This window comes from Thamnophis elegans, unplaced genomic scaffold, assembly GCF_009769535.1.
Source record: "Thamnophis elegans isolate rThaEle1 unplaced genomic scaffold, rThaEle1.pri scaffold_76_arrow_ctg1, whole genome shotgun sequence".
NCBI lineage: Eukaryota > Metazoa > Chordata > Lepidosauria > Squamata > Colubridae > Thamnophis > Thamnophis elegans.
The window spans coordinates 106,781-250,959 of record NW_022473906.1 but is presented as its reverse complement, the minus strand read 5'-3'; the positions used below and the strand labels follow the sequence as shown (position 1 = coordinate 250,959).

The window sequence follows — 144,179 nt, the reverse complement described above, 5'->3', positions numbered from 1 at the left end:
ACATACTGCATATGCTCCAGGGGTGGGTTTCTTGCCCCGTTCCAACCGGTTCGGTTGGAACGGGACCGGCAGCATCTTCATGCACGCGCGCGGCGCACGCATGCGTACTAGCATCTGTGCGATGCTCCAGCTGCTCCTGGAGGATCGCGCAGGCGCTGTATGTGTCCTGCACATGCGTGGAAGCGCAGAACTCGTCAAAACCGGGTAAGGAGCGCGGGCGGGCGGGTGAGCCCTTCGCCGTTCCCGGAAGTTACTTACTTCCGGGTTCGCCGACCAACCGGTTCGCAGGGACCGCCGTGAACTGGTTGAAACCCACTCCTGATATGCTCACTTCTGAATGAGTCTATAGAAAAAAAACTTAGGTAAACTTTCTCATATAAAAAGAATGTATATATACATAGCCTATATTGACTAAAGCAAAAATGTGTTGCCAAATAAAATTCCATCTTCTGGTATAACACTTTGAATGGTCTCCTTTTTCGACTTTAAGAAATCGTCTATCGTAATTCGATGTCCAGCCCAGAATATTCTATTGCTTTTTAAAGTTATATTTTTATAAATGTTAGATTAACATTCAGCAAGAATATTGCTGAATGTCTGAATTCGTGCTGATCAGTGTTGGTATTTCTCTTGTTTGTATACTGTAATCGATCAGCACAACTATTAGGGTGTGGTTAAATTGTCTGATGACTTCGTTTTCTCATTCTCATATCTGCAAGAGGCAATAGGTTAAAAAAAATGTTTGTTTTTGCTAAACATGGAAGTTAAAAGGGGAACAGCAGTCAAAACTGGTAAGGTGATAAGTGCAACTTCATTGCAATAGCACAGATATGTTCCTCAAAGACTCTTTGAGGAGTATCCTTTTAGTAGAATTCAACCTTTGGTGATTTCACTCCAGCTGTTGGCAATTCCTTCTTGAGAGATGTATTTTTATTTCCCAATCTAATCTACAGGAATCTAATTTCTCATGGTCTCCCATCTAGGTGTTAACCAGTCCCAGTTAGTTTCTGAAATCAGTTAGATAGAATACTAACACCTCATGGTAGCTGAGAATTAATTCAATCTTGGGGAAACATTAATTAAAAAGAGTTATATCCTGCTAAAAAAAAATGGATTTTGCGTCACATTGAAGTGGTTTTACAGATATTAAAAATGCATCTCAGGGGTCTTAAATTATTACAAGTCTCTTCCACGTACACAGGCTGTTTGACATCATTTATCTATTATGGATTTTAGACATTTATAAGCTGCCCGGTCCTATAACAACTCTGAGAAGTTTTATTTATCCTAATTTTGCCTTGCTCTAATCGATGCATCTAAGTTATAACGAGGGGCTATACCATAGCAACTGCTTGAAGGACACAAGATTATTACATAATTTGGAAGCTGACGGAAAAAAATATTGAGGAAAAGAGTTCTGTAAGCTAATTTAAACATTACATTTTTACCAGAGGTGGGTTCCTGCCAGTTCGCACCAGTTCGGTAGAACCGGTTCGTCAAATCTACCGAACCGGTTAGAAGAGGTTCCGCCAATGGACCCAAAAAGCAGGCCACACCTACAGAAGAGGTTCCAAAAAATTTTGAAACCCACCACTGACACAAACACACACACACACACACACAGATAGACAGACAGACTCACACAGAGAGAGAAAGAGAAAGAGAAAGAAAGGAAGAAAGAAAGAAAGAAAGAAAAAAGAAAAAAGAAAGAAAAAGTGAGAGAGAGATGAAAAAAAAAGGGAAAAGGGACAGAGAGACAAAAGGAAGGAAAGAGAGAGAGAGAGAGAGAGAGAAAGAGAGAGAGAGAGAGAGAACACATGGCCGGCGAGCCACTGCCACCAGGTCACATGGCCGGCAAGCCACTCCCACAAAGGAGGCCACACCCACAGAGTAAGTTCGAAAAAATTTTGAAACCCACCACAGATTTTTACTCCAGGAAGTATATCCTAAAAATAATAAAATATTACTGATTCTTTTTTGCTTGCCTCTGGCACAATAAAAATAATGCTAAATAAGTTCAAATAGTAAACAAGGGAGACTTCATATTACTTTTTAATTAATCATAAAGCAAGAGATGCAAACACGTTGGGGACTCTTACAAAACAACTGTTGGAAGAAATCTGTCAGATCATAAAATAACTGCCACAGACAATATAACCAAATTATAGAAGAATTTACTCCAACTTCCTCAATCATTACCTTCTACAGGATGATCCCTATTACCTCTATTTATCTGTGTCTTTAATCAAATCATTCTTTCAAAGCAAACACTGGAGAAGTTCCTTATGGTTTGTGTTTTCTAATAATGAACACATGCATCCTCAGGCATTCTCAGAAATTAAAATGATGCTGGAACTTGGCAAGTGCCAAAGAAAATAGCCACCGGCACACTATATTGGAGTTGCCAGATACAGATAATAAGGAAAGGGAACAATGCAGGGGTGAAATTCAGCAGGTTCTGACAGGTTCTGGACAACCAGAAGCGGAAATTTTGAGTAGTTTAGAGAACCGGCAAATACCACCTCTGGCTGGCCCCAGAGTAGGATGGGAATGGAGATTTTACAATATCCTTCCCCTGGAGTAGGGTGGGAATGGGGATTTTGCAGTATCCTTCCCCTACCGAATTCCATCTTCCAGCCAGTGCAGACTGGCAACTACCCGGAGGAGAGCCTTCTCAGTGGCTGCTCCGACCCTCTGGAACGAACTCCCCGTGGAGATTCGGACCCTCACCACCCTCCAGTCCTTCCGCGCCGCTTTAAAGATCTGGCTGTCCCGGCTGGCCTGGGGTTAAGATTCTAACCCCACCCGAATTGTGTGACTGTTGTGCTCTCTTTTTAATATGTTGTATTGTCTCCATGTTGGAGTATTGTTTGTCTCCCCCCCCCTTTTTGAACTGTGAGCCGCCCTGAGTCCCCCCAGGGAAAAGGGCGGCATACAAATAAAGGGAAAACGAAAACGAAACGAAACCATGCTCACCAAGCCACGCCCACAGAACCGGTAGTAAACAAAATTGAATTTCACCATTGGAACAATGGCAGTAGTATCAAGAGCAGACATGTCCAACCCGTGGGCCGCATACACCTCTGGACAGCTAGTAATGCGGCCCCACAAGATTCTAAACTTTTAACATTATCAAGTGATTGATATTAACTATATTATATATTTTATATGTGGCCCAAGACAACTCCTCTTTACTCAACTCTTCCCAGGCAAACCAAAAAGTTGGGCAGATGATCTAGACCAGTGGTAGTCAACCTGGTCCCTACTGCCCACTTGTGGGTGTTCCAGCTTTCATGGTGGGCGGTAGGGGTTTTGTCCAATACTGAAGCACTTTACTTTTTTAAATTTAATTGACTTCCCTACTTTATAAATCACCATTACTGTGGAACCGGTGGGCGGTTAGAAAATTTTACTACTAACAGAGATACAAAAGTGGGCAGTAGGTATAAAAAGGTTGACTACCCCTGATCTAGACACATCAGCACAAAACCCTTAAAATTCTTCCTTTTAAGGTATACAGCCTTTGAAAATAATTTGAAGGAAGTACTCCAGAATTTACTCATGCATAGCATCTATCTGAGTGATACTGACTGTGTGCCATTATGTCAGTTTTGACTCCTAGCAAGCAGATAGATGGATTTTCTCCAATGTAGTCTGTCCCCAGTATAATCCTACAGGGCTTCCAATAGTACAGTACTTGAGTCCACTCATCTTAGTTATCCTTGCCTTCTCTTTCCTTCTACCTTTCCCAAACATTACATGTTTTTCTAGAGAGCTAGATCTTCATATAATGTGTCCAAAGTATGATAATTTGAGTCTGGTCACTTATGCTGTGGGTGAGAATATGGAGTTGTTCAATGACTTGTTTTCTTGCCAAACCATGATATATTCAGGAGTTTTCTCCAATACCAAAGCTCAATAGCATCAGTACTATTTTCAACCTGCTTTTTTCAAATTCCAACTTTTACTTCCATAGAGTATCACAAGAAAAACAATTGTCTCCACAATTCTGATATAGGAATTGACATGTCACGGAATCTGAATTATCTTTCCCAAGTCCTTCAATGCTGCTGTACCACTGCTAGTATGTGATGTGCTTGATTACTGGTTCTTTTACTGTTGATAAAATCAATCCTAAAAAGCAGAAGCTATATATAGCTTTACTATCTTCACTGTCATCTTAACTCTGGATGCTAGATCTGTGGCCATTAGCTTTTGTCCTTCATCATAGTCCCATTTTAGATTTGCTCCTTTCATTATTAAAGCTTGCAGATCATTTGTAGCTATTAGAACAATGTCATCAACATAACATGGTTGACACAATTGAAGGTCTTTCTATAATCAATGAAGCAAATACTGGTTTCTTTGGGTATCCTTTGCCTTTCTTAATTGTCCAGCAAGGTTTTCCCTGTCCATTCATGTCTGACTTTAGGATTTGGTGCTCATTTCTATTTCTTAGCTGAGGGAGTTGATGTTGTCCAAAGACATTTTCCATGGTCAAGAGGCCAGCGTGGCTCTATGTCAAAGGCACACAGAACGCTGTTACTTTCCCACCGAAGTGATACCTATTAATCTACTCACATTTGCTTGTTTCAAACGAATAGGTGGGCAGGAGCTGAGGCAAGGAACAGGAGTTCACCCCGTTGTATGGCACTCATGTCTCAAACTTTCCAGCTGACAAGCTTAGAGTCTTTAACCGCTGAGCCATCGGACATATTATCCAGCATAAATCAGCAATTATGTCTCTCATTCCTCAGTCTTTTCCAAAACCAACTTGAACATCTGTTATCTCTTTTTTCATGTAGCCTTCTAATCTGCATTTGATGATTCTAAGGATACTACTGCTTTCATGTAAAACTAAAAATATTGTGCAATAGTATACACCAGTGGTGGGATTCAAAAATTTTTATTACCGGTTCTGTGGGTGTGATTTGGTGGGTGTGGCTTGGTGGCATGTCAGGGGAAGGATACTGTATAATCTCCATTCCCACCCCAGTCCAGGGGAAGGTCATTGCAAAATCCCCATTTCCTCCCAATTAGCTGGGTCTCGGGAGGCAGAGAATAGATAAGAGTGGGGCCAGTCAGAGGTGGTATTTACCGGTTCTCCTAACTACTCAAAATTTCCACTACCAGTTCTCCAGAATTGGTCAGAACCTGCTGAATACCACCTCTGGTACACAAACTCGATTAAGCCTCCTTTCTTAAGCCTTATTCATTTTATATTAGCTATTAAGATATGATTGTACCAAAACTATGGCATAGATAGATAGATAGATAGATAGATAGATAGATGGATGGATGGATGGATGGATGGATGGATGGATGGATGGATGGATGGATGGATGGATGGATAGATAGATGGATAGATGGATAGATGGATAGATGGATAGATGGATAGATGGATAGATGGGTGGGTGGGTGGGTGGGTGGGTGGGTGGGTGGATGGATGGATGGACGGACGGACAGACAGACAGAGAGACAGAGAGACAGAGAGACAGACAGACAGACAGACAGACAAATGGAATAATGGATGGATGGATGGATGGATGGATGGATGGATGGATAGACAGGGTTAGGGTTAGGGTTAGGGTTAGGGTTAGGGTTAGGGTTAGGGTTAGGGTTAGGGTTAGGGTTAGGGTTAGGGTAGATAGATAGATAGATAGATAGATAGATAGATAGATAGATAGATGATAGATAGATAGATAGATAGATAGATAGATAGATAGATAGATAGATAGATAGATAGATGATAGGTAGGTAGGTAGGTAGGTAGGTAGGTAGGTAGGTAGGTAGGTAGATAGATAGATAGATACATACATACATACATACATACATACATGACAATCTTTAAAGGACTCAATATTTTATCCATCCTTTTTCCTCACCATTAACAGTGCCAGAAGATATGGCAACAGCTTTGTATTGAGGCCCATGCTTTAGATACATCCATAATGTATAATTTTCCTCCTGATAGTCATACGAATTGACAAAGATTTCTGTATAGTCCATCTTATACCTTTAGATTATCTATGGAGCACCTTTTTCAAATCTCTCGACTGGTACATTTGAAATGAATAATTCTTCTTTTATTGTGGCAGAACCCCAGATATAGAATAATTTCCCTGTGAAGCCGAAACAAGCACTCTCAATATCATTTGGGAGACAAGTCAAAGTATATTTGTTTTTCCAAATCTTTTACTGCCGCTCTTTTAATTTATGTGTTTGATGTCCATTACATTTTTAATGGATTTTTGTCTATCTTTATTTATTTTCTAAATAAATAATAAATGGGTTAAAGTGCTGCAAGTTTAAGCCTTGCTGAGATGCTGTGGGGCACTAGAGGCCCTGTCCAATAGATATTGCCAAACTATCTGAGACAATAAAATCTTTGTGTTTAAATTCCTACATACAAACATAGACTCAGAATTCAGAATTCTGCACACTCAATATTCTAGAATCCATGAAGACTTTTACCCCAGTAGATCTATTCCTGTAGTGGGATTCAAATAATTTAACAACCGGTTCTCTGTCCTAATGACCAGCTAGGTAAGTGTGGCTCAGTGGTCATATGACTGGGTGGGCATGGCCAACTCAACATCACTCACTTCGATGGGCGCTTCGCCTTAGCTGTTACAATGTAATAAAGGTTAACCAGAGAGGCAGTGTCTGTAAGTGGGGCAATAAATATTAGTCTAGAAACTACACTGGAATGTTTCCTTCCTTCCTTCCTTCCTTCCTTCCTTCCTTCCTTCCTTCCTTCCTTCCTTCCTTCCTTCCTTCCTTCCCTCCTTCCAGGATTAGCCCTGTAAAATGGGGGTAAAAACGAAAGGAGATTTCTTCCAACAACTGTTCTCTGAAGTGCTTGGAAAGTTAACAACCGGGGGGGGGAGGGAGGGAGGGTGTTGGGGGGGATATATACTATGTGTTAGATTTCAATGTAATGCGACTTCACATGTATACTGTTTCTCTTTAATTTCTCTGTAAAAATAGGACAAGTTGAGTACATTGACATATAGTGGAAATACACCAAGGGGAGGAGGAGTGGGATAGAAGAAAGATGGGTAGAGAGGGCGGGAGAGAGGATGGGGGGGAGGGTGAGAAGGAAGGGAGGGAGTGAATCGGGAGAGAGGAGTGGTAGAGGGGGAGGGGAAGTAGGGTAGAGGGGAATGATGGAGGGAAGATAGAAAGTTGGAGGGGGGTGGAAGAAAGAGGTGTATGGAGAGTGGAAGAGGTATATTGGGTTTCTATTTTGGGGGGTATTGTTGACAAGAGGAATTGCTGTAATTATTGTTTAATGTTGTATGGCCCCGGCTATGCACAGTATATATGTGAGTGTTGAAAATGAAAAAATGGAAAATAAAAACCTTTTCGATAGAAAGTTAACAACTGGTTCTCCCGGACAGGTGCGAACCGGCTGAATCCTACCACTGATCTATTCTAAATGTTCTTTTCTTGCACATGAGGCATAAGAATGGGGCTAGTGTAAAAGAAGCAGTCCCACAAAGCTCTTCAATATAATCTCATGTAAACAAAATATGAAGGAAATTATTTTCTCCATGGCCTAATACAGAGATTCTGTTTGATCCAGCCCCTTAAAAAAAACAATAATGTATATTGTATGATTTGCAAAATAAAGGTTGAGGAAGGAAACATGGACTTCCTGTTAAGTGAATGGCTGTGTACACATACCCTGATCCAGCCAGTCTACCAGGAAAGGTAAGAGTCATAAGAACATCAGATGTCCAATATAAATCACCTTTAAAGCCCTACATGGCCTAGGACCCGGATATCTACAAGACCGTCTTCTGCCGCACATCTCCCTAAGATCGATAAGATCGCACAGGATGGGCCTTCTCCAGGTGCCATAAGCTGGACAATGCCGGCTGGCGAGGCCTCGGAGTAGGGCCTTCTCTGTTGCTGCTCCGGCCCTATGGAATGAGCTACCCCCAGAGATCCGGACCCTACCTACTCTCATGGCCTTCCGAAAAGCTATTAAAACCTGGCTATTCCGGCAGGCCTGGGGCTGTTGACCTCCGATTGAGGTCCAGCCCCGCTTAGATTGGGTGCATGTTGTGTCTTTTTAAATTTGTTGTGTTTTATCTGTTTTTATCTCTTTTAATTTTGTTTCTGTAAGCCGCCCAGAGTCCTTCGGGATTGGGCGGCCTATAAATTTAATAAACAGTAAACAGTAAACAGTAAATCAAACCATTACTATACTTAGTAGATCACTGTTTGAATCGTAATGCCTTTCTGCTGAGATGGCCAAATTAACTTCTTTGATTACAGTAGAGAAAGGACAAAAAAGACATTTATTGCTGACTGGAAACTTCTTATGGACTTTTTGAGCAAAACAGAAGAAATAAATTCATGATTTATGGTTTAGATAAATAGGCTAGATGGAGAGTCATCTATCCTATTTATCTTTTAGAGAAAGAGGTAAATTTATAATTGCACATCTTGTGGTGCCGAAGATCAGAACTCACTTTCTATTTTTTTTTCCTTTTTTCCCCATTTTTCTTTTCTTTTTTCTTTCCTTAAATCTTAGCTTTCTTTTTTCATTTCTTTTTCTTTTATGCTGGTTTTTGCATTCCTTTTTTTAAAATTTTGAATAACGTAAGAATAATTATTTCAGAGGTTTTGCCCAGAATTTTTCTATAAATGGCAGGGATTCAGTCTGAAATATTCAACATGCAGGGCATAAATTTTACCCGCATGTTCTGTTGAGAATAATGGACGGTTCACTATCTCTGGATGTTTTGTTCATTGTCTATTCTTTATGGTAATATTCAAAATGGTTTGTTTAAAATGGAGAAAAACCCTAGAACCGGTATTTTCTTTTTACTTAAAAATGGGGGGGGGACCCTCCTCTTTGCAGCAAATAGGCAATTTGGAAATATACAAAATAAAATAAAATTTAACATTTACTCAGGAGCCAAATACACAAGGGCTGAAGCTCCGAGAACCAAAGAAACAAAACATAAGAAAGATGAATAAAATTTTCTCTGGGATACATGATATTCAGGCTGCAAACATTTCATTCAAGTATGCTCCTGAACTCTATTTTAGACATAAAATGGCAGACTTCTGAATGCTAAATGAAACTAATTAATAGTTAATATTAAAAAGTACTTATGAGGAGATTTTGAAGGGAAGGAAGGCATGTCTACTGATATCTCTTTTTTAAAAAAGAATGAAGTATAATGTTTAGGCATGAATTTACTTTAAAAGCAATTATGAGAAATAAATCATCCACATAATTTTTCAGAAATCTATGAAATCCCAAATTTGTTTATCATTTACTAGAAAAGTCAAGAATAACATTAATCAACATCCACCACAAAACATGAAAATTTTTATATATTTCTTATAGTATATCTATATCTATATCTATATCTATATCTATATCTATATCTATATCTATATCTATATCTATATCTATATCTATATCTATATCTATATCTATATCTATATCTATATCTATATCTATATCTATATCTATATCTATATCTATACCTCTAACTCTACCTCTACCTCTACCTCTACCTCTACCTACCTACCTACCTACCTACCTACCTACCTATCTATATCTCTACCTCTACCTCTACCTCTACCTCTATCTATCTATCTATCTATCTATCTATCTATCTATCTATCTATCTATCTATCTATCTATCTATCTATCTATCTATCTATCTACCTACCTACCTACCTACCTACCTACCTACCTACCTACCTACCTACATACATATATATATATATATATATATATATATATAAGATAGATGATAGATAGATAGATAGATAGATAGATAGATAGATAGATAGATAGATAGATAGGTATAGGTATAGGTATAGGTATAGGTATAGGTATAGGTATAGATATAGATATAGATATAGATATAGATATAGATATAGATATAGATATAGATATAGATATAGATATAGATATAGATATAGATATAGATATAGATAGATATAGATATAAAACATTTATTATATTTTAAGTTATATTGATCATATTACCAGGGGGTAAAAACCTACACTGATATTTAGTAGAGGTTCTGGATATAAAGGTATTCAGCACAGTATATTATGTGTCTTAATTGCGCACACATGCACACACACACACACACACACACACACACACACACACATAAACACACACAGTGGTGGGTTTCAAATTTTTTTAGAACCTACTCTGTGGGTGTGGCCTCCTTTGTGGGAGTGGCTTGCTGGCCATGTGACCTGGCCATGTGTTTTCTCTCTCTCTGTCTCTCTCTCTCTGTCTCTCTCTGTCTCTCTCTCTGCTTCCTTTTGTCTCTCTGTCCCTTTTTCCTTTTTTCTTTCATCTCTCCCACTTTTTCTTTCTTTTTTTCTTTATTTCTTTATTTCTTTCTTCCTTTCTTTCTCTTTCTCACTCTGTGTGAGTCTGTCTCTGTGTGTGTGTGTGTGTGTGTGTGTGTGTGTCAGTGGTGGGTTTCAAAAATTTTTGGAACCTCCTCTGTAGGTGTGGCCTGCTTTCCGGGTCCACTGGTGGAACCTCTTCTAACCGGTTCGGTAGATTTGACGAACCGGTTCTACCGAATAGGTGCGAACTGGTAGGAACCCACCTCTGCACACACACCAATTTTCAAATGTGTCAAATGAAATATCTTGTATAAAATATGCATGCCTTTCAGTATCACCACAGAGTGGACTCCATGGCAGTTTCACCTAATTTTAGAGAATCCCTGATTGAATTAGTCACTAATAACAATGGAAGCCATCAGTTGTTTCTTTAAAAAGAAACACATATTTATCACTGGCAATCTTCAACACCTAACGGTATCTTTTGGACACACTAGACTACAATTCCTATCCTCCCCAATATGCTACTCACTCTGTTTCTTCTTAACACACCTAAATAGTATCGGTTATCGGCTTGGGGAAAATCTATGATTTTATAAAAAGAGGCAGGAGAAATAATAACCCAACAAATGTGGCTTCCACTTCAGTTCTTTCTCTCTAGCAGCAATATAACAAAAGAAATGAAACTCTAGAAACTTTTATAAAGAGGGATTTGGAAAGGTAGTAAAATATATTTTGCTGTTTTTCCCTTTTGTGTCAGGGTACCTGCCTTGAGGACCACTTTGGTTCCTGTCTTATCTTCCTTTCCCTGAACGTGAAACAGTGAAAACAGTTGTTGCGTTGAACTGATTGGTCTGCAAAACAGAAGTGAAGACACTTCTTTTTTTATGCACCTGCAGCAGGTGTGCAATTCAGGAAAACAAAAAAGAAATCTTCTTTGACATTTTTTTAAAAAAATGCAACATTGCTGAAAAATATCTAAATATTTCTTTTTTTATAAAAATAAAAAACTCTATTTTGTCACATCTGCATATACTGCCATCCTATTTAACAACACAATACAACAAAAGTTCAATTTAAAGGACCCCTTTTTATGCAAGAGAACAAAGTTTTTTTTTTCCGGATAGCCCCCGAAGTAACAAGCAAGTCCATTGCAACTGAATATTTTATGATAATTTTACATCATTCATAATTTATATCATTTGCCTGATGAGAGGCTTACCAAAACAAGGCAAATTGACTGAAATCACAATCTGCTTCATTTGTATTATGGAAATGATCTACATTATAATAAATGACATGATTAGTGATGTCACAGATATTTGGGGATAACGCACCCACTAACCCTCTCTCCCTTGATCTGTTAAATTAAGATTTTATTGTATATAAATTGATACAGTCTAAGAAGGAATACAATTATTCCTTATTAGGGGTCAGCATCATTATGGGTCAATTTCTTCATGATTATTCTTGTATAATATTTACATGCTATTTTATTTTTGTGAATCATTAAGAACAGTTTTTACCTTTGAAAAATTATAACACTCTAAAAATTTGCGTGGCACGACAAAACCGCGTTCCACTAAAGCGCGCCCGATTAAAGCGCGTCGCTGACGTCATCAGCAGCGCGACAACAGCCGATTCAAGTTAAGGTAAGGGTTAGGTTTAGGGTTAGAGTTAGGGTTAGGTTTAGGGTTAGGTTAAGGGTTAGGTTTAGGGTTAGGTTTAGGGTTAGGTTTCGGAGGATTAGGTTTAGGTTTAGGGGTTAATTTTAACTTTAGCGCTCACAGCGTGCTTTTTTCGTCGTGCTGTGATGACGTCAGGTACGCAGTTTCGTCGAGCGCGCTTTAGTCGAACACGGTTTTGTGGTGGAACCAAAATTTGAAGGTTAAATCATGATTCTTAACTCTCGGCTAAAAGAACTTTCTCCAGTCTGGCTGCTCTCCAGGTAGGTAAAACTGCAACCTCAATGTCCCCAGACAATATGAAAATGCTGCTGTGTTTCTTACTGAGATTTTTTTTTAAAAAAAGAACAATACCACTGGGTATGAAGAGGAGCCAACTGATAAAAGAGTTGCAATCTAATAATTCTGGAATGCACTTTACTTGGGAAATGTTGATCAACCCTGATTTCAGATCTCCAAGCTTTTACAAAGTATTTCTCTATCCTTACCTGGAAATGCTAGATACTGAAAGTAGGATCTACTGAAAGTCGAAGTATGGCTTTAACACAAAGCTACATCACTCTCCCATAGAAAAATACCTTTCATAAATTCAAACAGAAATTTAACACTGGCTCTTTTTATGCAACACGATGTCCTTTCCACAGAGAGCGGTTTACACTGGAAATAACAATGCTTTATTTATAATAAATATTAGCAATAGAGGGAAGCAGACAATGACTATGCTGCCCATCAATTTTTTTAAAGACTATTGTCTCTTATATTGGGCAAAAATAAAAGTGTAGCAATGGAACTGTCTACGCCATTGCATGGTTTTCCAATCATAAGACTTCCTTGGGACACATTGAGGAGTTGTCTTCGGCCACATATAAATATATAATAGAGTGTACATAAGTAACAAACTCCCCTTTTTAATATATTTTTAATCTTTTGGGCTGCATTACTAGCTTTCCAGGGCCATATGCAGCTAATGAACTGTAGGTCAGGCGTGCCTGGTGTGTGGAGTGTTTGAAAAACACTGACTTATTTAGTGAATCGGTAAGTTTTTTTGAAAATCACACTTTTCAAAAAAAAAGCAGGGGTTGAGTTGCCTGAAAAGCTAATTATATTCCATTCAAAATGAACACGCAAATCCATTCCAAAGAGGGAACATATCAAATTAATTTAGAATGAGATAGGCTTTGGATATTTTAACCCACTTTCCATCCGTGGCACGACAAAACCGCGCTCGACGAAAGCGCGCCCGATTAAATCGCGTCGCTGACGTCATCAACAGGGCGACAACAGCCAGTGTGGAGAAAGAAGGGCGCTTTAAATAGCGCTTTAAAAGCAAGCCGATTCAAGTTAAGGTAAGGGTTAGGTTTAGGGTTAGGTTTAGGGTTAGGTTAAGGGTTAGGGTTAGGGTTAGGTTAAGGGTTAGGGTTAGGTTAAGGGTTAGGATTAGGTTTAGGGTTAGGTTAAGGGTTAGGTTTAGGGTTAGGGTTAGGTTTAGGGTTAGGTTTAGGGTTAGGTTTAGGGTTAGGTTTAGGGTTAGGTTTAGGGGGGTTAGGTTTAGGTTTAGGGGTAAATTTTAGGTTTAGCGTTTACAGTGTGCTTCTGTCTCCGCGCTGTTGTCGCCCTGTGATGACGTCAGCTACGCGGTTTCGTCGAGCGCGCTTTAGTCGAACGCGGTTTTGTGGTGGAACCCTTTCCATCTGCCTTTGTAGCTTGACCATGTCAAACTCAATACTAGGCATATCAAAGCCTAGTCCCGTTATTCTCTGATCATACACCATGGAGCACCAGGTAGATATAAGAATTTCATAAGGAATATAGCTGGAACCTCAATTTTGTATTGCTTGAGTAAAATGGGCTGACCAAATCCGGAGAAATAAAGCTCGCAAAGAATGATTTCGATAGAAAAATAATAATTCAGTCACCGAAGATGAGAAATCAATGAGGAAACCAAAGGGCCTCCCTGGCCAGGAGAAAAACCACCAAGGATATAAAAACAAAAATGTGGGCAGACTGTCAGTTTCCTTGAAGAATAATTGTGTGCAGGTTTGTTTTTTTTATACAATTCCTTATTTCATCACTCTGACAGTTTCTAATGCAACCTGTTTTCAGGGTGATAAGGACATCTCTGCGATATAGGAAGAGGGCCTTCGCTTGGCACTTTAACCCTTTCAAGAGTTACATCCCTTGTGAGCAAGGAAGGACTTTGGTTAAGCAACCTGGATTTTGATAGGGAGCAAGATTCAGATTTAGAGCTTGTTATTGGGGGGGGGGGGAGAGAGAAAGGCCCTGTCGCTTAAGCAATAATACAATCTGTGTCCCAAAGATGTGCAGAGCCCCCCCCCCAATAAGTATCCAGGGAGACTATACACCCTAATAAGAGGACACTCTAGAGGGCATCTAGGGCAGCCACGGATTTGGCTTCCAAGCAGGCCTTTTTTTTCCATTTCAAGGCGCTGCCGCTTCTTCCACGGCCCTCCTTCTCCCCCCCACCAGCCAGCTTGCCCACCAAGCTCTCCGCGGAGACTCACCCAGAGTTTTCACCGCGATCTGCCTGGTGAGGGGAGGCGGCAGGTTGATGCAGACCAAATCCACATCCTGGTGCAGCAGGACCTCGTCTATCCGGCTGGTGTAGAAGGGGACGCTCATCTCCTTGGCCAGTTCTTCCGCCTCTTCCTGAGTGCGGCCCCAGAGCGCCTTGACCGCGAAGCCTTCGTCCTTTAGAAGCGGGATGATGACCCGGGCGGTCAGGCTGGTGCCGAACACGCCCACCCCGGGCAGCATGGTTGCTGCTGCGGCGGCTGCGGCTGCTGCTTCTGCCTGCTTCCCTCCACCCTCACCTTTTTCCTCCCCTTCCTCCTCCTCCTCCTCCTCCTCGCTGCGATCTGCCTTCCTTTCCTCCGCGTGCGGCCCTTTCGCGCGGAGCCGCAAGATTACCAGCAATGCGGGCTTGCTACGCTAAGGGCGCCCGGTCCCAACTGGGAACCGCTGCTGTTGCTGCTGCTGCTGCCGCCGCCGCAGGGACCCAGCGGCACCCGATCCCTGCAGCAGTGGCTGGCTCTGCTCCCGGCCGCGGGCCCCTGCCGCCTCCAGCGCCTCTTCATTTGCAAGCGGGTTGCCCGCCCGGCTCGCTGCCGCTGTCCTTCCATAGCCGGGTCATCCCCAAGCGCGCACGATCCGGAGCTCCCCGCGCTTAGCTGGGTTGCGCACAGGCGCGGGCATTCAAGGGATCCAACGATCGCTCGTTTTGGTTTTCGTTGAAAGGTTCCCGATCCTCTGCAAACGCCCTACTGCATCCCGGCTGTCTCCAATGCAAGGGCGGCGAAGGACAGCCAACAAGTGTCGCGGGAGGTAGGAGCAGCCGAAGCCCCGCTTCTAATCTCCATCTGCCATGTTCCCCGCAATACACGCCAAAGCGTTGTGAGGATAGGAGGAGTTTTGGCTGTCACCTCGAGTGGGGTTTTTTTCCTGCAACGCCCTCTGGAGCTCTCAACCTGTCATTGGCCCCCAGGGCGGCTGGAGGGTGGCTCCGGCTTGCAAGGGAGGCTTCCCCCGCCTGGCTTTTCTCTGCCTGGAGCTGAGCTGGCTCTTGGCGAAAGGAGATCGATCGCTAAGGAGTAAACAAGCAGCGCGAAGCCGGCATGGCTGCCTTCCGCCGCAGCGTCTGACACCCGAAGCCTGACCGGTCAAAGGACGGGAGAAGGGCAGGGGGCTCCCGCTGGAGAGCACAGACCAGGAGCCTTGCCTCGCTCCAGGCAGCTTCCTGATCTTGTCCCTTTCGGGAATCGGAGCGGTTACAGCACATGGTTAACCCTCCCCATTCCCTCTACTACTCCCAGGGTCTCCAGACAACTTTAAGACTTGTGGAGAAAGAGAAAGAGAAGGAGAGGAGGGTGGAAGGGAGAGAAAAAGAAAGAGAGAGTAGGGCAGGGAGGGGAAGAGAGAGGGGAGGAGTAGGGGAGAGGTAAGGGAAGAAGGAAGGGGAAGGAGAGGAGGAAGGAAATAGAGAAGGGAGGGAAGAAGGAAGGGAAAGGAGAGGAGGGTGGAAGGGAGAGAAAGAGAAGGTGAGAGAGTAGGAAGGGAAGAGGAAGAGTGGAGGAGAGGCAAGGGAAGAAGAAAGAGGTAAGAGAGGTGGGTGGAAGGGAGAGAAAGAGAAGGAAAGAGGGCAGGAAGGGGAAGAGAGGGTAGGAGTAGGGGAGAGGTAAGGGAAGAAGGAAGGGGAAGGAGAGGAGGAAGGAAGGAAATAGAGAAGGAGGGGAGGGAGAAAAGAAAGGGAAAATAAGGTGGTGTTATAACAGGGGCTAGGGATGGTAAACAAAGCAACTCAAACTGTATATTATAACCTTTTAAATGGAATAACAAAAGTATAAGAATGGCAAAGAAAAAGAATAACTATGTGAATGTATACCTATAATTGTATGTAAGAGAATAAATGACAGTAAGAATATAAAGCACAATATAGGTAAACAATGTTTTGTTATAAATAGGTAAGTATAAATAAATATAGAATTGTACATAAAAATGGATAACGAAAAAAAAATGAATGCAAGATAGAAATGTATAGAAGGGAAAACACTAACTGCAAAGAAACTGATACGGAACTGCTGTATGATATACGATGGAACTTATTGTTCCTATGTTGTTCTAAGTCATGTGTTTGTTTTTGTTGATGTGTTTATGTGTTTAAAATAATTTAAAAAAAAAAAGACTTGTGGACTCCAAGTCCCAGAATTCCCTAGCCATTCACTGGGGAATTCTGGGAGTTGAAGTCCGCAAGGCTCTACTCTGCTATACTCTGTGCTGAGCAAATCCTCATTTGCAAATAATTCCATTGTTCTTCACCCCTACTTCAGGGTCTGCTGCAGTTTTTTCCTGCAACCATTTAAAAAAAAAACATTTCTGTAGTAGACAATGTCAAAAAGTCAAATTGAAAGAAGTCAGAAATGAGTCTGAATCCAGTGAGTGAAAAGATGGGATCTACCATCTCCAGGGCTTCTCCAAAATCCCTGGATCTCTGACTTGAAATCAAGTATTTCTCATGCACATCTTTCCTCTGTTTCCGTAATGCTTGTGTTCAATTCCAATAAGGTATTGAGTGGCCTTTATAAAATTGTATAAAGTTGCAGGAGTTAAGGTATCAGGTTGCGGACTATGAGTCCTTAGTTCCACTTTACAGCCAAAGCCAGTAATCTTAGGCCGGTCACTGTCTCTCAGCCCTAGGAAACAAGCAATGGTGAACCACTCCTGAAATCTTGCCAAGAAAACTGCAGGGTCTTCAGACAGTTATTGGGAATCAATATTTTTGGTTCCACCACAAAACCGCGTTCAACTAAAGGGTGCTCGACGAAACCGCGTAGCTGACGTCATCACAGCGCGACAACAGCGTGGAGAAAAAAGCACGCTGTAAACACTAAACCTAAAATTAACCCCTAAACCTAACCCCCCTAAACCTAATCCTAAACCTAACCCTAAACTTAACCCTAAACCTAACCCTAAACCTAACCCTTAACCTAACACTAAACCTAATCCTAACCCTTAACCTAACCCTAAACCTAACCCTAACCCTTAACCTAACCCTTAACCTAACCCTAACCCTTAACCTAACCCTAAACCTAACCCTAAACTTAACCCTTACCTTAACTTAATCGGCTTGCTTTCAAAGCGCTATTTAAAGCGCCCTTCTTTCTCCGCGCTCGCTGTTGTCGCCCTGTTGATGATGTCAGCAACACAGTTTAATCGGGCGCGCTTTAGTCGAGCGCGGTTTTGTCGTGCCACGATATTTTTTCTTGAAAATAAACACACACACACACACACACACACACCAAGAGAATGCATACATTTTTGCCCCCTCCCTATTATTTGTGCCTGAAAAAATAACTTAGCTGTTATTCCCAACGTTAAAATCGTTTTTAAATTAATGCATACAGAAATAATACTTAAGCATTAGTGACCTGTGAGCGGTTGACAGACTTAAATCAATGTGTGTAATTCAATACTGCGCAAAAGGGTTGCTATCGTTTTTTTAAAAAACAACAATCTCTCATAATCAACTATCTCATCCCTTTTTCTGCTTCTTGGCCTATCTCTACTTCCTTTCCATCCTCTCCTCCCCCTGCCCAGGTTTCCAGTTTTTCAGCTTTTTCCACACACATATTATACTGAAAGAACATTTTTCACTGGCAATAAATATTTCTCTTACTCTGTTACAAACCTCTTTTCTTCCCAGAAGTTAAAATATATCTGAATACTTTGCAGTACCTGGCTAAATGGGAAAGGGAGAAGATGTATTAAGAAATAATTTGTAAGCTGCCCAGAGTCACCTAGCAGGGCAGATGGGTAGCATAGAAAATAAATAAATAAATAAATAAATAATTACATACATACATACATACATACATACATACATACATACATACATACATACATACATAAGTCACACCTTCATCTAAGCCATAAGAGGGAGATGGGGAAGGAGAGAAAGTTTCATTTGTCTCAAATTTAGAAACTCATTTTATTTTCAGGCTACATGAGAAACAGACATATGGGAAGCATGTGAAAATACCGCCCTTCCTCTACTTCTCACCTACCGGTAGTAGTTAAAAAGCTTTTAGGTTCATAGCAATGATAAAATCTCCCAACAAGCAGCCACATAAAACAAAAATTATTTTTTAGGTCATAGCAGCAGAAATGGTGCATGACAACGCTTTGTCTCTCTCTTTTTTTCACTGCCAGAAGGCATAACCACTTGAAGAACTGCTTCTTTAGCAAAAATAAAAATGAATTGAGTGGCAGAGAAAGTGAGAATAGGATGACAGAAAGAGGTAAAAAGAGGATAGGGGGGGGGAAACATCCTGTTTTATTATACACCTATTTACGGCTATCTTTGGCTGTGTTGATCTCTGCATGCATCCCAAATAAATTTTCCTGGGGAACACAACTCTTAATATAAAAACTTGAAAGAACTATTTTTTTTACCTAAAAAAGATATTGCATATTTATTTAATTAATAAAAGGAGTGCCTACTTCCAATGCTCTGAACATAAAAACCATCACAGTTGACCAATTTACTTCAGTATCTTACACTATTAATAATATTTAGTATATCCTTAATAAATAAATAAATGTGTATTGTCTTATTATTGCTTGATATTAAATTCCAAAAATGGAAATAATTCATTAAGTAACCAAATGTAAATATGCAGCAAAACTATTTAACTATAATTCTAGGAGCATGCTCAATATTATATTGTCTTTTGATTTATTTTCCTTGTTTCTGAACTAGAAAAAAACAAAGGAAAGCCATAAGGATGGTTTGGCAACTGATATAATATGACTTCTCACTTGCAACTGGAAGTTTGATAAGCAAGCATGGATCATAGATGCTTTGTTTCAGAAAGAATTCAAATTAGGAAGTGAAATATGCAATACCATTAAGTAAATGCCTCTTGAAGCTAGAGGCAACAAATAGGTTAACGTTATTATACCTAGATGTTTGTCTTAAAGGACTGACCTTTAATTGAATTAATTAATTATGTTGTACATTGGGCAAATTGAAGGAAATTCAAAGGGAATTTTCTAAAGGAAAGTCACTTTCATGACTGCGCATTTTATAAAAATGTTATGGACAGTAATTAGGTATTTTCTATTTGGCAGATAAAAAAAAATATGTAATGTGCATTGCATATTTTTCTCACACTTTCCACCTAAGTGTTATATGTTTGTGATTCATCTGGCACCTTTTTCAACACCATTTGCCTACTATAAAGTCACTGTATTTTATTTCTGCTTGCAGCTAGAAATAAGGGAGTAGTTAGCAAGAAATAAGGGAGTCGTTAGCAAGAACATCCATTAAACAAGAAAGAACTAGAGCTGTGAAATTAGAGCTTGCTTGTCAAACCCGTGGAAAACGTTTGGAATTCACCGATGTCTTAAATTACCTGTCTAAACAGGTCATCATCTGTTCCTACAAAGAAATGGTGCATTTTGTGCAAACCAGTTTTCAAATGCATAACATGGGTTCTCAGCAGGTTCAGTTTATGCAAGTGCGGTTTTACATGACACTAACGGTGATTCAGAGATAAAGAAACTGGTGATTCAGACCTGTCTGGTTCTCCCACACACATCTTCCTATTGAGTCACCCCAGCTCTACTGTTTGCTACAAAGGATGTAGAGAGGTTGAGATCTGGAGGTTTGCTGTTTTAGATGAATGGGAAATCATTCCTTTTGGAAACTTCATTATTCATTTCGCAGCCGCTGTAACCTCAGTTCTGTGAGAGGCTCCCCACAATGACCTTGTTCTTTCTTATAAAGGGCACATTTCTAAGAGCTATGAAATAAATGTTTCCTCCTCTAAAAAGGAACCGTATTATAAGTGTTGTCCATACCTGCAGAGTCCTGACAAAAGAAACCTATGCCGGCTCACTATAAGGCTAAAGGTACGTACTTAGCAAATGTGAACTTATCATATATGCTAATTTTCTCATTAGTGACTTTATTTTTCTCCTTCAAATCATTGTGATTGGAAAAGAGCAGGGGTGTCAAACTCGATTTCATTGAGGGTTGCATCAAGGTTGTGTTTGACCTGGTGGGGGGGCTGGGTGTGTATGTGGCCAAGGTGAGTGTGGCCAGCATGATTTCACTCGTGCCGGCCACGGGGGGTGGGGGTGCCTGTGGTGGCCAAACTGCTCTGCCAGCAAAAATGGGCTTCCGAGCTCCGTTTTTGGCTGGGACAGCCTCCTGCAGCCCTCTGCCAATCAAAATGGAGCGGGGAGGGCACACACGGCCGTTGCGAGCTCTGTTTTTGGCTGGGACGGCCTTCTGCAGCCTTCTGCCAGTGAAAATGGAGCTCGGGAGGGCCATGTGCGGCCAGTGGTGGGTTTCAAAAATTTTTCGAACCTACTCTGTGGGTGTGGCCTCCTTTGTGGGAGTGGCTTGCCGGCCATGTGACCTGGTGGGAATGGCTTGCTGGCCATGTGTTCTCTCTTTCTCTCCTTCCTTTTGTCTCTCTGTCCCTTTTTTCTTTTTTTCTTTCATTTCTCTCACTTTTTCTTTCTTTTTTTATTTCTTTCTTCCTTTCTCTTTCTCTTTCTCTGTGTGAGTCTGTGTGTGTGTGTAGCTCTTTGCCTCTCTCTCCCTCCCTCCCTCCCTCTGTCAGTGGTGGGTTTCAAAAAATTTTGGAACCTCTTCTGTAGATGTGGCCTGCTTTCCGGGTCCACTGGTGGAACCTCTTCTAACCGGTTTGGTAGATTTGACGAACCAGTTCTACCGAAGAGGTGCGAACTGGTAGGAACCCACCTCTGTGTGCGGCCCTCACAAATTCTGTTTTTGCTGGCAAAGGCACCACGGGCCAGTCCTTTGCTATTTCCAGGGCAGCCCCACCGTGGGACTGATCTGCCTCCCCCCCTTCCTCCCAGGCTTTGAGTTTGACACTCCTGGATAAGAGTAAGAGGACTGATTTATAAGTCAGATGGCAATCACAAAGGGACAACCCACATAGATTTGCTCTTCCCCTTTCTTGCTTTCTCCGTGCACATAGAATCTGGCTTTTTAGGATAACTATTCTTTTTTTTTTTAATTACATATTTAGTTCTCATTTCACAGTAATAAATTCAAAGGAAAAAAAGTTAAATTTCAAATATAGTGAATGTCAAAAGTAGAGCAATCAATATTATTTTTAACAAGAATTTAAAGAACATCTTTATAGAAATACAATTGCTGGATGGTATCCCAAAACATTACAGAAAATATACTGAGGATCTGTATTTTATTTCCCACATGGGTTATGAGACTGAGAAAAAAGAATCTTGCAAAGATACTTATGCATGACCCGAAATATAACTCGATATTTAAATGATAGGAAAGCAAATTCTGATTGAATATAAGAATAAAACCTTTCAACAGTGAAAAGAGTTCAGTAGTGGAACCAGTTACCCAGAGAAATGGTGGCTTTTCTCGTGTTGTATTCAAAATGAGACTTGTAGATTGCATTCAGAATGAGTTTTGACAGCCACATCTTGACGATGTTTTCATTTGGATTCCTGAACTACCTCAATGTCCAAAAGGATCCTTTCTAACTCTTAAAAAGATAGGACTTCCCAAATTTCCTGGAGCAAAGAAATCAAAAGCTCCTTTCTAGTGCATAAATCGAATAATAATATGTTTTACTACTTATCTCACAGCAGGTGGCAGCATTTGAATTAGGATTGAAAGCCAAACTGCGTCAGGCCTTATTAGTCCTTGGATGGGATTCTTCCAGGAATTAGTAAGGCAATTTGTAAAGATATATATGCATATGTTTGGTGTGTAGGTACATACATACCAGTGGTGGGATTCAGCCAGTTCGCACCTATTCGGGAGAACCGGTTGGTAACTTTCTAAGCAATTCGGAAAACCGGTTGCTGGAAGAAATTTCCTTTTGTTTTTTCCCCACTTTACAGGGCTAATCCTGTAAGGAAGGCAGGAAGGAAACATTCTAGTGTTGTTTCTAGCCTAATCTTTATTGACCTGCTTACAGAAACTGCCTCTCCGGTTAACCCTTATGACATTGTAACAGCTAAGGCGAAGCGTCCATCGACCTGAGTGATCTTGAGTTGGCCACGCCCACCCAGTCACATGACCACCGAGCCCCACCTACCCAGATAGTCATTAGGGCGGAGAACCAGTTGTTAAATTATTTGAATCCCACCACTGATACATACATACATACATACATACATACATACATACATACATACATACAGGTGTGTAGGTACATACATACCAGTGGTGGGTTTCAAAAATTGCTGGAACCTACTCTGTGGGTGTGGCCTCCTTTGTGGGAGTGGCTTGCCACCCATGTGACCGCATTTGAAATTATGAATTAGTACTTAGGTCGGTCCAAGTAGCTATTCAGAAACTCTGGCATTGAAGCATGCAAGTCTTAAAGCTGTCAAGTTACAAGATCCTTGCCAGTGGTGGGTTTCAAAAAAAATTTGGAACGTTCCAGGGGGCGGAGCCTGTCGCCGAAGAGGGCTCAACGGAGCTCCTCTCAGGGATCTGGTCTGTATATCTAAATAAGATCATAGATATCACCCCTTTTTGGCTACAAAGGGGCAGGGAGTTTTAGCTCTGTGGCTAGGGTCTATTCGTAGTTCACAGCCTTCTTTCTTTTTTTGGCTGTGGACAGAGATTAGATCCAGCGTAAGCGGAGCCTTTATCTCCAGCCAGTTCTTCTCAGCTGTTTTTTTTGCAGCCCTAGACAGGCGACTCCCCCCCCAGGACAAAGCAAAGTTGTTTGAAGCTAGGATTAATACGGGCGGGTCCCACCCCTGTGAGATTTTTGCTTTTATTACTATCTTAAACACCAGCCTCATTTGTCACAGAGGCTTCTTTGTTTAAACGGACTTCAAAATGGCGATTTCTCTCCGTTGGTGACTGATAGGGGACGTACTTAGCCGGCTTTATCTTCCTGCAGACCGCTCCTTAACAAAATAATTTTTTTTTCTTTTGGAAACTGAGGGGAGCGAGAGCGCTGTTTATTTGTTTATTTATAATGCCATCCAGGTCAAAAGCGAAGCGTTTCTCTACGAATGTGCTTAAAGAATCTATGAATGAATCTAAAGAATCTATTATGAAATCGTTGCCCTTGTCTCCTACGCCCTCTACTGGAGAATTCTTAACACAGGAATTTTTCTTTCAAATGTTTAAGGATTTTAAACAGGAAATCAAGGAATTTGTATTGGAGCTATATGGTAATTTAAAGTCTAAAATTGCCCAACTGAAGGCGAGTACGTCTGTAGCTGTGTCTACCCTGACAGATTATACCGCTGAAATGGAGAATAAATTGGAAAGCTTGGAGGAGGCTAATTCTAAATTGACTACTAATATTCAAACTTTACAACAAAAAATTAGAGATACTCAAGAACAGCTCGTTATGATAAATTTTAACAAGAAGGCATTTGCAATAAGAGTCAGAGGATTGCGTGAAAAGGAGCGAGAGAATCTGAAACAGACCTTTGTTGAGGCCTTCAGCCATGCGGCGGGAAGCCCGGGACTTAATTTTGATTGGCAGATCCGGAAAATCTATCGCCAGAACTCGATGGTAGCGGAACAGCGACAGCTCCCGAGGGACATAATTATATATTTCTCCACAAAAGAATCCAGAAATGCGATTATGCAAAAGTTTTACAATAACAGGTTGCGAGTCGATGGGCAGGATCTGATTGTCTTCAAAGAAATACCATCCCAGATGTTAAAAGCAAGAAGAGACTATACTTTCCTAACTAAGGAGCTTATAAACCACCAGATTCAATATAGATGGGAGGCTCCAGCCGGCATTACGATCACATTTGAGAATCAAAGATTTCGTCTCAATTCTGTTTCGGAGGCTCGAGATTTCTACTATAAGACTTTGAAGGCGGGACTTCCTGATTTACTTGGAAAAGAGGAGAGACAAGCCGAAGGAGAAGGCAAGCAGCAGACCACATGGCTGCAAGATGGAGGGGGTAGCTCTCCCTCTCTCGGAGAAGCAGAAGAGCGGAGACCGAGGATTTAGACATTCCAAAATATTCGCCAAAGTTTTGGATTGAATGGGGGTTTGCGATCTCTCTCCGGTAGAAAAAGTGGAACTGGATATTGGTGGTGCGATATTGGGACTGAATTATGTGGATGCTGAATGTATACTTCACGGGACTTGTATGTCTGAATTTTAATTTAAACTGTCCAGGACTCTAAAGTGAAGAGAGTGGTGATGGTAACTTTATTGAACTTTAGTTGGGGAGGAGGGAGTCGGGTAACGCGAGATAGGTGGAGGGGGAGCGAAAGCTTGATCAGAATATTTCGAGTTAAAAGGTAAACTGACCTCTGTGTGAATTATTGTTTGAAAATAAGGTTAAGAAAGATTATTTGGAGGGACTATGGGAAATAGTGGTAAACGTCAGAGAAGCAAGGTATGAGAGTAAAATGCACGCGGAATGATTTATGTTGTTTAAATGCAAAGGACGAGGGTAAAATGCATGCGAAATGATTTACGTTGTCTAAATTCTATTAGAAGGGAAAGCTTGATGAGATTATTTTAAAATAGAAGGCAAATTGATTCTTGTGTAAAGTATATGTGGAATGATCCACGCTGCTTAATTTTTATTAGAAGGGAAAGTTTGGTGAGATTATTTTGAGCTAGATTGTATACCGATGTCTGTATAAATTTGTATAAATTTTTATTTGAATATAAGGTTAGCTTGAGGAGAGTATTTTAAGATAGAATGCAAACTGATTTTTGTGTAAAGTATTATCTGAATATGTGGATAGATCCACGCTGTTTAAATCTTATTAGAAGGGAAAGCTTGGTGAGATTATTTTGAGCTAGATCGTAAACTGATGTCTGCACAAAGTTGTATAAATTTTTATTTGAAAATAAGGTTAAGGAAGATGAACTGGAGAGTCTATAGGAGGTTGGGGTAAATAACAAAGAAGCAAGAGATGAGAATAGAATACATATAGAATGATTTATACTGTCTAAATATAAATAAAGATGGGGGGGTGAGCTTAATACAAAGAGCTCTTTTTTTCTTTTTTTTTCTTTTCTTTTCTTTTCCTTTTTATAATTTGTAATCTCTTTTTTATCTTTTTTTTATATATATATTACTTTTATTTTGGATTCATACGATCATAAGATACTTTAGAAGGGGTTTAACAGAAGGCAGTGCCAGGTGTGGGCCCTGGGAAGTCGGGGGGACTAGGGATGGGGATTTATGGGGGGTGGGTGGGTGGGAGCTTATATAGTTTCAATAAGAAGAAGAATGCACTTGTATACGGTTGTTCTTTCTTTTTTTCTTTTCTTTCTTTATATTTTTTTTTCCTTGGTTTATTTTATTTTTTATTTTTTTATTTTTTATCATATTATAGCTCAATAAGAGTTGAATAAAGGAATACACCAAGGGGAGAGGTAGAGGGAAAGAAGAGGGAGGAGTAAGGAAGGAGTAAGGGGAATGTAAGGAGGGTGTAAGGGGAATGCTAGGAGGAAGGGGAGAAAGGAAGGTTTGAGGGGATAGGGAAGTAGGAGGGGAGTGTTAGAGGGAGGAAAGGAAAGTTGGAGGGGAAAGATGGGGTGTATGGAGGATGGAAGTGTCAGGTGGGGTTGTGAATGATGATGAGTTGTGTCTTCTTTTTTATTTTATTTTATTTCTTTTCTTATAGCAAATATCCAGTATATATGTGATTGTAAAATGGAATATGAAAATGAATAAAATATATATTATTAAAAAAAAAAAATTTTTTTTTTGGAAGCTCTTCTGTAGGTGTGGCTTGCTTTCCGGATCCACTGGTGGAACCTCTTCTAACCGGTTTGGTAGATTTGACGAACCGATTCTACCAAATAGGTGCGAACTGGTAGGAACCCACCTCTGATACATACACTTATTGAAGAAGACAGTGACAATCATTTCCATATTATTAGAATGGAACCAACCGAATATCTTCATGAAATAATTAGAAATAAAAATTGACCTAACTATTTTTTTAAATGTTCCTATATTTTACCAATGCCTTTAATAGGCCAACCCAATTCTTACAAAATAGCATGCAAGCATTTAGAAGTTTTTTATAATTAGGCAAGGTAATTTCCAGAAACAGAAAGGAAGGAAAATCTGGATTTGTCCTTATGATTTAAGTCCCAAGCTGATCTCAGGAGTAGATAATATTCATTGAAGTCTTATTCACAGACGGCAGCAGATTTTGAAGTGCAACCAGATGTTGAACAGCCTGCAGGTATCCCAGCCGACTGCTATCCATCACACATGTGATGTTAAGTTATATTAAAGTCATTTACAAAGATTCCTATGAAGAAGAAACAGGCGAATATTTATTTTCTTATTCAAAATAATTGTTGATTCCCCATTTTAGGCATATAAAAAAGACTGCATAAGACTAAATTCTGTTTTCATTCTTGGATAAGTGAAAAATGTAATTCAACTAAACATCAGTTGCTATATTCCTTCTACTTTCTCAGTTTAGGAAACCAGCTGTCATACTCGTAGCTTTTTTTTAATGCGGAGCAAATCCTAATCTTTATCATTACATAACCTTATAAACCTCTGAAAAAGCCTGTCTAAAAAAGCCTGACACCTTGTGTTTTAGTATCCAAATTCTTCAGTATGAAAGTTAGATTTATAAAGGAACAAATTTTACGAAATTCAGAGTAACTAGGGGAAGACATTGAATTAATATACATCTCACCAGAGGGCAAAAGAAGACTGATAATGGTATGTAGTATCATTAAATAATAATAAAGTTGTAGAAGTATGCATTTCAGGGGTGGGTTTCTCGCCCCGTTCCAACCGGTTCGGTTGGAACGAGGCCGGCGGCGTCCTCGCGCACGCACGCGGCGCGCGTGTGCATGCACGCGGCACGCGCATGCGTACTAGCATCTGCGCGATGCTCCAGCTGCTCCTGGAGGATCGCGCAGGCGCTGTATGCGTTCTGCGCATGCGTGGAAGCGCAGAATTCGTAAAACCCGGGTAAGGAGCGGGCGCGGGTGTGCGGGCGCGTGCGGGCGCGGAGGGGGGCTTCGCCGTTCCCGGAAGTTACTTACTTCCGGGTTCGGCGACCAACCGGATCGCAGGGACCGGTGCGAACCGGTCGAAACCCACCCCTGATGCATTTATGTCAAAAACAAACTCAATTTAATAAACAGCACTGATTCCATAGTTGTCAGCCTCCGCTTTGCTGCTTCTTCGGCTGCCATTGAAATGGGGAGGGGGGGCATGGTATTTGGGAGGGGAATCATTGTTGTGCTGGAGGAAGATTCTAGATTTTGAACTGACCACCTTACTGCGCATGTGGAGGAGGAGTGTTTCCCACCAAGGCCAACGGAACCAGCATTCCATCCTGGTGATGCCTTTCAACGTTATCTCACACCTGACATTTGGGAGAATTATGATTGGACTGTATTCGGGATCCCAAGGGGAGAGGAATGAATTATACAATATATTATTCGCTTTCGCGCCTAAATAATCAGACTTCGCTTCGCTTCTATTCATTTATAATTAGTAAAAGTACACTTGATTTCAACAAACAGAGTCCGGTGGTTTTCTTTCCTGATTTTTGAATGAAGAAGGGCTGACAATAGTTCTACATATATACACATTTGTACTAGATTCAAAATTTGGGCTTCTTTTAACGTAAAGTTTTAATGCTCAAACTTTTGTTTGATTCAGTGACTGTAGACAGCAATCTTGAATTTGACAGAAATTTCTATTAACTCTCCTTACTGACTTATAGCTCCTGTTTTACTGACTACTGTTAAAAGTCGATTTGATTTTTAAAATGTTCTAAACGTCTTAAATTGATGCAAGAGACTTTTAAAGGCAGCACTAAGATAATGTTATTTAAAATTGTATATTTAACCTGGTCTGGCTTGTAAACATCTTTTTCTCTCTTTAAAATTGGGTTCTTAAATATCCACTGAAATAAACAAACAAATAAATAAATAATGAGGTAGCATATAAATCCTTTCTCCTTAGTGCTTTTTTGACAGCAGGATCCCAGACCTCTGTAGCTGGGCAAAATGCCATTGTCTCTAGCTGTGTCAGCAGCACTTAATTCTGTTTTATGTCTTGTCTTTTCACAGAGATTCCCCCACCCCCACCTCCTTCCTTGCACTTCTCATCTTGGGCTCACAATCAAGGCTTGAAAACACAATATTCAAATAAAATGTTAGAGAAACGCTTGCCTTTCCCCAATTCGATTTGCTGAGGTGAGCAAACATACATCAAAATATGTTTTTTATTGTTTCAATTATCAGGCTAATCGGGGGAAATGATTACATAATTGGAATTACATAATGTTTTTTTAAAATAAAATGAGATCTGCGTAAACTGATTGATTGGTGGCTATTAGACATGGCAGCAAAGCAGTGGTGGGTTTCAAAAAGTGTTCGAACCTACTCTGTGGGTGTGGCCTCCTTTGTGGGAGTGGCTTGACATCCATGTGACTGGATGGGAGTGGCTTGCCGCCCATGTGACCGGATATGAAGATGCCGACGGCACTTGTCAGAACCACCTTAAATTACCTCTCACACAGCACTGGCATGCTTAAGAATATGATGTAAACTTGTTTTTTAAAAGGCATCTTTGGTTTGCGTTAAAACAACTTCAACACACGCAATGTTCTGATTGCACCACAAACGCAGTAGTCATCCTTACCTTTCACAGAGGCACTGAGTTTTATAAATATGAGCATGATAGTGTAGAATAATCATATCCAAGGACCAGTAGTGGGTTTCAAAAAATTTTGGAAGCTCTTCTGTAGGTGTGGCCTGCTTTCCGGGTCCACTGGTGGAACCTCTTCTAACTGATTCGGTAGATTTGACGAACCGGTTCTACCGAATAGATGCGAACTGGTAGGAACCCACCTCTGCAGCAAAGGTGCAACTCTCTTTTGCGTTCAGAAACCATATATCTCTAGTTGAAGTCAACAGAACTGCAGAGTTTTGAGTGTTTTCATATGCTCCGTTAGCAGAAAGATTTGATATGGATAAAAAAAACATTTGGAACTAAAATCCTAAAGCATAACTTGAAATGGAATTAGGTACAAATTATGAACATGTAACAGTAAATAGGTACAAAATTTTATTAAGATTTGAAACAGCAAATGGACAGGTGAAAGATTGCATGACAAAAGTGGGCTATTAATTTTGGATATACTGTACTTGGCAGACAACGTGGGTAACTGGTATCAAATTTACAGTATCATTTTTAAATAATAAGTGGACAAAAAGGTATTTCAAACCAATGTTGGCAAGGGGAAAAACATGAAGGGACATTTTACTAGGCATGATGAACTTGTGAGTAAGCTAAGAATCTTCCGATGATGCAAAGGATTTTAAAGATAAATATCGTGAAGAAACCATAACTTTTTAATGGGGCCTATGAATTAGAAAAGATGCATGGACAGTTGATTTTTGTATATGGCAGGGGTGTCAAGGTGCTTAAATCTGGCCCATGGGGCCATCCTGGAAACACCGAACGACCAGCCTGCAGTGCCTCTGCCAGTGATGTGGCTCTCCTGAGCTCCATTTTTGCTGGCAGAGCATTCAGGCCACAACAGGAACCCCCGAAACGAGTGATGTCAAGCTGCCCCCCCCCGGCTACGCTCCCCCTCCGAGTCAAACACAATCCTGATACAGCCTTCAATGAAATTGAGTTTGACACCCCTGGTGTTACATACAGACGTACGTTGTTAGATTTACATGTTTTCACATGCTCACCGGGGATTGGTTGCCCAAACCCCGGGATGTTTAAACAACAGTCATTGGCCGTCTGGTCCTTAATTTACATGTTTTCACATGCTCACTGGGGATTGGTTGCTCAAACCCCGGGAAGTTTAAACAACTATGATTGGCCAGCTGGTCTGCTGGAGCTCCTTAAAAGGGGAGCTCCCGCAGCCCAGCCAGCAGAGCGCAGTCATTTACTCTTGCAATAAAAAATGCTGAAACTCACTCGCGCCTCTCGCCTGCTGTTTCTTGCCGATCTAACACGTGGTATATGGTAACTTATTCTGACCCCCCCCCCTCCGTCCAGTAACGAATGCCGAGACAAGATTAACTGGAATGGACTTTAATAGCAAGACACCAACACCTCGGTGGCTGAAAGCCAAGCAGAACAAACAGATAAGGACCTTGGCAGCAACTTAGACAAACTCAGGCAATAAACACAGATAAGGCTTGGCAGCAATCCAGCCTGCTAAGCTCACAGTATTGTCCTCCGACATTCAATCCTGCGTTGACTTCTGCAAAGAGGGTGTGTGCACAAGTAGTCTTTTTATAGTCTGGAGAGGAACCGAATGACCATCAGCTGAGTGCAATTACCTCCTGTAATTGCATAATTGTTCTTGACGCCTAGTAGCTCTTCGATGGCGTGCATCCAAGAACAGCTCACTACTGGCCTCCGGCTCACTCGCCCTTGTCTCCTCCCCACTGGTCCAAGGCTCAGGTGCCTCCTGGTGGCCAACCAGCCTCTCTGCGCCCTGCTCGGAGTCGGAACCCTGTCCAGGGTCCTCCACATCCTCCAGAGCCGACTCAGAGGGCCCCTCGCTGTCAGAGTCTGGTGGCAGCTTCAACGGCTCCTGCGGGGCCACAACAGTAACTGCAGCAAGACTATATGCTCAACAATGAAAGAATAATGAAATTGCCACAGTGGAGGAATGGATTGTAAAAATGTCAGAACTTTTGCTGAGATGGGAAAGTTGATTTGTTTGGTCAGAGGAAAAACAACAACACGGACCTTTTTTTTTCCTGCACCGTTTTCTTTCTTTCCTATTTTTTCTTTGTATTTGACTTTTACTGCATGCAAAAGTCTCAATAAATATAAATGAATTCAAGAAAGAAACCATGTATTCCTATTTATCAGATCCTGATGATTCTAAACTAAGTTGCCAAACGAAAGAGTTATTCTTGGCTTCTGAATTTTCCAGATATTATTCAACAGATACCTGCATGGCGCAGATCTCTGCTTGCTCTCTGCTTGCTCTTTATAATCGAGATTTGCTATTACACCACAATAGCCTAGTTTTCTTTTACACAGTTATAAGCTGCTTACGCACTTGAGCCAGCTTTTCATGTATCACTCAGCAATTTCCAGTCTGGCTACTGTCGGTTACAATTGAGCGAGAGTTTTGTACAGATCCGTGCTTGAGTCGCATCAATAATAAATGGTTGAAAATGCTGGTTTGTTCATTTAAAGTTCAAGGGTATCACACTGAGATTTCCTCAAGGTGGTTACCATCAGTAGTAGAGAGACCACTTTTGCTCTGAGCAATAGCAGTGTTTGATTTGTAGCCAGGGAAGTACATTTGGATAAGCAAAGAGAGGTGGCCAGCAGATTCTAGGGATCAAAAAATAATGCAGGGGGAAATATTTTTTTCTCTTCTGCCCTGCTGTATTTTTGGTGGGCTAATGTTTATGTGGTTCTGTAGGAAGTTATCACCCAGCCCTCTCCCAGAAAAAAATGAAATATCCTAGGAAATATTGAAAAGGCAGAATATTTCTCTGGATGTGAAAAGAAAGAAACATGTTTTAAAAGACAGAATAGCTGCCTGCAGCTTCCTGCCCATCCCCACTTTGTCAATGGGCCATTAAGAAGGCCACGCTGGTCCACTTTACATAATAAAGGCTTCTCCACTTCAGCTCCAGGGGGATGGGATTAAAGCATGATAATATTGGCCCCAACTGACCACATGGCATCTGAGAACTCAACCAAACCTGGATTCAAAACACAGCCTAGAGAGTTGCCCTTGCATGGCCCCATGAGAGTCTGACAACCAATACATTTCTTATACAGGAACAGGAAACAGAGAGGTGCCGAATAGGTGCGAACTGGTAGGAACCCACCTCTGACACACACACACACACACACACACACATACTTAACATCAAGATTTCTTGCTTGTATTAAAATTACAATCCAAAAGGATGCAATCTGTCCTTTTTTTAATGAAACGAATCCACAATATCAGGCTTACAATGTTTGCAGATCAATATGTTCCATGTGCTATGATTTCTTGGAGAAAAGACATGCAACGTTTTGCTAAACAATTAAGTGGCTGAAGATATCTTTGCAAACAGTTTATTTCAGCTGTCTGCAGTTCATAGGACGTCAAGGCATTGCTCAGCAGTTGCTCTTACAGATTGTAAGAACAGCAAAGGTGTCATGTTGGGAAGAGCAAATTAAGCACGGGGTTTACTTTTCCCTGAGTTGCCCTGTCAATCTAACCAGAGAGACTTAGCACGAAGGTCTGGTTGTCACGACTGAGTGTGCGATTTAGAGGCATTAAATGATGAAAACAGCAGTGCAATGCCAGCTACGCTGCTTTTTGCAAGTGCACAGTGACATTGTACACACAGATGAAAGGAACGGAATGTTGTCTCATGACAACACAAAAACTTTCATCATTTTGAATGAACCTTGAATCTTGTGGATACTCTAAGATGTAGTAAAGTATTATGGGGAAAAACAAAATAGATTAACTCACCTAGTCAATTAAACACCAGGCAGTTAACCTCATCATGTTGCTTCCCCCCTGCCCCCCTCAAAAAGCATACAGTACATATATAGAGCCGAGGTGGCGCAGTGGTTAAATGCAGCACTGCAGGCTACTTCAGCTGACTGCAGTTCTGCAGTTCGGCTGTTCAAATCTCACCGGCTCAGGGTTGACTCAGCCTTCCATCCTTCTGAGGTGGGTGAAATGAGGACCCAGACTGTGGGGGCGATATGCTGACTCTGTAAATCGCTTAGAGAGGGCTGAAAGCCCTATGAAGCGGTATATAAATCTAACTGCTATTGCTATTGCTATTGCTAACTCCCTTCTCCAATTCTTCTGCTGTAAGATAGCTTGGTTGAATGCGAGGGGTAGGTCTGAAGGTACCTGCTCGGCTTCCATGTGGCTAAGGTATTTATTTATTAAGAAAATTTATACAGGTAGCCCTCGATTTACAGTCATTCATTTAATGACTGTTCAAAATTACAATGGCCCTGAAAAAAGTGACTTACAACTGGTCCTAGTACTTACAAACAACTCAAGCATCCTTACGGTCACATGATCAAAATTTGGATGATTGGCAACTGGCATGTATTTACAATGACTGTAGTATCCCAGGATCACGTGAACACCATCGGCAATCTTCTCAGCCAGCTTCTCGCAAGCTCTCAACCTTTGATTCCCCCTCCCCTATTCTATTTTAGAAACACATGATTTCAGACCCATATTTTTTTATTCATATTCCTTTTACTTCTCCTATGTCACAATTGATGCATACGACATCCCAGTAGCAGGCAGATAATTAGTTCCATCTGCATCAGGTCTTCTTCTTATGGGTACATATAGTTTTTGTAGCCTCCATGCAGTGTTGATTTAAGAGGACCCACTGAAATATTTTGGGGGGTTGCTGTTTGCATTCCACAAGTTTTTTTCTGCTTAACATTTTTAGTTCTTACAGGTTTCTAAGATGATGTCATGACATTACTCAAGACTGTATGAAACCAGTTGGCATCTGAAAGAGGATCTGTCTCATTTGATCCAGGGATTCGGACCAGAGGAGTAATTCCCATTGCGTGTTGTTTGTGGTGTGTTCAGTCTAATTGTCTGTGAAAAGGGGAAACGAGTATGAAATTGCTTACAACATAACAGCGTAGCCTAATTCAATTTAATTAGTTTAGTTTACTTTATTGTCATTGCACCTCGTACAATGAATTAATCAACATCAAACAATACTAATAAAAGTGACCTGTATGTGTTAATGTCTGTATGCAATATCTGGAACCCTTAAGGTCAAGCAAACATACACTGTGCTCAACCCTGCTTCCTGTAACTAAAATCTGGCTGGGGTCGTAGTGAAGAGGAAATTAGGAGTGACTGCATAGTAACTCTTCTGAGAATTAACCACTTTGTGTGGTAGCTTTGTCAATCAAAAATCTTGTCCACTAAATGTTCAACACAGCAATAACAATACCTTTTAAAAGTATTCTTACATTGCTAGGTTCATTATTCCTACACAATTTGTTGTGAAGCATTGTTGCGGACACCCTGCAAATTAAAGCTAGCATTTTTGTTTTTTTTAGGATAATGCTTGAATGTTTTGCCATTCAGATTGCTGTGAAATGCAGTCATGTCTTTTGAGGGGAATCATTATAATCCAAGCTCTCTACTTGCATGCCTTAAATTCAGAGTCTAGTCCAAAATACAATACATTCCGTGTCTTCACTTAGTCAAGGATAAAGTTAAGATATTGTCACCACCTCTGTATTAGCATTTCCAATGTGACTGCTTTCTAGATGCATTAGTAATGCAAGGGGAAAGTTATGAGACCTGAATCTGAACTATCTGGAGGGAAGATAACAGGCTCTGGCTCACTGTAATGTAGTCTCTGTTTCCTCAAATCATAAAATGGGTGGCTAATCATCATCATCATCATCATCATCATCATGCACTGGTCATTATGTAAAAAATACGATTTACCTGTATCTAGAAAGTCATGGGAATATAAAGTGGAAAAAGTTATTGAAAAGGAGGTGGTGAAGATTTTGTGGGACTTTCGAATACAGACGGATCGTCATTTGGAAAGCAACATGCCAGATATCACAGTTGTTGAAAACTGTAACGTACAATTTATGGACATCATGGTACCACGATATGCCAGTCGAAGAAAAGAACTGGGAAAAAATCATGAAATACCGCGACCTGGCCATCGAAACTACGCGATTATGGATGAAACATGTAACAGTGATATTCATTGTCATTGGGGCACTTGGTACCATGTCCAAGAATTTTAGAAAATACATCAACAAAGCTTCCTGCAATAACACAAGCGGAGCTGCAAAAAACTGCGCTACTCAGAACATCGTATATTTTAAAAAGGTACTTGATACCTAGGATGCTGGCAGCAACCCTTATCAACCATTAGCACCAGTCAATGGTATTTGTGATGCATTTTCAAATGTTCAGTTGACTGAGTTTTATGTTTAATGAATAAAGTATATAATGATGATGATGATGATGATGGTGTCCCCAATTTATGACAATTTAGCCTAATATTTTTGTTGCTAAGCAAGACAGTTGTTACATGTGTTTTGCTCCATTTTACGTCCTTTCTTGACACGGTTGTTAAGTGCATCACTGCAGTTTTTAAGTTAGTAACCCAGCTGCTAAATGAATTTGGCTTCCCCATTGAGTTTGCTTATCAGGTCAATTCAACCGTCATAGATATGGGTCAGTTGCCAAGCATCTGAATTTTTATCATATGACCATGGGGATGCTGCAATGGTTCTAAGAGTGAAAAACAGTCACGTCATTTTTTAAAGTACTGCTGTAACTTCTAAATCGTCATTAAACTGCTGTAATTCAAGGACTACCTGAGCCTATTCTGACCTGACAGAAATCCTCTTTTCTTAGCTTGCAGGATTTCTGAAGCATTCTGTGGAAGAAGCCCAATTTGAAGTTGTTTGCAAAGCAAGTTTTCATCTGGCAGACTGCAAAGTATTTGTACATGTTTCAACAAAGTCCTACAATTTCTAGACCCTATCAGAAACTTTCTTTAAAGAAATCACAGTAGAAGCATTATGTAATCTAGGAAGGTTTTAATATCATGAATAGCTCATAGATAAGAACAAATTTAGTGGTTTTGACAAAGCACGGATTCATGATTAAAGATTGCATTTCAACCCCTTCTTGTAAACAGTTGATAAACAATAGCTTGAGAAAGAAGACAAGAGTACTTATGTTCCATGGAGACTCACTCACAAAACACAATTTATTTTAGAAGTATTTTAGAAAGAGGGAAGATGATCTCCATTTCTTCAGGGACAAACCAAGAGCTCAACATTCAATCTATTGTTGCTTCATCCTGATATCTTCCCTGCATATGGATCAGGAAACCCCTTCATTTCAGCAACTGACCATCTTGGTTCAGAATGATGAAATGGTGTATTTCCTATAAATCAGATCAATACAGAGGTTATGGTAAGATGGCTTAAGGCAACCGCAGAGACCTCAGCATCTGGAGCACCGCAGGCAAGGGAAAGCTCATTGGTTCCTTCACACTGGAAATGTTTACGCAAGGGATGGGTGAGATAATGTGACGCCAGCAAATAGTATCAGCACCCTGCCCACACAACTCTATAAAAGACATAGGAGTAGAAAGGAATATTGGCTGACCCTATTTTCTCTCTCTCTCTCTTAGCTCAACCGACCTACTTCTTTGACTTTTTCCAGCTACTTCTCTTGTTACCACTTTGAGGAATATGAAAAAAGAATTTACTACACTGTTGTGGCCCAGCAGGAGCCGTTGGAGCTGCCACCAGACTCCGACAGCGAGGGGCCCTATGAGTCGGCTCTGGAGGAAGTGGAGGACCCTGGACAGGGTTCCGACTCTGAGCAGGGCGCAGAGAGGCTGGTTGGCCACCAGGAGGCACCTTGGACCAGTGGGGAGGATACAAGGGAGAGTGAGCCGGAAGCCAGTAGTGAGTTGTTCCTGGACGCACGCCATCGAAGAGCTAATAGGCGTCAGGAACAATTACGCAATTACAGGAGGTGATTGCACTCAGCTGGTGGTCATTAGGCTCCTCTCCAGACTATAAAAAGACTACTTGTGCACACGCCCCTCTTTGCAGAACTCAACACAGAATCGAATGTCGGGGAACTTGGTATGAGCTCGGCAGGCTGGATTGCTGCCAAGCCTTATCTGTGTTTATTGCTGCCCAAGCTTGTCTGTGCCGGTTTGCTGCCAAGGACCTGTTTGTCTGTTAATTAAAGGCCATAATTTATCTCTGGCTCGGAGTGTGCTTTGGTGTGGAACGAGGGGGGGGTCAGAACACTATACTAATCAATAGTTCCTACTGGAATGGAGAAAGAAATGCTTGTATAAAAAAGTCTATATTCACAAACACATTTGCATCTGGTCACTTAAAAAATCAGGATATGTGCTTTGGTGAGTTCAGCGTGGCATATTTGAGCTGATGTGTGAGCTGTCTTCTTAGCCACAGAGAGCGGCCTGTTATCCTTCGTGGGGTTTGTCATACATCTTCAGCCCAAGTCTTCCAACCATCACCAGACTTGAAAGAAAGAAACACAGTTTATGGGAAATAAAAGAAAATAGAAAATTTTTGACATGAATGTCCTATCTCAAACATTCTGGTTTGGGGTTTAATTGGAGACAAAGAGGGGAAAGCAAATACATTGGTGGGGGGAAACTTTGTCTAGTGGTTAAGGTGCAAGGCTACAAACTAGGTGACTGTGAGTTCTAGTCCTCCCTTAGGCATAAAAGGCAGCTGGATGACCTTGGACCAGTCACTTTCTCTCAGCCAAGTGCACCTCACAGTGTTGTTGTTGTTGTGGGCAACGTAGGAGGAGGAAGGCGTGTTGGATATGTTCAAATAACCTTCACTTATTTGTACAAATAATTAAATAAATAAATAAAGTCATGGAAATGCCACATTACAACCAGACATCAGGTATGAACACATAATGACGGTGCTGCAAGAAGACCTAGTTTTGGTGTCACCGTAGCTTGTTGCAGATGCAAACAAGAAATGTTCTTGATAGAGATATTGACATGCAACCATTGTGGTCACTTTACTCTAGAGCAGTGTTTCTCAAGGTTGGTAACTTTGAGAAGTGTGGACTTCAACTCCCAGAATTCCCCAGCCAGAATATTGCCAAGGCTCAAAGACATTGAGAAACATTGCTTAGAGCAGGGGGGGTCAAACTGGTGGCCTGTGGGCCGGATGCGTCACGCACAAGCCACGCCTACCCCAGCTCCGTGAAGGGAAAAAACATCGCGATACATCATGTGAGGGCAACGTGACGCCGCGGGTTTGACACCTGTGGCTTAGAGTAAGGCAGTTGGTTGGAAAAAGGGAGGCAGATTATAACTTGAGACTGTATAATCAAAGATTTGCGAGGCTAAAGAAATTTTCCAGTTGCTATTAAATTGTCATTTTTAATGTGACAGAGGGGAAAAAATTGTTAAATGCATGGGAATCACATGAATGGTATTAGCAATGCTAACTGAAAGCTAATTTAAAGCTAACTTAAGCCTAACTTAGTTCTGTTCCACTTCCTTCTTCTATTTCTGATCACACGCTGACATATCATTTAATGGCCAATTATGGTCCTCAGCCTGAAAATAACGTACATACTTGTGGTCGGAGTAGGTGGAAGAAAGAGGAAGAGAAACATTTTGGATATACTGTACTCCGGTCCCAGAGTTTCCAAAATTATGGGATTGCTCAATGTCATTTTGGTTATATTTGATAAACATGTTATTTAATCTAAAACTATTACAATTTTAAAAAGCCATTTCTACTAATGGTCAGTTTTTGAAAAGCACAGTTGTAGCATGGTGTTGTATCCTTAGACATAAATCTCAGTACGTTTCATAAAGCTCCCTCAAAAGTTAACACAAGAATCATACCCTTCATGCAACAGTGAGAACATAAAAGCACCCAGCTTAATACCTTGCGCCAGCAATCAATCCTGCTGGCATGAATTTCCCTGAGTTGTAGAATCTCATTCCCATAATGCCAGCTAAGGTTCCAGAAGCAACTAATGAAAAAAAAATTTAAATATATTAAAAAACAGAATACATGCGATGCATTATTATCTCATGGGTGTTTCTGTAAGGAACTGCCAATCTGAAAAGGATGTTAATGAAAAGCCAACAATATTCACTTAATATCGGTTCACTGACAAAACCGCGAAGCCCTTATCTGCGCCGACATAAGCGCGGAGGGCAAATCCGCGCCATCTGAAGCGCTAAGGAAAAAGGTGACCCTAGCGCGATGACATAACCGGGGAGGGCAAATCCTCGCCTTCCGAAGCACCCTAACCCTAACCCTAAACCTAACCCTAAACCAACCCCTAAACCTAATCCTAACCCTTACCTTAATTTAAATCGGCTTTCTGCCGCCGCACTGTTTTAAAGAGCCCTTAAACCAAACCCCTAAGCCTAATCCTAACCCTTACCTTAATTTAAATCTGCTTTCTGCCGCCGCGCTGTTTTAAAGAGCCCTTCTGTCGCCGCACTGTTGTCGCCGCGATGATGACATCACGGTGATGACGTTGCGGCTTTAGCGACGCGGTTTTATCGCCGCTATTTTGACGAGCGCGGTTTTGTCGGGCCACACTTAATATCTTATCTCTAAACACTCTCTGAGTCAAAAGATGCACTCCTACATTGCAACATTCTCAAATGAACACTTTTTAAAGAATATTTGCACTTCTACCTCAAACATATTCCAACAGTCCTCTTTTTTATCTAGTTTTCAAAATTATGTTTTATTTCAAAGATGTATTTTTGCCTTTTTTTATATCTCTCTTTTGGATTTTTTGGCCTACGATGGTAAATCGAGCAAACATCCCGGAGGTTGCTTTTTCAAAAAGCAAGTGGACTTTGCTTTTTCCTTGAAGATGTTTCACTTCTCGTCCAAGAAGCATCTTCAGTTTTTTGAGCAAACCAAACCAGCCCAATAAATCTGAATAATAAACTCCATTTTCATTCTATTCAACATCTATTTCTTGGGGGAATGAGATAGCTCATAGGGGTTAATGGTTAACATAATGGATTTGAACTAAACCTATTAGAGCCTCTATATACTTTTTGGTAATGTGATGTTCAAATGGTTTCCAAAATAGTATCTTGTTCCAGCGTTTGATATCTTCCCTAATTTACTGCAAATTAGTTCCCTTACTTTAAAAAAACGCGTAGGATTTTTTCAATTTCCTATCGAAGAAATTCTATTGGAGGATTTTGCTGCTATTGAGCAAAATCAATTGTACTCTTATGAATAAATGGTATTAAACACATTGAAAGAGTGCTGAGAAGAGCAACAAAGATGATTAGGGGACTGGAGGCTAAAACATATGAAGAACAGTTGCAGGAACTGGGTATGTCTAGTTTAATGAAAAGGAGGACTAGGGGGAGACATGATAGCAGTCTTCCAATATCTCAGGGGTTGCCACAAAGAAGAGGGAGTCAAGCTATTCTCTAAAGCATCTGAGGGTAGAACAAGAAAGCAATGGGTGGAAACTAATCAAGGAGAGAAGCAACTTAGATCTAAGAAGAAATTTCCTGATAGTTAGAACAATTGATCAGTGGGACAACTTGCCTCCAGACGTTGTGAATGCTCCAATACTGGAAGTTTTTATGAAGACGGTGGATAACCATTTGTATGAAGTGGTGTAGGGTTTCCTACCTGGACAGAGGGTTAGACTAGAAGACCTCCAAGGACCCTTCCGACCCTGTCAAAGGCTTGTAATAATTATATTTATGAGTCTTATGTATCTATTTGTTTCAGGTAGACTTACTCAGAGAAAGCCAAATGTTCTTTGGGTCTTGAGACAGTTGGTATGCTCCAAGTCCAGCTATCCCACCAAAAAGAAGACCAGCAGCCAAAGAGGGGACACTACCTTGAATAAACAAAATGAACTGTCATTGTTAAGGATAATAGCAATAGCAATAGCAGATTTTTATATACCGCTTCATAGGGCTTTCAGCCCTCTCTAAGCGGTTTACAGAGTCAGCATATTGCCCCCAACAACAATCCGGGTCCTCATTTTACCCACCTCGGAAGGATGGAAGGCTGAGTCAACCCTGAGCCGGTGAGATTTGAACCGCTGAACTGCTGATCTAGCAGTCAGCCTGCAGTGCTGCATTTAACCACTGCGCCACCTTGGCTCTTAAATAGACATTGGGCAAGCAATAGTATTTTGTTTTGATTACAACCCTTGGTTGGGATTTTTTTTAAAGGTTTCAATGGGGTGTTAATGTCCTTGTAAAATCTAATACACAGGAAGCATTAATTACCACTAGTCGGGGGACATCATTTATACCAGTGGTGGGTTTCAAAAATTGTTCGAACCTACTCTGTGGGTGTGGCCTCCTTTGTGGGAGTGGCTTGCCGCCCATGTGACTGGATGGGAGTTGTTTTTAATGTTTATTCAATATTTTTTTTAAAAAAAGCACTCTAGAAAGGGAGAAACTTCAATTAAAAAGCATGTTTTTTCCTCTTTCAAACTTAAAATTAAAATACATTAGCTTTATTGATTTTCAAGAAACCATCAGTCATACTTCATAGATCAGTTTTGAAACTGAAAGTGTGCCATTAATTGATGAAAAAATATCTATTTTTTTAAACTTCATGAATCCTAGACAGAATATGGATCTTTCAAACACTAATTAAAGTAATAAATTGTCCTCAGCACTACTTATCCAAAGAGCTTTTGGGTTACTTTGAACTCTTCAGTAGATCAAAATGTAAGACAAAAAAACCAACAACACATTAATAAAGACAAAAGCAATGTCACTTGTACCACACAAAATTGGGTGTTACAATATAAGATATCAGTATGTAGCAGCAGAAGCTGTTTTGTGAGATTATCACCCCAAAACAGTATCTCGCATAGGAGGAATCTATTCCCTGCAACAGTTAAACACCATCTTATCACAAGACTAGTAACAGCAGCTTATTATCAGAATGCAGGTTGAAAAATGCATGTTGGGAAGAAAAAAAAAACCTTGTTACTTCACAACTTTACATTTTAAGAACTCGATGATCGACACCAATATTCTTACCTGCTTTTGCATAGCCAATTATTCCACCAGAAGCTACTAAAGCTGCGTAGCCAAATCCAATCCAGTCCAACCCCATCCTGGAACGTAACACAACATTTAAGCTGGATCATATTGATGATGATCAGAGACTAAATCCTCCTGAGACTAATGCTCAAGTTAGACATACATTAATTAGTGGAAAACCTGAGAGCTAAATTACATTATCACTCATCTTCTCAGCTCTTACAATTGTTGCCTGAAAATTTACCTTTGTAGCTAAGATTATTTATTGCTCTGCTGTTAAATTGTCCATAGCATATATAGAAAACCTTAAAAAATTATTTCTAGAAATGCTTCCAAGCTTTAGGATGGATATTTAAAAGACAGTCTGTATGTCTTTGCTTGCTGCTTCCTTACTTGAGGATAAACTTCAGATTCACTAACTATTCTGGGAAAAAAAATATCAGTCAGTTTGGGCTAGCATTTTGGCATATTGTACATGGCTTCTGTGGAGAGAAATACGTTTTTGTACGATGAAAAGGCGGAATAAACTGTGTAACTATGTAGGGTTGTTTTGAATATGCTTTTACATATTCAATATGCTTTACATCAGTATTACATTAAATTAAATACAAAACAGTGAAATCATATTCTTTTTAGCCAATTTATTTTTCCTCACTTTTGGGCTGGGTAATGAACTAGAAGAAAAACAGAATAAGAAACAGATGTCAGGATAACAAGATTCTCAGCCTATATTATTACCTTGTTAAGTTACCTTGAGCTAAATTCTGCAGTTCAGAGAGGAAGGATGAATACAAAGGGGGGGGGCATATTCATCCCAGATATCATCAATGTATGAAACCTGCAGTTATTGTGTGTCTCATACAATCTCTGTTAAGTGATCAGCTACCCTGCTGTATAGGTAATTTAAGGAAAAGTGCTACATAAATCAAGAGGATATAATCAGGGACCTTATTCTTATTTTATTTATTTATTTATACCCTGCCTTATTTATTTGTTTAAATAAAGGCAGTAAACATACCTAATACTCTTTCCTCCTTCTATTTCCCCCCACAACAACAATCCTGTAAGGTGAATTGGCCTAAAAAGACAGGGACTGGCCCATAGTCAAACCCTAAAGGCTGGCTTGAATTCAATTTCTTCTGATTTTGTAGTTTGTAGCCTTTAAACCACAAGAGCAAAGTGGCAAAATGTAACTGCCAATCCTGTGACATTTTACGGGAAATGTTAATTTGCCTTCAATATCCCCACTCGAAGATGCTTTTTCAAGAAGCAACTGGAGTTTCCAGGGTTTTTTTCCCCTTTGAAGATATTTTGCTTGGAAGGAAGGAAGGAAGGAAGGAAGGAAGGAAGGAAGGAAGGAAGGGAAAGAAAGAAGGAAGGAAGGAAGAAGGAAGGAAGGAAGGAAGGAAGGAAGGAAGGAAGGAAGGAAGGAAGGAAGGAAGGAAGGAAGGAAAGAAAGAAAGAAAGACCCATAAAGTCCAATTGCCTCTTGAAAAAGCACCCCTGGAACAACCATGACTTGGATGAGTGAGGATCTCCATAGAAACTTGTTTTCAATAATACCTGATTTTATAGCTGCAGGCATGCATTGCCTTAAAACTTCATCATCTATCAAACTATACTTATCCGGGGATACAGTACATATTACGCAGCAACCTGGAAGTCTCTTGACCTTTGCCGTACTTTTAATACGGCTCAAATGCAAATGCATTCATGAGTCATGAATGCAAAACCTCAGGAATCTCCATTAAATGTGGCTACTTACCCTCTGGTGCAGGAAAAAAATTACAAGAGGGCTGCAGAGCAAGAAAAACAAGACTGCTGTCAAACGATCCTTTTACTATTGAACTAACCCGGGAGTTCAACAACTGCAGGAGAGCAATACACGTGACACGGGCCGAGCAATACAATGACCGGAGTTGCGGGCTGGTTTATTTATTTATTTTTCCCTTCCCCTTTTTGCAAACGCTGTGGCCAAACGGCGTATTGCCCAGAGTTTTCAGCCTCTATCTTACAAGAATTGCAGGAAGCAAATACATTACAATAAGTTAAGATGCTTTCAGCAAGATCTCAACTTGTATTGGGGATCACATTCTTAAAAGAGTTTCTCGGCAGTGTTGCCATTGTCTTATTCCGGGGGTGTTGAGGGTCAGGACGTCTGAATGGAATGTAGGGAAGATAAAACCCACCCCTCTCTTAGAAAAATGAAATATCCTGGGAAATATTGAAAAAGGCATTTCTTATCCCTGGATAAGAAATGGAGAAACATGTTTTTAGGCAGGAAACAGACTCACTCTTAATAGCCCGCACCTTTGTCAAGGGGCCATTAAAAAAAGCCTGAACTAGTCTACTCTATATAACAAAGATAGGATTAGCCCAGGAGGCCGTTTTCGCCCTCCCCAGGCTTCAGAAAAGCCTTCAGAACCTGGGGAGGGTGAAAATTTATCCCCCCATGCACGTGAGGGTTGCACGCATATGCGCAGATGGGTGGGTGCGCGCACACAGTTTTGGCACAGCTTTAGAAAAAGGTTAACCAATGATTTCTGGGATGAAGTGCGACGCAGTTTCAAGTATAGGTAGTCCTCAACTCAACGACCACAATGGAGCCCAAAATGTATGGTCACTATGTGAGAAATACGTTAAGTGAGTTCCGTCCCCATTTTACAACTTTTCTTGCCATATTTGTTAAGTGAATCACTGCAGTGGGTTAAGTTAGTAACACGGTGGTTAGGAGAGTTTGGCTTCCCCATCTACTTTGCTTGTGAAGGTCGCAAAAGGGGATCACATGACCCTGGGTCACTGCAACCGTATAAATGTGAGTCAGGTTGCCAGGCATCCAAATGTAAATTGTGACTGCAATGGTCATAAGTATGAAAAATGGTCATCAGTCACTTTTTTTCAGTACCGTTGTAACTTTGGTCACTAAATGAACTTTTGTAAGCCTAGGACTATCTGTACATTTATGATGGAACTAAAATTGGAACCCTATCTACAGTTGGTGATGATTCTATCCAGTCAATCATATCCGATTCTGGCCGAATATCCACAAGTGCCCAAAATATACAAAGGTAAAGGTTCCCCTTGCATATATGTACTAGTTGTTCCTGACTCTAGGGGGCGGTGCTCATCTCAGTTTCAGAACCGAAGAGCCAGCGTTGTCTGAAGACATCTCCATGGTCATGTGGCAGCATGACTAAACGCTGAAGGTGCGCGGAACGCTGTTACCTTCCCACCAAAGGTAGTTCCTTATTTTTCTACTTGCATTTTTACATGCTTTCGAACTGCTAGCTTGGCAGAAGCTGGGACAAGTAACAGGAGCTCACTCCGTTATGTGGCGCTAGGGATTCGAACCACCGAACTGCCGACCTTTCTGATTGACAAGCTCAGCGTCTTAACCACTGAGCCACCGCGTCCCAAAATATATGAACACCTACAATTACATTGTTATTATTCAACGTAATGGGATTTACTTACCAGAGTACACATTATGTTTATATAATACAGCCCTGAATTATATTTCCTTCAGTTCACATACAGCAGATACTCTTTTCAACTCTTTTCTATTCCATAGATTTTATTCGCCTATATTTGTCTCTCGATGTTTTGCTTTCCTCGTTTTCATATCTTTTATTTCAGCATTCCACAATATTCTTTGATAACAAATTTTCAATGGATTCCATTTTAGTTTCTCCTTTTAGATTTTTTTAAATCTTCAATTTAAATTTTTAAAATGTATTTAAATGTATTTAAAATGTATTTAAATTTTTAAAATGTATTTAAAATGTATTTACATTCCACTTCCCTGAAATTCAGTCCCAGTATTAATTAGAAGCCACAAATCCAAATGGAAATCCAAATTCTACCACTAATCTTTGCACATATAGACAAGTGGAATACACTTCCACCATCTAAGTATCACTACTCTTTCAATTGCCTTAGAGTACTTTTAGCTTTTTACTCTGTGCTGTAGTCAACAATTAGGAGTAGGAAAGTATAAGATGGGTAAAAAGGCAACTGCTCTGCTCATCAAATCAGTATTTTTTATATTCAAAATCTCTCGATAACTCCTCAAACATATTTTCAAGTAAAGGTAACATTAATTGGGAGCAAATAACTGGCATGTTAAAATCTTTCTTCTGCAATTCCTAGTTATTTCTAATTAAAATTATTTACCTTGTTCAATTTTTATTTTCAAGAGAATCATAGTAAAAGGGGTTATGTGTGCTTATGAAGCTATTGAGATTTATCCTATTCCAGGTTCAACATTGAAAGCACTGCTAATTTTACCACGAGCAGAATAAGAAAACATCAGGCTGGGTTCCCTAAAATGTCATTTTATTATTTCATGTATTATTGAACTGTTGATATAGGCAGGGGAATTCTAGTTTTTTTCTATCTCAGATGCTAAAATAAACTCTTTTAATTTCAATGCACCAGGAGTTGGAAGCAGAAAGAAGGGGCTGGGGACTTCTGAGAAAGATATAGAGAACTGAAGATGCTTCTGCAAAAGTGGAGCTGATGGACCATAGCAAAGACGGAAGAACTGATGAATAGACTGGTTCTTCAAAATCTCTCTAGATAAGGAATGAGCAGGAGGTCGTGTACATGTGCTCCAGATGGCTGCTCCTTGCAAGGAAATTGCAGGCCAATGCTCTTCCTTGAGTTTAAGCACTGGGGGACAAGGGATGAGCCATCTTATTTGCAACCATGGCAGAGCCTTTTAAAGGACACTACAGGTAGTCCTTAATTTATGACCACAATTGAGCCCAACATTTCTGTTGCTAAGCAAGACAGTTAAATTAGTCTTGCCCCCATTTGACCACCTTTCTTGACATAGCTAAGTGATTCACTGCAGTTGTTAAGTTAGTAACAGTATTAAGTGAAACTGGCTTTTTCATTGACTTTGCTTGTCAGGTCATAAAAGTTGATCCCATGACTTAGGGACAACTGCAACAGTCATATGTCAGAAGGGTTACTGAATTTGTTTGTAATGAAAATTGGAAGTCATTTCTTTATATTATTTCTTTTAATTGTGTTCTTTTTTCTCTCTTATTTTTTCTTGCACTTTTTATTCTTATTCTTTTTTCTTTTAAGTCTAGCTTATATTCATTTTTATTATGGAAATCAAAATCCTTAATAGAAATAATATGCAAAATAATAATAATAATAATAAGGAAGCAGAAAGAGCAGTTGCTTCTGTTCTACTTCAATGGCCAGGCACACCAAAAAGGAAAACCTTACAACCAATTACATTCCTAGATAAGAATTAACAGAATCAAGAATCCTACATTTCAAATAAACATACAGGAACTGGGATGAAAAGTTTGCTCTGCACTGAAACAAATAGACAGGCTTCCCTTGAAATGTGTCCTACTGATGTGTCCGAAAATATGGGCCACTTGCTAATTTCTAAAGTGTAGAATCCATAAGAAAATTTTAATTTAAGGGAAATATTCTATTTCAAGATTTAGCCACCCAGTATGTATATGAAACAGGTGGCCCTATAAATGCAACCAACCAATCAACCAACCCTGAAGAAATTAATGTGTAAGGTAACAATTTATATTGTTAGCTGTACATTGAATAATGCCTCTATGAAAAGACTTTTAAGAAAATCTAAAAGTAGGTGTAAATATCAAAATATATTAGCAACTTGGAAATCAATTTAAATAACAATAGGACATTTCACATACATTGTAAGATAATTGATACTTATATTTTTACACTTAAAAACAATAGTCACAAGATCTGGATATTGTTACTGTTGAAATATAATATCTATTTTCTAGAAACATTAACATATAAAAAATATTCTCAAGAGTGTACTGAAAATTAAAAATGTCTTAAAGTAAAAAACAAATTGGTTCTTTGTTATATATTTAGTATGGAATATGATAATGGCTGGATATTTATTTTAATCTCTGTAACTTCTTCTTTTGCAGCGTTTTTCCTGATTTTCTTTTTAGAGCGGCTTTCTGGCCATCTCCCTGGGAAGATTTAGTACTATCGGTCGAAAACTTTTTCTTTTTCTTAAGTGACAGCTGCTCTGCTTCATGTACTGTAAAATAATTAAAACAATGAAAGAATTATAGAATTTTAATTATGGTTTAATTGACAAAATGTTAAGAAAATTCTATAGTAATACCCTGAGATGAAGATGGTGTGGCTTCATCCGGGATCTGCTCTGTTTCAAAATCTTTTCTGAGCCATACTGCTAAGCAGGTAAGCCTGGCTTTGGTATTGACTTCACATAGCAATGATGGAGCATTCTCAATCTGAAAAACAAAAATCCAAGACATTTATTCACATAAACCCCAGAAAAATAACCATGCCATTTTATAACAGTTAAGGCAATATTTATCACATTGAAGATCATTAGGTTCTTCAGCATCCTCTTCCTCAGACAATATTTTATACCAGTTGTGCAAATCTATCAGTATTTATATATTTGTTTATTTATATCCTACCATTATTATTTTACAAAGAACTCAAGGCAGTACATTTGAAATTTGAATGGCGTATGAAGAAATATGGTGACATTAACGACAGAAAAAATCCCAAATGCACTTTGGCATCCTTATCTTAAAAGAACTAGCTTGTTAACTGACCTTGTTTCTTAGAAAGCTGATTTAAGGATAAGCCATGCTATAGCCATTTAGTTAAGACTAAGATCCATTGACTGAACATTTCAGAAAAAAATAGGTTAACAATTGATTACAAGTCTCACCATTTTATTGAATTTGATACAATTTATTTACCTTTCTAATGAAAGATCAATGTAAGAAATATGCTTAGATGAGTTATAAATGTGAACAACCCAAATTATACTTATAACTAAAACTGCATTTCTGTAGTATAAAGTTAGAAAGATTTTAATTCAATTAGATTGTTATTCAGTGGCAGATTGTACAGGTGAATACAAATAAAGGCTTCCATTATTTCTGCAGAATTTCATTTGGATTACTGAATAAGGATTAATCCAGTGATTTTCGAACTTTGCTATATCATGATCTCCCAATCCAAAATAAAACTAATTATTTCTCTGAGGTTAAAAAAAGGGCAACAAAATACACAATAGGTAATACAATCACAATGTTTAATAAATATTTCCCACTATGGGCTTGTTAAGAGAAAATAGAAAGCAAAGCCCAGACTGAATTCTGACGATCCTGTCCCTCGCTATGCAGACCTGTTTAAAAACAAGAACAATTACAATACCATCTTCTCCACACCTTAAGGTGCTTGCAATCCCCCTCAGTTTGAGAATCCTGAATTAGCATGGTTTACCTTTTCAAATGACAGTTCCTCTCTTTGAGTACAATACTGTACCTTCCCTTTGTGGGGAAGGTTGTTGAGAAGGTGGTGGCCTTCCAGCTTCAGCGTACCTTGGAGGAAGCTAACTATCTTGACCCCTTCCAGTCTGGCTTCAGGCCCGGTTACAGCACAGAAACCGCTTTGGTCGCATTGACCGATGATCTCTGGAGAGCCAGAGATGGAGGCCATGCGTCCATCCTGGTTCTCCTTGACCTCTCAGCGGTTTTTGATACCATCGACCATGGTATCCTTCTGCGACGACTGCGGGAGGTGGGGGTGGGCGGCACTGTTTTGCAGTGGTTCTCCTCCTACCTCTTGGACAGGTCGCAGTCGGTGTTGGTGGGGGGGCAGAGATCGTCCCCGAGGCCCCTTACTTATGGGGTGCTGCAGGGCTCGGTCTTATCCCCCCTACTATTTAACATATACATGAAACCGCTGGGCGAGATCATTCAGAGGCACGGGATAAAATACCATCAATATGCGGACGATACACAGTTGTATCTGTCCGCCCCGTGCCAACTCAATGAAGCGGTGGAAGTGATGAACCGGGGCCTTGAGGCTGTTAAAGACTAGATGAGAGCTAACAAACTGGTGCTCAACCCGGAAAAGACCGAGTGGCTGTTGTGTTTTCCTCCCAATAATTTGGCTAATGTTCCATCAATCAGGCTGGGGGGACAAAATTTATACCCCTCAGACAGGGTCCGCAACTTGGGAGTCCTCCTGGACCCACAGCTGAGTTTTGACCATCATTTGTCAGCTGTGACCAGGGGGGCATTTGCTCAGGTTCGCCTGATGCGCCAGTTGCGGCCCTACCTGAACCGGGAGGCCCTCACAACAGTCACTCGAGCCCTTGTGATCTCTAGGCTGGAATACTGCAATGTGCTCTACATGGGGCTGCCCTTGAAGAGCATCCGGCGACTTCAGCTAGTCCAGAATGCGGCCGCGCGAGTGATCGTGGGCGCACCACGGTTCGCCCACATAACACCGATCCTCCGTGAGCTGCGCTGGCTACCTGTTGATCTCCGGGTGCACTTCAAGGTCCTACTTACCACTCACAAAGCGCTCCATGGTAGTGGATCTGGCTATTTGAGAGACCGCCTTCTGCCAATTACCTCCCTGCGTCCCATCAGATCGCACAGGGTAGGCCTCCTCCGAATTCCATCCGCCAGTCAGTGCCGACTGGCGACTACGCGGAGGAGAGCCTTCTCAGTCGCAGCTCCGACGCTATGGAACAATCTCCCCGTGGAGATCCGCACCCTCACCACCGCCCAGGCCTTCCGCACGGCCCTTAAGATCTGGCTATCCCGTCAGGCCTGGGGATAAAAATCTTAGTTTGTCCCCTCCCGAATGATGAATGAATGTTGTGCTTTATTTTTAATATTATGTATTGTCTTATGTTTTTTTGTCTTTGTACCCCCCTCCCTGTGTTTTGTAAGCCGCCCTGAGTCCCCTCAGGGAAAAGGGCGGCCTATAAATTATAATAAACACTCTAAACAAACACTCTACTGTTCTCAGACTTACCTATGTTGCAAGTTCACTCTGATGCAGAAACAACAATTCATATGTGAATGTTTTTGTAAGATCTTTATACATTAGTGAAAACAAAGCAATATTCCTCAAAAGCATGAAAGCAGTATGGTGAAAGTTTCCCCAGCTGAACAAACATAGCACATTAAGTTTGCTGCAGTCCCTTTGATCTGCGTACAGAAATGGACAGAGCTGCTTTAACACCCTGAGAAGGGGGTCTTCTATTTATTCTAATACATTTCACAAAGCATTGCTCAAATGCTTTGCACAACCCTAAAAAGCATAACTGCCAGAATCACTTTGAGTAAGGCAGTACAGGTAATCCTCAACTTATAAGTAGGTCATTTAGTGACAGTTCAAAGTTACGATGGCACCGAAAAAGTGACCTAGGATCGTTTTTCACACTTATGAACACTGTGGCATCCTCATGGTCACATGATCAAAATTCAAATGCTTGGTGATTGGTTCATATTAATGACAGTGCAGTGTTCCGTGGTCATGTGATCATCTTTTGTGACCTTCGGATAAGCAAGTCAATGGGGAAGTCAGGTTCACTTAACAACCATGTTACTAACTTAACCACTTTAGCAAGAAAGGTTGTAAAATGGGGAAAGCTAACATAACAAATGTCTCACTTAGCAACATAAATTTTGGGCTTAATTGCGGTTATACATTGAGGGCTACCTGTATACATTTATTACCTAAATAAACAATCAACCAACAATGTAATACTATGAGAGAGGACAGATGAAATATGTGTCATATTAATTGTAAAATCTTGAAAATCACATCTAAGCAATCCATGTTTATTCAGAAATAAGTCTCTTGACATTAAAGCAAGCCAATTGAGTTCACTTAAAACTGCAAGTATCATGGTAATCATGAATGAGTTAGATGCAATTCTAAGTTTTATAGACTATATCCAGAGGGTTCTGTATCCAGTGGGATTTTCCCCCTTATCCTTGTAAAAAAACACTCTTTTATGAACATTCAATTCAATATTTTATATATAGGTAAGCTGTATAAGCCATTTATCTTCTATTAGACTCTTTGCTCTTTATGTAATTATTAATGGAATGTCATCTCTCATTTTTCATACAATCCTAACTATTCTTCACAATATTTTGAATAATTTGATAATACACAAACCTTATCAATATCCAGATTCCACGCTTTAATGTAACCATCACTTGATGCTGTTACTAGAATATGTAAGCCTTCCATTTTGAAATTGTACAGTGCTTTGATTCTAAGGATCAAGAGATATTACATTTTTAAATGTAAATGAATTAGAAAATAAGAACATCCACAATGTTCAGGAAAGTATTGCAAAATGCTAACAACTATTACTTAACAAAATTCTACCTCTATGTGAAGAATCATGCAATGGTATCTTACTTTGATCCCTCTGTGCTGTACTTCAAACACTATCTGATAGATTAAAATGTGAAAAAAATGCAAGGGAAAGGAAACAGCTTGACTTACTAATGATATCCATTTTCACTAATAGTCAACATAAATAATACTGCAACAGAGCTATAATACAATTCATCCAAAGGTGAGCCTAGAGCGATATGTTCAAAGACAAAGACTGATCTAAATACAAATACTCAAACACTGAAAATTTAGTACTGAACTTAGTACTGATGAATGAATGTTGCTTACTATTTTACTTCTATGTATTGTTTGTGTCTATTGTCTGTACCCCCCCTTCCTTATTTTATGTAAGCCGCCCTGAGTCCCCTCAGGGAAAAGGGCGGCCTATAAATACTAATAAAATCCAAATCTAAAATCCAAAAATTAATCTTATGGCAATTACATGTACTATCATTGAACAAAACTCAGAAGAAAAAAGTATGTTAAAAATTAATTTTTTTTAAAATAATTATTTAATTATAGAAAAATACCTGTTTTCATGAGCTTTAAATTCACAAACACATTTTTGAGATTCACAATCAAATAATCGTATGAATTCGTCATCTCCTGCAATAGCAAGTATGGAATCCTTTAAGGAAACATGAAAAAAAGGGCGTGTATGAGAATGGATTCATTTACAACGTTCTAAATAATGTGACACTATTTTTCTACTTACAGTGATAAACTTTATTGAAGATATCCTCTTTTCTGTAGCAATGGTACCAGTGATAGAAGCTGTTTCCAGGTCATATATATCAACTTTGTTAGCTATAACCACCACGTATATCTCACCACTTGTTGACCATTTAACAAGATGAGCATCTAAGAAATATAAATGATATAGATTTTGAGAAAAAAAAAACAATTAAATCACAGATGTCATCTAATGCAGATGAGATTTTGCTCTGCATAGTAGCGAATAGATGTTTATTTATTACTATTTAAGAAAAACCTGTCTTGAATTTAATGCCTTTACACTTTTTATACTCCTGGAAGTCAAGATTTATCAGCCCCATTCTCTTTTGATGTTAAACAAAAATTCTTAAAATTAATATTACAGTAACAATCCACTAAGATTACAATGTATAACCTATTAATTAGGATCTAAATATTAAAATTCAAGAAATACATCACACACTGTAGTAGAACAGCTATGAAAACCTTGGAAAAGATATTCAAAGACTTTGATAACTCTATTCTTACAAAGATTAGAATTGTGCAAACAATGGTATTCCCTATGATAGTCTATCACAGGGGGTCCCCAATCCCTGGGCCGTGGCCCACTATCAGGATGTGGCCTATTTGAAATTCTTGAATTCTTATCGTACAGTTTAAAATTCATTGAATTCTTATTACTCCATATTCAGCCTGTTATCAGTAAGGCTAATTATCTGCAATAGAATTTTATTAAAAAATCTGAGATGGTCCTTGACAAAGGTGACTTGCATTTTTGAACAAGAATACACACACACACACACACACACACACACACAGACCTATTTTCCAAGCTTTACTTTTACTACTGTGAAAGCTAACTTAAGGTTTGATAAATTTAAATAATGGAGAATAAACAAAAATAAAAAGCAAATAATATACTTACTTTGTTTTATGTTTTTTATGAATGCAGATCTTCCTTCTACAAGGTTCCATGTTCTAAAAAATACCAATAGATATTTTTGAACTGAAGACAACATAGTTATTTTAAAATTTAAGAAATGTTTAAAAGTAAACTCTTAATATTTTTATGTTGAATTTTAACTCCCCTATATTAAAGAAAAAGAGTTAAAGCTGCCGATAAATTATTTATCCATGAATCTGAATCTATAATATTAACTTGTCCATTATTCTTCCTAATTAGCAATGTTCTTGTACACCAATATGGAAAGGAAATAATTTTCATTTTTAGTAGTTGTGGAAGAACATAGATGATGGTACAAATTATAGGCAATATGGTTTCCTTTTGAAAACCTTGAGAGTGAAGAGAAGAGAATCCTTTCTGTAATTTTGACCTTCTCAAGCAAATTTACAAATTCAAACTTCTGATAGATTTCTATCAATGAGAAACAGTTTCTTACATCTGAATATTGCATTGTGTGCAGAAGCTTTAAGGCATGTATGGAAGTTGGAAATGGAGATGGCAAGACAGCAAAGTAGAGAGCATAAAACTTCATTTGCATAGTTTTGGAAGCAGCCATTATAAGCTTCTTTTCATTTATACCCCTTGTCATTTATTAAATTAGATTTTTTTTATTCTTGATGCTTGTGTGTCTTATAAATTTGTTAACTTGTTTAGCAATAACAACATCTCTGATATTTATTCTCACAGCCTTGAACAGCTAATTGCTTTGAAGTTATAAAAAATAGCATTATCTTAAATAAAACCAAGGCCATTTGCAGTCTTATGACATACCTTAATGTTCTGTCTGTTCCTACTGATAAAGCCAACTTTCCAGAAGGATGAATAGAAAGAGATGTCACATGGCCCCTAATACATAAAAAGCATCAATATTTTAATATAGATAGACCACTATCAATATATTCAATCAATATATTCAATCATAATATGATTCCCCCTGAATAAATATAAATATTATACTATGTGTATGTTAAACATTACAGACCCTCATGGTAGAAACTAGGAAATTAATTTCTAGCAATTGTAATTACAAGTAGTTTCCTTCTCCGCCAATATTTAGAGATCAGTTTTGATTTTAACAAAAAATAGTGGTTAGTTAAGTTTTTGTTACTTTTGTTATCTCTGTTCTCTGTGTTTTATACTATCTGTTTCTGAACTTATACATACATTATACATACTTCGGTCATGGAGAAACAAAGAAATTTAATAAATGAAAAAGAGGTTTAAAGCAAGAGATGGATAATTTACTTTTCATCATCTATTTCATTTCCCTCCCACTGCATACTATATCATTCTGGAGAATTCTGAATCTCATGATTAATTTTTCAGACAGGAGCAAACAAACACTATTGTAGAAATAGAATTCTGCTTATGTAGCTATGGATCCAAATTATTATACAATTATTATCAGAGAAAGGAGAACATACTTGTGGGCTTTAATTGACTTCAAGCATTCCCATTTTTTTGTATTCCAAATACATATGAGACCATCTTCAGCTCCACTCAATAGATGAGCATTCCCATAGAATTCCAAGCAGGTTACAGTGCCTGAAAATCAACAAGAACAATTCTATTCCAGCCTTTTGGTTTAAAATGAAGAATATTTCAAAATGGTTTTTATAGCAAAGTCATAATTTTTATATACCTACAAATTTAATGAATGCCTTGGCATATTTTCAAATTGTATTTATTATCCTGTATTTATTATTTTTTATAAATAACTCGAGGTGGTGAACACCTTCCTCCTCCTAGTTTCCTACAAAAACAATCCTGTGAGAGAGAATGACTGGCCCAAAGTCACCCAGCTGTTTTTCATGCCTAAAGCAGGACTAGAACTCATGGTCTCCTGATTTCTAATGTGATACCTTAATCACTAGCCCAAACTAACTCTCATAATGGCTCAAGGACAAAAACCTATGAGATCAGTAACAGGGGTCCCTTAAATGACAGTCTTTTACCAGCAAGGGTAAAAAGCAAGTTAGCCACTAACACTCTGCATAAATAGTTGTTTCAGGCTCTCTTTTCCAGCATGGGCAAGGATACCCTTTTAGGCCATGTTCGTGTACACTGCTTCCTCGGGAGATTGCTCATTCGCTCAACCTGTGAGTCACTATTTTGATGCATATGACATGTTCTTAGTAGTGAGAGCCTTAACAAATGCCCCGTTTGAACCCATTAGGCTTATTCCTATTGGCATTCTTACTTGAAAGTCTAATAAGGAGGTACTTGGATTTCATTTCTCCTTTAAAGAGGCACATTTGTTGTTAAACTTCTCAGTTCTTGGCTTCAAGAAATACATTGCTTTTGAATCTCAGAATAGGAAACATGTTTGTCAATGTAACCAAATACTGGCTTATACTCACTTTTCTTATTAAATTTTTTTGATATACAAATGGAGCCTTTGCCCCTTCTGATTTCCCCATTCATCAATATAATAGTTCTGTCTGCTAATGAAATTAATAGGAACTGCATAAAATTAGACAAATGACATACATTAAAAGCAAGATAACTTACATTTTTATAATGTGATTATGCAAATTACACAGCTCCACAGGTTACATACCTTTCAATTTCACACATATGTGAAAAACAGACACTTCTCCTCAAAATGAGTTTTCACCATACTGCAGTCCTGCTGAGAACTATGTCTTGCTCACCCAATTTAAAACATCAAGCATGAACTCCTTACCATTGTGTTGTACCAATGCTCCATGTTCTACCTTCTTTTTCATGTCATAGATTTGTATAGTTTCATCCTTGCTCCCAGTGACTACATATCTTTCATTCACAGCTACTGCGGATAGCGAAGCACTATGTGCATGATGAGTAAAATCAGGAGCAACTGCCCAGTTCTAAAAATAAAAAATATATATTAGGAATAAAATTTGTTTAAGAATCAGTCAAAACAGCTATTTTGATTTTCCTATAACATTCCAGTGTACTGTTTTTAAAAACCAAAGTAAAAACCTGTTTGAAAGCACTTATCTTCACAGATCTTCACCTAATATACTTACCGTATATACTCGAGTATAGGCCGACCCGAATATAAGCCGAGGCACCCAATTTTACCACAAAAAACTGGAAAAGTTATTGACTCGAGTATAAGCCTAGGGTGGGAAATGCAGCAGCTACCGGTAAATTTCAAAAATAAAAATAGATACCAATAATGTTTTTGAATATTTATTTCAAAGAAAAACAGTAAACTAGCGGTGTATTCAATGAAATACTTCACTCACCTCATGATGCTGATGTCCCGCTGTGATGATGATGTCCCGTGCAGCCGCGGGAGCGATGTCCCGCCTCCTATGACACACGGCACAGTGATTCCTATCATTGGATCACTGTACCAGAGGAGGTGGGACATCGCTATGTGGCTGCTTGCCATAACAAGGAGGAGGTGGGACATCGTTGCAGAGCGGCAGGAGGGGGAGGAAGGGGAATCGTAAGACAGCCCTGCATTACATTAGAACGTGAGGAGGGGGGATGGTGCGGTGCGCGCTGCGTGGCAAACTGACACAGAGGGAGGGGAAACTCACAGGGGCACTGGGCCATTCACGAGTGTCACCCAGCGGCATGGCCCCGCCCCCTTTTCTCCTCCATTTCGGGCAAATTTTTCACTGACTCGAGTATAAGCCGAGGCGGCTTTTTTCAGCCCAAAAAGTGGGCTGAAAAACTAGGCTTATACTCGAGTATATACAGTAGCATTACATCTTCCAAATGCTCATTAAATGTTTTGATGAATGACATAAACTGACTCAAATGCTTGAATGGAAATATTCAGTACTAAGCTTTAAGATGCTTCTTCAAAATAAAGGATTTCAGATTATCTCAGTATAAATTAGTAGAATTGTTAAATTGTTATAGAAATTATATATTTAGAAGAAATTATATATTTAGAAAATGCTTTGAAGTGGAAAATTATTACAGAAAATTATCCTGCTATGTGATTACAAACTATCTATTTTACAGAGACAGACATTTTTTAGTTTGAAAGTAAAAACAGACCTCATGAATCAAACCATGATACTTTCAATCTTTTCCCATTGATCAGAAACCAATTCCATCTAATTCAGTTAGCAGCAGTTGTTGTCAATTACTGCCATTATAGGTATCTATTTCATGGCCTCTGGACTTTAGAATATGCAACTAATTTCAGTTAAAATGGTATCTATGTAATCTAACTACATTTCCACAAAATGAATGCTTGTGACACATATTTATGTTCCAAAAGAACACTGGATTTTGTTAGTGATTTCTGGATGAATGGCCTCTCCATAACTAAAGGATGTTGTTTCATGTCGACCACTGAAATTCTTGTCCCACAAACCTTTTTTTTTTTCAAAATTTGTTATTTACAGTACTTTTTAAAGGCTCAGTTCTTAATTTCAATTCAGGCAATCAAAGTGCACTTTTAAATCCACAAAAAATGAAGCATATCAACAGCTTTTCTAGACTAACTAGCAAACTTCATATGCATTGATTTCTTTTGTATCCATTACATGAACCAATTCCCCCTCAGGCTACACTACTTGGTTTGTAATGGTAGCAGTGATGGCAAATCAATAGGTTTGCATTTCTTTGATTTGATTACTTTTATTGAGTTTTAATATAAGCTGCCTTGAGTCTTTCCACTATGGAAGCTATGTAAACCTAAAAAAGGAGATGGAGGAATATAGAAGTCCTGCTATGTCAATGTTATATTTTGCTTCCTTTACACACACAAACACAATGAAAGTTTTGCTACTAAGAAATTCGTTCAAGACTGATACCATTATATTTAATTTAAAATTAAATAGTTGTATAATAGTGATGAAAGAAATGTCCTTCTGGGTTCGGCTCCAAGTGGGGAAAAAGACACTGGAGACATGGAGGCTGCTTGGAAAGATGGTTTATTGGTGGACACGACCACATGGCTTGAGCCCTGAACAGAAAAGGTGATCACATGCTTCAATGTTGGTGGAGAAGAAGAGAAGCGCTGAGGGAGGGGCTTGCTAGGCTTTTTATAACCTGTTCAGTCCCACCTCTCTGTTTCCTGTTCCTGTGTAAGAAATGTATTCTGATTGGTTGTCAGACTCCCATGGTGCCATGCAGGGGGCTACTCTCTAGGCTGTGTTTTGAATCCAGGTTTGGTTGAGTTCTCAGATGCCATGTGGTCAGTTGGGGCCAATATTATCATGCTTTAATCCCACCCCCTGGAGCTGAAGTGGAGAAGCTTTTATTATGTAAAGTGGACTAGCTTGGCCTTAATGGCCCACTGACAAAGTGGGGATAGGCAGGAAGCTACAGGCAGCTATTCTGTCTTTTAAAACATGTTTCTTTCTTTTCACATCCAGAGAAATATTCTGCCTTTTCAATATTTCCTAGGATATTTCATTTTTCTGGGAGAGGGCTGGGTGATAACGTCCTACAATAGTATGTCTTGAACTAATTTCTAATGATTTAAAAAACCACATCACATCAAGATATTAACTTATATGAACTGTAATGGGTCTTTTTTAAAATCATACACTATACAACTTTGGATTCTTAAAACACTTGAGATCCTAAATGGCAATTGCCACATATAGAATTTCTACTTTTCTTTTTATATTCAATACTTTTTTAAGCTTTTAAAAAACGCCAATAATTTAATTTTATTGTAGAAACTTCACTGCACTGAAATCATACCATGTACATGTACATCACAATAAAGAAAGGGTCTTGGTTCCTTCAGGTGACAATTGAGGGCTCCGAGGAAGCAATGTTTTATTGCTTCCAAGCAGGCGTCCCTTAAAACTCCGGCCAAGTTTGGAAGCTGAGCTCAATGTAGAGAGTTTATTGATTTTTCCATTTTTTTTGTTTTTTTATTCCTTTTTTTCCCCCCTTTATCTCTTATCTTTTAACTTTTAATCTATTTGGTTTTAATATACTCTAGACTGTGTTTGATAAAAAGCTATGCCGGGTATGGGATCTGGGAAGTCGGAAGGGGGCTTGGGAGGGGGGTTTACTGGGGGGAGGGGGGAAATATAGGTTCAACTTCCAAAACAATAAGAATGCACTTGTATACTGCTGCTCTTTTTTCTTTTTTTTTTCTCTTTTCCTTTTCTTTTCCTTTTCTTTTCTTTCAATTTTAGTATAAAATACAAATCGAATAGATTAATGAATAGTAGAAATACACCGAAGCGAGGAGTAGAGGGAAAGAAGAGGGAGGAGTAGAGAGGGAGTGAGAGGGGAATGTAAGGAGGGTGAGATGGAGGGAAGGGGAGAAAGGAATGTCTGAGGGGGAGGGGAAGTAGAAGAGGGGAATGTTGGAGGGGAGAAATGAAAGTTGGAGGGGGAGAAGAAAGGGTGTATGGAGGATCGAAGTGTTATGTTGGTTTCCTATAGTGGAATAGAACAGTGTTTTTCAACCTTGGCAACTTGAAGGTGTCTGGACTTCAAGTCCCAGAATTCCCCAGCCAGCGAATGCTGGCTGGGGAATTCTGGGACTTGAAGTCCAGACATCTTCAAGTTGCCAAGGTTGAAAAACACTGGAATAGAAGATGAATTGTGTTTATTGTTTTTTTAATTGCACAGTATATAAGTGATTGTACGAAATGAAAATGAAATAAAACAGTTAATAATAATTAAAAACTCCGGCCAAGTTTAAATTGGGAATCCCCGTTTTGAGGTTTCTTCCGGTATGGAGGTTGGAAAAACCCCTAACTTTCTAGCAAACCCTCTTTAGACCGTCCTCTTTGAAGATGATCTGAGCTAAAAGGCTGACAATACATTGCCCTATTTATTTTTTTGTCTAAAAAAGAACTGCCGCCAAAGACGTTGTCCCGCACAACGACCTCTGCTCGGAAGGAGAGGCGAGGCGAGCCGTGAGGGAGAAAAAACGTGTCCGGGCGACTGCGCGGGAACGCCCCCCCTCTTCCTCCCCCCCCCCCGTGAGACCACGTCCGGAACTCACGAGGCGGAGCCGAGCACGAGCCACGCCGCCAAGGCTTCTGGGAAGGAAACTGAGCAAGACGAAGGTTGAGCTCACGCGCTTTCCCCTGCCCTTGCGCACGCGTTGGCAGCTCGCGACTTCGGCGTAGCTCGCGTAGCGTGCGGCCCGCGTGGTGAGTATAAAAAGACCCGTCAGCGACTGGATACTCTCGCCTTTTCTGTGCCCCCTTTCCCCGTTCTCTTATTTTTTTAAAAAAAAAACTTACCTCGGTCGGTTGTATGGAGAACCCGAACAGAATCTGTTCGTAACATCCTCCCAGGACCTCCATTTCTCGGCCTCCCTTAGCGACGCCTCTTTAGCGCGGGGTCCTTTTTTGTCTTGAGTTTGTAGCGCGGCCTCCTAAACCGCCTGTCCGTTTTTTTTCCCCCCCCCTCGGGGGGAGGTGTCTACTCCACCGCCTGAAGCGAGGAGCCCGCTCCCCGTTTCCAGATTGATTTTCTTTTGTCGTTTTGGAGCGGGAGGGAGAGGCAGGAACGATTCGTTTAAAAAAAAAAAAAAAGAAGAAGGAAGAAACGGAAACAGGCAGTCGCGAAGACAACCCCGGGCGGAAGTCGGGGGAGGGGGGGGAAGACGGGGGAGGGGAAGGCGGCGGAAGAAGGGAACGTTGCGAGCTCCAAACGGCTGGTGATGGCGGCTGTGTGGAAGGTGCTGTTAGTATTCGGGGTTTGAGGGGAAAGGGACGGGGGTCCTTCGCCTCGTGGGCAGGTAGTGTTAAGATGTTGCCGATTCCGAATGTTTCGCCAGCTTCCCCCCCCCTTCCCCGCTAAGGGCCGCGTGAGTTCTGCCCCGCCCCCAATAGGGAGGCCTAGCACGCGTTGGTGCCTTTTCTCCCTCCTCTTTCCCGGTCCAGTAATCCCTTTGGAGTGCATTTAAGCTGTCTCTGGATAGACATTTCGGAGCTGCTTTTAATGATAAGTGGGATATAAACGGGGCGAGAGCTTGTTAGCATATGAATAGGTTCGCGTGTACGTGCTAACATGTTCGTGCCTACCTCCGCGCGTGCGCATAACCCTCTCTACCTTTTGAATCCCCCCCCCTTTTTAAAAAAAACCTATTGCAACTTGGAGTTTTCTCAATTAAAGATTGTAATCTTCGGCGTCGGTGTTTCAGAGGGAGCGTTATCGAAATGATTTTGAGGTTTATTTTCCAACGACGAAGCTTAGCGTTACAGCTGTGCTACGTTTAAAAATGGCCTTTTAATTTGAGTTGGTGTTAAGTAGGGACAGCTCCATTGGTGGTGAAGGTTTTCCCCCACCTCATAATTCCATATTCAAAAGTAAGTGGTGGCAGATTAAAAATAACAGGGCTTGATCAGAGAGAGAGAGAAAGAGAAATAAAAATACCTCTGTCTAAAACCCTCTTTCCCTAGTTTTGAATAAAAATATATTTAAAAACTAAAAATATCAATACGGAAATGAAAAGTAACCATTGAAAAGTCAGTCCTGTTTTTCTCGGAATGCAAAAAAATCATATTCATATGAATAATCATATGAATAATCATATTCCAATGATTTTCTAATTTAAAAAGAATGAAAAATTCCCACATTTATTTTGGGCCATTGGGATTTTGTATTCTTTAAATGTATTTGAAATTTGGCAGATTAAAAAATTTTTTAACACACTTTGTCCTTGAAAAAAAGATTTTGGCACCTTCCAGTGATTGCAAGCTGAGACATGATTATAAAAAAGTCTGCCCCTTTGCTAAACCAAAACCAAATCATATTAAGTTGGATGTTTGAACAAGATGTGTAAAATATTTATTATAATCTATTTTTTACCTATTAAATTCAATACAGATTGTGTTGTGAAACAGTTTTTTTTTCTAATTCTTATACTATTTGTTTTTATTGTAGTGAAATCACAAGTTCTTCAACAACCTTTCCGGAAGAAAGTCCTGCTGTTACTTCAGTTTAGATGATTAAAGTAACTGGAGGCAAGATCTCAGTTTGTTCTGGTACTTGCCACCTGCAGCTAAATTCTTTTAATTTCTTAAGTTTGTATATTTGACACATTGGTAAGTAGTAGCAGAAATTGTATTTATAAAATGCGAAACTGGTGGCTTTTACCATTTCTGAAATGAACCAATACCAAGCTGCCCTTACCTGGAGAAAATAGATCTAACTCAGTTATAATTTTATATTTTAAGAACTGCAGTTTTATTGTAAATGATTTTTTTATACTAATGTATTTAGGCCAGATATTATTAAATGCTTAGTTGGGGATTGTTTATTAAATGAAGACAATATAAAATTATAATTTGGTTCAGAGTTAAGTGTTTTTATAGGAAGCAAGGTACAGGTAGTCCTCACTCTTAATGACCCAATTGAGATTGGAATTTCTGTTGCTATATGAAGCAGTTGTTAAATGAAACGTGACTGCACTGCTTAGAGATGACAGTTCTGGTGGTGCAATTGTTAGTCGAGGCATCATCTTTCTGTGACTCTCACCTCCACTTCACCAAATCCTATCTCTCTTTTGGTTGCCCTGCCCTCTGGTACCTTCCCTAATGGCTACTCCTAAACATCACTGCTTGTTGAAGGGGAAGCTTCATGAAAGCCAGCAGCTACTTAGGGAAAATATAACTGAAGGTTGGGAGGGGGGGGAGTGCAGAGACTGTAGAACAGACATGGGGAGAGTTCAAGTGCAGTTGCAAATGCACATGGGCTGCCAATGCCAAACCTAAATTTTGATCACATGACCCCAACAGCACTGGAACAGTTTTGACCACCGTTTCAGTTTAACACTTATTAAGTTGTAGATAAAATACAAAAGTAAATCTGAAGATACGGAGGCGGGGGGAGAAAAGTGAGAAACAGGAAAAGAAAAGAAATATTTAGTTCTGACTCCCTCTGTTGCACTAAAAAAAACATTAACATCAAACAATAACTTTTTGTATTCCCATAATAACATAAACTAGCCATTTCTATAACGTATCAATCTAATTGGTAAAATCCAAAATCAAAGTTTCACTTTTTTCCACTTCAAGCACAAAGTTCATATGGAAACAAAGGTACTTATATTCTTTAACCAAAACAATCAATTTAGCCATTTTTGCCAACTCCATCAGCTTCTTAGCCATTTGTCCATAGTGGGAATCGAAATGTCCTTCCATTTTTGGGCATATAATAGTTTTGCTGCTGTCAACATATATAAGAGCAAAGTTCTAATTTTTTTCTCCAAAGTCTTTTTCCATTAAACTCAAAAGAAAAGTTTCTGGTTTCATTTTTATTTTCTTCTTAAGAATTTTCTGTATTATAATATGAATCTTACTCCAAAATTACTTTATCACATGTTGACCATAAATGGTAAAAAGTTCCTTCTTTGCTTTTCTACTTCCAACATTCATTTGAAATAGTTTTATACCTTCTGGATAACTTACCTGGTGGTAAATACCAGCAATACATCATTTCTAAAAAATTTCTCTCAAATTATAGTTTAGTGTAAATTTTAAACCTTTCATCCACGTTTTCACATTGTTCAAGCATCACATTATATCCAAAATTCCTTGCCCAGTAAATCATACAATGTTTTTCATGTTCACTTTCCAAATTCAATTTCAATAACATTTTATAAATCTTAGCAATAATATGCTCATCACTACGACACAGTAAGATTTCCAATTCATTGGAATTTAGCAAAATCAAACACACAGCTCTTTTATCTGATTTAAGTCGTTAAATCGTTCTTTCAGTTGTTGATATGTAAACCAATGGCAAACATAACCTAATTCAAGTTCTTCCCTCAATTTTAATGTAAGTGCACCAGAGTTGAAAGATAATATATTACCATATGTCCATCAGTCTGGCTTCACTACCAATTTTTTTCCTTTAAAAAACCTCTTCTGGGGACACCCAGAGGCAACTTCGTAGAGAATCTTGTTTTATATTTATTCCAAACTCTTAACTATGGCACGTCAGTTTTAGCTACCATTTGTTCAGTGTCAGAACTTTGGTTATTAAAAAAGGACTACCTGCAGTGATATTGAGGCATTAGAACTGCTGTTAACTATTTTTTTTTAAAGAACAGTAAGTTATATAGACAGTTGTAACTGGTGAGTTACAACTGTAACTAGCAAACTGCATTGCAGGGAGTCCTTGACTTACCACAGTTCATTTAGTGATTGTTCAAAGTTACAGTGGCACTGAAAAAAGTGACATGGCTGTTTTTCACACGTCCATTGCAGCATCCCCATGGTCATGTGATCAAAATTCAGATGCTAGGCAATGGATTCATTTATGACAATTGCAATGTCCCAAGATCATGTGGATCCCCTTTTGTGGATTCAATGGGGAAGCCATATTCATTTAATATTAACAATTGTACCAAGAAAGGTTGTAAAATGGGGCAAAACTCACTCAAATGTTTCACTTAACAACAAACAATTTGGGCTCAATTATGGTTGTAAGTTGAGGTCTACCTGTATCCTTAGTTTGCTAGTTTTAGTTCAAGCAAACTGCATTATCCTTTGCAGCAATTGAGAGTTTTTTATTAACGCTGCATGATTTTTTTTTCAACAAAAGGAAAATGCCCAGTTGCACTACAATTTTGCAAAATGGGAGTTCTTGCTGATAGTGACTTGTCATGCCAAAATGGCAATAACTTGTTTTACAGCATAACTGATGCCAAAGATTATGATACATTAACATAATAGTTATGTTCATGATGAAATATATAATGATTGCATCTTAGTACTTTAAAAACGAAGACAAGGCTATATTATGTAGAATGACTCTGAAATGGCATAGTACGTTGGTTGTGATATATAAGAATTTCCATGATGTTAAAATTGTTTTTAAGCACCTACAAGCTTCTTAGTTATTGAATCATTTTTGAGAATTAACATTTAGAATGAATTCAACTGATTAATTAATTCTACCAAAAGAATGAATTCAGATGCTACCATGTCAGGATCAATTGCAATGAATAAGTGCTTATTATATTATAATTTAATAAAATATTAAAGATAAGGGGGAGGAAATATGTAGTTTGCACAATATTCATTATGTTTATGAAAGCCAGCCTGAGATAGTGATTAAAGCACCAGGCTAGAAAATAGAGGATTTGAGTTTAAATCCTGCTATAGCCATGAAAGCCAGTTGGGTGATTTTGTGCTAGTCCCTCACTTTCAAGGGTTGTTGTGGGGAAAATAGGAGGAAGGTATGTTGGATATGTTCACCGCCTTGAGTTATTTGTAAAAATAATAAAGGAGAAAATACAAATAAATGTTTATAGTAGACCAGTTCAAAGTATCAGACTTCAAAATTGAATAGCGTATAGTTCCTTTGTACTTTTTTGGGTTGTATTCCTGCTCTTTGTCATCAAGATGCCATTTACATGTTGACTGATATTTTTCCATTTGCTCTCCTTCCATCTCTATATTTGCTTTGAAGGATGGGAAGATTTTTTGGAATCGATAGACCCAAAGGGCAGGAAAAAAGAAAATATGTGTGAATGGCTATCTGCTCATGTAAAAGATGATAGATAGATAGACAAACAGACCAGTGACGTGCAGTCAGATGAGGTAGGTGAGGCACAGCCTCACCGCTCTCATCATGAAAAGAAGTAAAAGGGAAAAGGCGAGTGCTGAGGTAAGGCTAGCTAGCTGCTGCCTCACTGTGAATGACTACCTAACTGTTTAAAAAAGCCTCTTAAAAGGCGCCCTCTACTATGAGGCAGGAGAACTGCATGCCTCATCTACTCTGACTTTAGGCGTTTTATGATCGCTCGAGGAGAGTTAAGTGAGGGTTAAAAGCCTAAAAAATCCCAAGGTAAGTGAGGCACGCAGTTCTGCCTCATAGTAGAGGACGCTCATTCTTCCTGTGACTCAACTCTTCCCTTTTTCTTCCCTTCTCGCTTGCGATACAGTGACAATAAAGGGGAAGCGAAGAGATGTACCTTAATCTCTTCATTGATTTCCCTTTTTACAGGATGAGCCTGCTTCTTTTACTTTCTGGAGGTCTTACTTTCTCCATTTCTGCCATTTTTTATTTTACTGTTTTGTGTGTGTGTGTGTGGCACGCACGCGTGTGTGCATATATCTACTTTGGTGGAGATGAAATGGCTGCTGGTATTTGGGAAAAAGCTTTCGGGAGGGAGGGGTGGCTTTTAGCACTGATTTGTTTCCCTCTCTTTTCTCTCTCATTCTCTCCCTTGAGCTCCCTTTCATTTCTCTCTCCCTCTCCCCCTTCTCTCTCTAATTTGTTTCCCTCTCTTCTCTCTCCTTCCAGCTCTCTTTCATTTCTCTATCTCTTTCTCCCCTTTTCTTTTTCATCTCTTTCTTGCGTGTGCAAGCAAAATACCCCAGGATCATGGTGGCGGGGACAGCAACTCCTTCCGCTGCGCTGCGGAGAAGAGCCACGCTGTGCAGGAGACTCCTCAGCACTAGACTCAGGTCAGCAAGAGCCGCGGTCCCCTTCATGTTGGCTCAGGAAGGAGGGGAATGGGACCGTGGCTCGCGCTGATCTGAGTCTAGCGCTGAGGAGTCTCCTGCACAGCGTGGCTCTTCTCCACAGTGCAGCGGATTGGCCTGTTGTAATGAAACAGTGTACATTACGAACACCACTATTTTGCATACCCTTATTTTAAATGTATTAAGAAAGAGCATCATTACATATTTTCTCCCTGTCTTTACTTCCTAGTGACAATAATTTGCAAAAATAGCTTCTATTTTAGGATGGCACATTTTAATTAGAACTGGAGAAATGAATTCCACAGTAGAAAAAATAAAACCTTTCTTTATTGGGGGTAACAAAATCAGAGGAAGCAGACATCTGGTATAGAGCATTGTGGTTGTTTCTGGTACAGTGACATAATAAAAATTGAGGATTGCTCTGCTGATGTGTAAAAGTGTATCTTGGCTTATTTACATGAAACCTTATCTTTTTTGTATATATGCAGCATCAGAACAGCTACTACAGACTTCTTTTTCTTGCGAAGATAGCTATTTACAATGGCTAGCCAGGTAAGATAATTTCATAGAAATGTGGTTGCATTATTAGCTAATTTGGGGGAAGCGCAACCTTGTCCATATTTCTTGGCAAATGGCGGACTTGAACCCAGTACTCCTGGGGAAGGGATGATGGGTTTTTAGCCATATATTTCCCTCAGATAAATTTCTGACAAATTGTTCTCCCCTGCTGTGAAATCCTTAATCACTCCAACTGAAGCAGCTTGGGGACAGAACACGAAACTTTGCTTTCTGCACTATTGCACAATGAGCTCTTGTGGTGGGACTTTCCTATAACACTCACTATTTAAGATGCCTTCATTGGAACTACTACCATTCATGTAAGTAAAACTTAATAAAAATGTTGAATCTGTATTCCTGAGGTGAGATTACTGACTGCCTTTGGTTATGGCCTCCTTCCCTTTTCCCTCCCATATAGCTGCCTCTGCTGGCTTTTATTTATTTATTTTTTTGAATGTGACCCTTTTGTCACTTATATGTTACTGTTGTGAAAACCAGACATGAGTTCCTTCGGCTGTGCTGTAGACTTATTCCAGACAATTTCCTTGAGATACTGGCCAACAGCCAACTACAGAAGAGCCTCAAGTCCGCTTTCTGTGCTTAAATAAACAGAAAGAGTGACCCGGCTCTGCACCTTATTCTGCTGTACTTTCCCTGAATGAATAAGCTGGGTCCTTTTGTAAAAACAAAAGCAAAAAAAAGAAAAAGCCTTAAATGACCCTTAAGTGCTCAGTCAGCCTCTAATGATTAACCTTTTTTTTAAATGAAGGAAGCCGAGGGAGTCAAAATGTTGGCGTGAAAAGCAGTAACTCCGATAGCCAGCTTGACTAAGTCAGGGGAATATGGCTTTTCATACAATCCTTTGGCTCTGTTATTTTTGCCAGGCATTTTCCCCAGAGGCTGCTTTCCCTCATGGGAGGCGGAGGGAGAGATGGGACCCCAGGCTTCTGTCAAGGGAAAGGTGAATATGGGGAAATCACCGAGGTGGTGATCGGGAGAGGGAGGGAGGCATTTAATTGAGATGAAATACTGTATAACTGTTTTTCATTCTAGCAGGATACAGTGGGAAAGGCCAAAAAAGAAAGCCTGCCTCTGTGGTGGAGATCCCCCCACAAAAAACGGAAGAAAAAGAGTAAAGCAAGAGCAGGAAGACCAGATTTTACTAGTATTCCAAGCAGGTGAAGAAATCTTGAAACTGACAAGAAAAAAACTGGCTCTTGTCTGTATATAATACCTAAATCAAGTAGTGAGAAGTTAATCAGAACCAACACACTCAATAGTCCTCAGATTTTTTTTAAAGCTTTGTGAATTGAAAAGATGCTCATCACATAGCTAAAAAAACAAACAAAAAAATAAAAAGGCAGTTGTACAGAAGTGTTAAATTTAGTTAGTAACTTTCAAAGGTTCAGTGGATACGAACTGGAAAAAAAAATCCGAAATGAAGTAAGTCCAAAAAAAAGCAGTAGGCAATTTTGTTCGACAAGCATCTGGAGAACTTCTCAGCGCGATGGCTGCATTTGGCCCACTGGGGTTGATTACTGCTTCTCAGAAGGTTTCTTAATTTTACCTTCTTGGTGTTACATAAAATGTGATTTTCTGTTGGACCTTTTTTCTTCGGTGCTGAAGGTTTTGCTACATTCTGCATTATATAAACTTCACTGGAGGATGCATGCTGAAAATTCACAACTGCATTGCCAATGTTAGAAAGCCAAGAAGCCTATTAATAGCATCACAGTTGGGATATGAATCAGAAATGAAGGTCATTGCAAGATATTGGCAAGCATCATTTGTTTTCATAAATTAATCTGGAGTTTTATTTAATGTCATAGAAACAAGAAATATAGTTTCTAACTAGATTCAAAGTATCACAAGTTAGTTACCGAATTTTCTATTTGACAGGAGAATTAATGATAAAGCTATTTGAAGGTTACTTGTTATTCAGCCTTCAACTAAATGGAGTATGTAGATAGGATGTATGTATTAAATTGGCATTATTTAGTATGTTTGCTGACATTAAGCTAAAATGTATGTGTGTGTGTGTGTGTGTTTACTGTTCGGTTCAAAACAGCATTAATACTTAATAGTGTTTTGGAGAATGCTTGGTTAATCTGAAATATAAAAGGCATGGTTCTGTTGTATATGCTTCTATTACTTGATCACTTTGTCTTCTATTTAAGTTAGAGTTGGGAATGTAAAAATACATCTTCGTGTTAGATTCACAAGTGCTAAACAACTCATAAAAAGACATCAAAATATTTAACAAGCTGATAGGAGTAGAAAGTTTCAAACAGTTCCAATTATATAAGCAAAACAAAATAGAATTAGTAGATAACTTAAAATGTAGGGAGGGTGTTTTCTTTTTTTTTTTCTTTTTTAATTTTAAGGGGTTCAGATTAAATGCATTTCCTGCTAATTTTGAACTGAGAAAGTTGAACCTGTTTAATATTTTAATGACATAGCCATCAAAAAATCCCAAGCTGTAGCTAAATTTGAAAATTCAAAAAAAATCCCAGAATAAGGGAGTGGCAAATTATTTTTGTATAATTTTAAGACACTTCATAGATGAATCCATTTACCAGGGCATAACCGCAATGAGCAAATAAAAAGAAAATGCAATTTTATTAAGTGCCCCAATAACTGTTACATTTGTTGTGTTTGGTGATTCTGAAGTAATTGTTGAGAAACAAGTTTTTAAAATGGTACCTTCTCTCATAAATACTGGTGGTAGTATTTATGAATTACAGAAAGCGCAAGGCCAATTATATTATCCATGATCTGCCTATAACTGATATTAGCACTAGCCAAGTTTATCTGCATAGGATTAAGTGGATTTCTTCAGTCTGGTTGCTTAAAAAAATTAAGAGGAATATTGTTCAGACATGATCAAGATATTTTTTTCTGTGTATGGTGCTAGTCATGCACCATGAATAAGGACACAAGTATTGGCTGGATCAATCCTAGGTAGGTATTCTGAGTTACGTACACCGGAAAGTAATCTAGTGGAGACAGGGTTCTGAGGTTTACATTGCAAGATGATTAATCATGTTTTTTCTTCTAATTTCTTCCAGGCCAGAATTTGTAAGGCAAGAATTTGTTAGGGCAGAATTTTCCAGGCCAGAATTTGCAATATTTGTAGGAGAGTTAACTCCTGAAGTGGATGACTTTTTGCTGTTTGACTATTTTTTTAAAAAGTATCCATCATGTATAGACTGTAAAGTGGCCACAGATCTGCTGGGATATTCCAGGTAGCCCATTATGAATTAAAATGTTGGTGTGTGCATGCATATGCAATACAGATTTGTCAATCACATCAAAAACCTAAATATTGTGTTTTCTCAAATTTTTTAAAGTCAGTCAGAGATACAGTAGAACCTCGGGTCACGGACTCTTCTGACCACGACCAAATCGGGCGCTGACCAAAAATTCCACAAATTTTTTGAATCTGGTCGCAAACAAATACTTGGGTGGCGATCAAACACAGCCATGCCAATTTCCCCTGCCACACCATTTTTTTATGTGCATGCAGTCAGTCTTGCTTCCAGTCACAACTAAATTGGGTTGTGACCGAAGTCCTAGAACGGATTACGGTTGTGACCGGAGGTTCCACTATAGTTGAATCAGCATTGTCCTGAATTCTTATTTTTTAATGTTATATTAAAAATAATGTGGTACTCTGATATATGAATGAAGAATATAGTTTTATTGAAATACATATTTTGGGATGTCTTCTTTACATCGTTAATGCTTTAGAAAGAGGCTCTGTCAGACCTGCTCCAGTCCTACTCCTTAGGAAAGAAAGACCCTTGACTTCATTTGGTTGAAGTGGTAGGCTCTTTTACTAAAGTCCGGCTAGAACTAAATTTTAGTGCTTACTCAAAACAGAAAGTTCCCCCATATCCCAGCCCTCCCCCATGTATTTAGCCAATAAGAGTCTGCCTAGGTGTTTTGAGAAAGCTGAGATGTTTAGGATAATCCTCATTTTTTCTCAGGGTGCATGGCCTTGGGTGCTGGCACAAACTGGTTCCTAGCTCCTGCTCTTCATCAAGCTGTCTTTCCCCCATCCCAATTTTCCCATCAAAGTACACATGCACCTTGATTGGCCATTTGTTGTCATCCCCAATGCTCCCCCCCCCCTTTCAACCCTTGATGGAAGTACAGGTGCTTCTTATAAAACTCAGATGAGATAATTTTATAACAATGCAAAATGCATGAGAATAGTTTCTCGTATTTGAAATGGTTCGAATATATTGTAGAAATGGGCACATGTTAATCGGGATCAGGTACAATTAAATGGTATTGTTTTTTTATAAATGGTATTGTTTTTTATAAATGGTATGAAATCATTTTCTTTAGCAGAATTAATGTCACTGATTTTTGAAAATGTGGGCACTCTTGGACTCAGGTTGGGTTAACATGCTCTAATGTGTTTAAATTATATTCTAAATAACCATTCGCAGTGCAGTAAAATATAATTGATAATAACATATTGTGTGTGCTTGTTTGGCAATATTATTAAAGTTTGTCTTTTAAAACTCCTCAGAGGTTATGGTTTCGTCAGATTTTCTGATGAAGGTGATATGATGAGAGCACTGCAAGATTGTCAGAATGCACCTGGTCTAGGCGGAAAACGAATCCGATTGACTTTAGGAATTTCTAAAAGGTAGTTGATGCGAAATTAACAAATCTCTTGGGTTTCAGATCTCTTATGAAATTGCCATTATATCTGCTTAGGAAAGGATTTAATTTCTTAAAAATAATGTTTCTCAAAATGTTTTGCTTTGCTTTTCTAATAATACAGTTGTTATGAAACAGTCAATATATAAGCAGGTCAGTTTCTGGTTTTCTTTAACAAGTACTGAATTAATACACTTTAATTCTTTGCAAAATTACATTGTGTCAAAGCATGCATATAAGTAACCAGGGTCTGTAACTTGTTCCACCAGGGGTTTGGATGTTTTAAGTTGTTCTACTGCCACTTGGATCCACTTCTCTTCCTTAATGATATTTGAATTTCTCTGCTTGCTTATTTTTATTCTGACTGGATAAAAATAAAATAGTAATGTCATATTTTTATGTATATATCATACATATGAATTTTCAAACTTTGTTGTTTCCTTTTAAAGTTCATAATTTTAGAATTAATTCTATGATTACTTACCATTTACATTAAGGAAACAATGTATACCTAAACAAAACATAAAACTTTTTGTCTCCAAAATTCAATGAGTACTTTTCATTTAAGAAAAATACAGCATATACCGTATTTTCACGACCAAAAGCCGCACCGGATTATAAGCCGCAGTATCAATTAATGTTAATTTTTCAAACTTTTTCCACATATAAAGCGCACCGGGTTATAAGCCGCACGTTTCCCGACGCTTCTGGACATCTGTTGCAGTCGCGAGGAGGAGCGGAGAAGAGCGCGAAGGTTCTTGGCGCTCCAGGAAGCCGCGAAAGCAGTTGGGAGAGGCGCACGGCTTGGTTTCTCCTCCCTGGACGTCGCAGCAGCAGCCCCAAACTCACCGATCTCAGTGTTTTTCACATCGGGGTGTGCTGCAAGAGCATGCCCCGATGCGAAAAACACAGAGTTCGGTGCGCTTGGGGCTGCTGCTGCGACGTCCAGGGAGGAGAAACCAAGCCGTGCGCCTCTCCCAACTGCTTTCGCGGCTTCCTGGAGCGCCAAGAACCTTCGCGCTCTTCTCCGCACTCTCCTCGGCTCCTCACAACTGCAATAGACGTCCAGAAGCGGCAGGGGCTATCGAGCTGGAAATCCAATCCCCATTAGCCCCAAAAGCCGCTTCTGGACATCTATTGCAGTCGTGAGGAGCGGAGAAGAGCGCGAAGGTTCTTGGCGCTCCAGGAAGCTGCGAAAGCAGCTGGGGGAGGCGCACGGCTTGGTTTCTCCTCCCTGGACGTCGCAGCAGCAGCCCCAAGCGCACTGAACTCTGTGTTTTTCGCATCGGGGCATGCTCTTGCAGCACACCCCGATGCGAAAAACACTGAGATCGGTGAGTTTGGGGCTGCTGCTGCGACGTCCAGGGAGGAGAAACCAAGCCGTGCGCCTCTCCCAACTGCTTTCGCGGCTTCCTGGAGCGCCAAGAACCTTCGCGCTCTTCTCCACACTCTCCTCGGCTCCTCACAACTGCAATAGACGTCCAGAAGCGGCAGGGGCTATCGAGCTGGAAATCCAATCCCCATTAGCCCCAAAAGCCGCTTCTGAACATCTATTGCACTCGCGAGGAGCGGAGAAGAGCGCGAAGGTTCTTGGCGCTCCAGGAAGCCGCGAAAGCAGCTGGGAGATCTTTTTCCACATATAAAGCGCACCGGGTTATAAGCCGCACTGCTGGTTTTGGATCAAATTTTAGGATTTTCAGTGCGGCTTATAGTCGTGAAAATACGGTAACTATAGTTCTTAAACTCTGCTGCTGCACTCAAGACACCACAGCAAATTCCAAGGGTACAGCGGGATATTTTAATGCAGTACTTAAACATAATTGTTTGTTTGCTATGGCATCCCAAGATGCTGCAATGCACAATTTGGAAACCTTTAGAGGTATTGTGGTTCAAGAAAGTTTGGGAACCTCTTATATAATTTTTTTTTCACAATGTATTCTCTTAAATGTCTAATTTGATCTGCATAAATAGTTTTGCTTATATGTGTGCCAAGCAAAGTTAACTTGGATGAAAGTAAATGGAAACAGAAGAAATAGGAGAAAGTAGATTTTATGCTATTTGAAGTAACAGTAGTATTATCTCTGGCAATTTTTTTTTTAAAATAGGATTTTCACTATTCAGTTGTAAACAATGCTCTTAAGAAATTCTGACTTAATCTTCTCCCTTTGTGTTTTAGACTGAAAGCAGAATTTCAAAGATACCAGGCCTATAGTTATAATGACTATTACCAAGACTATCAAAACTATTACCGCCAGTACAATTATGATAGAAATGAACGCTATGACCGATTTGATCGCTTTGACCGTTTTGATCGAGGTAGCCGTTTTGGTGATCGTTTTTCTGAACGGTACCCTGAGCATTTTGGTGATCGTTTTCCTGAACGTTACGCAGAGCGATTTGGTTCTCGTTTTGGTGAACGCTATGAATATCCTGAGTATGGAGATTATCCTGAATATGCAGATTATAATGCTGACTATAGTGATTATAATTATAGTTACGCATCTTATGAAAGAATGCAGCCTACTGGAAATATGGGACAACAAGCAATGAATCCAGCTTTATTTCAGGTATTCACATAAATCAAAGTTAATTTTTCTTAGGGGTGCCTTCATGACCCTTTGCCTTTCAGAAGTGTTGGAGTTTAACTCTCATGATTCCTAGTTTATTACTGAAAATTATTGAAAATTACAAGTTCTGAAGTTCAATATTTTTGGAAACACCAGGGTTCCTAAGTATTTTTTTAAAAAATGTTTTAAATGTATTGGCTGCTTTTCTGTATCTTCAACTGAAATAACTTAAAATGGAGACATTGAAAAGGTTCTGGATCAATGGTTCGTAGGCCTATATTTTTGTAAGATGTTTGAATTTAAGATAGTGATGTACATTTCTTCTTTTAAAAAGGGTGTTTTGCTCACTTGTGTAACTGTTACAGTGAGTATGAAACCACTAAAAAAATTGAAGATAATTTGATAAAAGTCAAAGATAAGCTCTTGATAAACACTGCTCAACATTTTCCCTCATCTAGGCAAAATACTTCCTATACCACATTCTCAATCCACCCAGTACACAAGCCTTTCTAAAAGGCATTGAATCTTCTACAAAAAGAACACACACACTATTGCTTCTTCATTCACTGAAACTTTTTCTAATCCCCCTCAAAAGTGGTGCTTCAGTTTTTGAACATGTCAGCTTCCCTCCCTCCCTCTCTTTTTTAATTAAATTGTTTGAAAAATCAGGAGATATTAAGATGAGGAAACGGCAAAAATCAAGGGGAATTTCTACGAGCACTCTGTAAAATTATAGATTTAGTATTACATTTGTGAAAATTTCTCCCAGAATCACTGTTTTTATATTAAGGTTACAAAAAATAAACAATGCAAAAATAAGCAAATATCAAACACTTAAGGCAATTAAATCTATTAGAAATAAGAAAACCCTCAGAAACAATACAAAACTTCTAAAACGTATAGAACATATAAATGGTTTACCCCCCCCCCCAAATCCCATTGTACTATATTATCAATAGAAAGGCTATAAAAGATTACCTAAGAATGCTACTATCTTGTTGTAAAATATAACATCTCTATCAAAAAAGAACATATTCATTCATTCATTCTCTCGTTAGTGTGAAAATGTTGCCTTTCCAAACAGTATAAATTACACATTTTTCTTGCTATCACTTTTCCAATTTTTTGATAAACCAATTTTTAGTTTCAAATCCGTCAACATAACTTTAATATTTTTAACCATTTTAATGTGGCATTATTGGCAATTTAGTTCATGATTAACAAAGTTCATTAGTATCCAATTTTAAAAATGTTAACTTTTGAACTGGTTTACCATTGTTTGTAGTGTTTTCAGCTTCAGCATGTTTTGATGGTCCCAAGATGGGCCAAATGCCTTGGCTACTTCAAAGATACCTGAAGTGCTTTCTCATGTGATAGAATTTACAATGGAATTTAAATCCACAACATATATTTGAAAATCTAAATTGTCTCTTGAATATATCTCCCCCACCCTCCAAATATATTTATTGATTCTTACCTTAATGTTTTGCTCTGTTGCTAAGCATGATTTTGGAGTTGGTTTTTAAAGTAAGTTAGATCCATAATCTTGGCCTCAAAAGCCTTTTAAGAAGTAAATAAGAATTTTTTTTCCTACATCCTGGTTCTATAAAATGACAAGCCAGGATTGTCATTTTGGAAAACAAAACTGAAAAGTGAAATGACTCTGAATATGTAGGAGGCAGGAAGAGCATAAAAGTCAAGGGATGTGCATATATGTGTATATTTCTTCCCTCTCCGTTGAAAGAGTGTAAGTGAATATGGGATTTGTTTTTTTCTTCACTACAAAGAGTTTTTAAAAATGATATTCCTTTTTTTTCCAGGATACCTGTGGTATGATTTTAAATGATGATCTAGTAACAGAAGGTAATGTTTACATTAGTATTTCCATATAGAAATAGATCACCAAATAGTTTCTCTGATCTTTGAAAATGTAGTAATCTGGAAGAATATCTTTCAAATATTGTTTGATATAATAGCTGTCTGCTATGTTTAAAATTAAGTGCATTATAATCTATCCGACTGCAGTCTTATGTATTTGAATCTTGTTGATAACAAAAATGAGCATGAGGGTTGAGCAGAGGTTGTAGGTTGTCACATGATGCCTAATTTTACAATAGCATACTAACAAAGTTACTTGATTTCACTTCATTGTTGTATGTGAAACAGCTTGGAAGAACCTTAAAGTACTTCATGTTTGAAGATTTATTTCTGAGAATTACTGAAATACCCTCTGGAAATACATGATTTAGAAGAAAATTTGGTTCTTGGATCAAAATGTTTTACATATTGTTAACATGACAAATAGGATAAGAATCTGTTGCATCCCAAATTACTGTAGTTATAAATCACTTTAGATCAGAATGTTCTCAGGGCACAAGAACTTTTTTTAGATTTCTCATTCTTTTCTCCATGAACTCAAAATCAAAAATGTTTCTAAATATATTGCTTTCAGAGGAGGTAACTAGATAGTCTTTAGCAACAAAAACAGCAAAATCTAACAATGCCTTAAAAAGTGAATAAGGTATTTGTTAAGTGATAATAAATTTGTGTTTCAGGTGCCCCAAATTTCTTTGTTGAATATATTCAATATTTTTGGTACTTAAAATGGAACAAAAGGTATTTGGTAATCTTCAATTGCTTTGGACTACAACTCTCATAACTGGCCATGGTTCACTAGATAGTTTGTTGCTTATAACATCTTAAGGGCATCAGAAAGTTTGTATTATATTTAAAGGATTTTTTAATGCAGCAGTTCTGCCAGTGATTTGCTTACTGACTTTTGTTTATTTGAACAGATCCACAGCTCAACATAGATGTTCATAGAATGAACAGAGAATTTATGGTGAGAAGTGAAGAACTTTTTGACACACTTATGAGCTGTCATTGGCAACCTCTGGACACAGTCACTTCTGAGATCCCTACTGCTTACTAAAAGTGTCTTATGTTAACACCATAGCATGACTATTTTGACCAAGGTGCTAAATTGACATTTCTTCTACATTACTTTAGATCCTAAATTTTAAAGCACAGTGTTGGATTATTATTTTTTTGCAATGCTTTGATGGCCTTTGTAATTTTGTTCATCAGTATCTTGAAATCATGTAAATATTCTGGAAATGTAAAGAGTTAAATATGGACTTGCTTATGTAAATAATAAAACTTTGTTTCTGCAAACACTCTTGTAAAAACTTATTCTTTCACCTTAAAGCAGTGTTTCTCAACCTTGGCAACTTGAAGATGTCTGGACCTCAACTCCCAGAATTCCTCAGCCAGCGAATGCTGGCTGGGGAATTCTGGGAGTTGAAGTCCAGACATCTTCAAGTTGCCAAGGTTGAGAAACACTGCCTTAAAGGATATGCCTACTTTGTACTTAGGTCCTCAGTGGCACATTAAGCTAGTTGATTTCTGGTGGAGGTGGAATTAAGTTAGATGGATTTTTTATTCATCTGGCAGGTTGACACCATGCAAGACATAAGACAGAACAAAAAGTCCATGTATTTATTGGTACGGTATTTTTTTTAAATACTCATTTCAAGAGGTAATAACTTCATCGTCTGGAAATGCATTTTTATTGGATTATACTTTTACACGTTGCAGAAATGGCAACAGTGGTACAAACAACTTCAGCATGCAACATTACAAATTTTAATAGTGCGTTAGTAATCATTGAAACTAAACTTTTTTTTTTCTAGTGATGTAACTTATGTTTCACCCAGAAATCTAAATTGTCCTGTAGATAACATCAAGTACAAGATTGCTATTTTACCTGCATATCCTTAAAACCCATTTTTAATTTATAAATAATGCACAATAATGCATAGTGCAACCTGATTCTAATTGTGTATTTGTAGCTAAGAGGCTTAGTTTGGGGCCTTAGAAGAGTTGTGGAATAAATAGAGGGAATGCTATACTATGTTCAGCTGTTGGAAGAAAGTAATACAAATCAAACCCTACCTAAGTGGCACAGGGCCAGATTATCTACCTAAGGACCTTTATCCATCCTACCATGTCAGATAGGGTATGCATGCTTCTAGTCCCTTTTCCTAAATTATCCCCTATGAGTTAGGAAGCATGCCCTTTTTGTGACAATGCTGGTGAGACACATTTGTAAAACTAAATTATGCCATTATCAAAACCAAAATCTGCGGACCTCAGAAAAAGATTCTCATGCTGATGAAGTCTACAAAGCTGGAAGTCTACAAATTGTAAAAAAAGTAACACTGAATTAGTATAGAAATTGGGAAACAAAACTAATTCTTCCCATGAATGTTCATCTGGCAAAATTGCTCCCCAAAAAAACAAATTCAATACTCTGGGTTTGGCACCCCAGGGTAAAAGCAAAAGATTTCTAGATCATTCTTGTATTCTTCAGCACCAAGAGTTCACGAGTGCGCATAAAACCTGAACTAGAGTAGTATACTTGGTAGTATACTAAGCAGAAACCATTAGTATAGTGTTGTCATATAACTCCTTGTGTAGGTGTGGCGGTCACCCATGGCCCAGTGCATAACAGGGCATGCACAGCCATGCTGAACCACACAGGAAAAAACAAACTCCTAAAAAACATAACATCCTGATAGTTCACTCTAGATGTGCCTTACCCAACGACGCCCAGGATTTGACCATATATAGACAGAACTTCCCTGAGCAGTAGATTAGCAATTGTAGTTTGACAGGCTGTCTTAAATCACATGCTGATTGCTCCTCCTGCCTTTGTCCTATCTCAATAAAAGGGGGTCCCAGACCCCAATGTGGGTCGCCTCATCCCGAGAAAGCTCGTGTCCGTGTCTTTTCTCAACATTGGCCTCATGAGCGAACCACGGGTACTTCACAGTATAGGAATGATCCAGCAGGCTTATCAGAAACAAGCTCTGAATAAATGGGGCAAAAATAAAACTACTGGGTTTTAATGAGGTGTGCTACATTTGGGGAAAATGAAAAGTATAAGGAATGTTGGAATGTACAAATGGCAAATTTACAGGTAAATATTACCCATCCATTTACAGAAGTTTAACTGATGTAGGCAGTCAAAGGTGTGTAGGTCATGAAGCACAAACCATGATTCTATATACAGAATAGGTGAAACAAAAGAAATGTTGCATGCTGGGAATGGCTGTGCTAAAGTCCTGATTTTAACCTATGTGGTATGAACTAAAGTGAGAAATTCATGCAAGGCAGTCCTAAATTATCAATAAACTGAGGCAGTTATATAAATGGTGGCCCCAAATATCTCCAAACTAACCGCTGACTGATCAAATTATGAAAACCTTTGACTGAAATTATATCTTACTTTCATTTAAAAAAGAGAGAGTGACTGTTCAATAAAGCAATGATGCAGTGCATGTTGTTTATTCAGAATTTTAGTACTAATTTATAGTACTTTGATGAACCTCATTATAGATCACATTACTACACAATTGTGGCTAGTTGTAAAAGGTTCATAAAATCTCAACTGTGGTTTTGTTAAAATATGTAATACTATCTTCAAGACACATTTAGATATTAGATCATCCCTCCAAACTATAGCTATTGTAGTACTATTTATACAAATTACACTAGTAAAAGTGCTCAATGTGATCATAATATTGGAAGAAATCAACAGAACATCAGTGCTCTTTGATAAAGATATTTATCACTTTCTAAGGTACTCTTAAAAGATATTTATCTTCCTTCACACTTTAAATATATCACTTTCTAATTAATTCTTCCAATAGAAGATTGGAATATGCACAAATGGGAAATGTTTCATTCTGAAACAAATGAAACAAAAACAAATTTCAGTCAAAGCAGTCATTGCAGGCACCCAGGTTTTGGCTGAAACAAGATTTGGAAGTCCCAAATATGCTTTTTCCAAAAAGGAACTGGATTTTTTAAAAAAAGTTTCTCTTCTTATCCAATAGGTTTCTTCAATTCTTGTCCATAGACAAGATTCCGGAGTGTATTTACAGGGCAAATAGGGCCATTCTATCATCCCCTCTCCTGCTTTCCATGGTTTTTGTGCCAGCCTACCTGTTCCACCATCTTTCTTCCCTTTCTACCTTCCTCACTGTGCCTACCAATACCTTCACATGGTAGAATCTCATTAATTGGCCTTGTCCATCCCTGCTACCTTCCCAGTTTCCTTGTTCTGTGATTGCTTCCATAGCTATTCTCCTGACTTGGGCTATGTCCATGGTTTAAACTTTAAAGTAACCAACCGCATTGGTCCGATTCTTGCAAATCAGAAGTTAAATTCTCCCTGGGATGTGTTAGCAGGCTCAGGGTGAGCAATGAGCTCATGATATTCAGCAGTATGCTTGGGCTGTAGCAGCATGGCAAGTCTAGACAGCATACTAAAAAGCAAGAGACATCACCATGCCAAGAAAAAAAGTGCTTAAAATCAAGGCTATGGTTTTCCTAGTTGCAATGTATGGCTGTGAAAGTTAGACCATAAGAAAGGCTGAGCGCCAAAGAATTGAGGCCTTTGAACTATGGTGGTGGTGAAGACTCCTGCGAGTCCCTTCGACTGCAAGGCGATCAAACCAGTCAGTCCTAGAGATGATCAACCCTGACTGCTCCTTAGAAGCCCAGATCCTGAAGATGAAATTTAAATACTTTGGCCACCTAATGAGAAGAAAGGGCTCACTGGAGAAGAGCCTAATGCTGGGAAAGATTGAGGGCAAAAGAAGAAGGGGACAACAGAAAATATGGTGGCTGGATGGAGTCACTGAAGCAGGTGGTGTGAGCTTAAATGGACTCCAGAGGATGGTAGAGGACAGAAAGGCCTGGAGGAATGTTGTCCATAGGGTCGGGTCGGACATGACTTTGCAACTAACAACAATGCTTGGGCTGCGTGCCTTAGGAATAAGGCCCATCCAGCACACTTACCAAGCTGGAGAAAAAGGCGGAACTGGAACAAAACTGGTTGTTCTCTAATTATAGGTAGCACTTCTATCCTTATGTCTGCATGCTTTTATCATCAAGGAACCCCATCAACGTTGGCTTTTTCCACACTCTTACTGCCGCAACAATTGCTGCTCTAAATACTGTAATACCTTTCAGCCCGACCCAACACAAAACAACCCCATTTCTTTTCTAGACACGGATAAAAGCACATAGTCATCTATGCACAGACCAGGAGTTCTAGGCAAAGAACCTTCGGGGAAGGACTCATTTGCCCATCTTCACCTTTACCTTTCAACATTAGAAAAATAGTTGAAAGCTAGAGAACTTCATACCATCCTAGGAAATCCCTTGCTAACTCCCATCACCGCAAACAAAAGCATTTATATAAACAGTTCCTCAGTTTTTATCTGCCAAGTAGGTAAACCACTAGGATAATAAAGATCTTCAAGTGTATTGGAAGGATAGTTTCAAAGAGGGCCGTTTATGTCTTTATTAGAGCCTTTATTCCTAAGAGCCTTTATTCCTAAGAGTAACAGCACAAGAGACTCGCGATGGAACAAAAAGAAACAAAAATGACTTTTAGTTTCAGAATATCAAGCTCCAAGCTACCCTAACTGAACGTATCGCGAGATTGCGACGCCGGGCCCCTAGCGCTTCCTGGGCAAACCGCAGGAGCCAGGTCGGTCATTCTGCTTCTGCGCAAGCCCCTCCCCAAAAAACTACATTTCCCACTAGAGCTTGCCGCTGAACGCGGAATGATGCACCACTTGAGTCGCTGCTTGGTGACGAAAACCTGTGCCGATGCGTGCCCTCTGGTTGGTCGGGAGAGAAGGAAGGAGGCGGGGGGGGGGGGAAACCTCGAACAAGCTAGCTAGACGGTGACTGGGGGGGATGGAAAGGGAGGAGAAAGTGGGGCGGTAGGGGACGGATTCGACGCGCGCGCGCGCGCCAGCCAAACCTAAAGGGGAGGCATCCTGTGAGGGCGCGAGGCCGGCTGCGTGGTGCGAGGCATCGCCATAGAGACAAGTGACAGCACAGAACAGGATTGGGGGCGAGAGGAAGAGGAGGAGGAGGAGAGGGAGGGAGGGGGGAAGAGCGTGAGAGGGGGGAGCCCGCGCGGCGGGCGGGGGCGGGGGTGGTGGGGGGGGGGCAGGCCGGGTCCAGGCCGGGCCTTTTGCCTGCGTTGGCGCCGCGCAAACACCGAGGGTGGGAGACTCGGGGGACAAGTACCAACATGGATCCGGGGGAAAGCGGAGTCGGCGCGGGCGGCGGGAAGATCCGGACGCGGCGGTATCATCTGGCAGCGGCCTCCTCGAAGCCTTACCCGAGGAACAAGCAGGTGAGAAGGCCCGCCGCGGGAGAGAATGGAATCCTGTGGGGACGGCGGGAAAGGGAGGGGAGGGGAGGAGGAAGCCGCCGTCGGTGCCCGGAACTGCCGGGGAAGCTCACTCACGCGCTTTCCCCCTCCTCCCCGGGTGCGGGGGGGAGGAAGGGGAGGCTGGAAGTCGGCCTCAGAGAAGAGCCAGGCCACGTTCTGGTTGGACGGGCTACCAGCGCCGGGAGTCGAATGAGTCGCTCCCCCGCACCTCTTTTTTCCTTTCCTTCCTCCCCTCAGTGAGAGGACGGGGAGAGAGAAAAAAAAAAACCGGGGCGAAGGAACGAAACGAGCGGGCGTGTGTTTGTGTGTGTGTGTGTGTGTGAGAGAAAGAAAGACCGTGAAGGAAACGATTAGAACGGTTGATGATTCCACGTCCTTCTGTGGAACGTTAAAAGCCGAGGGAATGGAGAAGCCTGCGGGGGAAAGGGATTCCCCTCAGGGCGGGAGATGGGATAGCACGAAGGAGGAGAGAGAGAGAGAGAGAGAAAAAAAAACAGGCCTCTCCCCGCAATCACTTTTTTCCCGCTTTCCTGCGGATTTGATTCTCTTAGAAAAGCGCTCGAGATTGGCAGCATTTCCCCCCCCCCCTTTGGCACTTTTTTCCTTTTTGTTTCTGCAAAAAAGCCTTTCCTGCACGTGGTGGAGGGCAAAAAAAAACGTGTGCGTTGGTACACACTGATCGCCGGGATTAGTTTGATTTCATTGGTAGGTTGGGGTGTGTGTTTTTTTTTTTAAAATAAATAAATCCGATTAAGGTACTAGTTTATTAGTACTAGTAGCCTAGTAATTGTAATCTGGGAAAGTAGGTTTTGGTTTTCAACGTAATGAAAGCAAACCGATTTTACACCGTTTTTTAAAAGATTGGAGAGCCTAAACCACTAAATTGGCTTTTGCCTATCCAAAAAACAGATGACGTTCAAATAAATATCTTGTAAAGTTAGTAGACTTCCGAGTTATAATTATTGTGTTAAAATATATGGATAGGACATTTTTATAAATAAATCCAATTAAGGTACTAGTTATTAGTACTAGTAGCCTAGTAATTGTAATCTGGGAAAGTAGGTTTTGGTTTTCAACGTAATGAAAGCAAACCGATTTTACGCCGTTTTTTAAAAGATTGGAGAGCCTAAACCACTAAATTGGCTTTTGCCTATCCAAAAAACAGATGACGTTCAAATAAATATCTTGTAAAGTTAGTAGACTTCCGAGTTATAATTATTGTGTTAAAATATATGGATAGGACATTTTTATAAATAAATCCAATTAAGGTACTAGTTATTAGTACTAGTAGCCTAGTAATTGTAATCTGGGAAAGTAGGTTTTGGTTTTCAACGTAATGAAAGCAAACCGATTTTACGCCGTTTTTTAAAAAAGATTGGAGAGCCTAAACCACTAAATTGGCTTTTGCCTATCCAAAAACGGATGACGTTCAAATAAATGTCTTGTAAAGTTAGTAGACTTCCGAGTTATAATTATTGTGTTAAAATATATGGATAGGGCATTTTTTACTCATTGTCTTGACATGAATAATGCTGATTTGTAAACTAGAGCTATTTATTGGTGTGGGGGGGGAGTGGCCTAATTGAAACATTTAACCTGATTTAACAAAAATGACTTAGTTGTCCATTTGAATTTAATTGGCAGGCCTGAGCTATCTAATTTCTACTTTGCTTTTTAAAAAATGTGACAGTGACACGAGTTACGAGTAAATTAAATAATTATGTAAAAGATTAAAAACTCTATATTATGAAGAATTTGGTAAGAGGAGTCTTTTTTGCAGGATTCCAATTACATAATTACTAGGAGGAGCATATCTCTTCCTTTGCAATTATTTGCTTTATTGCCATTATTTAATGTATTTAATCATCAGGATCTGGCTACTGTATTACTTTTTATATATATTTTTCAATGCACACATGCTGTTTATTATAATTATATATATAATGTAATGAACAGTATATTAGTGTATTAGGAGTACCAGAGCTCAACAGTACGACTCACGCTTGCATACAAAGTCCTAGATTCAGCTTTCTGATGTTTCTAAGTAAGCCTGGAAAAAAATCTCACCTAAAGCCTTGGAGCGCTAATATGACCTGTCAGAAGTGCTGGACTAGATTGACCAGTTGTTGACTTGTTTGATAGGAGACAGCTTTCTGTGTTCCTGCTATCATAACAATTCCTGAAATCTTTATTCAGCATGCAACAATTAACAATGTATACCTGTTCCATTATTATGCAGTTTTTAAAATTGATCTGTTTTAGACTAATATTTGGTTTGAAGTCTGTAGGATTTTTTCCTTTGAATTTTAACTTTATGAACTGTAATTTCAAATATTACCTTTATTATTATTTAGATGTTACCTTTATTAAGAAGAAAACAAATTCATGAATACATGTAGTCCTCAACTTACAGCAGTTCAATTTAGTGACTGTTCAAAGTTACACCAACTTATGACAGTTTTTCACATAACCATTGCACATCCCTCATGGTCAGTTCAAACACTTGGCAACAGACACATACAGTATTTGTGAGGTTTGCAGTGTCCTGGGGTCATGGGATCACCTTTTCCCATCTTCTGACAAGCAGAATAAATGTAGAAGCCAGATTCACTTAACACCTTGTTATTAATTGATCAACTGCAGTGATTCACTTAACTGCGACAAACTGCAACTGCAGGTGCAAAATGGGACAAAATTCACTTAGCAACAGAAAATTTGGGTTCAATTGTGGTCATAAGTTGAGGAATACCTGTATATTTTTGCATATTTCCAGTGGAAAAAGTTCCAGTAAATCTGAGATTATTTCTTATTTATTTTATAGAATTATATCCTGATTTTCAGAATAAATCATTTTGAAATACATAGCATATTTTTGAAATACATAGGCAATGGCCATGTTGTAAGAAATATTTCTTACATGTTAATTATTAAATATAGATAGCAAAAAGAAATGCCATGTAGAGTCTGCCACAAAGGTTACAAATAGTGGATTTCCTCCTATGAGGTTTAATTTAGAACTCTTGGAGATAGTAGGACACATTAGTCAGTTCCAATAGACCCAAAGTCAAATATACACATACAATTTTATAGAGTTTGATGGATTTGCATCTACGTCATGGGAAGTTTAGATTGCCTTTGATATAGATCTAATGTATTTCTTTAAAGCCAGTTGGTTTTAACTTACTGAGAGAGGTATTTATTTCCTACACGTATATGCAACATTTCCTATAAGTATATATATAACATATTTACATATTTACTACAAAATTTAATGAAAATGGTTGGCATTCAACAGAGAAGGCCTAGGTGAAGAGAGGCCATCAGTATGTTCCTGACACATCTAAAAATGTTTTTTTGGTTTTCACTCCAGGATACAAAATCATCTCAGGGTAACCTGCTATCAAGTAACTACTAGATAGTAGTGTGCCAACCTTGTTATAGGGCAGGCAGTAGACTCTTCCTTATTATCCATGAGTGACTGACCAAGTCTCTAATAGGAAGGGAGATGTGTCAAGTACTCTGATCTGTGGTGGTTGGCGTATTATCTGAAAGATCTTCCTGATCATGGGGATAATTCAGGTATCTAGTGATACTTCATCATTGACTACCAGAACATCTCTTTTTCTTCTTCTTTTTTTTCTCCAGCTTATCACAGATTCAGATTTATTGATCTGATGTTAGAATTCTCACATGTTAGAATTATAGTCCAGAACTGTGATAAGCCACACTGTTCAATAAAAAAGTAAAAAGGAGGTACAGAAAGGCTTCTGAAATAGCTCCAAACTACTGTCACACATAGATTCCAACCCACAGCAATAAGAAGAGAACTCCAAAGCCCATGAAGAGTGATGCTACTAGAGAGATGAGTAGTTGAGAAATGAGTAGATGAGAGATGAGAAATGTCCCGGGTATACTTGGTGGATGTCACTTCATAAACAAAGAACCAAGCTGTGAAGAACATGCCAATGGCCAGGAGCACCACAGTGAGATGTAAAAACACTGCCAGATTCACCCAACTGGTGTATCTGCTCATTGTTTCAAGCTCCATGGCTGTGTTGGCCGTGGCTCCCGTTAGAGAAAGACACATCCGTTCTTTCCTGCGATCCTCGCTCCGCCCTTCCGTCTCCTGTCTGTCGTCAGGTTCTCCGGCCCAACACTTGCTGGGAGTTCGACTACCAGAACATATTTAAACTACATATTTATCCTTTCAGTACAGTCACATTTAAAACAAACTCCCAAAACTCTTATCTGGGAATAACCTGCACACAGAATCTCATTCTCGGATTCAATCTCAGTTCATTGTGTGCCCAGCTCATTATTTATCCAGAGACTTAGTTCAGGAGGCACATCACTTTTGCTATTACTTTGGAGAAGGATGGCTGAGTGTTATCAATAGATTCATTTCACCTAGCCCTAAATTCTTGATAACTCCCTTCAGTTAATTTTTATAGATGTTAGATAGCATTGGGTATAAAATAGTGCCTTGTGGTATCCCCAATAAGCCTCTACTGTCCAAAGGCTTAGACACCATTGAGAGATCTTTCTTCAAAGTAGAAGTAAAGTATATTGTAGCAGGGTGCCACCACCTAACAAATTACCCAGGATTGTTATTAAAGTTTGTACAGAGTAAAAACCCCAAAATAATATTAATAAAGGCAAAGGAGCATAAAGGTAACGGAACTAGGCAATAATAATTAAAAACTCATATGCTACTTGGAAAGACTTGAATCACCTTAGCTGGAAACCTGGGCAAAGAGGTAGATCTTTAAGACCTATTGAAACACCAACAGGATGGAGGCCTACTCAACACCCAAATCTCAGAGGGAACCTCATCCAGAGGGCAAGTGCAGTAACAGAGAAGGTATACTTCTGATAGATGGCATTGTTTTGAGAGGAACACATAGCACATCAAATTTGCTATATCAAATAGCCAAATGGATATTATGGAGATATGTGGTTCCTCAAGTTATCAAGCTCTATGTCACATAGACTCTTATAGAAAATAACCTGGAAGCAAGCTTGTAACTCATACAGCTTAGGAAGTAGGAGTGTTACACAGGCAGTCCAAAACATGCCCATCACTGCTTGCATTGCTGCATTCTGGGGTTGTTTCAAGGGCTCTCCTACGTAAATCATGCTGCAATACAGGTAATCTTTAACTTACAACCATTTGTTTGGTAACTGTTCATTTTACAATAGCATTGAAAAAAGTGGCTTAAGATTTAGTTTTCACACTTGCAACCATTGCAGGATCCCCATAGTCATGTGATCAAAATTTGGGTGCTTAGCAACTGGCATGTATTCCTGACAGTTGCACTTCCTAAGGTCATGTGATCACCATTTGTAACCTAGCTCTGCCACAATTCATCTACAGGCACAGCCAAAATCATCTGTTAAACTGCTTTCCTTCAGATAATCTGCAAAGAATGATGGTATCAGATGGACCTCATGAATCAATAGGGCCACATTCCTTCTGTCTCTCTCCCACAAAAGATCATATGTGGGGGTTCCATGGCTGATTCTGGCCAACAACCAAGCTTAAATCCAGAATATGAAAGATTGAGATAGTGGGTGTTTAAAAAAAATCTATAACTCTACTAACAACATCATCTCAAGCATCTTACCCCAAAAGTGGTGATTTGTTTCTGGACAGTAATTGATATAATCATCTGAGTTAAGGAAATGTTTCTTAGAAGTGGGTTGGCCATTATCCCATAACCTTATTCAGGCTATATTTGCACTGATCAGTAAAATATTTATTTCAAAAGTTTTTTCAATTTAATATTTTTTTAGAGATGGTTTTGGGCAGCATATGCATGTGATTGCTTAGTTCCTAAAATTAATGCATCTAAAGCCATAAACAGGAATAAAATATCTTGAGGACTATCTTCTGAATATGCTTAAATTGAAATGTTCTCCGTTTCATTCTGTCAATATCTGAGATGCCATTAATGGGGACACAGATAAGGACCTGTAATTCCCTGCCTGTGGAGGCCCACTTTCGCTTTTAATATTTAATATCTTGAAAAGGTCACTTTGTTTTTAATTTTTATTAGCTGCTAAATATATATTAACTGTTAACAAACAAATTTTTAATTAACAAAGTGTACTGTTAAACAAAAACATTTTCATTTGCTACTGAAACAGATATTAGCTGGGATATCAAGCAGGCTTCCCTTGAGAGATAAGTCAAAACCAGGTAAACAGTATCCCACCCATATGAAGTCAGAGAAAGAAATATAGAAATATTATGATGTTTTTACAAGTTTCATTTAGAGGAGGGGTTACTTAAATGATGTGTGTGTTTTCTTTTTTCAGTGAACAAAAATGGTTTTGTGTCATGAAATAGTTTTTTATGTGGCGGGCAATATTGTTTAAAATCTACAGCATATAATATTCCTCAATATTAGCCCATACTAGAATTAGCAAATAAAAATGAACTAAACAAATTCATACATTCAGTAGTTTTTACTAAGAAATGCAGCATTCATTTTTCACAATCTGACTATAATGACCAGCAAAAACATGTTTCTATTCTAAATCACAAACTTATTCTTGATCATGTATTGTGTCTTTTTCAAATATAGGCAGATTGCCATGGTTCCAAGATATTCAGGAGGGCTGTGGGAAATAAGTTTTGAAATTATGCTGACTAAATGGAATTCCCAAAAGGAATCTGAACTATCACAAACCTGAACCCAAAAGAGTTCCAAGGGTTTTTTTTTGTTTAGCATATTAAAAGCAGAAGCAAAAATCCACCCCATACTATTACAGAGAGGAAGAAAGACAATCCATAAAACAGTCATGCTACCTCAAAGAGGGGAGGTAAAATAAGAAAAAGGAATGCAATATATGGTAACTTAAGTTCCCAAAAGAGGGGTCAAATATAAATATATTTAAAAATATAAATATCACTGTCCTGTTTGTCTTACTTTCTGTATTTGTTTTTCCCCTTCCCCTGGTTTTTGTTCAGCCGCCCTGAGTCCCTTCGGGGAATAGGGCGGCTTACAAATCGAATAAATACCAATACCAATATAATGAATAATTATGATGAGTTATTCTGTACATTAATAGTATTTATGTATTCACTGTTGAAAAATATTTATAGGTATGGCAGAATTTGAAATATTATTTGGATAAAAAATGTAAGACTTCTATAGATGTTTAGGCAATGATTTTGGGTTTGCTGCCTCAGATTTCTTGGCACTACTAAAAATAACTGTTAATTAAAGGAACTTTTGTAGTTTAGTTGTCTGAACTATGTAATAAAGCTTCCAATTTACAACTGTGTTTTCTTTATTTTCAATAGGGAATTATGAATATTGTGAAGGAATCCATAAAAAACATTGTTCCAACTTGGCTTCAAAGATATTTTACACAAAATGAAGAGACATCTCCAAATGAGCAAAGAAATCTGGAGGGGGATATAAACTACCATCCTCCCTTTGCAGATGATATCACTGAAAATGCTCTTGAGATAGATGGTCGAATCACTCCTGAGCCAACCAGAATTACTTTAGGAGGTGGGTTTGTTTATTTTATAAATCAATTAATAAGCTTAATCAATAATAACAATGCAGGTTTTCTCCAAACGTTATGAATTATGATAAAGATTTTGCTAACTTTTCATATTATACAATGCTTTTTTATATAATTGCTAGCATCTTCATACTCTTCACAAATGCCTTCCAAGATGATCAGATGAAATTCAATGACAGATCTAATTTAATTTAATAATCATTACCATAAACTACTTTTTATGACCAGCATTTTATTAAGCAACAGAAGAAGGCTCTTTCTTGACTTGTACATTTTTGTATTCATTATCTAATCAAAATAACTATTTGGTAGATTTTAAGTGTACATTGCATGCCAAGAAGTGAACAAAGAAAATGTTATATAATTTGTACTGCAATCCTTGTAAACTGTCTTAAGTGCTTATATAAGAGAAAATATAGAATTATAGGTGTAGAGCTACTCATAAATAATATAATAATATAAATCTAATCACTCAATAACTTAATTGAATGTACAACCTACTGGGCATTTAGAATAGCTTATATTGCGTATTAGTCTTTTAAAATTATTTAAATTCTATGCTGCAGAATAGTGTTGAAAAAGAATCTTTTTATTCTTTGTTTATATACAACAATAGTTTTGTTATAATAGTATGGTTCTTGGCACAAATATAATAGCTATTCCCATAAAATTTTCTTTCCTCAATTTTTGGAGCCAGAGAGGAATGGAAAAATTGAAGTATAGTATGAAGTAGGTAATGTTTATTATTTAGTATCCTTTATAAACAATTTAAAATTTTCTTGGGTTTTCCTTTTTTTCCCTCTACATCACCTTTACAGAAGATTGGTTACTGATATGAAATTATCCTTAATCTGTTTCTACACATATTTGCTACTTACGATATTTGTGTGATTTTTTTTTTCTCTTTAGAGCCATCAACAAGTAGATCTAGTTTAAATTTCACAGATATTTTAACACGTCCCTCTCTTCATCGGAGTCATGTTAACTGCAACATTTTGGATTCCCCATCACCATTCTCTCAACCATCCACATCAACTGCATTTCCAGTTAATAATTCTCGACTTTCACTTGGAAAAGAAATGAAAGATTCTACCTCGCAGCATGAAGACGATAACATCTCAACTACAAGTGGCTTCTCTTCAAGGGCATCTGATAAAGGTAACTAATTTGACTGTAATATTTAAACTAATACTGAAAAATTATCTGGGACCTATAGAGTTTTTTTCTTTTGCTCTTCATTTCACTTAATTAAAATTGGGGGAAACAGCATATGCACCTCAGGAAAACCCTTTTTACTCACGTCTAGCAACCATCCTAGCTTACCTTTTTCTACCTTCAAAATAAAGTGCTGAGGTTCAGTCAAGCATTGTTATTATTTTTGAATAATATCTCTGGTTCCAGAAGCATTTTTGAAAGTGAAAATGGTGCTAGAGGGTTTATTTTTACAATGTGTCACACCCTCATGTTTTTTTAATGTAATAATTATAATCTAAAACAAAAAATGAATCAAGAGGGCAAGGTTAAAGCTTTCTCTATACTAAATTTGTTTTAAAATGCATTTTATAATAAGATATTGATGCAGTTCTATGTATATTTTTAGACATAACTGTTTCAAAAAATGCTTCAGTGCCACCTTTATGGTCTGCAGAGAGTGAAAGATCCGTCTCCCTTCCTCAACATTCAGCAAATAGTTCTAAAAAACCTGGATTTAATCTGTCTGCCTTTGGAGCACTTTCTCCTGTAAGTACTGCACAATAGCTGCTTTAGCCCTATTACTTGTGTTTCCAGCTTCCTAATTAAATATCTTTCTGTATTTCCAGTCACTTGGTAATGCATCATTTCTTAAGGCAAGCCAGCTAGGGAATTCTCCATTTTATCCTGGCAAAACTACATATGGTGGTGCAGCTGCAACAACAAGGCAGTCTAAATTACGAATTACTCCATATCAGGTAAATAAATGCTGGTGATTTCAGGAAATCATAAGGGTTAAGCAATAATGTCTATGTTTTGTGTACCAATATTGCATATTCTTGTCTTAACACCTATTTAAGGAATGTAATTTTTCCGATAACAATTCAGCATAGGGAGCATGAATTATATTCATTTTGGATTGTTTTGGTCATGATTTGGTATTAATTTCATAAACTTCATCATTTCCCTCTCTTCTGGGCAAGATTCAAAGCCTTTTCTTCAGTGTCACTAAAAGTTTTCCAACTTCATTGTATTCCTACCAATGTTAAACATGTTTCTGTTTAAACCTAGTAAAAACAAAAGTGAAAGCTACAAATTGTGGCTTGTTACATAGCATCTCATAGTGATACTTATTCTACTATACTTCTCAACAATCTTACTGAAAAAGTTATTCTAGAATCTGCAAGGAGGTTATGGAATATGATCCTATGTCTCTCTCCCCCCCCCCTCCTCAGTGACTCAGCTAAAAGGAAAGAGCGACAGTGGTTGTTGCCTTTTTCTTCCTAAAATATCATGTTACCACATGGTGGTAGAGAAAGAATTGTGTGGAGTAGAAGGTTACTACTGTGCCTATTTTGATGCTTCTCTTTCAGTGCCAGATCCTTCTTTCCTCCCTTCCTCCCTCCTTCCCTTCCCCCCCATTATCTTGATATTATTTCACAATGCCAAGATGCCAGAAGTTTCTCTTGCATTATGTTATACCATACTGAACATAATGATTATTCTTTTTCTCAAACTTGTAGAAAATTCAGGAGACAGTCTGACCATTATTGTGTCTGCTATAATAGGAAAATTAAAAATAAGGATTATGATGTTGATTGTGTTGATTTTTCAGACACCATTAAGACGACAAATGAAAGCCAAGCAAGCGAGTGCACAATCCTATGGAGTGACAAGTTCCACTGCAAGGCGCATCTTGCAGTCTTTGGAGAAGTTATCAAGTCCATTAGCAGTAAATTACTCTTTTAAAAGTTATTTTCAGTACCTAACACTATATCATCCATGTATTATCATTGCATTTGATAAATGTGTCTATACCTGTAATTTAACAGTGTCATGCTTTTTCAACAGGATGCTAAAAGAATTCCTTCTTCTGTTTCTACTTCTTTGTCATCTGTAAGTTAATTTTCAAGCTTTTAAAATTTCCTGACAAACTTAGTTTCAAAATCCAAGGCTTAATTTTTGTGTTTTATGTTTCAGCCTTTGGAAAACAGTATGCTGAATGTTACCAATTTCCATTCATCAAGGAAAAGAGTGAGTTAATTTACAAAATTTTACCATTATTTTTAAGCAGTGCAGAATTTATTTAATTCTTTGATGTGTAACTGTTTATGTGGAATCTGACACAGATTTATAGGGCTCCAATAAAAATTAGGAAGGAGAAGAATCTTCTGATTTGGCATGGAAACTCTTGGGAACACTAATGTTTTCCATGTGTAACTTTGGACAATACTGATCCAGCCATTCAAATAATGCTTGAGCAGTTTTCTGAAAATATAAAACTCTTTTGATAGCAGACCACATTCCCAACACCATGAATCAGTGACTGTTTGGGAAAATTGGAACAGTCGGATCAGTATGGCCCAGAGAGGAAGAGTCCCTCAGAAAACTCTAGCATTCCCACAAATTCTCTATTCTCTATTCCTCAAACAACATTAGGCTGCCTTCTGTTCATGTTCAAAATTTAGGTTTTAGATTAACATATGTGGTATAGTAAATTTCATCTTCTACTTTTAAATTTTCCAGTTTGTTTGCTGCATTGGCCTTGAATGCAACATTAATTCCTTGCTAACTGACAACTGAAAGAGATGTCAGATAGATAACTGATGCTGTTTTCCTTTTGGCACATGTCAAATAGATGCAGCCACCTGTCATTAAATGGAAAAAGGAGGAATTGTCTATTCATTGTATAATAAATTGTTGGCAGTAGTAATTGTTGGCCAGAACCAGTATGTTAATGGTTTGTTGCCAAAGCAAATGTGCTGTCTACTGTCCATAATTTTCTTCAGTGTAAACTGAATTGACATAATTTATTAATAAAATTGGTTGAAATGGTTAGCTCAGATGGCTAAATAACACTATGCATCATGTTCAAATTTAATTAATCTTTTATATTAATCTAGCACATATTGTTTTAAGGTAAATCTTATTAAGTTTATTTGGGTTTTCTAAGTATTAAAATGTTTAGGTTTGGCGCACTAGTCTATTTCCTTGAGTACATTTCTAATGTCTGAAATAAATATGCAAATGAATTAAAATATAATTTTAGATTTGGAAAACTAAGTATTTTATCATTTTGTATACTTATTTTTGAGGGGGTGGTTGATAATGAACATAAGGATTTTTTAAATATATACAAACTGCAGCAAATGCTTTCACACGTATAGTGATGAACTAGCTTTCTTCTAGTTGCTTTTAGTTCAGTGAATATTTCTTATTTTAAAGGTTGAAACTCATTATCCACCAGTTCAGAAGCTTGTGACACCCAAGCCTGTTTCACGGTCAATGACTCATTCACAGTTTTTTAAACCTTCTCTCGTGTCTTCTGCTGAATCAAGCAGGGTACGACAGAGACTAGAGATCAACCATAAAGTAAGTATAAGTCAAAGCATCTAACCATACACTTAACTGTTATACACACTCCATTCCTCTCCAGTATTTTATGTCCTGATTAAATTTGAATTAGCATTCTTGGAAAAGTCTATTAATTATTGCTTCACCAGTAATTTGCCACATATATAGTTAAAACTTTTGGAGACTGACAAAATTGAAATTGCAACCTTGCTTATTTAAGTCTGCTTTTAAGATATGATTTTTTTTATCAAAATGGATTAAAGGTTTTTTGTTGTTGTTAATATAAATAGTGAGAATCTGGTTTCTTGTTGAAAAGTATGTTGTCTAGTGTACTAGCGGAATTAATTATGTGTGTTTTTGTTTTGGTGCATTTAAGTCGATGTAGTTTTTTCTTGGCAAGGTTTTTTGGAGGTGGATTACTGCCTAAAGGAGAATTATTTGAATTATTCTGGACAGCAGGGGGCAGTATGGATGTATAAGAAGAAGCACATACAAACAAAAATGGAAGTTTGAGAAATGTTTGAGTAAACAAAATGTTTTTCATTTATTAATGCAGTTTTTGTTTTTTATAAAACAATTGTCAGCACCTCTTCATTGAGTAATTAGGAAAGAAGACCACGAGACTCCATAGGTAGAAATCAAGTGTACTTTTACTAATTATAAATGATTAAAGGCGTAGCAAAGCGAAGACTGATTATTTAGGCGCGAAAGCGATTGATATATAGAATAACCCATTCCCCACCCCTTGGCATCCCAGTTACAGTCCAATCATAATTCTCCTAAGTGTCAGGTGTGAGATAACTTCAAAAGGCATCACTAAGATGGAATGTCGGTGCCATTAGCCTTGGCGGGAACCTCCTCCGCATGTGTAGTCCGACAGGCAGCAGAACTCCAGAATCTTCCTCCAGCACAATTAGTAAACCCCTCCCAAATACCATGCCCTCCCTCCCCATTTCATGGCAGCCGAAGCAGCAGCAAAGCAGAGGCTGACAACAATAGATTAGAAAATAATTGGACTAAAATTTAAGCATTATATTTCTTTGCAGGCAGGGCAGGAAAAAAGGCTCACAATGGAATTGCAAAGTGAACAGTCAAAAAGGTATGTAAAATTCACTGTAGTTGTGAAGGACCTATTATGAATAATATTTGACTTTTCTTATGTTTTTCATTTTTCAAAGCAAGGAATTGAATATATTACCAACCTAAAAGGGGTAATAAAGATAATCCTCAACATGACCAGTCTCTTAGCAACTCTTCAAAGTTACAACAGATCTCTCCAGGGCTACTTATAACCCAGTTTCAAAGTTTCAGTGAATATCCCCACAGTCACATGATCACACTTTGCCATTCAGCAATCAGCTTAGTCACAACGTGACCCATTTAACAACCAGAACAAGCTACGATCACAATTTTCAGTTCAATTGCAGTTATAAGTCTAGGACTATCTGTAATTATAAAACACCATTTACCTTTAGTAATGTTCCAACTTGTTTGATAGTTTCCTTACTCGCATTCAGACCCCATATGTCTTCTGAAAAACCTCTCCAATCAATCAGAAGACCTAATACACATTGTGAGAGTAAGGACTAAATCTGTCACAATGCTTCTAGTTTTAATTGATTTTCTCTGCCACAACTGACCAACAGGAAACAGCTGTAGCATGCAGGAGTTTCCCTCACTGAATTTTTCTGAGCAAAGATGAGTAGAAGACAATGGATAAGATTTGCAAGAGAAAATGAATTGTGTGAAGTTGTTTTCTGCTCAGATTGTTGGATAGTGCTAAAGAAAAAGAGCTATTAATTACAGACACTGAATTGGAAATGCATAAGTTAGGCCTGTAAAACACTGGTGAAAATAACAGAACTATCTTGAAACTGGAAGGAAATGTTCCAATCTCCTTCACAAAGGTCCTCTGAATCTCTAGGTAGAAGAGAGGAAATAGTGAGGTGGTATGTTTCAAAGGGATATAGGACTCACTATTTATTGCCCGCTTCCTTGTTTTCTGTTAAAAAACTAATGTTTTGTGCTCTGTAGTCAAAAACATGAAAGGGAATTTTATAAATAACTTTTTAAAAATGTCTAAAAATTAAAAGTTCTGTAAGGTTTGCCATCCCAGGCAAGGATGCACCTGTCTTTTGATGGTAGTCCTTGAGAAAAAAAGATGGCAATGGAAAATAAAATCATGAGGATTTTACACTTTTTAGTAACTTCTGACTGGAATAGAAAAATAGATGTGTTTGTTATTTATAGGGTATACTAAATGTTGCAAGTGTGCATGAACATTTTTGAAACATCTATTGATTCTGCCTCAACAGTGTCACAAGCCCTACATTCACGACTTCTACAGCTAATGGACTACCACCTGCAATGGGAAGTGGTGGAGGCAAAATGAGAAAGGGAAGAGGTATACATTATGTACCAAAATCCACAGAAAATGAGGTAAAAATATTCATTATTTTGCAATATACTTTATTACTGAAGAAGCTATGTGAAATATTAAAGTTTCCAAAGATTAAGGGCCCACGTAACACCGTTTATTCTTAATTTGTTTGAATAACAGACAAAACTAGTATGTTTTAAACCACTTAAGTACCAAAGCCTGTGTGCTGCCTTTTTAGCACAATTGGATTCCTATTTCCTCTGTACTGCAACAAAAAAGGTAATTAGAACCTGGGAAAGAACCTGCACCAGGCAGAGATGAGGTCTTTAAATGGCTATGAACAAGCATAATCAGTGGGTTTACAGAGGCAGGTACATCATATAGAATATTGTAGCAAGCACTGCAGGAGAAATTTCAACTTATCCCATGATGCAGTGGTTCCCAAACTTGGCAGCTTTAAGACTTGTGGACTTCAACTCCCAGAATTCTCCAGCCAGCTCTGCTGGCTGGAGAATTCTGGGAGTTGAAGTCCACAAGTCTTAAAGTTGCCAAGTTTGGGAACCACTGCCATGATGGATAAAAAAGATTTTTGAAGTATAAAAATGTCACATCTTGCAAGTTTTAAATTTTCTGTCATGTATATATACTTTTTAGATATTTTTTTAATATTTGAATTATTTTATCATTTAGATTAACATTTTTTTTCCCAATTCTTGGCTAAATTGCTTCAATTTTTCTTTATAAATAAGCAAACCTGAACTTAAAATATAGATTTCTGTGGAATTTGAAAAATAACAACTCGACTTTTCAATTTTAGGAGATGGAGATACCAGCACTACCGGACATTTCTCTGCCCATTAGTACATCATCACTGCCAACATTCAGCTTTAGCCCTCTGGCTAGTTCTTCTGGTTCATCATTAACTCCCAGTGCTGCCCAACCAGTGACTAACAAGGTAAATTGGGTATAGAGTAATTATTTTCTGCCTATCCTTTCTACCTTAATCTGATTTAGGGAGAGAGCCGAGGTGGCGCAGTGGTTAAATGCAGCACTGCAGGCTACTTCAGCTGACTGCAGTTCAGCAGTTCAGCTGTTCAAATCTCACCGGCTCAGGGTTGACTCAGCCTTCCATCCTTCCGAGATGGAATTGAGGACCCGGATTGTTGTTGGGGGGAATATGCTGACTCTGTAAACCACTTAGAGAGGGCTGAAAGCCCTATGAAGCGGTATATAAGTCTAACTGCTATTGCTATTGATTTGTACCTTCATCAAGCTTTGGAGTTTTATCATTTCATTTTCTTTGACTAGCTGATTTATATTTCCATAATAAAAAGTATAGACTAGTACAAGTCTATACTGTTTATTATTACAAGTCTTTACAACTGGTGCACCACAAAAATGTCAGCAATCCATAATTTATGAACACAGGGCTTGGTTGCTGGAGTCTTTTGTGTTCCCAAACAAAAGGAAAGCAGCAGATTTCCTAATTCTAAATAGACTACTTGTGTGTGATGTACAGATAGTCCTCGATTTAAAACAGTTCGCTTAGTAACCGTTCAAAGTTACAACGTCACTGAAAAAAGGGACTTATGACCATTTTTCACATGACAGTTGCAGCATCCCCATGATCATGTGATTTACATTCAGATGCATGACAACTGACTCACATTTATGACGCAGTGTCCTGGGGTCATGTGATCCCTTTTGTGCCCTGACAAGCAAAGTCAATGGGGAAATCAGATTCACTTAACAGATTCACTTAAGTTACTAATTTAACATCTGAAGTGACTCACTTAACAAATGTGGCAAGAAAAGTCGTAAAATGGGGGAAAACTCACTTTAAAAATTTCTCACTTAACGACATAAATTTGGGGCTGTATAGTGGTTGTAAGTTGAGAACTACCTCTATTTTGATTTGAAGTTCATGACGGTAATAAAGTTATGTCAGTATTTCAATAAAAAATAGATTACTTCATAATATTTGTCTACATTGGCCACCATGATAATAAGCTTGTTGGCATTTGGCCTCTGTACATCAACACATTGAATTTGAAATAAACATTCAAGATGTGAGTGGAGGACTTTCAGCTTTAATTCAAGGAATTTAACAAAAGTGATTGTATATATTATATAACGTATCAGGTAGGTATTCTTCATGAAGATGTGTTATTCTATGTAACTGATACACTGTATATTTTCAGCATTGTGTGTCTATTAAGGCTGTGTAAAGAGTTGCTTTAATTATGAAGGGGTACCTACAAAAAATTGCTATTCAGATTGCTAAAAGCAGCTTCATCTTTTTCCAGACTTACATAGCTGCTCAGAAGCTGCCTCTGGCTGACAGCCTGGTACTAGCTTTTAAAAAACATGGCTGCTATAACTACAGTATTTGAAAATAAGTGCCTCACATAAACCTCTCTCGAAAGAGATGAATGCATATAAATTGCAGTCCTGCATTGTTGACCTGGAAATAAATCTCTTGCATGGGATTACGCTGCATTCTATAAGCCTGGCTGGAAGATTCATACTGATTTCTGTGAAATTTAACAAAACTGGATTTGTTATGTGAGGATTATATTGCATAAAAGGATGATAAATTCATAGATATGTTTCTTTTTTTATTATAAAACCTGCCAGTTCATGTTTTGTTTAACAGTTGCAAAAGCTTAGGAGGTAACTTCTATAATTTCAGTCTGTTTTTGAAAAGGATTTGACATTAAAATAGATTGTTCCGTATTGCATACTACTTTTGAAAGTCTCCTTTGTTGCACCATAAAAGGATATATTTTGTTTGGGAACGCAGAGCATCATTGGTTTCACAGCAAAACCTCCTATTTTTATGTGTTCATTTCTAATATAATCAAATAATGACTAATTATATTCTTTAGAGCAGGGTCCCCAACCCCTGGGCCTCGATCCACTACCAGGCTGTGGCCTATTTGGAATTGGACAAGTTGAGTGGCTGGCTAGAGCGTGCGCACATGCGCACACAGCTCATTTTGCACAAGTGCCCGGCTGCTGAGCACTATCACGCATGCGCACTAGCCCGCCACTCACACAAGTCGAGCTATATGCATGCACACTGGCCCGCCACTCGCGTAAGAGCTGCATCGTGCTTCCACAGCCCAGTTCCTCTCTCCCCTCCCCCCCAGGCCACCAAGCCACAGGTTGGGGACCGCTGCTTTAGGATAGCTGTTTAATATTTTGATTTTTTTAAATTAGGTACAGCCAGCTAGCAGTCCTGTATTCAAATTTTCATCTCCAATTGTAAAATCTACTGAAGCAGAAATGCTGCCTCCAGTATCTGTAAGTAATAATGCATGTGTGATTTTATGGCAAGGGAAGATGGTAATAATAGAAAAGAAAATGGTTTAAAATTCAGAAGTAGAGGTCTGCTTGCTATTCCTGTTTATAGAATAGGTCTATTCAACTCCTCTTTTGACATTTAATATTTATTTCTGTCAGATTGGTGGATTTAAATTTAGTGCTCCTGTTGCAAAATCATCTGAACTTTCAGTATCCAGGAATACTTCATTATCACCCCAAATTAATTCAGGTAATTTTATACATTTAATATATAATTTTTCTCTTGACTGGGAAATCAGGTATTAATATTTCTAGTCCAAAAGAAATTGAGAAAAAATAATGGTTAAAGTTTATTCACTATTCTTTCAAAAGTGAAAATATCTTCCAATTTATACAGTTTCTTAAGCATAGATTCAGTTTGGGTAAAACTTTATTCCGGGCTTTCATGATTTTCTAAGAAAGATCATTTAACTTGTATGACAGTATAAAACTGCTAAATTATAAAAGCTTCTTCGTGAAATCTCTTGTAATAATTAGTCCATTAGCTGATGTATATTTGCTCACGGCAAATGCTGTTCAAACTTTTTCCATCAACAGCTGTCAACAGCATAAGCAATAAGAAAGAAAATGAGTATGATGGTCCTTTTAAGCCTGCAAAAGTCCTAAAAGAAGGGAGTGTTCTGGATATTTTAAAAAGTCCTGGTGAGTGAATAGATGAGATTTTAATTATATGGAAATAATCTTGTTTACTTCTAAGCATTCTTAAAAAAATAGAAGAATTTAACATATGAAGAAGCTGTAAATGTGTACTGATTATAAGATTATTATTATTTACTTTTATACATTAAACATGAACCTCAGTTAACTGAACATTCAAAAATGCATCACAAATACCATTGACTGGTGCTAATGGTTGATAGGGGTTGCTGCCAGCGTCCTAGGTATCAACCAAGTACCTTCTTAAGATATACGATGTTCGAATTGTGCAGTTTTTTGCAGTTCCACTGGTGTTATTGCAGGAAGCTGCAATTTCTTGAGGTATTTTATAAAATTCTTGGACATGGTGCCAAGTGACCCAATGGCTGTGTTGCAATTTTTTGGGGTAGGGCTTATTTTAGCACCTGCACTCAAAAGCCCGATTGGACTTATTATCCGGGTAGGTCTTATATTCGGGGAAACAGGGTATAAATAATCTTTCCTAACTTTTCCTTGTATTTTATTGTAACAAATCTGGAAAACTAATTTGCATTTAAAATTATGAATATTGATTCTATGCTCGAGGTATTTGCAATAATGCTGCTGTTGTTGTTGGTTTTTATTATTATTATTATTATTATTAGCACATCCTATATAATACAGGATATATTTTATATATTTATTCATTTAAAATGTGTTTTGTTTCTTTTCCCAGGTAAGTATTTTAAAAGATGCTAATACCACATATTTTTAAAGACATGATTTTAATAAAATCTTATTTTCAGGACAGTGGTTATTTAGGGGATTTAATAAGTACCCTGTTTCCCTGAAAATAAGACCTCCCCGGGTAATAAGTCCAATCGGGCTTTTGAGCGCATGGGCTAAAATAAGCCCTCCCCCCAAAATAAGCCCTCCCTAAAAATATTGCAACATAGCAGCACCCATGAGATGACCACGTTCACCACCACCTGAGCCTCAAAAATAATAAGACTTCTCCAAAAATAAAGCCAAATGCTTATTTCGGGGGTCAAAAGAAAATTTCTTATTTTTGGAGAAGCACCGTACATGTTGTTACTAAAATGTTGGTAGATTTAAAATAGTTTGTTTCAAAAGAATTTTTGCTGGAAACTTAATGCTGGTTTTTTTGTCTTAGATTTTGCTTCCCCAACGAGTCTATCAACATCCTCATCATCAGTCAGACCATATGTTGAAACAAGTACAGAAGTTTACACAAGGCCTGCAATAAGTAATTTTTCTGGAGCTGTTTCAGGACTTGGAGATCCTATGAAGCAAATGCCAACGAATTGGCCACATGACACCTCTCTTACACAGAACAAGTTGGCAGAAAACAAATGTACACCCTGTCAAATTGCAAAAGTGCCAACACCCAGTGGTACTAAACAGACTGAGATTTTGACTCAGAACATCACCATCAAATCAGTTTCTTCAACAGAAGCACAGGGGTTTGGATATAAGTTTAAGGCAGGAGTTGGAACTTGGGACTGTGATACCTGTTTGGTCCAGAACAAATCAGAAGCCGCTAAATGTGTGGCCTGTGAAACACCAAAACCTGGAACAGGAGTAAAACAAGCTCTGGTGTTGCCTTTTGTCACAGACAATGCAACCACAACAGTGTCTTCCTCTTCTAGTTCTACTAATGTTACAAACACTTTAGGATTTGGAGACAAATTCAAAAAGCCGAAAGGTGCTTGGGAGTGTTCTGTGTGCTTAGTGTCAAATCTGGAAGAGAACAACCAGTGCGTGGCCTGTCAATCAGACAAACCAGGTGAGTTTGCACTATTTGAAAATTGTATCAGAAAAAAGCATCTGTCCCAAGTTAGAATCCTAAACACAGTTTCAGCAAAGTAAAACAACACTGAGTTACATGGAACTTTCTTCTGAAACATGTACAAGACTACACTATTAAGTAATTTGTTTAAAAAATAAAGCCTAGGGCACCACTGAAAATATACTATAATATTTTAATGTTAAAAATATGTGTAGCCTGCTTTTAGAATTGTAGTTATTATTTGCCCTTATTATGACCATGCTTATTCATGCCTATGTTTAATTATAATACAAGATTTTATTACACTGCCAAATACCAAAAAGATAGGCAGTGGTGTACAGATACAGATAATTTGCATACCTGTTTTTTTTTCAGTTTTGGGACAAAGGTGATAATCAGGTAATAATTTCATGTATTAGAGGCATAGATGAGAAAACTGAAAGGAACCTCTGTTAAGTGATTCTTAATGTTTCTTTAATATTTTTATCCTGAATTCATCTTGTGAAATCATTCACTCTGGATTTTTATTTTGACAGTAAAGCAAAACATCTGTGTTTATTAGATAGCTTGGCACCACCTATTCTGCAGGAGTTTAAGTTTGTCCTGTGTTTCCCCGAAAATAAGACAGGGTCTTATTTTCTTTTGACCCCCCCAAAAAATAAGCACTTGGCCTTATATTTGGGGAGGTCTTATTATTATTGAGGTGCAGGAGGCAGCGAGCATGGCTGCTGCTGTGTTGCAATATTTTTGGGGAGGGCTTATTTTAGCACCTGCACTCAAAAGCCCGATTGGACTTATTAGCCGGGGAAGTCTTATATTCAGGGAAACAGGGTATAAGTAATCTTTCCTAACTTTTCCTTGTATTTTATTATAACAAATCTGGAAAACTAATTTGCATTTAAAATTACGACTATTGATTCTATGCTCAAGAGGTATTTGTAATATTTATTCCTATGAAGCAGCTATTAAACTTGTTTATTTTAAATTAGCAGTTTTCTGGAATGTGCCTTTTGTTAATCGTTGCTTTACATCATTTTGTTTATTACTTAGGGAGTTCAGTACCTGTAGCCAGTGGCAGTGCTTCATCTTTACCTACTCTTTCTGGAGGATTTTTGAATTTAGACAAATTCAAGAAACCAGAGGGAAGCTGGGACTGTGAAACCTGCTTAGTACAAAACAAAGCAGATGCAACTAAATGTATAGCTTGTGAGAGTTCAAAACCAGGCCACAAGGCTGAATTGAAAGGTATGTAAATAAAGTAAGCTTTTTTCTTTATGTTATTTGTTGCAGTAGAAATAATAAAGTTAGATAAGTTCAGATATTGGGTGCCCTTATTGTAATATTTCCAGTAAAATGCAATGTTGGATTTCAGTCAGTGTGCATTTACTTATAGAAAAGCAAAAATCTTTTCAAATCAGCACTTCAGTGTGATTTCCATTGTAAGCAAATATCTATGTTTTTGCTCCTCGATCCTTTAAATTAACGAGTTCTTGCAGTCAAAATCAGAGGACTGCCTTCTCTGAAGAGCTTTGAACTGCAAATGAATATTTCTTTCACAGTCTTAATAGCAGAAGAGGAGAAAGAAGTGTAAAATGAACTTGGGGAGTCAAGGATACAGTTTAAAGTAAATAGTTGTGGGAGTTAGGTTTGAAGATCTACAGAGGACAACAGTGTTTGGCTAAGCCTGGCGTCAGTAAAGAAAAGATTGCAGACCTGGGTTCAGGGTGGGTTTTATTTTAATCAACTCGATTTAAATCACTAGTAAAAAGGCCCTGATTTAAATCAACTCGATTTAAATCATAATTTTTAAAGAGCAACTGTCATCTTTGTCCCGCAGCAGCTTCTCTGACCCACTATTGATTCACCAACAGTCCTAATATTGCAGAGTATACAGCTCATGCTACATAACTAAGCTCCATTTCATGGTGAATAAACTAAATTATTAATGTATCTTAAATAGAAAACTATCTTTAGATAGATTTTTTATTCCAAAAGCATTTTATTAAAATAAATTTGATAAAAATAAAAACAATCTGAATTAAATAAAAAGAAATCCGATTTAAATTTTAAAAATCTATTCTTTTTATTTAAAAAAATCATCGATTTTTACCCATCCTGCCTGGGTATATGTGTGTGAGAGAAGGAGAGTGAAGAAGACAGTTATGTAGATAAATCTGCAATGAGATAGTTGATTCTGTGGGGAGGAAAAATAAATGACTGTTGACTATTATGTGTTTCAGCTGTGAGGGAGAGTGGTTTAAGCAAATGGGGACTGGTTCTGAATAAAAGAGATGCATATTTTCATAGAAAAAAATAATGAGAAACCATTACCAAAAAATGCCAAGAAGATTGCAACTCCATCGCTAAGTGACATGGCTGTAGAGTGAAATGGCATGTGACTGTACCCAGTTTATATTGTTAGTTCCACTTGCAGTTAAGTGAACATTACATGACTTAGAATTCCTTGTTGGTCTCCCCATTGAGTGAGTTTCACAAGAATCACAAATGGTGATTACGTAACTGTCAGATGCTCCAACCATTGTAAATGTGTGCTGATTGCCAAGTGACTGAATTGTGATCATGTGACTGGGGACACTGTAAAACAGGGGTCTCCAACCCCTGAGCCACGGCTCACTACAGGGCCATGGCCTATTCAGAACAAGGCTGCCACTCTCGCGGGCTGGTCCCCCACCCCCACTTCCCAATCCAGGTCTCCAAGCTGCAAAGGTTTGGGACCACTGCTGTAAAGCCTAGATGTTTGTGGGCCAGTCATAAAACACTTTTCAGCACCATCATAACTTCAACTGATAATTGAATGAGTGGTTGGTAAGCAAGGATTATCTTTGCCCTTAAAATACACCAGATTGTTCAAGACTATATTAAAACTTGAAATGTATTATATTAAAATTCCATTTAATTGCAGGTTTTAATACAACTACTTCAGAGCCATCTGGTCCTTCATTTAAATTTGGTATTCAGTCGTCACCATCATCATCATCAGAATTATCCCAGACTGCAGGAAAAAACTTCAAATTTGGAGAACAAACAGGATTCAAATTTGGTACTACATCAGATATGGGTTCTTCAGGTGGCTTTAAATTTTCTAAAAATGAAGGCTCCAATCCAGGAAGCTTTTCCTCAGAGTCTAAATCTGAGGAAAGCGTGAAAGAAGGAAAGAGCACCACCACTTTCAGTTTTGGACTTCCTGCTGGAGCTAGCAGTTCATCATCTGCATCGTTTCAATTTGGAATAGCTAACCTTGGGCAACAAGAGAAGAAAGATGGACCTAACAAGCCAGCTATAGGAGGTTTCACTTTTGGCACAAGTTCTATAGGAGCCACAACTGCATCTGATAAAAAAACTGGAATAAGTACTTTCAAATTTGGAAATTTACAGGAGAAGGAAATTGCAGAAAGTCCCTTTTCCTCTAAGAAATCAGAGGAGAAAAAGGAAACACCTTCAGCAAAAGGTGGCTTTACTTTTGGTAATATAGACCCTGTGAATGCCCCACCACGTACTTTGGGAAGGACAGATGAAAAGCAGGAGGTGGGTGCCTCTTCTACTCCACTAGTGTTTGGAAAGAAAGCAGAAAGCGAAGAGTCAAAGGCACAATCCATGTTTTCATTTGGGAAGACAGAACAAACCAAAGATGGCACAGTAAAACCTGCGTTTAATTTCGGCTTGGCAAAACCTACTGAGAAACCAGCTGAACAACAAATAAAAACAACATTTGCATTTGGGGCACAAGCAAGCTCTGCAGGTAGGTGCAAAAATTCATTGAATTCTCAAGTTTTTATTTTAAGCTTTTTATTACTTTGATTAATGGTAATATTAAATTGGCTGATTATTTAGAATATTTACCTCTGAAAGAAAGACCTTGAGAATATTGATTCACAGTTGCAAATTCATCACTAAAAGAGTGATGAACTTCAGCAGAACAGATTTGAATTAAAGTATAGTACTTATTATGAAAAACTTAATTGAACCAGAAAACAGATGTATCCAGTAAATGAATTATCTAATGGGAAGAACTAAAATTATATCTACAACCCACTGTTTTCCATTCAAGTTGCAATAATATTAAACTAAAAATTGAAAGTGATCCCTATGTAGGCATAGATGCCCATACTTGGCAAAACTGTTCCCATGTAATAGAACATGCTTGTTTTTCACTATAAACATTGTATTGTTTTCAGACTTCTTAATAATGTAGGGAAGAGAATCTAAAGCCAAATGTAAAAAAATAAATATTTTTGACATACTATGACATACATTTAACCTAAGGAGAAGGCACATCTTTAATAATTACTTATTATTTAGAGGTTGAATATATCATAATACCCCAAAATTTCCAAGAAATCATATTGGAAGCTTTCCCAACATTTAGAGGCTGGATTTTGTTTTGTATTAAAACAAGTACATTAATGCTTGATAGTATCTGAATACTGTAGCAATATACAAAACTCACATGAGGTTGGAATATTCTGGATAACTTTTTCTGAAACGCCATATCTGGGACACACTGAACTCCTTCTAGTTTCTGAAGCTTTGCTTTCAAACTGCCCAGAAGCATATAGTTTGGAGCAGTAATAATCCAATTCTTAAATTGGTTTTTCAAATTCCTACAGTACATCTAAATTTGATGACTTTCAATAAATTCAGCTTGAGCTGGATGTCCAATAGGCAGAACAAGAAGATGCAATCTAGGGGTCAAAGGTGTTGTTAGAATGTTAGCATCTACATTAAAATTAAAGGGTAGGACTTATTTGAAAAATCATCATCATAAACCTTTAATAAAATAGAGATTGAAACCGAAGAAGAAATGTTGTTTTGGAAAGGACCAGTACCTCATAAATATGCCAAGGTAGGTTGCACGCCAGTAACACAACAATTATAAAAACAAAGGCTTCCTTCACTAGCGTGTAATAGTAGTAGTTCATTGTCTCAAGCATTTTATTCTTTGGTATTATAAGAATCTGATGCTTTGATTTTCTAACTGAAGTCTTTAAACATGATTTCAGATGACAAACCTCAAGTTCTAGCCCAGGGGTAGTCAACCTTTTTATACCTACCGCCCACTTTTGTGTGTCTGTTAGTAGTAAAATTTTCTAACTGCCCACCGGCTCCACAGTAATGGTGATTTATAAAGTAGGGAAGTAACTTTACTTTATAAAATTTATAAAGCAGAGTTACAGCAAACCCCTACCGCCCACCATGAAAGCTGGAACGCCCACTAGTGGGCGGTAGGGACCAGGTTGACTACCACTGTTCTAGCCTAATAGCCATAGGTATTCTGGAATTCTACAGAAGAAGGGTGGGTTTTTCTTTCTGTTAACCCAACATAAAAATTTAAAAAGTGAATTGAAACTTCTCCCAGTCTCCTACTTTTTTAAAAAAAAAAAAATGAGCATTTTATTTTAGAGTTGTATATCCTCCTTTTTCTTGCAGACCAATAATTACAAGATTACTCTTCCTATCAATTGTGTAAGACTGAATGATTAAAAAGAGGTAAAATTGTCACCAGTGCAAATTAGAATGAACACATGTTAAAGTTGGCAAGAAACTTAATTTTTCTTTTCTTTAACAAGAAAATGATTATAGAAATTGAATACCAATCAGCATTCACGTCATAATCAATATTAGTTTGTTTGAGACCAACAATCAGAAAAGTTGGTAACCCAGAATCAAGTAAGGCAGCGTGACAAGTAGTAGGGGAGGGTCCATTAATAAACACAATTTGAAATACAAGGAATATTGGGATATTGGCAATTAAAAATCACAGGAAGTAAAGATTATCATATGCACTGGGGAGGAGTAAAAACAGCAGAACCAAATATAGGAAGAAGTGAACAGAAATATATAAACAACAAAGGAGCACTGTGCATATGTAGTGGAAAGGGGAATAAGAGGGTGGGGGATATTTTAATGTTAAGAGTAAAAAACAACTTAGTAAAAGGAATTTATTAGCTAGATGTCAAACGTGATAAAATAACAATATTAAGGTATTGTTGTCTATTTAAACATTCATGCAGCTCTAACTGCATTTAATTTCTTACAATTTCTATGAACATTGAATATTTTCCTAGAGTAATGGATTGTAATTCTATGGAAAGTCCAGAATTCAAAATAATTAAGTACAATTATGAGCTCTTGAACTTCATTGACATATCCCTACAGGTGCATAATGAAATCTTACAATTGAGGCTTTAATTTTCATTAGTAAAGTAGTTTAAGTAATTGATGTTTGAGCAAGAAAACAACCAAATATTTTTATAGTAAAATAGTAAAATATTCATTCCTTAGCCCAAACCTTTTAAGAATAGCGTACTCAGATACTGATAAAATTGGAGCAGGGAGAATAATTGAAAAACACAATGTTTGCATTTTCTTTTTTAAAAGAAGGGGAGAGAGCCCCCTCAAATATCCATATTTTTATTAACAAAATGTCTGTTTACATCAATGTCAATTAAATCATTGACATTTGAATCACTTTATTTTAACAAAAGAGATATGAAGCATAAATAGGTACTATATATGCAATTAAAATTCCTAAATTTTCCTCTGTAGGATACCTGGTAGTAAATTTTTGTTCAGTTAAAAGAATCCAAGTTATTGTATAATATTACAAATGGATATTCTTTCATCTTTATAGTAAATACTTCTATTGCCCTTCTGTTATTATCAAAAGAAACAATAGAGTGTTGGAATTGAATGAGTATGTGTAAGTTATTCATGCTTGGGTATTAATGAATGAATTACCTCTTTTGAGCTGAATTTATTTAAGGAATTATAGTGGAAATGACTCCTTAAACTGAGGTGTTGCAATTATAGCATCATTATTATTATTTATTACAAGGGAAAAGAGATAGCAAGGAGCAAGAGAATGAAGACACAAAATTCAGTCCCAACTTAAAATAGATAAAAGATGGAAGAGGAACTCAATGTAGAAACAACAAGGGGAAAACATGATCAAGTATGTGCAGAACATATAGTGTAATTGAGAACACAGATTTTTTAAAGGCGCAGGAAGACATATGCAACATTGTCCTGATTACAAATTGGTGAATGAAAAAGTTTCCTATTATGTAGGTACTAAGAGGTAACGGGTAAAGGTAAAATTTTACTCCTCTATCGTTGCCAACTATGGAGGATGGTGCTCATCTCCGTTTCAAGGCTATTGAGCCAATGCTGTCTAAAGACATTTATATGGTCATGTGGCCAGCATGATGTCGCAGAGCGCTGTTACCTTCCCACCAAAGTGTTATCTATTTATCTGCTTGCACTTGCAAGCTTTTGAACTTCTGGGTGGACAGGAGATACAAAGAAGAGATACATAAATATAAGCAGTGTATCTTGAGCATTTGCTTATTTATCCTAATTCGGAGGCTACCACGACTCTTCCATTTGTCAAGGCAGCTTCAAATAGAAAAAGCACACATGGAGATACAAGTAAAAAGAACCTTGGCCATCTGGGAAAACACTACACGAAGCCATTTATTAAAAGTAATAATTGGTTTCCCCAATCACTCTATCCTAAGGCTCCAGAGAAGAACCAGCTTTTTTAACGGATTTAATGGAGTCACAAGGCTGAGAACTATGCAAGTCTCCAGGGAGATTTCATTCCAGAGGGTAGGAGCTGCAGTAGAAAAGGCGTGATTCTTGTGGTGACAAAATAACACTGTTTAATTAATGAGACCTGGATTTGACCCACTTTGCTGTTTTCATAAGAGACAGGCAGAAACAATTCGAGATAATCCCTCAGGATAGCCAAGCCCTATGCCATGAAGTGTTCTAAAGGTAACAACCAGTGCTCTGGGTTCAAATACAGGCATTAACACAAATCATTTTAAAGTCCAACAGTCAACTAAAACCAGAACTTTACTTGCTGGGAGTAATGGGCAAATAACTGAAAAGAGGTGTAGACAAGATAACACTGTTTAATTGATGAGACTTGGAATTGACCCACTTTGCTTTATCATAAGAGATGGGCAGAATCAATAGGAGATAGTCTCTCTATCAGGCTTCCAGACCTGACACCTGCAGATAAGGAGGCCCTGTGTCATGAAGGGTTTTAAAAGTGATAAATAGTGCTCTGGATTCAAATACAAATATTAATACAAAACATTTTAAAGATTAATATTCAACTCAAACCAGAGCTTTACTTGCTGGGAGTACAACTGGAAAAGACTTATAGACTTAGGAAGAATAGTTTTGTGTTTTGGTAATTGTATGAGATTATTAAAATACCTGAACTACTAAAATAGAGGAATGGTTGATGAAGGTGACAGAATTTGCAGAGATGCAAAATTGACCTATTTAGTTTGAGAAAAGACAATAATTACAGTAGATAGGGACTGGAAATCCTTTCTGGACTTTTTACTGAAATTGGAACAAAATGCCCCTGTGATTGATAAGTTTAATGATTAGAAAAGATAGATAATGGAAAGAGGGAATTATGACATAACCATAGAAAGAAGCTAAAATTTGAATGCATTTATAACTGCTATACAAAATTAGAAGACATTTAACAATTTTTTTTTTTAAAGTGATAACCAATACCTTGAATTGCACTTGGAAGCCAACTGGTAACCATTGCAGTTTGCAATGCGATGGTTTCATAAGCACATTTATTTATATATTTTATAGAAATATATACCCACCAATCTGAAATATAAGATTCTAATGGCTTGCATAATGTGACCTTCCCAATGTTGCCTTTGCTACTACATTTTGGATCAGCTGTAACTTCTAGATGGTCTTCAAGGGCAGCCTCATGTAGAGCACATTGCAGTATTTCACTTGTGAGGTGACCAGGCCATGAGTGACTTATCTAAAGGCACCCTGATCCACAAAGAGATGTAACTGGCAATCTAATTTATCTGTGCAGAGTCCAGCCTGACCACAGTTGTCATCTGCTCTTTGAACAGGAGCTGGGAGGCCAGGAGGACTCTTAATAAAAAAAAATGCAGCTCCATTGAGAATTAATAATCCCTAAAGCTAGGGGGGCTCAAATAAGATACTCCATCTTTTCAAGATGGAGCTTGATTCTGTTCTACCCCATCTACAGCCACCCAGCTTCTAGGCATTGGATTAGGACTTTTATAGAGCCAACCAAGTAATGTATATCAGGATGTAATCTGCATAATATCTGACCCCAAACTAACAAATGGCTTCACCCAGGTGGTTTCATGTAGATTTAATCGGAAAGGGAGAGAATGTCAAATCCTGCAGGAGCTAAGATAGGAATTAAAAGGCTGTATCCATGATCTCTTCCACCTGTCAACATTGATTCAAAGCAGCCGCAAGAAAGGAGGAGAATTACTACTGAACAATGCCCACTACTACGTATGCAGGTTGAAAAAGTTACTGTGGTTGACACTATTAAAAAGCGCTGAGAGATCAAGAAGCAGCAGGAATGGATAAACCACCCTTATCCCAGCTTCATCACAGGTCATCAACAAGCATGACCAGAATTTTCTCTGTACTAAGCCTTGGCCTGAAACCCAACCAAAACAGTTCCAGATCAACCACTTCTTGCATGGTTTTCTGGAGCTGAAGCCCAATCACTTTCTCTACCACCTTCTCTAATAAGTGGATAATCAAGACCCTTTTTGCTAATAAGACAAGATTGGACACTAGACAATAGTTGTCCAGCACTGGTTTCTTGAGGGAAAGATACATCACAACATTCTTCAATGATGAAGGAATCACTTCCTCATTTAAGGTTACTCCCCAGGCGGCTTTCGCTGTCCAATGGAAGCCTGTATCTAATAGACAAGAGTCTAAACTAACAGTTAGGAGAACCCTCTCCAGTCACAATGTCAAATTCCAGTTAACCCTACAAGATCTTGCCTTGGACTCCTCAGACTCCTGTCTGCTTGGAATCTAGCTCTGAATGAATCCAAGCACCTGTTAATTAGCGAAATAATAGCCCTGCTCATGGTCCTGCTGCTCATTCTGGGTCACCTTACATAAAGCTGCTGGGCAGCTAACAACAGACACAATGAGGGCAAATTTTGGGCCCTGGTGAGGTCCATAATATGAATTCCTGCTTAAATTTAGATACTGGATCTAGAAGAAAAACGAAAAATAACTCGCAAGATGAAAAATACTATCATGGATTGGATAGGACAGAATAGAATAAAATAGAATAGAATTCTTTCTTGACCAAGTATGCATATGCTCTCAGTGTACATAAAAAGACATGAAAAGATACATTTGTCAAGAATCATAAGGTACAACACTTAATAATAGTCATAGAGTACAAATAAGCAATCAGGAAACAATATCAATATAAATTGTAAGGATACAAGCAACAAAGTTACAGTCCTGCAGTCATAAGTGGGAAGGGATTGGTGATAGGAACCATGAAAGGGCTAATAGTAATAGTAATAAAGGATCAAGAATAAAATACGAAAAACTGAAGAAAAAGGAATTATTGTATGTGGCTTTGATTAAATTTTCTGTTAGGAAGCATCTGACTACATAGAAGCGTTTAAAAAGAGCTGAAAAGGAAATAATATTTCCTTTTCTAATAATACTATGAAGTTGCTATGGTAGAAGTAATTTGGGAATCTATAAATCTTTGCATCTCATTCAATATATGTGGGAGTAGAATGCATTAAAAATGTGTGAAACATAGTTGTGTATAGTGGAAGAGCAATTTAATGATTCAGTCTTTGGAGTTTTGATTATGTCCGGTTGTGTGGATACCACACATAAAAAATAAATGTTTTATAAAGGACATGAAGAAAATAGATTTTGCTGAAAAGTGGATTTAGCTACCTACACCATTGTAGTCTCTCACCTCAACATTGCCCTCCTGGGATGCTCGTACAATGAACCACCAGTTGCATTTTTATGAAAAATGCTTGTGTTCTATTACACCAATTTTCTGGTCCTACCTCACTGAAAAACCATGGTTCAAACAAAAGAGGAGCGAATGTTTGGTTAAACCTGACACTAAGAGACAAGAGGAGCAAGCATGCAAGTACATCATGTTTTCAGTATAGTAAACCGTGGTTTGGATAGAGATTTTTAAAATTAAACCATATCATTAAGTTACACAATTGCAAAGTACCAAAACGTGTTTGGAATTCTTTACTAAATGAGTTCTCAAAGAGGTGTATAATCCCTGGTATCCTTTCTTCCCGTTCTCTCTTCACAGCATCAGTAGCAATCCTCATTGTTTATTGCTTAACTCATAATTTGTTTTACTTTTTAGATCCAGCACCATCAAAGGAGGCTTTCACCTTCCTGAGCTCTACTTCTAATACTCCTGTGCCAAGTGTTTCTCTTGGTGGCGGTAGCGGTGGCGGCGGCAGCAGCAGCACGATATTTAGCAGCACCCCTTCTTCCTCAGCTCCCCCACCGGCCTTTTTATTTGGACAGGCCAACAACACTGTGAGCAATTCAGCTTTTGGCAATGCTTCTGATTCAAATACCACACAGTCTTTTGGGTTCGCTCAAGACAGCAAGCCACCAACAACCACTTCCAGTACAAGCACTCCTGTTCCATTCCTGTTTGGTTCAGTCGCCCCCACTAACATCACAGCTAACACTGGCTTCAGTTTCTCAGCACCTACCACAACAGCACCTCCTACAGGTATGCTTGAACATTAGAAAAGCGACTATAGAAGAAACTAGATTTCCAAATAAGAATTGCATGGGGAATTCTCAGGCTTTATTAAAATATGCAAAGGCTGAATTTACAGACTACCTCTGGGATGACGAGGCTTTTTGGTAACAATTTAAAACAATTATAATCAGTGAAAATATTATTATAAGTAATCGTTGCTTTAGTGTTATATCAGCTTGTTAAATCCTATTGATGACATAAGAATCTATGTAAAAGCTATTACAACAGCATGAGCTATTGCAGTAGCTATTACATTAATCAATTACATCAGGTTTTAGAAATTATTCTAGCTTTTGTTTGGCTTCTTTTTTTCTGTCTTGCATTATGCCTGTTTCCAATTAGTTCTATGTTCTTTAACAGAATGTTTATTTTTTCAATTGTCTGTTGCACTTACTATCGCTCTATCGGACTAATCATAGAAATGAACTACAGTAACAATTAGCATATTTATGCATTTTTCAATAATGGATGAAATAAAGTTTGGATGAGATATTTGCTCTTTAGCAGATCAGTGAGTTAAATGTGAAAGTGGGACTGAAATGTTACATCTTTGTTGACTTATAAAATCTATGATAAAATGAATAAGCTTGCATTACGGCACGTTTTAAATGAATATAGAGCTGAAAATTTGTTGCTAAAGGAAAAGCTAGCTGTGTACTATGGAAGCAAAGTAAGAAGTAGGAATATTATTTATTGGACAAGTGTGATTGGACACACAAGGAATTTGTCTCCAGTGAATAAGCTCTCAGTGTACATACAAATCACAAAGTGATAAATCATAGATCATAAATCATAAGATAGAATCAAAAATCCTAAAATATAAATAGCAAGTGATAAATCATAAGTTACCAATAGGAGGAGGTAGTAGGAAAGATGAGAAGAGTAGATGAGAAAGGTGAGAAGGATAATAGCAATACAACTCTATTACAGTACATGAGTAAGCATCTTTAGGCATAATAGCACTTAGCAATAGCACTTAGACTTATACACAGCTTCATACAGCCCTCTAAGTGATTTAGAGTCAGCATTTTGCCCCCAACAATCTGGGTCCTCATTTTACCCACCTCGGAAGCATGGAAGGCTGAGTCAATCTTGAGCTGGTAAGATTTGATCTGCTGAACTGCAGTCAGCTGAAGTAGCCTGCAGTACTGCACTCTAACCACTGTGCCACCTCAGCTCTAAGAAAATGTGAGATTTAGGTGTTTAGCACAGTGATGACATTGGGGGGTGGGGAGGGAATGTCTTTGTGTCTGGTTGTTTTTGGCATGCAATGCTGTATAGGGGAGAAGTTGAAGCAGTTTATTTTATGTCCAGGGTGTGAGGGATCTGTAGATATTTTCTCAGCCCTCTTTCTGGCTGGTGCAGTATACAGGTCCTCAAAGGAAGGCAAGCTGGTTGCAATTGTTTTTTTCTTTCCTGCAATCCTAACTATTTGTTGAAGTCTGTACCTGTTCCGTTTGCTATGCCAAACCAGACAGTTATAGAAGTACAAATGACAAACTCAATCATTCCTCTGTAGAATTGTATCAGCAGATCCTTGGGTAATTTGAGCTTGTGTGACAGTATTTAGCAAATAGTTCAACATTGTATTGTATGTAACGTTGCATTCAACATTGTAAAAATTGATTCGACATTGAGGATATTTAGTAAATGGTTGAACATTGAGGAAAGGGTATTGTTTAATGTATATTTTAGTAAAACATTTAAAGATGGAGAAATTGAGAAATTGTAAGATGTACAAATGCTGATGGAAAGAAGTAGTTCATTATGAAGAATGAATGTCAAAAACAGAGAACCTGGCTGGGTGTAAGAATGCACTAGTTTTATGGAGCTGAGAGTCAAATATGTCAGAAGAAATGGGGTCAAGACTGAATGGATACTGAATGAATATGGACTGAATTCAAATGTGAACATTCAGGCACGTAAGTGAGAGAGTTGAAATTGCAAAATGGGAGGAAGGAAAATGCGAAGGAAAATGGATGAGTCAAGAAGAAGAGAGGAAAAACAAAGTCATGGCTGAATGATGTCAGACTGTATTGTCAGAGAGATGATTATCTTCTGCTTTCAATCTGTTTGCTTTAATGATTTGCACCGCTGCCCTTTGCACAACTCTAGATCCTGAAAAGGAATGTTTGATAGGTTTAAATGTATGTGCAGTTCTCATGTTCATTCTGTTCATTTGTTTTTCTAGGTTCCGCTTCTTCCTTTGTGTTTGGCTCTGGATCTTCGGTTTCTACAGCTGGTCCAGCTTTTGGTGCTAGCCAGACACCAGCGTTTGGTCAAAGCCAAGCCTCCAATCAGACCAGTACTCCAACCTTTGGATCACTTTCCTCATCTTCCTTGTTTCCTGCTAGCTCTCTGCCTGCTCCTCCAGCTTTTGGGACTGTTTCAAATAGTGCCCAGCCGTCTGTCTTTGGACAACAAGCTAACCAACCACCTGGTTTTGGTTCAGGTGCAGCTCCCAGTACTGGTAAGTTCAAACTACAATTTTCATTCCGTAACTAGTTTATCTTCTTTGAAAAAAAAAACCTCTGCTTGGTTTTCAACTTTCATATCCAAAACTCCCCAATAGGTGAAGATCGGAGTTTGTATATCTCTTTTAACTTCCAGATGCTACCTTTGTAAGATTTGAGTCAGACATGTTGGCATGTTTCCCTTATATCAGAGTATTTTTGGATGCAGGAATCCTTTTTATTCCTCTCGTTATTTCCAGCTGCTTTCTTCATCCATGCATGACTGATGCCTCATCCTCTTTGCCTTTGTCTTCTGCACGGCTGCTTCATCCATACATGGCAATTATTATTAAATCAGTTCAAACTGTAAAAATAATACAGATTATGAATGACAAATTTCAGATTATTAGTTTGGAAAATATTATTTCTATAAGCAAAAGAAGGCTGAGACATATCATGTCCAACATTCCTTAAGCTGAACATTAATTCCGTTTGAATGTTCATTTCAAATATATTAAAATCAGAAATGTGATTTACAGCTAGGTTTCATATTGACTTCCAACACAAGGTTTTGCAGGAAAGTTTGAATTAGATGCTGAAGTTCATAATAATCAAGATTTATTTGTTTTGATGGAAGTGATGTTGTGAACAAGAGTCCCTAAACTTGGCAACTTTAAGACTTGTGGACTTCAACTCCCAGAATTCTCCAGCCAGCTATGCTGGGAGTTGAAGTCCACAAGTCTTAAAGTTGCCAAGTTTGAAGAGCTGTGTGTGGAAGATAATTAAAAAAAAAACATTTTCTGTCAAGAGAGATTGTATCAAGGAAAACACTTTTTGGATATATTATTAAATCCCAGTGTTTACTCTTCAGGTCAAGTATTCCAGTTTGGAAGTAGTACTGCTAATTTCAACTTTTCAAGCAGCAATCCAGGAATATTTACCTTTGGTGCAAGTTCAACTGCACCAGCACAGCCAACAGGTTCTTCGGGATTTCCATTTTCTCAGGCTTCATCATTTAATTTGGGGTAAGAAAAGGATCAAAACAGATTTGCATACTATTGTGTTATTTATTGCATTTGTTTGGCATGGAAATTATTTTCCATGAAATACTTTTATACCATGCATAGCAGTGAGTGATGGCTTGAGGAAAAAAACATGCAATTTGTATGAAATAAATGAAATTAACTTCAACATTAGATGTTATTATATTTGCTGATATTAGAAATATATTGTTAATGTTATGCTTAGAACATTAGTATTTTAAAGTGATCACATAGAGCGCAAAAATAAAATGTAATTTTTGAAACAGAAAGGTTGAGATTCAGATTCATTATCTGGAAATTACACAATTAATTTATCGTTTAGAAAAGTATTTCTTTGGTAAAACAAATGCTTTTATCTATTTTATTTTACAGTATACTTGTTTATGTTTCTTTAGCAGTACTAAAAGCTTTCAGATATATTATTCTAAGTTCCTTACTCTTGATTTTTCCACCCCTCCCCCCCAAAAGCAGGAATAACGGGAAAAGTGCATTCTCCACGGGATCTTCAGTGCCTGGTCGGAAGATAAAGACGGCTGTTAGACGTAGAAAATAAAAATATTAATGATTGTTACAGACAGCAACTTTCTTACCACAATTGGTTGCCCTGCATTGTTCAGTTCCTGAATTGTACCTCATGTTGGGTTTAGCTGAAGCCAGGACTGCCTAAACTCTGCTCGCTTTTTTCTTCCCGTTTAGTTATTTTAAAAGTAATAATAATAATAATAATTAGAAATGGTGGTAGGGAGGATCTTGAGCAAAACTACTTTAGAATCCAGCAGTTTTTCTTCCCTGACTTGGCATGGTCTGGCTATAGATATAAATATAGCCTGCACAGCGAATGGCTTCATATAATACCTCTGTTTGCACCCACTTTGTGCGCTCTTCTGCGTTTATGGACAGTTCAAAATTGTAATTATATTAGAGAGGGGAGTCTGTATAGAATAGAGAATGTGGATAATGAATTTTCTTTGCCGAGTTTGTGCTGATGTATGTGTGAAGTGAGCGAGTTGTGTGTATAGTGCACTAAAATTTTCTGATAGAGGAAGAATGGTTAAAGAATAGTCCATGCTAAGGACTAGTTAGATCAGTAGTATTTCATTCAATAATTATATGCTCTTTCTATTTTCATTCTTACTCCTTATCACCTGTCTCGCCTTTTCATTATTTTATTATGAAACAAATGTGTAAATACTCTTCTGTTTCTCTATGTACTTTGACATAACAAATCTGTGAACTTGAAATTTTAATTTTGTGTGTTACGGCAAATTTTTGTTTAGTATTGTCTCAGATTTTATTATGTAAATCTCATTATTCAAAGTTGCCTAAATCCATTAAAGACATTTAAAATTGGGAATTCTTAAAGTAAATTTATTGGCTTTTCTGATCCATTTTTGTTTGGACCAAAAACCAGTATTGTACAAAGTGTTAAGTATATATTTTTATATTTACAGAAATGGACTCTGGTGACTTTGGATAATAAGGAAAAGTTTAATATTAAAGCCATGTTTATTACAGTATAATTAACATGTTAAAACCATGGGATAAATGCCATCAATAAAAATTAAGAAATACACTGGTCTGAATGTTAATGCAGACATACATTTTGTATAAGCCAATCAGTAATGATTTATATGATCTCAGTAGGTAGATTTATGTCTGTGGTGTAGAAATGTTGTTTCTGGCATCCTCTATTTCCCGCTAAGTACTTCCAGGATCTAGGACAACTCGCCATGATCAACTCGCCACAGGACAACTTACCATGTCCAAGTCACTATGGAACAACTCACCACGGGACAATTCAACGCTGTACTAATCATTTCATTCAGTTACTTTTATTATTGGTGACCATGTTCTGGTCAAAATTATTGTAACTCTTGTATTTCTGGATTGACTTTCTTATTACTGGCAACAACTCTGTTGAAATTAATGTACCTTTTGTATTTGTTCAATTGTCCTATGGTGAGTTGTCCCACAGCATGTTGGCTGTGGCAAGTTGTCCCATTCCACAGCCATCCAGCCACGTGGTTCTATCTAGTGCTTGACTCCCCCCCCCCATTATTTTCCCGTCAGCACCACACCCTAAATGTTTTCCAGTCTGTTCTCACATTATCCCCCCCCCCCCATACATTGCCCCTGCCCCAGATTATTTTTCCCAGCCTAGCCATCTACTCAACATGCCAAAAACTGCAACTTGGTTTTTTTGAGGGGGAGAGGGGTTGTTTGCTCATTGTGGAAAACAAAACAAAGTTGCTCCTTTAAAAAAAAAAGTAGTTACCGTGATACTGGGGGAGGGGGGGAGTGCTATGATATTGAGTTGTGGCTATAACCACTTTCAGGATATATTCTTTAATAGGCAGTTGCAACCAATGAAGATTGCAAATTCCTGATATTTTGTGTAATTAATACAAAGCAATGTATTTTTTTCCCCTGCTGGTATATTTGTAAATAAGGCACTGCCAAATTTTCTGAGCCAGAGAGTTGAACATAATTACTAATCAGTGGCTAAATCTTATTGTGTAAAGGGCTTACAAATACAATAGAAATGCTAAGTTTTATTTATTGTTTTGCTTACTCATCAAATTTAAAATCCCTGACCATCTTTACAAAAAGTGATTCTGGGTGGCATACAATAATAAATTGTTGATGCCAAGAACTCAGTAAAATTTAAAAAAAGATGTGGATGATTGGTTAATAAAAGGATTGTATTTTTTTTTTTTATTTCTACACAAAAAGATTGCATCTATGCAGAGTCAGTTATAGAAGATTCTGGAAGTAAGAAGTGGGTTTCATTCTTAGAGTTACTTATTCATTCTTTATTTAACAGTTTATTGTACTCATGTAGACTAAAGGCAGCTTATAAACAGCAAAATACATGAATATACAAAATGCAAAAAGAGCAAAGCCAAACTAATTAGCCAATGAAAGGGCGATCTAAGCATTGATGGTTGCCAAATGCCCTCTTGGATATCCAGATCTTTCTGAAGGCCAAGAGGTTCACGGTGCTCTATATCATTGTCGGCAAAGTGTTGGAAAGTGTAGGACAGCCAAGGAGATGCATCGTTTGATCTCTTTCCACTTTCACCTCCTTGGGCTGGGAATCCTCGGCAAATCTCTCCTAATTTCTTTCCAAGAATTTGGGCCGACCAAATATAATTAGGAGAGAGAAGCCTGTAAGGAGTAATATGGGCCTCAAAAGATAATACCCAGGACTTTGTGTGGAGTCCGAAACAAATTGACGTACTGACTGCAGCATTTACATTTGCTATCGTGCTAGCCATTGGTCACTGCACTAGGGACCAATTGAAACAGCTCCTCTTCAGAGAGTAGCTTAGAGGGGAAATGGTGAGGACGTGTCGCTGTTGTCAGAATATCCCAAGTCAGATAGGCCCAGTTGCCCAAATGGGGCCATGTACATCATCCCCCCCTCCAAGCTGGTCATAACCACTGTCTGCTGTTCTAGCAGGAACTGAATTGAGAAGGACACCAACCTGCTATGACCTTACTGAATACATATGAGGAGGAGGCGCAGTGGTTAAATGCAGCACTGCAGGCTACTTCAGCTGACTGCAGTTCGGCTGTTCAAATCTCACCGGCTCAGGGTTGACTCAGCCTTCCATCCTTCCGAGGTGGGTAAAATGAGGACCCGGATTGTTGTTGGGGGCGATATGCTGACTCTGTAAACCGCTAAGAGTGGGCTGAAAGCCCTATGAAGTGGTATATAAGTCTAACTGCTATTGCTAAGTAGAGCCAGGGGTATCTAGGGATAATAGTCCCGGAGGGGGCAATTCCAGCAATATTGACTTAACTCTGGCTGAGGCAGATCCGGCAACCTCTCCCTCCTGCACCTGTTAGCAGCCTCTCAGACATTCAAGTCCAGCCACTTGGTGCCAAGCAGAGCCGAGGTGGCGCAGTGGGTAGAGTGCAGTACTGCAGGCCACTTCAGCTGACTGCTAGATCAGCAGTTCAGCGGTTCAAATCTCACCGGCTCAGGGTTGACTCAGCCTTCCATCCTTCCGAGGTGGGTAAAATGAGGACCCGGATTGTTGTTGGGGGCGATACGCTGACTCTAAACCGCTTAGAGAGGGCTGAAAGCCCTATGAAGCGGTATATAAGTCTAACTGCTATTGCTATTGCTACATGCTTTAAAGATGCAACAGTAGATAGATTGCCCAAAAAGCAGCCAACAGGAAAGTGGATTCTGATGTATAATACGGACATTTGGGTGGTGGCTCAGCTTGGCTTATTCATTAGCCTTCCCTTGAGGAAAAAACAACACAACTCGAGCCCCGGCTCTGTTGGGTGTTGTGCTTTGAACTCTGGATTCCATCTCACTGCATCGCTTGAGTTTGTCACGTTTGATGGTTTTCTGGTTTTGACATGTGGCACACCTTTTACTACGCGAGTGGTTGCCATCTGTAGATACTTTCTTGTGAAAGGTTTCCCTGAGCTTTCATCTCATTGGACTGTGGCTGACTGCTTATCTTGTTGGCTGGCAGCCAGTAGTGCTGGCTCACAAAACAACCCCTCCAAAATAGTGAATTTGATCCTTTAGGGGGAACGTGATACTATCCGGACCTAAAATTGGAGCTGGAACGGAGCCCGATCTATTGCCAGCCAACAGCAATTCTATTTTATGGGGATTGTAATCTGAGTTTGTTTAACAAATCTGGGCTGACACAACCTCCGAGCACTTCATCAGCACTTCTGCACCATCTCCTGTCCAGTCTTGGATTATAATGTATCGGTGAATATAATCAGCGCATTGGGAACTCACTCATTCCCTCTCCAAACCATGGATCATCTCTCCCAAGCAATTTTATGTGAAAGTTAATAACCAGAGGGTTATTACGCTAGCTCAGCTGTTTTCTCTGCCTGGAACAGCAAGTGGAACTCTTCACAGGAACCGCCACCACCACTCTGATCCCCAACCCTTGAAAGTGGTCCAAGAGAATACTGTGATCTGATCTGTCCTAATGCATCAGTTGCAGCTTTTTCCATTGGAAAAAAGCCTAAATCAGGCAGCTCTTCATACAGTTCCTCAATATACTCTTCAATATACTCGACATAAGGTTGCCTTTGAGGACCACCCAGAAGCTTTAACTGGTACAAAAAGCAGCAAGTATGTCCATGTAACGCATCTGCTTTGCAAGCAGCCCTGGTTGGCAATTTGTTTCTGTGTGTGATTGAAGATGCTGGTTGTTAAAATCCAAAATAGTATAGGGCCGAGACGGCGAACCTTATGGCACGCATGCCACAGGTGGCACGCGGAACCATTTATCAGGGCACGTGAGGTGTTGCCCTGTCAGCTGGCTGATGTGCATGCGTGCGCTGGCCAGCTGAGTTCAGCCTTTTTTAAGGCCATTTTTCACCCTCCCCAAGCTCCAGAGGCTTTATAGGAGCCTAGGGAGGGCGAAAAGAGCCTCCCCCCCCCCCCGGAGGCCCTCCGGAGGCTTCAGGAGCTTCCCTGAAGCCTCCGGAGTGCAAAACACCAGCCCTATGGGCAAACAGGAAGTTCAGGAACGGACTTCCAGTTTGCTCATAGGTTCGGTTTAAGCCCTCTGGAGGCTTCAGGAACCTCCAGGAGACTTCCCTGAAGTCTCCAGAGGACTAAAAACCACCCTACAAGCAAACTGGAAGTCTGCTCGTAGTGTCCTTTTTAGTCCTCTGGAGGCTTCAGGGAAGCCTGAAGGTTTATCCCAATCTTTTATTCTTAATTTATATATATATATATTTCATTTTTAATGTTTATTTGTGAGTCAGGCAGCATATAAATATTAATAAAACAAAAATTGTCCAGGCCCTGAACTGAAACGCAACTAAAAAAGGACATTTCCTCTAGGATCCTCTTAATTAAATCCCTGCCACCTTTTTCAAAACCTAAGAAGGTGGCAATTGGCCAGCATTTATCTAAGACAGACAACGCATGTAGAAGAGAGGTTCACCACTGCCTATTACAAGTCAGTTGGTATCACCCCCATCATTCAGGTGTTTTTTAAGCCCACAAATTGGGCCGGTAAGGCATGAATCCAGCTCACAGGTGACAAACTATGCCACAGTCAGCTCTGTCTGTATAACCTGTTGCCCAACTCATCTCACTAAGCTGCACCCCATGTAGTATCCAACTCTGAACAAGTTGACCATTTTTTCTGTGAAGAATTTTATCAACACGTCACATGTTGTTACTCTAGTCTGCAGGATAATCTCCATATCCTCCCCCTTTTTTTTAAAGGGTACAGTTAATGTTTAATGCAACCACTGACTAAGCATGCAGATACATTAAACACAGAAATGTGAGCATACTTTGCTGCCATAGGTTATCCTCATTTATCAATCACAATTGGAAAAGGCAATTCCATCAATAAGGTCCGTGGTCTCTAGGTGGAAAAAACCCATGATCGTGACAAGCTTACATAACTTCCCATCTTGTCATTTAAAAAATCACTAGTGGGAACCAGCACCAAATTACAAGTCCTCTTTTCTCTGGAACAACTACAGTACCTCCCTCTCATCCTATCTCCCACAGTTCATTGACATGGAAATATAACCCCACCACACATTTGATCTCAAAGCTCCCTGACCCCGTGACCCGACAAAAGCGCGAACGTCATAAGCGCGCCGACAACACCGCGGCGCTAAAAGCGCGCCGACAACACCGCGCCGACAGAAGCGCGATTTAATTTAAGGTAAGGTTTACGGTTAGGTTTAGGGTTAGGTTTAGGGTTAGGTTTAGGGTTCCGTTACAGCGTGCTTCTGTCGGCGCGCTTTTGTCGGCGCGCTTTAGGGCTAATTAGTCACTCATTCGGCGCGCGGTTTTGTCACCGCGGTTTAGTCAGGCGCGCTTTTGTTGTGCGCGCATTTGTGGTGGAACCCCCTGACCCACCTTTTATATTCCACTTAGAGCAATTAGCCCTCTCAATAAATTCCAACCCTATGGAGGAAGAATCTGGAACCTACCACTATTGCTCACATCCATTCCAATCACTCTACTCATCTCTTTCATTCCAACTATCCTCACCTCAACCACTTTCTCCGTAAGGTCCCAGGGCAATGGAAAATCAGTAACTTTCCATGCTGTACTTTTTGCTGGCGAAACGTTTCACTTCTCATCTTTTCAAGGCCGCAGAGGATTGTGACCTTAATGGATAATTCATCTGACATTTTAGTTCGATTCCATTTTGTCCATTTGCTCTTTATAGTGCCGTTGTTTTGTGGCTGTTGCTATGGTGATTTGACTATAATACTTGGGATGCATTGCTTTCTGAGATGTCTGACAAATTGGTACTGTTGCCAGATGGGCATTCTGCAAAACAAGAGTTTCTGGCTTGTCTTTTTATGGTGCTTTTGTGCCAGTCTTGTTTCCTGGCAATTGCCTGGGACCAGTCCCTGCTGTTTTCTTGGCAAGATTTTTCAGAAATGGCTAACCATTGTCCGCTTCCTAGGTTGAGAGAGTGAGTGAGTGATTGGCCTAAGGCCACTACCATCCTGCCCCCTCACTCCCTGGCCTTGTATTTAAGGCAGATTAAAATTCATGGTCTCCCAGGTTCTAGTCTGATGCCTTAATTACTACACCTAACTACACTTTTGGCCATCTACTACAACACAATTTTAAAGTTACATTTTTCAAGATAGATAAGAAATATAACAAGACACATGAATGTAAAAGTGAACCTTTATTTCTTGTTAATACAAGAAAGATATCCTTTCGAAGAGAGATTTTAAAGTAAAGTCTTCCAAAATCTTCCAAATTTCTGTAATTGAAAGCCAACTTCAAAAAAGGAAAATTTAGAAATTCAGTTGATGTATTAAAGGAGCAAATTGACAAGGTATTTGAATATAGATGCTTTTCCTTAAAAAGAATGCATGCAGCTGTATACTTATGAAGGAAATATACTTTTCACAAAGCTGTAATTGTAGAACAATCTGTGATGGGTTTTGTTTAATACATTCAAATGAAATTGTCTGGGTTCTCCCAACTATTTGATTCAGATTTATGAATGTATTCATACTAGGCAATATAAATGTACAGGAAATGTTGCAGTATAATGCCAAAGATGAGGGCAATAAGGAATACTGTAATGTTGCAAGGCCCCAAGAACTATATTGTGGATTTATTTCTGAAAAGTTTCCTTTATTATTTTTCACCTATAAACAGAATCTTGCCAGGCTAAAGCAACTCTTTGCATAACTAGAATGTGGGAATTGCTGGAGAAAAGTCATTTTAACCCTCTCCCTGCCAGCAAATTTTCCAAGCTCCACTGCTTCTTCGCCCTCTGGAAAGCAACCCCTCCTGGAAATCCAGCCAATTATACATGTCAAATTTGTACTTTAATTGCTGTCTTAGTTAACCTCTGTGTTAGTGACAAAACCACTGTTAATCATTATCAAAAAGCTGAGTAATCAAAGTACTTGTTTAATCTTTTCTCTACAGTGATTATGCTTGGAAAGACATAGTAAGGCATAAAACACCTACTAAACGGGTCTTGCTAAATTTGTAGAAATGTGGCAAGGCACAAACTACGCCTTTTAAATAATAACAACGGATGGCAGAGACACTGGAAGCATAAAGGCAAGCTAAATCCATTCCTAACTTGATATTTTCTTCCATTCAGTAGAACAGGGATTTAATATTTTCTTTCACCTGTTCATTCCTCTGGGATATAATCTGAGTAACATATTAAGACATGATGCAACTACAAGTAGTGTAATAGGGAGATTAGACCATTATTCCAGTGTTTCTCAACCTTGGTAACTTGAAGATGTCCGGGACTTCAACTCCCAGAATTCCCCAGCCAGCATTCGCTGCATGCAACCTTGGATAGCTAGTAATGCAGCCCCACAAGATACTAAATTTTTAACATTATGTCATTTATATACATTAACTATATTACACATTTTATATGTGTCCCAAGATAATTACATTTCATTCAATATAGCCCAGGCAGGCCAAAAGGCTGGATGCCCATGCTTTAGATCAGTAGTGTCAAACTCTTGGTGTCACGACCTCAAGTGATATATCATGATTTCTCCCCCGCTTCACTAAACGGGATGGGCGTGGCCAATGTGACCCGCGAGTTTGACACCATTGCTTTAGATGAAGCTACCAGAACCATTTAAGTCTCAGCATTTCCACTAATCTCAGGAAGTGAAATAGGAACACCAAAGGGATAGGAGAGCTCAGCCACATACTTCCCTGTTAAGTAGATCTGGCTTCCCCAATCACTCTGCTTATCAGAATGTCGCAAAAGATGGTCACATGAGCCCAGCACACCGCAACCATCATAAATGGTTCTAAGTCAAGGACTACTTAGTAGTCTTTTCTCCTCCCTAACTTTATTCAATCCTAAATGAACAGAAAACTAACGAAGAATATCACTATTAAATCAATGTGTCAGATGTAAAAAATTGAGAACACATAAATATATAAAAATAAACCATGCAAAATAAATAGGCTTTATTTTGTAAGTATAATTTAAGTGATCCAGGCACACAGGCAGATAAAATAAGAGTACTAATTTACATTTTTACACCCTTTATATTGCATTAGCAATTATGTAATTTATTTTAATATAAGAAACCTCATTTTCTTATAAAATGGTGCAAAAGGTTATGCATAAATTTTCTCTGGTTTATTCAAAGTTTAGTTTGGCTGTTGTTAAATAAGTGAAATAAGTGTTTTACACAATAAAATACATATTTAAATTTTCTATGCTTTTATAGAAAACTTGAAAGTTTATGGGAAAACAATTTATAAACCATCCAAAGCAGGGGTTAAATTGAATTTGTCTTGGTTGCCTATAGCAGTACTGTCAAAGTTCTCAGTATTTACCTGTTAATTAATACTAGTTTTACTTGCCTTTGTAATATCTGATATGTTGAATTTGTATTTTGTTCAAGATACTCATATCATGCAAGACATTGAACATATGTACAGAAATTTCTTCAGTATTGAAAATACAATGGTTGTGTGAGCAATTAATGATAAGGCTTCTATATGAGTAGCAAACACTTACAAATCCACCAAAACAAGAGCAAACAATTCTCTGTAATAAATTTCTCTCAAAAACACTGCAATTGCTTTGGTTGCTCCAACAATGACAATGGTTTAGTTTCCATAAAAAATACCGTAAATTCTCTTTTGATACAGAATTAGTATTCCTCTCATAAGAGAAATACTATTCCTTTGAAACTGCCAATGACTTTTGAAGATTTTGAGTCATCTGTTTCTGTTCAAATATTCTCAAATTCATTCAGCACCGGTCCCCAAGACTTATTGCACTCATGTTGTGACTCAATGTTGTAATTGGCACTGTTCTAGGGTGAGATTCAGAAATCCAGCAAAGTGATTCCAGTATATTTGAACAGTGGAATAAAGGTGTCCTTGAGTATCATCTGAGACCATGTCTTTTTACTACAATAGTCCCTGCTACAATATCGTAGGCTGTTCTGTTATGTTGAAAGAATAAGAGAGTAATGAATGCTGGAAAGAAGGAAGCAATAGAAAAATTCTTGATCAAAGCTCGTATTGTAGACCTGTAAGGAAAAAGCAGACACATCTCTAGAATTTATTGCCTGAACTGAAGACTATAGACAGAGTTACATGTTAAAAACAAAAATGCTCAAAATATTGTCAAATACAAGTTTTTCTGAACATGTTTTTTTTCTATTCCTACTCTTTCAATGAGTCCTTTCTACTTTGAATTAGCCAACATTTCTGCAATCATATTTTTACTTTTTGCACAGACAAATTTCTAGCGTTTAAGTAATGACCACCATTCTCCTGCCTTTATGAAAAAAGTTACCATTTCTTAAAATGATAATATATCTGTAGATTTAATTACCATATTTTTTGGAGTAAAAACGCACCTCCCCCCCCCCCAAAAAGAGGGCGAAAATTTGGGTGTGTCTTATACACTGAATGTAGCCCCACCCACCCAGCAGCCCCAACCCTTTGGCCTCTGCCTCCCAGCAATTTACCTCTTTGCAGCAAAAGGGGGCTTGCGGAGGCTTCAATAAGCTCTAGCAATACCTGCAGCCTGTAACAGCTGATGATCAGGAGAAATTGAAAGTGAAACTTGCTGTTTGCTCCATGTGGCAAATTGCTGGGAGGCAGATTTTTTTTTCTTGTGTTAATCAAGCTGTTTGCTGCAAGGTGGTAAGTCAAAACTATAAATGCCTATAGAATGTTCAAATTATTAGGCTCATTTTTAAAAGACTGCTTTATTATTATTCTAGACAACTTAACAAAATGAAGAAGCTTTTTAAAATAAATGCTTGATCTGAAGAGGTCCCCTGCTATTGTTTTCAAAAGTGCTATTCTTTTAAATAGCAGAGAATAACTATACTTCCAGAAAGCACATCAATTTTAACAGCATCTGTACAAGTATAGTCTGAAATATAACACTGTAAAAAGTGTATCTTGTCTGTACTGTTTGTTGCAAGGAGGCAAATTGCTGAGAGGAAGAGGCAGATATTTTTCCCTTGTGTTCCTCCCCAAAATCTAGATGAGTCTTATACTTTGGAGCGTCTTATACTCCAAAAAATACAGTAATTGGAAGGAAACATTGCTTTACAAGTCCCAAAGACAGGATGTCAAGCAACATTTTTTGCACTTTGTTAGTGATAAAGCTTATGATATAGCATTCCAGATGATTTAGAGTCCTACATAATTAATTATGTTAATGCTGTTGAATTACTTAATCACACACAGTCTAATTATTTAGGCAAGCCTCAAAGTAGAATTGAATTACTGAAAATATAAATCTTATAATTGGGAATCAATTTAGCACAGCTGAAGCTGAAATATAATGAAATAATATAAAATACTTTGAAGGAGATAACTGTGACTTATTCATTATATATTGTCTCCCAACAATGGGCAAATAATTTAGATTAATACGTATGCTATACAAATAATTTCCCCAATTTATTCAGCTAATATAATTCAAAAAAGGCCGAACATTTATTCATTACCTATATTTTATTGCCAACAATGCTTTGTTAGTTTGGTTCACTTAAAAACAAACAACACCACTCCTAAGTCTGCATTGAGTTTATCAGGCTGTAAAATATCCTTAAATGTAAAGCTGAAGAAGGGAATAAAAATTATGTAAATCTAATAATATCCAACATTACTGAAAACATCTAAGGATTCATACAGATATAATATTGCAGTGACAAAAATAAAACTTACGTTGTTATGCTCACATTAGACGATGGTATCACCAACACACGACTTGGTGCAATAAGTACTGATGTATCACACGTCACAACTCGAAGGCCTAGCAAAAATTTCCCAGGAGTTGCGCCACCAGCTCCCCAAATACAAATAATCTGAAACAAAAAAATTCTGATAACTAAAATTATATGTTTTACCATGCCTGGTATATCAGTAATGAAGTTGTCTTGAGGCAAGATAACCAAATGTAATACACATTTGAAATAATTGCAGAGAGTACTTCAGGTTGTCCTCAAATTACGACTGCAACTGGGACTGAGATTGCCACGTGACCATAAAGTGCAACATTACATGACCACATTGCTTTGTAATGGCAACCCAGGCAGTCCCTGTTGTTACCATAATTTGATATGCGCGAGTCATCAAATGGGAAGCAGGAGACTCAGGTAAACAGCAGGGCTGCTGCAGGGATAGGTGAGGGCCCCAGGAGGCCTGGCCAGGATAAACAGAAATTCGGGGCGGTGGTGCTTGGTGCAGCATGAGCTCAGAAAAGCCACAGGGAATGAGGTGGACAAAAGCAATTGCTGGGAGGCTGGGGTGCACACATGCGAACAACCACAAGGCAGCCAAGGAAATAGGGTGCAGGGTGCATGTGTTCACAGGGAAGCAAAAGAAATGGGGTAAGGTATGTGCAAGCGCAGAGAGGCTGGGCAAAGAGTGTGTGGGGTGTTTGTAATAGGCCGTGGAAAGAGGGCATGTGGTGTGTACGATTCAAGGAGGATGAGAAATGAGGGAATGGGGTGTGCATGCATGCGCGTTAGTGCAGGGAGACAGAAAAAGAGGGTGTAAGTGTTTGCATGTGAAAGGGGAAGGTGCACATAATGCATGCAAGCATAGAAAGGTGGGAGAGGATTTGTGACCTTGCACACTTCCTCACTGACTTTGCTCGTAGGAAGATGGCGGGAAAGGTTGCAAGGGGTGGTCAGACTGTGGGACACCGCAACTGGTCGCAAGTACGAAGCACCTGGATTTTGTTCATGTGATTGTGGGGACATTGCAATGGTCCAAACTTTCAGTACCAGTTGTAAGTCCCTTCATTCAGTGCCATCATAACTTTGAATGGCCGCTGAACAAATGGTGGTTAAGGATTACCTGTGTAATGGGAAGGATAACTTATTTTCCGTCACCGTAAATAAAATTTGCTCTTATCTACATTGCTTGGTGCAGTTTCTGATTCTTGGTCAAATGCAAATTTTAGTTGCTATTTACAGTTGTAGATTGTAGATTGTAGAAGTTTATTTATATGCCGCCCTTTTCCCTGGGGGGACTCAGGGCGGCTCACAACCCAAAAGGGGGGGGGGGAGAGAAACTTTAACATATAAGACAATACATAATTAAAACACAACATTCATACCATTCGGGCGGGTTACAGTCTTAGCCCCAGGCCTGACGGGATAGCCAGATTCTGAGGGCTGTGCGGAAGGTCTGGAGGGTGGTGAGGGTACGAATCTCCATGGGGAGATCGTTCCATAGGGTCGGAGCTGCCACCAAGAAGGCTCTCCTCCGCGTGGTTGCCAGTACAGTTGGCAGTATTGGATGTCAATGGCTTTTATAAATATTCTGAATATTAGATTAATATAATCTCATTAACCTAACTAAAAATTACATTAAAATTAAGTTCATAAAACATATGGGTCACTGGTTAAATTAGACCGAAGATAATAGTCTCCAAAATAGATATTATATTGTTTGTACAAGTAAAATTTGTATACCTCATAGATGCAGACCAGCAATCGGTAGATAAGGGCCACTATCATCATCTTTTGCAAGTCTTCCATGGAAGTTTCATCATCTATTTCTTCTATAATGTAGTGCATAGCAAACTTTGAGATATCCCTGCATCAAAAGTATAATACAATAAGTAATACTATGAATAATCAATACTATTCTATGTATAGTTTAGAGGCAATATAAACTGCAAATGGAAATATTTTTATTTAGTGGACTTTTTTGTTTCAGAAGAATATTCAGAGTACAAAAGATATGTATTTTAAATTTGGAAGCACTAATAATAAAACATATTGTCAAAGAAGGTGGCATCTGAGAGCTCTTTTATACATTTTGCTTGCTCTAGCATAATAGCTCAATTTTTTTCTTGAGGATAGAAACATGACACCATCCTCAACCCATCCTCAGCACATGTTTAACTTTTGCCCATGTTTTATTGATCTGCATTAAAGATAGTGTTTTTTGATTTTAGATGGCAGAAATGGTGGCTTAACATGGCTGCTTTATTTCATTTGGCTGCTAGCAAATGTTTCTGCTCCAATGTCTAAGGTGTGTGCTACTGTGGCAAAAATGTCTTCTCCTCTGGTCACTGGTTCCTGTTCTTTAAGGCCATTTTATCCTCAGCTGCTGGGCTGCCTGCTCCCTTCTGAAGGGACCTTTTCACAGTGGAAAAATGAATCGATGGCATCTTCCCCTCTCTGAGGTGAACTGGTGAAATACTGGCTGTACATTTTTTTCTTTTAGTAGGTTTACTGATGGCGTGAAGAAAGACTTGACTAACTTTTTAAAGTGAACTAGGTTACTGGTAGGCCCTTCTGCTTCTTTTTTAGATTGGGTGAAATTAACAAGACTTCTGCTAATTTTCCTTTGCAGCTTAGATAAGAGGAAGTCCATATTTTTTGTGGTATTTTCTTTGGAGAAAGTACAGAAGCGGGGAAATTTATCAGTGGGACCCATGACAATTGTCATCCCAACAAAACATCTATATAGCATCACTGCCAAAAAAGAAGAACAGATAGAAACATGGACACAAGAATTTTTTTAAAAAAATATTCTAACCTGTTTGAACACAGGAAACAAATAGCTAAAGCTGCCATGAAAACACCCTTTACTTTTAACATTCTTTAAGAAGGAAATATATACTGATTTCATATGATCCATGTCTGCAGTTTGAAATGGAATAATTTACTGTACTTAGAACTAAATATATAACATAGCAAGCAGCAGATATAATGAAACTGATGAAATAGATTATGTATTGTGCAACTTACTTTATTCCACTTAAGTGCATAATACTCAAAACTATTGATGCCTTGATAAAGAAAAGAATAAAGAAATCCACCATCTCTGCTATAAATCGATGAGCCAAAGACGGGATTACGTATTCACGACCTGAACAAAAACATAATTTATTTTGCATTAAATATCATTGAACAAACTCTGTAATATCAGTAAGGTCAGATAATTAAACATTTCATTTTGCACATTAATTTACATTTTAAGTGATAATACAATAAGCCCATGCTTAAGATAGAGACACAACTGAAAACCACATTAGGTTATACATTTTACTACAGATCATTATGAGATCTTTTCATATAATTCTGCCCTTCCAAAGGTAGTTGCAATGTACAGAAGAACTTCACAAAGGTTTGAACACTAGCCATATTCTGCAGTGCCATGCTGTTGTTAGACAATTAAGACTTAATGCCTGACCTGAAATAACCAGCACTCTCTCGTAAGACACCATAAACCTTTCTCTACCAACTATAGGGCTGATCTTGCTCCTTTATTTAGTTTATGCCCTACTTTTATTATTTTAACAAGTAACTCAAGGCGGTGAACTTATCCAGCACTCTTTGTTCTCCTATTTTCCTTATAACAACAACTCTGTTTAGTGGGTTGGGTTTATGCCAGGATTTGCCAGGATTGGATCACTGTAAATAGAGAACCAGAAGACTCTTGATGTTAATTGACAATCTGATCCCTAGCCATGCTTTTTAAAAGAGTAGCAGGGCACCTTACACTAAGAGGCCATTGTACCAGGGACTGATAAGAGAAGCTAGTGTTGAATCTCTAATTTTAGAGATACAGAAATGAAAAATTCAAGGCTCAATAGTACTGTTACCTAACATTGTTAAGCAATACTAATGCTGTTACCAGGCATGCAGAGCCATAATCAAAGCCATAATCAAAGCCACTCCTATTAAAGTATTTCAGTAAGTACCAATTCCTGGCTACCATTCTCAGCAGCAAACCAGGAACTATTCTCCACTGTCCAATTGCTAAGGCTAATGAGTTAGCTATATCATATCAAATTCTTTATTATAGTCATAAATCAGTGTTGAGATCCATTACCAGTTCTGTGTATAGGGCAGTTATGGCTGCCTGAAAACACAGGCCCAGAGATGGATGCTACCATGAGATGAACAAAACATTCTTATTAGCAATATGTAAGAGCTTTCCTATTAATTAGTGTGCTCCCTTGTACCAGCCTATCTAGCAGTTAGCCAACTTCAAAGGGATGCAGGAATGTGAGCTGTTTGCTTCTTCCTCCACTCCCCCCTCCCTATTCCTCCATCTCCCTCCCCTCTCATCTATCTCTCTTCTCCTGCCCAGGGACGAAGCAGCCCCCCTTTTCATCCACCTCTCCTCTTTTGCCCAGAGCCTTTTGCCACGCTGCAATATTATTATTGGATTATTTAGTCATGTGTCTTTTGATGTAATTTGTATACACCTTCTCTTTGTTTGGAACTAATAAAAGAAGCCCCCCGGGCATCGCTCGGGGCCAAGCCTCATCCCAAGAAGGATTTGTCCGGTGTCTTTCTTCTCATTCGGCTACAAGCATGAGTGGCCCATCAGAAGCGTGAAAAAGCCGCAAATCAGAATAGAGGTAACTGCAGGGAAAAAAAACCTCTGCTCATTTCTCTGCTGTTATTTTTAAAAAATTCAAAATTGAGGGGTGAATCCAGTTTCATATAACTGGACAGATGGAAGGAGACTTCTTCACTACGGTATTCCCACTGCAACCTTCCAAGATAACCGAAAATGATATTAGGTGGGGAAAACAACTCATGAATAGATAGACTGCTGGATAAGAGGCTGAAGCAGTAGGATAGAAATCTTTTAAACTCATCAGATGTACCTTCATGCACCAGCCCCAAAAGATTCTTCCATCCAATTTTTAAAGATTGTGTTATTCTCATTGTAATTTTCTTATCATGTAAGTTCCTTTGTCTCTACAAGTAGTAATTTTATTTCATTTATTTATTCTACTTGTATACCACAGAATCAATACAGGCTCTCCGCAATCTACAACAAAAACATCTGCAATATTTCGGGTATCCAGAATAAACAAAAATATGGTAAAGTAATAAAAAGCTACTACAAAGATAAATAATGAAAAATAAAACAAGTCCCCCCCCCCTCCCAAAAGCAAATAAACCACTGTAAATAATCATAATGACGTACAGTTGGTAATAACATTTCAACCAAATGATCTTTGAAAAAGTTCTATCTTTAATTGTTTCTGGAGGGTTGGAAGAAATGGAAAAAGTCTCAACCTGAAGGAAAGAATACTATACAAGGACAGAGCAACAACTGAAAAACAGTGCATCATGACAAGCATCCTCCCTATTTTATGAAAGAGGATATGACTAAAAACTTCTCCTGAGAAAGTTCAGCAAGAGATGGAAAGAGTATCAGTGCAGTTATATGCATATATGCAGTATTGTATTTCATTTTCTGTATTTAGGATTTACTCATTTCATACTGCAATATATAGCATAATTCGTTTATTGATTTATCTATCATTCTTCCACAAGCGCTTTTATCAGATATTTCTAAGCGGCCCCACTAATTTTAACCTTCCCAAGATTGAATGAAATGATTTATATATGCTCTTTTTGTTAATCAAAGGTCAAAGCGAGTGAATTGGGACTAACCTGCTCTTCCAACCTTTGAAAAGAGACAGATGTTTAAGAGCAACCCTATTATTTTTTTAAATCTTCCTTTCCACTATATCCATAGAAAACAAACAAAAAAGAGCCATTTCATTTTAGCAAGCGGCTAAGATAGGAGGATGACAGCTTCCTGTTTAACCTGGCCTTATGTTGCAGGATTCATGCATAAATCTGTTTACACGGTAAGAGCAATAGTGCTGTATTATGATAATGGGATTTGTAACATTTGTAGTCCTAATACAGTCTTAATTATAGGTAGTCCCCAATTTATGACCACAATTCAGCCTAACTTGTTGTTACTTGTTAAGTGAATTTGTCCCATTTTACAACTTTTCTTGCCACATTTGTTAAGTGAATCACCACAATTATTAAATTAGTAACAAGGTTGTGAGTTCTCCATTGACTGTTTGTCAGAAAGTCACAATATGACTCCTGAACACTGCAACCACCATAAATATGAGACGGTTGCCAAGCAGCTGAATTTTGATCACCTGACCATAGGGATGCCGCAACGGTCATAAGTGTGATAAATGGTCATAAATCACTATTTTCAGTGCCTTGGTAACTTTGTAATGGTCGCTAAATGAATTGTTGCTTAAGCTGAGAACTACCTGTATTCTTTCCACCCAGCCACAGTGGTTTCGTCTGGTCTTCGTACCCATCTGTGTTTATGCATTCCAAAATTAGGACATCTTAAGTACTATTGCACAGTATCTGATAAGGTGGATCGTATGCACAAGCTTTTGTTATAGAAAAAGTCTTTTAAGATACCACACACTTTTTTTCATGAAAGTCATCCCACACACCTCTCCCTTCTGCACACTTCTTTCTACTTCAACCCTGACTAGCGGTAGGAAGTCACTGGTATTTCCAGATGCGGTTAAGACTTCAAACGTACACCAACCATACAGGTAGTCCTTGGGTTATGACCGTAATCGAGACCAAAATTGATGTTGCTAAGCAAAACATCTGTAAAGATGGCTTTGTCCCATTTCACAACTTTTCTTGCAACGGTTGTTCAGTGAATCATTGCAGTGGTCAAGTTGGTCAGCTGGTTGTTAAGTGAATGTGGCTTCTTCATTGACTCTGAAGGTCTCAAAAGGGGGGGGTCACCTGATCCTCCGGGACGCCGCAACGGTCATAAATACGAGTCCAGCGCAAACAGAGGTGGGTTCCTACCAGTTCGCACCTATTTGGTAGAACCGGTTCGTCAAATCTACCGAACCGGTTAGAAGAGGTTCCACCAGTGGACCCGGAAAGCAGGCCACACCTACAGAAGAGGTTCCAAAATTTTTTGAAACCCACCACTGGTCCTTGGATATGATTATTCTACACTATCATGCTCATATTTATAAAACTCAGTCCCTCTGTGAAAGGTAGGGATGACTACTGCATTTGTGGTGCAATCAGAACGTTGCGTGTGTTGAAGTTGTTTTAACGCAAACCAAAGATGCCTTTTAAAAAACAAGTTTACATCATATTCTTATGCATGCCAGTGCTGTGTGTGAGGTAATTTAAGGTGGTTCTGACAAGTTTCGTCGGCATCTTCATATCCCGTCACATGGGCGGCAAGCCACTCCCACCCAGTCACATGGGCAGCAAACCACTCCCACAAAGGAGGCCACACCCACAGAGTAGATTCGAACAATTTTTGAAACCCACCACTGGCAAGGATCTTGTAACTTGACAGCTTTAAGACTTGCATGCTTCAATGCCAGAGTTTCTGAATAGCTACTTGGACCGACCTAAGTACTAATTCATAATTTCATATCCAGTCACATGGGCGGCAAGCCACTCCCATCCGGTCACATGGGTGGCAAGCCACTCCCACAAAGGAGGCCACACCCACAGAGTAGGTTCCAACGATTTTTGGAACCCATCACTGACCGCAAAGGATCTGAAGTCTGATCATGTGACCGTGGGGAATGTTACGACAGTTGTCAAGTGTGCCAGTTGTGCCTTTTTCTAGCGCCATGGTAACGTTGAACGGTCACTGAACGAACTGTTGTTAAGTCGAGGACTACCTGTATCAGCCAGGGAAATGAGCTCCAAACCTACCTCAGGCATCCAGCTGCTCATCTTCGCACCGTCCTCTCTACTACTAAGAGCCAAGGTGGCGCAGTGGTTAAATGCAGCACTGCAGGCTACTGCTAGATCAGCAGGTCAGCGGTTCAAATCTCACCGGCTCAGGGTTGACTCAGCCTTCCATCCTTCCGAGGTGGGTAAAATGAGGACCCAGATTGTTGTTGGGGGCAATATGCTGACTCTCTGTAAACCGCTTAGAGAGGCCTGAAAGGCCTATGAAGCGGTATATAAGTCTAACTGCTATTGCTATTGCTATTGCTACTACCCTCGTCAAAAACGTTCAAGGTCTTCAGAGGAGCCTCCCTCCCCTCCTCCCCACAACCCCTTCTTCACCTGGAAAGAACGACTCACCTGCGGGCCGGCCAGGCTCCCGTTGGGAACCGCCAGCTGGGGCAGCGACGGCGGGAGGAGCCGGGCGCAGGGCCGGGGGCCCATGTCGAACTGCGGGCGGGGGCCAAGCCGGGGTCGGGCGGGCCGGAGCCGAGCCGGCCTCGGGGGCAACGGAGGCAGCCAGGAGGTAGTAGCAGGGGTTGAAGTTGGCGCTGTGGTAATAGGCGCCGGGGGGCGGGGCCGAAGCCGCCGCGTTCGCCGCTCCGGCCATGAGCGCCGCCAGGCCGCCCTGCCAGCTGAGGTAACCGCAGTACGAGTCCCAGAGCCATTGGTGCACGCGCCTGGAGTATTCCCCCGCGCTCATCGCCACTTCTTTGTCTTCTTCTTCTTCTTCTTGGGCCCGGGGGACGCTCCCACCGCCTCCGCCACCACCTCCACCTTCTCTCGGGGCCTCCCTGGCTTCTGCCATGGCCCGGCCCGAAAGCCTTCCCTCGCCGTGCTGATGGCAGCCTTGCCGTTCGCACTGCGCAGGCGCGAGCCCGTCAGCGAGTTGCCCTCGCTCGAAGGCGGAGGGGAGGCCGCCGACAGGAACGGCCTTCTTCCCCGCAACGCGAACGTCACCGGCCGCGGTGGCAGGCGGGGCCCCTGAATCATCTCGGCCGGTGTCTTTCCCCGGGCCCCGGACGCTGATAAGACAATCCCATCACCCCCCCCCTCTCCTCCCTCAGCAGCTATGTGAAAGAGAAGAGGGCTGTGTCTTTGTGTGTGTGGGGGGGATGTACGAGCGGTTTATTTTACTCAAAAGATTCTCAATTGGGTGTAAAAAGAGGCTGTGGAAGTTGTCGGCCCGGACTTCGGACGGGTGTGGGGTGTGGTGGAGTGTGTTACTCCAGTGTTTTTCAACCTTGGCAACTTGAAGATGTCTGGACTTCAACTCCCAGAATTCCCCAGTCAGCATTCGCTGGCTGGGGAATTCTGGGAGTTGAAGTCCGGACATCTTCAAGTTGCTAAGGTTGAGAAACACTGTGTTACTCTATTGGCCGTGAGGAAATTCCTCGGTCGGAGGAGCGGCCACAATTCTTGCGCGGGCCTCTTACGTGACGTTGGGTCGGTTTTTCCAACCGCTTTAACGTTCCTTGCGTAGCTGCGGACTAGAGTTGGCATCGTTGCTAGCAGCTGTTCTTATAAAACAGGGCTCTCCAAAACCAAAATCAGGGAGTTGGAAGTCTTACAGCTCTGAAAATTGCCTACAGGAAAGTCCTCGGCTTAACAACGGCTTATTTAGTGACGGGTCTATGACAATTCGAAATGGCCAGCTGGCCACATCCAACTCATTGCAGCAGGACAACTTGCCATGGCCATCTCGCCAAGGGGCAACTCACTGCAGGGCAAAAGTTACACTAATGTCAAAGGAATGGTGGAATAGAATCATTAAAGGATGCAAAAGAAGAGACAGACTGAAATGGGAACGGCAAAAATTAAAATAATTATTTACTTTAAATAATTAAACAGATTGGTTAAATCAGCCGTAGTCAACCTGGTCCCTACCACCCACTAGTGGGCATTCCAGCTTTCACGGTGGGCGGTAAGGATTTGGTGTAACTCTGCTTTATAATATTTTATAAAGTAAAGTTACTTCCCTACTTTACAAATCACCATTACTGTGGAACCGGTGGGCGGTTAGAAAATTTTACTACTAGCAGACACACAAAAGTGGGCGGTAGGTATAAAAAGGTTGACTACCCCTGGGCTAGAAAATTTTACTACTAGCAGACACACAAAAGTGGGCGGTAGGTATAAAAAGGTTGACTACCCCTGGGCTAGAAAATTTTACTACTAGCAGACACACAAAAGTGGGCGGTAGGTATAAAAAGGTTGACTACCCCTGGGCTAGAACTTGAGGTTTGTCATCTGAAATCATGTTTAAAGACTTCAGTTAGAAAATCAAAGCATCAGATTCTTATAATACCAAAGAATAAAATGCTTGAGACAATGAACTACTACTATTACATGCTAGTGAAGGAAGCCTTTGTTTTTATAATTGTTGTGTTACTGGCGTGCAACGTACCTTGGCATATTTATGAGGTACTGGTTAAATTGTCCAGCAGCGAGTTCACCGTGGCAGCAAACATTCAAAGGTACAACAGCTCTGAAAAATGTGACTTATGCCCTTTTTTCAGTTACCTTTGCAGCATCCCCATGATTATGTGATCCAAATTCAGATGCTTGGCAATTGGTTCATATTTATGACCATGGCTGTGTCCTGAGGTCATGTCACCTTTTGTGATCACCTGACACGCAAAGTGAATGGGAAGCCAGATTTCATTTAACCCACTGGGTTACTAACTTAACTGCTGTGATTCACTTAAAAAATTTGGGCCGAGAAAGATTGTAAAATGTGACAAAACTCACGTAACAAATGTTTCATTTAATAACATAAATGTTGGGCTCAACTGTGGTCGTAAGTAGCTTGGAGACCCTTGTTATAAAATAAGCATGTCAGCTACAAAGGCTGACAGACAAGAGCCTTTGTAGACAGACAGGAACCAAGAGCCAAAACAGGATTCCCAGTGCACACATGGCCTCTGCCAGGAATTCCCGAAAGAACTGCCGGGCAGCTGTTGTGCCAGTCTTGGGAATTGTGTCCAATTGAAACAGCACTGGATTACCCAATTAACTGGTGAGGTTTCAGGCTGCCATAGGTTTTACATCTCAGAAAACACTGGAAAAATTTGTTGCGAGCAGTGAAAAAACACATTATTTTAAATCCTTTTTAACATGCGCATCTGCACATATAGTTCTCTCACACATTCTGCTCCAATTTGTCCAGGCATGGGTTTGTTTATAAAATAAATTTATATAGCTGTAAATCTCACATAGGTGACTTTGAGAGGTGTACAGTTAGGAATTAAGGAATTAGCTTGTTTCTTGTTAGCTATATTTGAAATTTAAAATTCAAATGAATTTTCAGGGGATAGATATGTCATGGTTTAGCAAGTAACCATTTAATAATTTAGCATATATTTTAATACAGGACTAGTACAGTTTTCTGGATATTTCTGTCTTAAATAGAGATTTAGAAGTTTTCATTTCAATATATTTCCGCCATCTGCTGGCTACCTAATGCTAGTGGCTTTGCTCACACTTTATTCCAAATCTAGTTTTCACATAAGGTGGTGTATATATAGGCTCATAAATCAGTACCAACTCAGGAATAAAAGGGTGTATTTGCTTTTTTATATCCCTTTCAAATATGTGGATGAATTTATACTATATTTTTTTTATTTCAAGAGCAATTGGAAAACCCTTACAGAAATTGGTTTTGTGCAAAAATTTAAATTGTCCTGGATGTTATTATCTTATTTTCAGAACTTTGCTGTTTCAACATCATCTCCACTTTGTTGTCAAGTTCAGTTCTGTATATTTCATCTGATGATATTCATATATATACACATATAAAATAGTAGTAAAGAGTGCCCTGTCCAGTCGTGTCTGACTCTAGGGGGCAGTGCTCACCTCTACTTGGCTGAGGGAGCCTGTGTTGATCAAAGACATTTTCTGTGGTCAGCGGGGCTACACGCCAAAGACACACGGAACACTGTTACCTTCCCACCAAAGTGATATCTATTAATCTACTCGCAAATGTCTTCAGTCAAAACGATACAAACAAAAGGAAAAATGCATAAAGAAAAAAAGGCAGCTTCAGATTTCCTTTTCAGCAAATCCAAGTACAATTAAAAATTTATTGTTTGTGATTATAAAAACTTCACCTTTTTTTCTATTATTCAGATTTTTTTCTAATCATCAAAACTAAAAATCCTAAGTACATTTTCCCCATTTTATGTAAACATCTATAAATTTTCCAGTCAACCAAAAATATATAGTTTTTTCTTTGGATAATTGTATTAAGAGGCTGTCCCCTGACCTCTAACTGATATTAATTAGTCACTGATTGTGTTGTACTTAAGTATTGTCTTTGCTATCTGCTGTATCCTTCATGATTATAAAAATAATGTTATTCCTTGTTTCTTGTGTCCTGAGTAAGTACATGGTATGATCAGCTAACAATGGCTGGTTCCAGTATCTTCCGATTCCCTGTTGCCCAAGAGGTCCAAAATTTAGTAGACTCATTTCATCTTTCACTGTGTTGCATTCTCCCATATTTTCATAGAAAGTCTATCTTTGTGGTTTTCTATTTTTTTTCCTGCGTAGCAACATCAGTATTTAGATGTTCTGGAGGTTTTACTCTCATTACCATTAATACTCTGAAAGGATCCTCACCTTTTCTTCAGTAGCATATTGAGGGCTTTCCAACTCTAGCCGATCACCAGCATTATATCATCCATCACTTTACAGGTAGTCAACAAGTTGTGATGGCAGTTGAGACTGGAGTTTCCATCACTAAGCGATGAGATCATAAAATGCAATTGCATTATTTAACATTGACAATCCCTGTAACCATGGTTGTCAGCATTAACTGAATTTCACAATGGTTAGGCAAGGCAACTTTCTGCCAGCATCCCACAACCAAGTGGGGAAGTTGGCAATAAGTTGCAAGTACCCAGCCCGCAGGCAGGTAAGCGGCTGCTGCCGAGTGGAGGAGGGAGCAGGGTGGGTAGGTAAATGAGGGTGTTGTAGAAGTGCAGGTTGGGTTGGGAGCACAAGAGACAAGGCAAGAAGGATCGACAATGTGTGTGGGTCAGAGATTCAATTATGGTATGGTGTGGTGTGATCCATATCGTGGATGTGCAGGGATATGTGACTGGCCAGCATGATATTAGCACAGAGTGGCTGGAAAGGTGTGCTTGTGGGGGGGGGGGGAGACTTAATCCAGCAGTTTACGAGCTTCCCTTTCAGCTTCCCCACTGACTTTCTGGGGAAGCTGGCAGGAAAGGTTGCAAATGGTGATCACAGGACACTGCAACTGGTTGTTAAGTGCAAACTGGTTGCCAATTGTCCAGATCATAATCACATGACTGGGAGGGTGCT

General features: G+C 38.8%; 7 protein-coding genes across 20 annotated transcripts; 2 read left to right on the top strand and 5 right to left on the bottom strand.

Moving 5' to 3' along the window:
• Positions 1-14,558: 14,558 nt before the first annotated feature.
• LOC116523645 (glucose-fructose oxidoreductase domain-containing protein 1-like) lies at positions 14,559-14,856 on the bottom strand (the record flags this gene model as incomplete). Its single annotated transcript, XM_032238774.1, has 1 exon — positions 14,559-14,856. A coding segment is annotated over exon 1 (249 nt), but the record flags the coding sequence as incomplete, so codon positions are not given.
• Positions 14,857-37,300: 22,444 nt separating this feature from the next.
• Positions 37,301-44,017, bottom strand: LOC116523630 (transmembrane protein 14C-like). The gene is made up of 5 exons (XM_032238743.1): positions 43,890-44,017; positions 42,122-42,198; positions 40,855-40,956; positions 39,006-39,093; positions 37,301-37,601 (listed from the first exon to the last, which is right to left on the bottom strand). Exons 2-5 carry the CDS (start codon positions 42,195-42,197, stop codon positions 37,544-37,546), a joined length of 324 nt encoding a protein of 107 aa, XP_032094634.1. The 5' UTR covers position 42,198; positions 43,890-44,017; the 3' UTR covers positions 37,301-37,543.
• A 3,647-nt stretch (positions 44,018-47,664) lies between these two features.
• LOC116523632 (p21-activated protein kinase-interacting protein 1-like) lies at positions 47,665-61,476 on the bottom strand. Of its 2 annotated transcripts, none has more exons than XM_032238745.1 (10): positions 61,196-61,476; positions 56,707-56,869; positions 55,445-55,565; positions 54,792-54,866; positions 53,982-54,034; positions 53,058-53,203; positions 52,873-52,970; positions 52,115-52,214; positions 48,270-48,399; positions 47,665-48,182 (listed from the first exon to the last, which is right to left on the bottom strand). In XM_032238745.1, the coding sequence occupies exons 1-10, from the start codon at positions 61,256-61,258 to the stop codon at positions 48,034-48,036; spliced, it is 1,098 nt and encodes a 365-aa protein (XP_032094636.1). In that variant the 5' UTR covers positions 61,259-61,476; the 3' UTR covers positions 47,665-48,033. The 2 variants fall into 2 exon arrangements, 1 of the variants encoding a protein (XP_032094636.1); XR_004257094.1 differs by lacking the exon at positions 47,665-48,182 and adding an exon at positions 50,960-51,135.
• Positions 60,944-78,372, top strand: LOC116523633 (tRNA selenocysteine 1-associated protein 1-like). 12 transcript variants are annotated; one of them, XM_032238748.1, is made up of 11 exons: positions 61,555-61,635; positions 62,844-63,004; positions 67,888-67,951; positions 68,160-68,277; positions 68,842-68,918; positions 69,011-69,135; positions 71,026-71,202; positions 72,498-72,617; positions 74,808-75,198; positions 77,019-77,061; positions 77,994-78,372. In XM_032238748.1, the coding sequence occupies exons 5-11, from the start codon at positions 68,889-68,891 to the stop codon at positions 78,128-78,130; spliced, it is 1,023 nt and encodes a 340-aa protein (XP_032094639.1). In that variant the 5' UTR covers positions 61,555-61,635; positions 62,844-63,004; positions 67,888-67,951; positions 68,160-68,277; positions 68,842-68,888; the 3' UTR covers positions 78,131-78,372. The 12 variants fall into 12 exon arrangements, with proteins under 12 accessions (XP_032094642.1, XP_032094641.1, XP_032094638.1 ...); XM_032238751.1 differs by lacking the exons at positions 61,555-61,635; positions 68,160-68,277 and adding an exon at positions 60,944-61,102 and having other exon boundaries at positions 69,014-69,135; XM_032238750.1 differs by lacking the exon at positions 61,555-61,635 and adding an exon at positions 60,944-61,102 and having other exon boundaries at positions 67,888-68,277; positions 69,014-69,135.
• Positions 78,373-83,219: 4,847 nt separating this feature from the next.
• LOC116523635 (nuclear pore complex protein Nup153-like) lies at positions 83,220-120,423 on the top strand. Of its 2 annotated transcripts, none has more exons than XM_032238759.1 (22): positions 83,220-83,422; positions 90,771-90,984; positions 91,910-92,158; positions 92,601-92,740; positions 92,821-92,949; positions 93,807-93,923; positions 94,043-94,087; positions 94,172-94,225; positions 95,417-95,563; positions 96,592-96,644; positions 97,861-97,984; positions 98,743-98,880; positions 101,148-101,231; positions 101,391-101,481; positions 101,829-101,933; positions 103,081-103,713; positions 104,767-104,961; positions 106,640-107,476; positions 114,941-115,321; positions 117,546-117,824; positions 118,679-118,832; positions 119,319-120,423. In XM_032238759.1, the coding sequence occupies exons 1-22, from the start codon at positions 83,318-83,320 to the stop codon at positions 119,401-119,403; spliced, it is 4,359 nt and encodes a 1,452-aa protein (XP_032094650.1). In that variant the 5' UTR covers positions 83,220-83,317; the 3' UTR covers positions 119,404-120,423. The 2 variants fall into 2 exon arrangements, with proteins under 2 accessions (XP_032094650.1, XP_032094651.1); XM_032238760.1 differs by having other exon boundaries at positions 83,221-83,422; positions 119,322-120,423.
• On the bottom strand, positions 87,111-87,509 carry LOC116523636 (transmembrane protein 258-like). The gene is given in 2 exon segments (XM_032238762.1): positions 87,111-87,358; positions 87,360-87,509. Coding segments are annotated over 2 exon segments (258 nt in total). The 3' UTR covers positions 87,111-87,250.
• Positions 120,424-128,269: 7,846 nt separating the features above from the next.
• On the bottom strand, positions 128,270-139,725 carry LOC116523640 (protein FAM8A1-like). Its single transcript, XM_032238766.1, has 5 exons — positions 139,212-139,725; positions 134,085-134,205; positions 132,798-132,921; positions 131,041-131,180; positions 128,270-129,380 (listed from the first exon to the last, which is right to left on the bottom strand). Exons 1-5 carry the CDS (start codon positions 139,657-139,659, stop codon positions 129,236-129,238), a joined length of 978 nt encoding a protein of 325 aa, XP_032094657.1. The 5' UTR covers positions 139,660-139,725; the 3' UTR covers positions 128,270-129,235.
• Between the last annotated feature and the right edge of the window lie 4,454 nt (positions 139,726-144,179).

What these genes read in the sequence shown, in the direction of transcription:
- LOC116523630 (XM_032238743.1), bottom strand. Translation starts at nt 42,197, where the DNA reads ATGGGGTTGGACTGGATTGGATTTGGCTACGCAGCTTTAGTAGCTTCT. An exon ending in AATTGGCTATGCAAAAGCAG is followed by an intron (nt 40,957 to 42,121) that starts GTAAGAATATTG and finishes TGTTTATTCAAG; the next exon opens with GTAGTGTCCCCTCTTTGGCT. An exon ending in GAACATTTGGCTTTCTCTGA is followed by an intron (nt 39,094 to 40,854) that starts GTAAGTCTACCT and finishes TTTTTTCATTAG; the next exon opens with TTGCTTCTGGAACCTTAGCT.
- LOC116523632 (XM_032238745.1), bottom strand. Translation starts at nt 61,258, where the DNA reads ATGGAGGTCCTGGGAGGATGTTACGAACAGATTCTGTTCGGGTTCTCC. An exon ending in AGCATTGGTACAACACAATG is followed by an intron (nt 55,566 to 56,706) that starts GTAAGGAGTTCA and finishes GTTGATTTTCAG; the next exon opens with GCACTGTAACCTGCTTGGAA. An exon ending in CACACCATCTTCATCTCAGG is followed by an intron (nt 48,183 to 48,269) that starts GTATTACTATAG and finishes ATTATTTTACAG; the next exon opens with TACATGAAGCAGAGCAGCTG.
- LOC116523633 (XM_032238747.1), top strand. Translation starts at nt 68,889, where the DNA reads ATGGGACCCCAGGCTTCTGTCAAGGGAAAG. An exon ending in GATCTGCTGGGATATTCCAG is followed by an intron (nt 71,203 to 72,497) that starts GTAGCCCATTAT and finishes AAAACTCCTCAG; the next exon opens with AGGTTATGGTTTCGTCAGAT. An exon ending in TGATGATCTAGTAACAGAAG is followed by an intron (nt 77,062 to 77,993) that starts GTAATGTTTACA and finishes TTATTTGAACAG; the next exon opens with ATCCACAGCTCAACATAGAT.
- LOC116523635 (XM_032238759.1), top strand. Translation starts at nt 83,318, where the DNA reads ATGGATCCGGGGGAAAGCGGAGTCGGCGCGGGCGGCGGGAAGATCCGG. An exon ending in TCCATTCATCAAGGAAAAGA is followed by an intron (nt 94,226 to 95,416) that starts GTGAGTTAATTT and finishes CTTATTTTAAAG; the next exon opens with GTTGAAACTCATTATCCACC. An exon ending in CCACAAGGCTGAATTGAAAG is followed by an intron (nt 104,962 to 106,639) that starts GTATGTAAATAA and finishes ATTTAATTGCAG; the next exon opens with GTTTTAATACAACTACTTCA.
- LOC116523640 (XM_032238766.1), bottom strand. Translation starts at nt 139,659, where the DNA reads ATGGCAGAAGCCAGGGAGGCCCCGAGAGAAGGTGGAGGTGGTGGCGGA. An exon ending in GGAGCCTGGCCGGCCCGCAG is followed by an intron (nt 134,206 to 139,211) that starts GTGAGTCGTTCT and finishes GTTTTTGTTCAG; the next exon opens with GTCGTGAATACGTAATCCCG. An exon ending in TCTAATGTGAGCATAACAAC is followed by an intron (nt 129,381 to 131,040) that starts GTAAGTTTTATT and finishes TTTTCCTTACAG; the next exon opens with GTCTACAATACGAGCTTTGA.